The 123,199-nt window shown below is 44.2% G+C and overlaps 1 protein-coding gene across 3 annotated transcripts; it reads right to left on the minus strand.

Annotated features, from left to right (window-relative positions):
- Nucleotides 1–863: 863 nt before the first annotated feature.
- Nucleotides 864–81,268, minus strand: UCK2 (uridine-cytidine kinase 2). Of its 3 annotated transcripts, none has more exons than XR_014843942.1 (7): nucleotides 80,888–81,268; nucleotides 23,754–23,913; nucleotides 22,852–22,948; nucleotides 15,734–15,876; nucleotides 8,544–8,641; nucleotides 5,875–6,534; nucleotides 864–5,614 (listed from the first exon to the last, which is right to left on the minus strand). XR_014843942.1 is itself a non-coding variant. In XM_021089486.2 (7 exons), exons 1-7 carry the CDS (start codon nucleotides 80,984–80,986, stop codon nucleotides 4,599–4,601), a joined length of 786 nt encoding a protein of 261 aa, XP_020945145.1. In that variant the 5' UTR covers nucleotides 80,987–81,268; the 3' UTR covers nucleotides 864–4,598. The 3 variants fall into 3 exon arrangements, 2 of the variants coding, with proteins under 2 accessions (XP_020945145.1, XP_084878670.1); XM_021089486.2 differs by having other exon boundaries at nucleotides 864–4,738; nucleotides 6,486–6,534; XM_085022544.1 differs by lacking the exon at nucleotides 8,544–8,641 and having other exon boundaries at nucleotides 864–4,738; nucleotides 6,486–6,534.
- Nucleotides 81,269–123,199: the final 41,931 nt, after the last annotated feature.

Below are 123,199 nucleotides of genomic sequence, written 5' to 3' on the forward strand. Positions count from 1 at the left end.
CTTTTTAATTTTTAGATAAGAATCTTAACAAAAATTTTTTTTCAAGTTCCCGTCGTGGCTCGGTGATAATGAACCTGACTAGGATCCATGAGGATGTGGGTTCAATACCTGGCCTCACTCAGTGGGTTAAGGATCTGGCACTGCCGTGAGCTGTGGTTTAGGTCTCAGACACAGCTCAGATCCCAAGTGGTCTAAATAAGCATCTACAGCTCCAATTTGACCCCTAAGCTGGGAACTTCCAAATGCTGCAGGTGTGACTCTAAAAAGACTTTTTAATTTTTTTATTATTATTATTTTTACTTTTTAGGGCCACACCCGAGGCATACGGAGGTTCCCAGGCTAGGGGTCCAATCGGAGCTGCAGCTGCCGGCTCACACCACAGCAACTCAAGATCCGAGCAGCGTCTGAGACCTACACCACACATTCACAGCAATGCCAGATCCTTAACCCACTAAGCAAGGCCAGGGTTCAAACCCACATCCTCATGGATCCTAGTTGGGTTCATTACTGCTAAGCCACGAAGGGAACTCCAATAAATAAAAATGTTTTAAATAAAGTTTTCTTTAGAAGATTCTGTTTTGGCTTTCACTGTGAAAGCTGGAGAAGGGATGGAGATGGGAGGGCAGGGGAGAAGGAGCCTGCACAAACTAGATGACCGAGGCGGGAACAGAGTCAGCTCATCCCAGGGAACGGAAGCCTCCCAGAGACCCTGACGCACATGGAGGCCAGAGGAGCAGCCCAGGATGGGAAGCTTAGCAACAGCAGTCCACGGCCTTGTCCACCCAGCCAAAGCCTGGAGGCTCTACCCTCTCATCAGCCACTCACGGTTCCTCCTGCTCAAGCACCACAAAGGCAAGAGTGGGTTCTTTTCCGCTCAGTCTTTATTTACAGCAAAGTACAGAGTATGTGGCCATTTTCATAACTGCTAACAATAAAGAGAGGGCAGTAGAAAATAAACGGGGAAAGCACAAGCATCTGAAAGAAGAAAAAAAGCCTATGTGTTCATTTACCTACTCACCCTGTTGCTGAGGCAGGCACGCACAGCCTCTAAGGGCAACCGGGATGCTGATCGCTCACCAGCCACCTGCCCGAGGAGGGCCACAGAAGGCCCAGAGACCCAGATCAAAGAGAACTCGGCTCCAGACAGACCACACCAATGGTTTTCCCAGCCTGCTCGCCCCTTATACACTGGGATACCAAGACTTTCCCTACCCCACCCCCAGGTGAGGATGAAGAGCAGGAGGGGCCGCAAAGTCCAGTTTGCCCTTCCCAGAAGCCCAGCCCTGGGACCCAGAACCTCCCTAGCCTGCCTCACCCATGCAGTCCTTGACAGGCAGGTGGGAGACTCCAGGGCAGAGGAAAACATCTCCCTGCAAGAGGCTACTACTTCCCTCTAGGGGTCTTGGGCCCTAGCGCAGGTCAAGGTTGCTGAATCAGGGAAGCCGCACAAGGTCAGCCAAGGAGGTGATGCACAAACCAGCAGAGCTCCAGCCCCTCCTGCAAAAGGCTTCAGCCTGATCTAGCAATTTCATCAGACTGGCAACCCACCCTGGACACAGAGACAAGGAGAGGAGGGACGCCAGCATCCTTGGCCGCTGAGCAGCCAAGACCCCAGGTTGCTGCAGAGACGGCTGGTTCTGAAGAGTGGTGAGACCTTTCCCTCCCATCCTCCCTGGCCTATTCTTCAGAGACCCATTGGCTGACCCCTACCTCTTCGAGGGCCCACTCTACACACACGCCAAACCAAAGGACACCTGAGGTCACAACCCTGCCTCTTCCTTATACTCCCTCCCACCTCTCTGCTCCTCCTGGTCTCAGGCTGCCCAAAGACAAGAAACCCAAGGCCAAAAAAGTTCCATTAGCATGAAGGAATGTGGGACCAGGCCTTCCCAGTGTTTCCTCAACATGTGGCCCACGGACAACACGTGGGCAGCGGGAGAGAAGCAAGTACCCCTGGGTGGCCCTGAAGCCTAGGGACTCCCATGCACACACAACCAACACTACCCCACTCTGTTCATCCACATCGCCTCCCTGGACAGCAAAGAGCACCACCCTGATAACTCATGGCATGATTTCTGGCCTAATGATTCTACCCGATCATCCAGGGGAATCAGAGATCCAGGGGCTCTGAAAATACCAAAGTCTGGGCTTTGCCGCATAGAAAGCTCAAGTTCAGATACTCAGTTGGTTAAATGTTGGGGTGATCGCCTTTGAGAGGCAGAACTTCCTAACCCTTCCTGGCCCCAGACATAGTGTGTCACAGAACCAGAGGAGTGGGCGGCACAGCCCAGCGAGCTCCCAGCCAGGACACCAAGAATTGGTGATGGTTCTACTGAAAGGCAGGGCAGCCCTGGAGCTGTTTCCCAGCCAGGACTAGGCTGCTCAGAGATGCTGGAGGCTTGGTCCCAACACCACAAGGAGATGAGGAAGCGGCTGAGAAAGTCAAGGCTCAGAGATGAGAAGAATCCATTTCCAAGGCAGTGGGATAGACAGCCAAGGCACTAAACGGTTTGGCACCTGGGAGCTTCAAGTAAGGTTGAGCGTGCTACCCACTGAAGGGCCGAGGCTCTCCCGGACAGGGATGGGCTTCCCCTGAGCACAGACAGGCCCCAACAAGGCAGGGGGCCCTCAGGACCTCAGGATCCTAGCCCAGGCCTGCCATCTACCCTTCATCTCAGAACTGCACAAGGCATGACTAGGAAGATTATCAACACTGCTTCTGAAACGCGCACTCCAGGACTTAGCCATCCTGCTGAGTACCGGCCTTCGGAACAGGCACCTCAGATGCCCACGCCTTGTTCCAACCAGGTGGCTGCTGCCGTCAGGGGCTCCCTGAGAGCCTGCAGCACAGTCTCCTGAATGTCTCAGGAGTGGCAAAGCCCTTTTGCGGATGAGGTTTGACTTTTTGACACAGCCCAACACAGGGTCAAATGGAGTGCAGCAAAGGGCAAGCAAACCAGATGGTGCTGAGGGACGATTCGGTGTGACTAGAACTAAAAACGTCGGATTTATCTGAAAGGCTCCAGCGGAAGCTATGGCTCCAACGTTGGCCATGGAAGCAACGGAAGGGGAAGAGTTCCCCAGAAACATTTCAGGCCGTGGCCACCACAAGGGAATAAAGGGCAGAGCCTACAAGCACGGAGATGGTCCCCGCTAAGAAGGTTCTGGCTTTTCTGCAGTAACAGGTGAGGCTTTAGGACTCTGATCATACGTCCTCCACCTCACTTGTTCTCCCCGCTTCCTCCACTCCTCCACCAGGAATCTTCAGGAATCTGTACTTCTTCTAAAGGAGGCTTCCACCAAGAGGGAGCCCTTGAGGAAGCTGGAATTCTCCACCCCAAATGCTCCCAGTCTAAGACTCCAACTTGTGAGTTTAAAATGCAAGGCCTCTTCCCTGCCCCTGGTACCCGGCAACTGCCATGTGGCAGTATGGTAAATAAACTACATCGGCACGGCTGAGATGCTGCTAGAGAGGGTCCGTGCTCTCCTGACCTCGCTGCTGACCCCCATGTCTCAGGGTGGGAAGCTACGATGCCCCATAGGGCAGAGCTCTCTCACCACCCTGTACGGGATGGGCTAGCTGCAAAAGTCCCCATCCCAAGCCCAGGCTGCAAGTCCACTGTGTGCAGTACAAGCTGAGGGGAGGCCTGAGGACTCTCCACCAGTGACTTCCCTGGAGGCACCAGCCCCTCTGGTGACAGGCACAATTCCACGCCCGCCTTTCCCGTTCTCTTGGGAAGAACCCCATCAAAGACCTCCCCAGGAAGGAGGGAGAGGCAGCACTGGCTTTCAGAGAGACTGAGAAGCAGGTAAGGAAGGAATCATGGGGCTGCCCGAGCAGCCAGGGGTTGGGGGGCGGGGGCAAGAAGAAAACAATCCCCTAGTGGGCCTCTTCCCTGAGTTTGATATTTGAGTTGAGGTCTTGCCTAATTTCGACTTGAAAAAAAAAAAAAAAAAGGAAGAAAGAAAAAAAGAAGCCAATAAAAAGAAAAGAGTTTCTCTCGTTGACATATCCTAAAGCTCCAGCTCCAAGAAGGTGGCATTTGTCAGGGGAGGTGACCAGAGGTTCCAAATCCACTTCCAAGGCATCCACAGGTGCTCGAGGCCATGAGCTGTGAGCCTCCCTCCAGCATGAGGCCTGAGCTTGCCTTGCCTGGGAAGGGACGGGCAACTCCCCCTCATGAACACTGCAGCCCCAGTCCCCAAAACACTCAAACACAGGCCCCCCTGCAGAATACTTACGGCAAACAGCTGTACAGTATTTGTACATTTACACAAAAATAGATCCTTTTATATATATATATATCATGTATTTATAACTGGTTACACGTTGGAGTCATAATTAGGCATCACCAGTAGTAGTTGGCACAGTTTGTCATTTTTAAGCTTGGGGTCAAGTTCTGCTTCATTTCGCCGCTCCAAAGTACCAAAAAAAAAAGAAAAAAAAGAAAAAAAAAAGGCATTTCATCTCCATGGTGTTTTCTTAAATATAGCAATGTCATAGGAAACCATATGTATAGATGAACAGTGCCTCCTGACCCTTCCCCTCCTGTTCCTTGAAGATAGGGCCGGGGGGGTCTGCAGGAGACGGGCGGGGGTCAGTGCGGCCGGCTGCTGGACTCCGAGGCCTGCCTCTTGCGCGAAGGGGTATAGCCGTTGAGATAGCCATTGGTCTGCCGTTTGGAAAGCCCCCCGTTCAGGATGTCCTGGATGTGTTGCACGATGAGGTTGATGGCCACTGTGGGACAGAGACCAGCAGAGCGTCAGGGACGCAGGGAAGGACGGGAGGGCGTGTGCAAGGCTGTGTGTCTGTTTGGGTGGAGGGCCCCCAGAAACCAGGGGTGAAGAACTGTGCCAGGAAGCTGGCCCTGCCCCTTACAGGCAAGTCACTCAACTTCCTCCAGCCCCCGTCGGGACTAACATGACCCCGGCAGGGGGGTTTTCAGAGTGAGATGGTTAAGGACACCATCAGCCCTTCATGAATGGACGTCTTATCAGGACATGATCAGGGGCGGGACTGGATGAAAGCAACTGACCCAAATTCCGTAGCCATGAGGACCAGCCTTCCTTCTGACACCATCGATCAGCTGTGAGACCCTTCCCCTGGGGACCTAACCAGTTCCCCATCCCAAGGACAGGGAACCCCACAGAAGGCCCTCTCCTCCAAAGATAAGTTGGGACTCTTTTTCCTTAGCCTTAGAAATAAATCATACACCTCCAGCAAATAAACGATGTTAACATCACCAAAAACGGGATAAACACCAAGTGCTTTGTGAGGTGATGCTCCAAGAATATGCCTCACCCGTGATATTCTTTAGGTTGCATAAGCTGAAGCCAATCACAAGGCCACCAAGGCAAAACCCAAGCTGTGACACCTGTTCTACAAAACAACAGGCCTGTACTCCTCAAAACTGTTGGTGTCGGGAGTTCCCATCATGGCTCAGCGGAAACGAATCCGACTAATATCCATGAGGATGTGGGCTGGAACCCTGGCCTCATTTAGTGGGTTGGGGATCTGGCATTGCCATGAGCTGCAGTGTAGGTCTCAGATGTGGCTCAGATCCTACGTTGCTGTGGCTGTGCTGGCAGCTTCAGCTCTGATTCGACCCCTAGCCTGGGAACCTCCATATGCTGAGGGTTTGGCCCTAAAAAGCAAAAAAAAATGTTGGTGTCATTCAAAACAAAGAAAGGCTACGAGGTTAACGAACCCAACCAGGATCCATGAGGACGCGGGTTCAATCCCTGGCCTCGCTCAGTGAGTTAAGGATCTGGCGTTGCCGTGAGCTGTGATGTAGGTGGCAGATGCTGCTCGGATCCCACATTGCTGTGGCTGTGGTGTAGGCCAGCAGCTGCAGCTCCAATTCGACCCCTAGCCTGAGAATCTCCATATGTTGAGGGTTCGCCCCGCCACACACACACCCTGCCCCCCCACCCCGCAAAAAAAGAAAGGCTGTGGAAAATTAAAGGAGATGAAGTCAATAGTAAGTTCCCTTGGGGTGCTGAGTGCACTATGAATGAAAACAGCCTTGTCTTGAAGAAATACACAGTGCAGTTTTCATTGCTGTGACGAATTCCCAAATGGCTCGGTCGAAAGTCAAAAAAACAAACTTTCTCAACAGAGGAAAATGAAAATAAATTATAAAGAGAACCAGAAAACAGGGTCTTCTTACAATTTCAATACTGTGCTTCCTGATGCCTAAACCCAGAAATATCCTTACTTTCTAGACAGGTCAAAGCTAAGACATAAATGCACCAGTGGCAAAAATGAGCTCCATTTAGGAAGGGCGATCTTGACGGCAGATCACTGTAAATTAGATTAAGAAGGAAACCTGAGATTCGAGGTACCCAAAGGTCAGCACTGGGAACGATGTGAAGGTTGTCTACTGCCCCTTGCTGCTAGAGAAGCACAAGGTCACGTCTGTCCTTTTATAACTGACCAGGGATAGAGGTTACATCCCACAGAAGGACACCCCATGGGGACTCACCTAGATTATCTGCGCCTCTGGGAATTATCACATCAGCGTATTTCTTTGTCTGTGGAGAAAGATATTTACAGTGCATTACAATACATCCAAGAGAGAAGCTGGCCCAAGGCCCTTTTCCAAAGGAACATGGGGCGAGGACTAGCCTTCTCCTATCAGTCTCAGAGGTCAGCAGCTTGGGCTTCACACCTACTACACTTTATCTGCTTTATCTAAATTATAATAAATAAGCTTTTTCTGGAGTTATCACTTTCACATTTAGCATTGTTTCAGTTTACAATCTGCACAGAGAACATGGTCTTTGAAACCAAATGTAGAACTGCCTGTTCACCACTAGGAAAAGTATCCATTTGTGAAACTCAGAAGGGGAGCAGTTCACCTTGGACTTCTACACACAGCTTATTGAGCACAAGGGTGAACCCAGAAAAAGCAATCCCCACTAATGGATGACCATTTTCACTGGCTCTGTTATGACATTATTCTTTAAAAAAAAAAAAAAAAAAAAAAAGCCCACAGACATTTCTTTTAAATTTCCTGAGATTTTTGTGGATCATTTTACAAATAAACAATGCCTTACGACATGGGCCTCTAACTCTGTGCAGCAACTGTTGAATTGCAATTGAGTGGGGTTCCAGACCCAACCTGAACTAGGCAGTCAATTTAACAGGTCCAAGCTCCTGGCTTACACAGGAATGAGCTTCTCTTCCCTGAGCAGAGTGGCCAGACAGTGGGAACTGGTAGAAACCACCTACAAAATCCTTATGCAAAATTCTGAGTTCCATTACAGCTCAGTTAACCAGCAGGAAAATGGCAGTCAACCCTACGTCCAATAATAAGTTTCCTTTGTACTCTTATGATTGAATTAAAATGAGCTGGTCCTCAGGTAGACAGACAGACAGATGGATAGAATTTCACAGCTCCATAGCCCCTCTTGCCCTCTTCCCTGAAACCTAATCCCGTAACCCAGTCCCCTCCAGGGGAATAAACAGGGCATCCGGGTTACTCAGGCTGACTCACAAAGTCCACCTGCTCCTGAGCTGAAACAAAAAGGCAAGTCTGGGTTGACGCAAAGCCTACTAACAGGCTTAAAGGAACAAAGACGGTCTAGGATCACATTTTTCCAGGAGAGGAGAAAGAAAAGAGTTAATTATTCAGAGAAGCGGAGAAGTTCCCACAGCTCGTCAATCGCCACACGGATGCCTGTCTCTCTAAAGCGATCACCCCCCCACCTCAGAACTTAATTTCTAAGTCCTTGGGGAGTTAGACTGTGATCCAGCCAACCTGGAGAAGATGTGGCAGAGGGCTAGGGGGTCTCCTGAGTTAAATACTTCTTCCAAAGCTGGGCTCTGTCCCACATCTTCCTCTCCTACACCCCACCACCGCGGCCACACCTCTTGTCCCGGGAGGCCCTCCCTCGGCACTGACCTGTTTTCCTCAGGAAGCTGGGGTGCCTCCTAGGCTAAGGGCTGCTTGGCTCAATCCCGCCCCTCCTTCTCTGAGAGCCACCTCGCTAGAGAGCTCCCCGGTTGCCTCGGGGAGGGCCCAGGCTGGGGCAGAGGAATGGAAGCCTGTGTTCCAACACGGCACACCTCCCATATGGGGACCTCCACGGGGGCCAATGGCAAGCTCGAAACAGGGTGCAGAGATGGTGGCAGAAGGGATTCAGAAGGAACACCCTGTAGCTGCAGACTCCCTGCACCGCCACCCTAACTGCAGACCTTCTGAAGATCCAAATGGCCGAGTCTGTTCTTAAATAAGACACACCCTCCATAAAGGGTCTCACGCCGTGAGCCCACCAAGCAAGACGTGTACAGCTTGTTGGAATCAGACAGCAGGATCCTGAAGGGCTACCCCGAGAAAAAGAGTGGTAGGTCAGTGCTCCTGGAGAACACACTGGCAGGACACCCAAGGCTGCCCTTTCTTGGGATGTGAGGACAGAGGAGCAGTCAGAGCGAGGAGGGAGGGAGATTCCAGCTGGGCAGCTCCACTTATATACCTTTATTTGTATGCTTAAAATTGTAAAGTCTAAATTCAATGAAAAAAAACAGGAACACAACTCACGGGCAAGCAGAATTCCTCAAAGGCAGGCTTGACGAACGTAATGTACTGAGATAAAATCTGCTCAAGGTCCCTCCCTCTTTCGCTGATGTCCCTTAATACTAGAAGAGAAGGAAAAACAAGAATCAAGAAAACAGTGCCTGAGTCAACACATGTCCGCCCTTCACGAGGCTCCACACTGACGCTCCATGATTCACAAGCTGGACTCCTGAGAGACTTGACCAAGAGCCGGTCGGCAGCAGCTTTGGGAAAAACAAGTGGCCTTTCCCCATCTTGCTACAGTGAGATTCAGCTATGACAAAATGTTCTCCAAAGCAAAAGGTTGTCCAGGCAAGGCCAAGAGTCTTCTGGTTTCAAGCAACATTTGACCCAAATAAAACCATTGTGAACAACACCAGCAAAAATAAGTAAATAAAATAAAATAAAACAAAATGAAAGGCAGGACAGTCCTGGAAAGCTCAGAACAGAAAGGAGACTGGGCCCAGAAAGACGGTGGGGCTTCCTGGCAAAGAAGGCATGTTGTCAGGAGACTCCTTTACCAGGAGATTTCTGCTTTGCCCACCTTGACCCTGTCTCCTTGTACTTAGCTGTGTTCAAGCCAGAGACTTTCTGCTGATGTGCCACCTTTTCCTGCCAGGCTCCCACCCACATTCAAGCCCCTATGGGGGCTGGAAGGTAGACAGAGGGATCCGGCTGTGGTCCATCATTCCTGTCCACCTCAAGCACAGAGGTTTGCAAAGAGAACACCACTCAGGGAAAGATGAGAAAACCATGGTATAAGACAGACACTGGGCCAGAGCTGTGAAGGAGCCCAGATGGACCCAAACTCACCCTCCTCTACAGTCTTCCTCCTGGGGGGTGTTCTTCAGGGACTTACATCAAACACTGCTTGGGGGAGGGGGGGACCCACATCTGCGGCATAAAGAAGTTCCTGGGGCCAGAGATCAAATCCAAGCTGCAGCCACGACCTATACCATAGCTCACAGCAGTGCTGGGTCCTGGACCCACCGAGCGAGGCCAGGGATCAAACCCACATTCTCAGGGATACTAGCTGGATTCGTTTCCACTGCGCCACAATAGGAACTCCAACACCAGATCCTTAACTCACTGTGCTGGGCCAGGAATCAAAACTGCGGCCGCTACAAAGACAATGCCAGATCCTTAACCCACAGCACCACAGTGGGAACTCCCATCAAGCACTGCTTTTAATAGGACCTTTTGTCAAAAATGGAAAAGGATCTGGAGTCCTGATTTGGCCACTGTTTACTAACTTTCCTGGGACTGAGTTTCCCCCAAACTCAGCAGTGAGTTTGACTTCTCCAATCAAAACAGCTCCTCCCTACAAATGTTTTTCACTCTTGGCTGTTAAATCTTTCCCTCCCACTCCCAGAGGGTATCAAATCCATCTACAATCACTTATGATGGCCCCTCTGCTCCTGTGTATCATTTCTCAGGTAAAAGTTTCCGTGTGGGATGCAATTTGCTGTAAACAAACATAGGGAATACTTATGAGTGATTTCTGGAAAGCCACGTCTAAATAGCCCTGTGTTTGCATACAGGCACGCACAGAGGAACGCATGCACGTGGGCAGGGGCAGGAAAGAGGAAGAGTCTGCGGTTAGGATCCAAGCCAGCGTGAAGCCTGTAAGAGCAGATGGTTGGAAAACTGTCAGGAAGACCCCGCTGCTGAGAGAGAGCTGGCTAATACACTGCCGCCGCCGCCAGACTTCTCAACCAGCTCCTCAATTCATAGGGAGTTTTTCCCCCGTGAGCCCTGGCAATAAAGTGGTTGGTCCCTAATTCGTCAGGATTTGCCTCAAACCCTGCCGGCTGTGCACACAGGCCAGCCAGGAAATGGTCTTCTCGGGCATTTGGACACGGGGCCCTGCTGCTGCGGCCGCCGCTGTCTGCCAGGGATGCTCGGCCAAGGAGGAGCCCTGAGAGCTGCCACGTGGCTCAACCCAACAAGCCTCGGAGCGTGGGCACGCGGGCCAACAAGCTCAGCTCGCCAAAACACACAGTCCATGTAGCCTCCAGCTCTTCACACATTTCCAGATAAAGTCCAAAGAAAAAAGGAAGCCAGACCAAAAGGGTATCAGAGCTGGGGAAAAAGCAAACAAGCGCCTGTGCGCGCAGGCAGCTTTGACTCAAAAGCCCTGCAAAAAAAGCCTGGTGCCAGGTTCGTTTCACATATCTCACACACCTGCTGACAGCTTCAGGATCATGGGACCCTCCGCCCTTCCCCCAGGGGACACACACACACACACACACACACATCTTTTGCACAGCTCTGCCACTACCCTCAGCCCAGGCCTGCAGCTCTCCTGTGCCTTGCAGATCCAAGTCACCTGTCACATGTCACATCACAGAAGCGGGGAACAGGCCAGGGAGAAAGCAGGTAGAGCAGGTAAGTCACACCTGCGTCTGCTCTGAAACCCAAAGCCCCTTCTGGCCCCACCATCTAGAGTGACCGGGGTAAAAAGGACCCGATTTGAATCCTGACCCCATTACCTACTACCTCTGTGGCCTAAGACAATTTACTTAACCTCTTTCAATCTCATTTTCCTTAACTGTAAAGCAGAGACCATAAGAGCAAGTTTCTCACAAAGCTGCCACTCAGGAAGACAGAGATTTACACAAAACTCTTCAGCACTGTGGCTGGCACAGGGTGTGTTCAATAAAGCCGATTTTTTAGAACAGACCATCAGAAAGGAGGACAGGAACTGTGAACTCAGGTGAGCAGGCTGGACCTAGGTAGTGGGGGGAGGGGAAGAGTCTGACAGGGCAGCTGGGAAGGTAGGGGTGGGGCAGGGTGGGGAGGGACAAACAGGGACGACAGGGAGGAGGCATCCTGCAGCTTCTACCCTGGAAAAGGAGCCGGAAAGTGAGTCAGAATGTTGCCCAGAAATTAGGAACACGCAAAACCAGAAGACATTGCCCGCCTCGGCTCCCAAGAGCCTTCCAGCAAGATATCACCTTAAACAGATCAGGACCCCTCCCTGAGCCAAGGACAACTCGGGGCCAGCCAGTTCACTGCACTGAAATATCCTCCTGCTCAGAGTCAGGAAACAGGGCCAGCCAACGGCTGAGTCAGAACAAGGTCTTGGCACAAACCGGAAACTCCAGGGACGCAAAATCGGCTCCCTCATCATCACCCTGACCCCTGGCTGGGCCAGGACAGGCGCTCTCAGAGGGCCTTGTGGGGGTAAAGGTCAGGGGCCTTCAGGTCTACCCTTCCCTGCCCGGCTGCCACTCAGCCCTTCCAACAAAACAGCTAGTGCTGCTTCTGGCAGCCAAAGCCAAGAACCAAATGTAGGAGGACCCAGAATAAATGCAATTCCTCAGCGGTTGGCAATTCACTTTAAAAGTTACTTGAGGAGGGAGTTCCCTTCGTGGTTCAGTGGTTAACGAACTGGACTAGGAACCATGAGGATGCAGGTTCGATCCCTTACCTCGCTCAGTGGGTTAAGGATCCGGCACTGCCGTGAGCTGTGGTGTAGGTCTCAGATTTGGCTCAGATTCTGCATTGCTGTGGCTATGGCGTAGGCCAGTGGCTATAGCTCCAAATCGGTCCCTAGCCTAGGAACCTCCATATGTCGCAAGTACAGCCCTAAAATAGCAAAAAAAAAGAAAAAAAAAAATTACTTGAGGAGGAGTTCCTGTTGTGGCTCAGCAGTAATGAACCCAACTAGTATCCATGAGGACACAGGTTCGATTCCTGGTCCGGCTCAGTGGGTTAAGGATCTGGTACTGCCATGAACTGCGGTATAGGTCACAGATGCGGCTCGGATCCCTTGTTGCTGTGGCTGGCAGCTGCTTCTCTGATTCGACCCCTAGCCTGGGAACTTCCATATGCTTTTTACAGCCCCAAAAATGAAAAAAATAAAATAAAAAATAAAGTTACTTGAGGAGATGTGTTACTCTAGTACAAGAGCAGACTGACTATGTCAGGATCCCACTGCAGCCCTAATTCCACATGCACCAGGCACAGAGAGCCATGGTGGGCAAGAGGCCAGGGGTCAGCAGTCCCAGGGCCCCCGTTTCAGATCTTCTCTGTCCCTGAGTTCAAGGGTGGGTTAAATCCACACAAAGGGAAGGCAAAGGCAAGCTCTGCTGGAAGGAAATCAGTTCCCTAGAGAAGGAGGTGAGTCTTTCCAAGGTTATTCCAAGGCTATGAGACTCGATACAGACCTCCCTCCAACAGGAGGGTCAATTTGGAATGTGAGGGTCACATGCCCAGGCAGGCATGACACACAGTCAAACCATGGCACCCACTCAAGTCTCCAGGAATGCTCTATGGCCCACAGATCCTGACCAGCCCTCCCTCCCTCTCCTGTGCCATGCCCCCTCCTACCCCACAAAGCACATGCCAGGCATGTTTTTTGTCCCACGTGGACAGAAAATGAATTTGTAGAAACAGCACATGGAAAAGTCCCACAGGTCCACTAGGCGAGTGACTCAGCAGTGGGTGACACATCCTGCCCCAGGGTGGCGGGGGTGGGGTGGGGGGGTGAGGGGAACAGTGGGGAAGGTGGGGTGCAGAACTGACCTAGGAAACCCCCCAAGAGGGCCACCATCACCTCACGTCTCCCTCACCCTACACAAGGATCCCAGTACAAGAAAGGGAAGGAGAATTTTCTGTTTAATCTACCCTATGATGATCTGTTTCAATCAGAGTCCAAGACTCATTTGCTTTCCAAGGATGTCGCCACTACCCAGAATGTGGTTCTGATTTCCTGTGTTCTCCCTCCTCCCTCAAGGATAATTCTACCCCCTGGGGATCTAGTACCAGCTGCTGGACCAATGATGGCATCAGCCCAGGTCATCACCAGCTTCCGAGGACGTGACTGCTCAGAGGTTCTGACAAGTCCTGACAAGTTCTGTTAAGGAAGAGAGAACATCCTCCACCACCTTGGGTGAAGCAGGTGTCATTTACACACTGAGGCTACCACCAGGCATTTTACCTGCATCACCTCCAATCATCACAACTAACCCAGCAGTGCTAACTCACCACTGTAAGATGTACCTGCATCACCTCCAATCCACGCAACTATGCCAGGACTACTAACTAATCGTTAGATGATCAATCAAGAGGAAAATAAAGTACAAAGAGGTTAAAACACAATCTACTGGGATTTAAACCAGGTGAAACCAGGATTTAAATAAAGTCCAGATCATCTGACTCCAATTTTTTCCCCCAGTGATGCTCCCAAATTTGGTAAGCTAATAGGCCATCCTAGCAGATCAATCATAGTAGGACCTGGCTTTGTGGATTTAGGTGATAAGCCAGGCCCGGAGATGGGAGCAGATGTTTAAGGGAATGTCAAACCCAAGCCTCAAATATTCATCCCAAAAGTCTCCTGCAACTCCAACCTGGCCCATGTCATAACCCTAAAAGTCAGGCCTGTCTCCTTCATGTTACACATTTTTAAAGCCCCAGGCCTAGGAGGTCACAAGAACCACCAAACTCACAAAGCTAGTGGGAGGCTCAGGCTAGGACTTGGGATTCCCCTTTTAAGCATCAGATTACCGCCCCCCCCAACACCATCTTAGAGGGGATGGACAGCTCTCCTGACTTAACAGATAGAGCATGGATCCTATCACCTCTTGGGAGGGCAAAACCCAGGGGCTCATTTTTGTAGATTTCTGTGGTTCTGCCGACAGCTCTAAGACAAGGGTACTAAATTGGATAAGCCTCAAATTTGTGTCATGCACAGAAAAGAGAAAACTTCATGACTTTGAAGTTGGAAGGCTCTGGTGCTTATGACATTCGGGTCTGGGAATGGTTCCCTCTGTGAGTGGAAGTTCACCCTGTGTCCTGTGTCCCTCCTCTTTTGCAGGACAGGAACTCGAAGCCCACCTTTCATCCCTCTCTTCAGTCACCCCCATCCCACTGCCTTGGCCGGACCCTCTGGGTCCTAGCTCTGCTGGGCCCTCTCCCGTCTCTCCCCAGCTCTCCACTCCTCCCACACCACCCACCGATGACTGCCCTTCCTCTGGTCCAGAACAGTTCCAACAGGCCACAGTGTCTGTATTTGCCAAGAAAACCTTTTGGGGTTGCCTCTGTTGTCACCCCACCGCAGCCAAGTCCAGACCTTGCTTCCCCCAGGAGGCCTCCTGATCTCTACTGTTGAGGCAGAATACTAACTCAGGCAGTCAGTGTAGGAGCATGGGCTTTGGTGCATTCTTTGATATGGCCATTGATTAACATTTTTGACTTAAGGGCTCCCGGGAGTCACATCCCTACAAGCCTTGTTTACTACAGGGAGTGTACCTAACCCCAGATGGACATTAATCCCTAACCCCCTGTGACTCAGTTTATATGAAGAAAAGGGCAAAGAAACTATGAGACTTACGGGACATTTCCACCCCTAGGACCCTATTGGACAAGGACTGATACAGGTAACTGAACAAGGCCAATGGGAGAAAACCACATCTTTCGGTACCCCCCCAACTTTAAGGAATAAAAACCCCTATAGGACAATAGAAAAATGGAGGCGCTTCTCCCCACTCCCAGCAGCCCTGGGAGCTATTTGCTTTCCTTTAATAAAGATTTTGCTTGCTTGCTGCCTGCGTGTTTGCAGAGTTCACTCTTCGACTGCCATGAACAAGAACCCAGATTCTGGTACCACTGTGTCCCACAAAACTGAATTCACAGGCTCAGCTCCCTGACCAATGAGCAGTTGTGGCACATACGCTGAAGTCAGACCTGCAGAAGGAACAAGTGACTGCTCTGGAGCTCACTGGACAGCGTACCAAAACCTCCAGAGGCTTCTGGAAAGCCAAGGGTAAGAAAAGCAGGCTGGTGGGACCAGCTGCCCAGAGCTGCAGGCACAGGGTGTCCCAGCCCCCAGGGTAGCCTACAGTGACTTCCCACCTTGCCATCTTGATTGGGATGCCTGTGGGAAAATCATAAGCAACTGAGCATTTAACCAAACTTTTCCCCAGCAGCACCAGGACGTAAACTTATTTCATCTCTGTGACCTCACAGGCCTTTCGTTATCCAAAACAGTAAGTGACTAATCCCTTCTCAAATGTCACCAAGTGTCTGGACAGCAGGACATCCTGGGGCTGGACTGACTCAGCTGGGCTAGGCCACAAAGCTGCCTCGGGGAAAGCATGGGCTCCAGACTCAGGGAGGGTTAGGGCCCATCACAGGCCACCACCGGGCCACTGGACGCTTTCAGAACGCACCTCTGCGGGAGAGCCGGGTGTCTGCATCTGTGTCCACGAAGAGCTTCATCTGGAACAGGTCTCGCACCTCCTGGGAGTAGAAGGCCAGGATCCCTTCGAAGAGCACCACGTCTGCGGGGTAGACGGTAACCGTCTCCTCCTTCCTGTAAACCACAGGACAGATGATGGGCCAGGCCAGTGGGGTGGGTGGGAGGAGGGGAAGAGGAACCCTGAGCAGCTGTCTGGGAGTCTGGGGCTCTCAGACTCAAAGCAGGGCTGAAAGTTTAGCTAACACAGCCTACAAGAGCCCCTGGACCACCGCTGAAGGCTCAGGGCCAGGACGGCTGGGGCAAAGATCTCCTGTGACCAGTTCTTCTGAGCTTCTGCTATGAGCAGGAATAGAAGGCAGACATCCTTCTCCTTGGAATAAAAAACCTGCTGTTGAATGAATAGACAAGACTGATAAAAGCAGATGTGATCTTTTTTTCTTTTTTTTTTTTTCCCTACGAAGGCGTCTCCAGGAATGCGCTCATGCCTGGCATTTACAGAACCTAATACTCTGAGCTCTCAAAAACAGAAGCTGGGTTTTCTTCCAATAACCCCACCCCTCCCCCGAGTGCTGAGGCAAGTGGGAGGAAGAAGGACAGGGCAGAGGGAGGGATGGGGGAAGAAAGCTTCAGATAAGAGGAGGGAAAGGGGATCTAGGTGGAAGGAAAGACTTCCAGTCCTGCCTGATCTGGCTCTGCCCCATTCCAACAAGTGTGGGACACGAATTGCCTCACCCATTACCCACAGGGCTGGGAGTAAAACCAAACAGCCTGCTGGGGCCCGGCTCTTCCCAACCTCAAGCCTCACTACATTCTTATCCTTTGCTTCGGTCCCCAAGCCACCTTGACCTTCACCTACTGCCTCTTCCACAAAACTCACTGAAAGGGAAGTAATGACATCACTGTGAGATTTACTCCTCAGCCCGAATGGCAGACCAGTAAAGGTGTGCGAATTAAACCAAACCATTCATTGAAAAGTTCCTTAAGTAGTTCCCGCTGTGGCGAGGCAGGTTAAGGATCTGGCATTGTCTCTGTGGCAGCATCAGTTTGACCCTTGGGTTTAAAGAGCAATCCTGTGTTGCCGCAGCTGTGGCGTAGGTCTCACAGCTGCAGCTCGTATTGGATCCCTGGCCCGGGAACATCCATAATCTTTGGATATGGCCAAAAAAAAAAAAAAATCCTTAAGATGATAGGTTTTATCTGTGCAAACACAGGGAAGTCAGCTGCAGCTGCCCACTAAGAAGGAACTTCCTTTCCATAAACATGCTTTGATTCTTTATTAGCTCAGTCCCTTGAGTTCCTGCCTAAATTCTAAGACAACACTGTTGGAACAACCACCAAGGTGGCAGAATAGGGAGCAATTAGGAGACTCTGGGAGGGCGGTGTAACTCTGGATGCACAGAGAATCATCTGGGGAGCCTTTAAAAAATATTTATACCTGGACCCTACTCCCGGGGGACTCTGATTTCATTAGTCTGGGGTGGAGCTAGAGCACTGACATTTTTTAAAAGCTCCCCAGGTATTCTTTTTTTCTTTTTTCTTTTTAAGTCATGAAACTTGACTTACTTAAGAGCGGAGGCTTGAAAAGAGCTGATATAAACATCAGGAGAACCTGCATCCACATTCGCAATGCAGAGACTTCTAACTTCTTTGTTTTAAAAAATGACAGATGATGTAGCAATAAAGGACATAGAAAGTCTGAATAACACAATTAGCAAGCAGCTATATGTGTTTATGCATGCATACAACTCTGTACAAAACTTTAAAAATACAACTGCAGCAGGCACAAAAAAGAACTGTTATCCCATAATGGAATCTTAACCAATTCCAAGTAAGTAGAACTCACTTGTTTTTTAACTGATCCTACTTGGGATTTGTAGGGCTTTTTGAATCTATGGATGCAGTGAGTTTCATCAATTCTGAAAAAATTGAGCTATTATCTCTTTAGATATTGCCTTTATTCTCTTTCCTTTCCTTCTGATTAGAAAAGTTTCAGGTCTTTTCACTGTCTTCCATGTCTCTCAATCTTTTTTCTGTTTTCCCTGTCTTTTTCTTTCCTTAACACACTAATGGATGATTTCTTCAGATCAATCCTCTAGTGTGTGAATTGCGTTTTTTAAGGTCCACTTTGCTGCTAAATATGTCTACTGAATCTACTGAGTTTTAAAAGTTTGCCATTGTGTGTTCCATTTTGAGAAGTAATCTTTGTTCTTTTTTTCATACCTGATACGTTCTCATTTTTTTCTTTTTAACTTACATTTTCTTCTTCCAGTTTTATTGAGATATAATTGACATACTGCACTGTATAAATCTAGGATGTACAACATTATTATCTGACTTACATACATCATAAAATGATCACAATAGGCTTAGTGAATATTCATTGTTAATATAGATAAAATACTTAAAGAAATATTAAAATAGAAAAGAATGTGTGATGAGACGTCTTAGGACTTAGTCTTTTAACTTTCATATGTAATGTACAGCAGTATTAATTTATCATGTTATACATTACATCTCTAGTACTTTTTTTTTTTTTTGTCTTTTTGCCTTTTCTAGGGCTGCTCCCACGGCATATGGAGGTTCCCAGGCTAGGGGTCTAATAGGAACTGTAGCCACCAGCCTACGCCACAGCCACAGCAACGCCAGATCTGAGCCACATCTGTGACCTACACCACATCTCCCGGCAACGCTGGATCCTTAACCCACTGAGCAAGGCCAGGGATTGAACCTGCAACCTCATGGTTCCTAGTCGGATTCGTTAACCACTGAGCCACAACGGGAACTCCCACTTATTTATCTTAAAACTAATATGTACCTTTTGACTATCTTCATCTAATTGCCCCTCCCCCCCACTCAACCTCCACCCTCCATGCCCCCACCCCTGAACTAGCAGCTAAAAATCTGATCTCTTTTTCTATGAAGTTATTTGTTTTTTGAGGTATGGGCCGACCTACAATACAATGTTACTTGCTGGTACATGATGTCATGATTTGATGTTTCTATATGTTTTAAAATCACTACCATGGTGACAGCTGCCATCTGTCATTATACAAAGATATGATATTATTACTGACTATATTCTCCACACTCTACACTTCCTACATGGAACTCATTTATTCTGTAGCTGCAAGTTTATACCTCTTAATCCCCCTCTCTATCTCTTCTCCACTTACCCCCTTCCCCTCTAGCAACCACCTGTTCGTTCTCTGTATCTGTGACTATTTCTGTTTTGTTTGTTCATTTGCTTTGTTTTTAGATTCCAACACATCTGTGAAATCATACAGTATTTGTCTTTCTCTATCTGCCATATTTCACTTAGCATAATACCCTCTAGGTCCATCCATGTTGTCACAAATCTCTTTCTAAAAAGCTCCTCAGGGACTTCCGTGCAGCCAGGGTAGAGACAGGCCAGTCTAGAAGAATGTCAATCAGGGTGTCCACTGTGGCTCAGGATAAGGAACCAAACTGGGCAGAGTTCAGAAGCAAGATGGATAGATAAAAGGATCAATGAGTGAAAACAATGAGCCATTCCAGGCAGCTGCCCTGGGCCAAGACAGGGCAGGCAGAAAGGCTCTGCTGGGACACAGAAAGTGTGTGTGCAGGATTCATAAGGTTCCATTTGGAAAACACAGAGTGCAATGACCGTGCTAGTTGACACTACAGACTGACACTCCATCAAGTGCTGATCAGCCTGCCTAACTGATAAGATACGAAAAAGGAGCAGGTGGTTTTCCAAGTCAACAGTCATGCCTCTTCAATCCTGGGACAGCAAGAACAGAACTGCTCTGTGGGTGGTCCAAGAAGCTGGAATCAATCACTTCCCCAAGTGCACATGTAGGTCTAGGTGGGAAAAGCTTTTAAAACAGCTCAGAGCTTAAAACAATATTTATTGAACAACTACTAACCCAGAATGTGCCATGCGCCATATACGGTGCAATATTCCATTTAGGAGTTTAGAGATGGGCTGGGAGGTTCACATAAGAAACCTAGAATAGGGAGTTCCCATCGTGGCTCAGCGGAAATGAATCTGACTAGCATCCATGAGGATGCAGGTTCAATCCCTGCCTTCCTCGGTGGGTTAAGGATCTGCCATTATCGTGGTTGTGGCATAGGCCAGCAGCTACAGCACTGATTCAACCCCTGGCCTGGGAACTTCTATATGCTGAGGATGCAGCCTTTTAAAGAAAAGAAAAGAAAGAAAAGAAACCCAAAGTATCAAAGCACTTAGGATAACTTAGCCCAACCTGCTTTTTTTTTTTTTTTTTTCCAATTTCTTTTTAGGGCTGCACCTGTAGCATATGAAAGTTCCCAGGCTAGGGGTTGAATCGGAGTTGCAGCTGCCAGCCTACACCACAGCCACAGCAATGCTAGATCCTTAACTCATTAAGGCCAAGGATCAAACCTGCATCTTCATGGATACTAGTTGGGTTCGTAACCCCCCTAACCCAATCTTCTAATTTGAGAAATATTCCTCACGATAAAGAAAGGGGAAGACCAGAGAAAGGTATTTGCAGAGAACAGGTGACTTCTTGGTCTTAGCCCATCATTTGTCTATAGTCACCATGAAAGGCCCATGGGTGGGACAGGATCAGTTAACCCTGAACGTCTGGGTCCCTCACAAGTGGCTCTTGACAGCTGAGGGGATTGCTGTGATCTTAGACAGTCAGAGCTTCACAAGAGAGATGGGCTCTGGGCCACTAAAGAACAGGATTTTAAAACAAACGGTGTGAGAGAGAAATCTGGAGAAAAAAGTGAAATATGTATTGACAGGGAACTCTGCAGGGTTTTGCTGTTGTTGCTAATACATGAACTTGATGGAGCTTGGGCCACACAAGGTACACATCTCTACCTCCCTGCCCCTGACCACCAACCCCCAGATTCTACAGTGATTGGGCCCTGACTCCCACCAACTGCCCTCACTCCCCTCCCTTCCATCAGGCCTTATCCACCTCGCACCCGGGCCTCTCCAAGGGCTCCATAAATAGCACCATGAATCCTTGTTCCTGCCCCCACAATGATCCTCCACTCCTACGTAAGGGCCATCTGTGGCTCCCTATTGCCAAGACACTTGTGCCCTGGTCCTGGGGTTCATGGCCCTTCTGGATCTGAAGGGCCTGCCCACTTCCAAGCCTCCTCCTCCTGCCGCTCTCCCCACACAATGAGCCCCATCCTTCCACACCCAACCAATTGCAACTCCCCACCAAGCTTGCCCCTAAAATGCCTCCCTACCCATCACCTTGGAAATCCCTTTCCCCAACAACTTCTTGGGTTTTCCAATGTACAGCTTAAATACCACTTCCTTTACATAACCTGCTCTAAACACTCCAGCCCTTCCTCTTTTACACTCCTCCACAGGCCTGTACTTTTCTCAGGCTGCATTTTATTATTTTCTTTTTTGACCACCCCACAGCATATGGACTTCCCAGGCCAGGGTTCAGATCCCAGCCACGGTTGTGACCCAAGGTGCAGCTGTGGAGTGCCAGATCCTTAAGCCATTGGGCCAGGTGGGGAATTGAACCTGCATCCCAGGGCTCCCAAGACATCGCCAATACTGTTGTACCACAGCGGGAACTCCCAGGCTGCATTTTAATTCTGTATAGTGTCCCACCCTGGACTTGAGGTGGTGGGCTAGACTGTCTCTTGTCAACCCGACATCACCAATCATTCCCCCTAAGGCCAGAGAGAATTTCCAGAATCCCTTTCCCTATATGATCCCAGTTACTCTGCCAATGGGAAACTCAGAAGATGAAAGTGAAATGAATTCCATAATTTTTCAGAAATCATAATAGCCATAAAGAAACTGCAGATATTCCTCGAGTTCCCACTTAGAGGCTCTGGCCCCAGATACAGCAGCTTCTTGGACTTTCCAGGATCTTAGCTTCTTCTCCAGGCTGCCATCAGTAGGGACCAATTTCTCTGATTCTCTGGCTGCAGCCTCCCAGATTTTGGCTCTTCCCCCCACCCCATCATTCTTGTTAGCACCAATTCCTATTCTAAACACCCCTTTATTCATGCACAGTCTATAGAAGTTTGATACAGGAGGCATATCTTGTTCATCAAATCCCCTGCACAAGAGAATGGGGTCCAAGCATTTAAGGAGATACTGGTGAGGGATGAAGTTGAGTACCAAAGCAGCCTGGCTTTCCATCACAGGGTGCTCTCTCTTTTCTCCTCTTTCAAACAAATCCTCACCACACCCTCAAGTTCTGAGAAAGTTCATGAGAAGAGCACAGAATGTGTGAGCTACGCTGCATTAAAGGCTGAAGGAAACTACTGAAGGAATACACAGGGAGATAAAGATCGGGCTTTTAATCACTGCAGTAGAAGATGTATGAGATCCAATTTCCCACTAAAAAAATAAAATCAACTCGAGAGCGAATGGAATAAAGGAGCCAGGAAGGGAAATGAAAAGCAGGAAGGAGAAACTTTCACAACAGTCCACAGCTAAAACAACCCTTACTGAGCCATTACTGAGCCAGAAGACAAAGTGAGCAGAGAGTTCTGGGCAACTCTGAAGGAGCTTGGGGACTGGCCAGCAGGACTCCTCCAGGAGCCCCTTGCCACCACTCAGAAGGAAGGAAGCTGTGACGGAGACCAAGCTACCCCTCTTTTCCTAATCAGGAGCATGAAAACCGATAAACAGAAAGGACAGGTCTGATGTGATTGAGAAGCTCTCTGGAGGGTCTAGCCTCTGATGGTCTCTAGCTCAACCCCAAGGAAACCAGAAGAGCAGAAAGAACAGTTTTCCTTCGTTCTTCCTGGCCTTCCTCTACCCGCCGCCCCCTTGCATCTTGTTCCAGGAACAACAACAGCTGGAGGATGTGGATGAGGACCAATGTGCAGTCCCTCACCTGAGTCCAAATTCATGAACCCATCCATCTTTCAGAGTTAATGAAACGTGAGGATCACGATCAGGCTGTTGCAGGAAGCACTGGGACTCCAAGCCCCATGCACACTGCATTCATGGGCACGCTGCAGCCACTACCATCCTGTGGGCACCAGGCCAGGTACAGAGGCCTGGAGTTCAAGAAATAGGGACACTCTGGGGAGTAACGGGTAGCCATCCCCGGCCCAGCTCAGCTCACTTACCGGGAATGGGAGACAAAGTCATACACAGGAATCTGGACTGTTTTCCCTTCGGTGATTTCTTTGAGTGTTTTGAAGATGAGTTCATTGTCAAAGGCATCTGAAGGAAATCAAACTGTTAAGATGCTTCTTAACTGTAATAGGATTTCTCCTGTGATGAACAGGGCATCCCTACAAACCTGTATTTCATATATGTTCATGTTTATCACATCCCCTCCCTGTCAAAAAAGCCAGATTTCTACTCAAAGCAGAAGGCAAGCTCCCTATGTCTCAAACCAAAGTGCAGAGATAAGTTCTGAGAAGTGGAGTTCTCTCCTTTTGTCTTAACATACCATTCCTGGCCTCAGGCATCCGTCTCTTCTCTTTAAATCCAGCTGTTGGTAACCCAGAAAGCACACTCATGACTAAGGGGATGCAGCAGGCACCACACCCACATGTTTTGACTCCAATGATCCTAAGAACCCCAAACCAGCTAAGGGGCAGTGTGTTGATCTAGGGCTATCAGGGCAAAAATTGTTCAGGCAGCCATACTGGACCATGGAATCCCTTTCTGCCAATCAGTGAACATAACACACAAGCCATGTGCTGGGTGGTGGCGGAGGGTGTAATACAGGCAGCTCCAGATCAGAGGAGGGGAAGGAGCAGCTGTGCGTTTTCTAGCCCATGTCTGGCCCAACCTGAGTATTAGGTCTCTCCACGAGTCACCCTTGTTCAGAAACAATATTTGAGTCACGCACTACAGGATGTGTTGCAAAAGTCCTTCTTTCCTATAAGCCCCACCATAACCCTGCAAGGTACTATTAATCCTGCATTTTAAGGGTGGGAAACAGACTCACAGAAGTTAAGCAACCTCTTCAATTAGCCAACACACACACAACACATGCCCCTTCAACGTCCCAACTCACCCGGGTGATCAAAATTGAATTGGCCTTTCAGGGCTTTGGCCTTCTGCTCTGAAGTGAGGACACGATAGAAGCTGTCCTGGCTCAGGATGACCACCTGCTTCTGGCGATAGTCTACCTCATTCTGTCCCAGGAGCTGCACAATCTTAGCACAAACGGAAGACTGTAAGGAAAGAAGAGAACATGGGATAAAGGGAGGTCCAGTCAATGAACTGGTGCGCATGCCCTAAGCAAAGGCCTTTGGAAGGAAAAACCCAAAGGCTACCGTCTTGGATGATGGATTAGGGGAAGAGAGGATACACCTGCTGGGAAAGAAATCTGGGGACTCCAAAAGTCTCTCTTCCTCCCCTTTTTAAGACTGCACTCATGGCACATGGAAGTTCCCAGGCTAGGGGTTGAACAGAAGCTGTAGCTGCCAGCCTACACGACAGCCACAGTAACGCAGGATCCGAGTCATGTCTGGACCTACGCCACAGCTCAGGGCAACGCCAGACCCTTAATCCACTGAGCAAGACCAGGGTCAAACCCACGTCCTCATGGATACTAGTCAAGCTCATTACCACTGAGCCTCAATGGGAACGTCTTTCCTCTCCTTCCTTAATACAACTTACTACGCTCAGGTATCCATGGTGAAGAGAAGGGGAGGAGGGCAGTAATTTCTCCCCCCTCTTCCATAAAGCCTTCCCTAAAGTCATCAATTAAAGGTGATACTACTTTATCCATCCCTGCTTGCACCCGGGTATAAGTACACAGAAAAGGCAGCAGAAAGTGGGAAAAGGGCACGTTGATAAAGTACTAATGTTAGGCCAAAGGGCCTCTGGGTCACGAAGTGACTGGCCATTCACAAGACATCTCTCAGCCCCCGCCCATCTCTTCAGTCCATGGAATCTCACAGCAGAGAGCTCAGCTAGTTTAGCATAAGGCCAAGGTGGTGGCTTCCATCCTATTTCTGTTGGTTTCTTTTGCTCTCGTCCATAGCCGTGGACTTTATCATTCTCACAGTACACCATGCTGCCTTTTCACAGATGTGTGAAAAGCATACTTATGGAGCAGGAGACATAACCATCATCACCAATACCTGAAGCAACGTAAGGCTACCCCAACTAGAGTGGGGGTGCCAGTTCCAGATGAACTCAACTCTACATGCTTTGCAACATGTTGCTAGTAATACATATCTGCCTCTTCTCTCCAGTAACATATATATTATATTTTTTTTTTGCTTTTTTTTTTTTTTGCTTTTTAGGGCCAAACCCATGGCATATGTATGTTCCCTGGCTAGGGGTTGAGTTGGGGCTACAGCGGCCAGCCTATGCCACAGCCACACAGCAGAGGATCTGAACTGTGTCTATGACCTACACCACAACACATGGCACGATGGATCCTGGACCCACTGAGTGAAACCAGAGATCAAACCTGCATCAGCACAGATACTAGTCGGATTGGTTTCCACTGTGCCACAGCATACAGAAATTCTCAGACCAGGGATTGAACTCGTGCCACAGTAGTGATAATGCCGACTCCTTAACTTGCTGTGCTACCAGGGAACTCTAACATACACTCTTTAGAAAGGAAAAAGTATAAAAATAAGTGCATTCCAAAGAATGATATAGTGAGGGACTGTTCTTAGCAAATTTTTTTTCATTTGACACAAAGATTAATTTAAAAATAAAAATGTCTACCTTACAAAATAGAAGCTCTAACTCAAATCCCCATGTATGAAACTGGTTGACCTAATTTATAATAAATGAAAAAATCAGCACAGTTCAAGGTTTCTTGGGCTCAGACTTAGGAGCCTAACTATTGAACTTATTTCACCAACTGATTTTTTTTTTTTTTTTTTGGTTTTTTTTTTTTTTTTGGCTTTTTTTTTTTTTTTTTTGGCCTTTTGTAGGGCTGCTCCCTCGGTACATGGAGGTTCCCAGGCTAGGGGTCCAATCGGAGCTGTAGCCACCAGCCTACACCAGAGCCACAGAAACACGGGATCCGAACCGTGTCTGCAACCTACACCACAGCTCACGGCAACGCCAGATCCTTAACCCACTGAGCAAGGCCAGGGATGGAACCCAAAACCTCATGGTTCCTAGTCAGATTCGTTAACCACTGCGCCACGACGGCAACTCCACCAACTGATTTTAATAGAGAAAAACTAGGATGCTTTTCAAAGTTACAATTTTGTTTGTTTATTTGTTTTGTTGTTGTTGTTCTTCTAGAGCTGCAGCTGTGGCATATGGAAGTTCCCAGGCTGGGGGTCAAAGTGGAGCTGTAGCTGCCGTCCTACACCACAGTCACAGCAACTCAGGATCCAAGAGGCATCTGCAACCTACACCACAGCTCATGGCAACACCGGATCCTTAACCCACTGAGCAAGGCCAGGGATCGAACCTGCATCCTCATGGATACTAGTCAGATTCATTTCCGCTGAGCCATGATGGGAACTCCAAAGTTACAATTCTTATAAAGTATCTGATTTGTCTGACATAAGGAAAACTGGCCATTCCTGTTGCCCTAGTCAATGCAAATTAAAACTACTTTGCACAATATGTCCTATTGCACAAGTTGTGAAACACACTACCAAATAAGGATCTGTGGAGGAACAACATTTTGACTCAATTTTTAATTATTGAGTAAAAGTATTTTATTTTTATGATATTTTTGCATATTAACCCAAAAAAAGGCATTTAAACTACTTAAGATTTTTGGAACTACAGAAGTGCCACCAAAAGGAAAAAATAACATAAAAAGCTTGCATGACTTAACTAGATTCAAAAATGAAAATGCTACAACAGAATCAAAGGTTATGTGCAATTGGAAACTCTAAGTTTTTACAGAGCTCCTGTCATGGTTCAGTGGCTAATGAACCTGAGTAGTATCCATGGGATGTGGGTTCAATCCCTGGCCTTGCTCGGTAGGTTAAAGATGTGGCATTGCCATGAGCTGTGGTGTAGGTCACAGAAGCAGCTCTGATCCCATGTTGCTGTGGTTGTGGAGTAGACCGGCAGTTACAGCCTTGATTTGACACCTAGCCTGGGAACTTCCATATGCTTCTGGTGCGGCCCTCAAAAGACCAAAGACCAAAAAAAGAAAAAAGAAAGAAAGAAACTCTAAGTTTTTCAACATGTATAGGCCCATAATTTCCTTCTCCTAACTTCTTATATCCTAAGGCTATGAAAGCCTTCACCAGTAGACATAATTCCTTCTAGAAGTCCAAAGAACAAAAATGAAAAGATGGATTTGTGGAGCCAGATACATATAACTTATCAGGTTATTCAAATAATTAAAACCCATTAAATATTTTTAGTAAGAACAGTAATCCCACCCAGCCAAAAAAAAAAAAAAAAAAAAGGCATATAAAGAAGTTACAAAAAAAAATTAAAAAAAAAAAAAGAAAAAAATTACTCTAAAAAAAAAAAAAAAAAGAAGTTACAGTACTGGAGTTCCTGTCGTGGCACAGGGAAACGAATCTGACTAGGAACCATGAAGTTGTGGGTTCAATCCCTGGCCTTGCTCAACGGGTTAAGGATCTATCATTGCCGTGAGCTGTGGTGTAGGTCGCAGACTCAGCTCGGAGCCCACGTTGCTGTGGCTCTGGCATAGCCTGGCGGCTACAGCTCCAATTAGACCCCGAGCCTTGGAACCTCCACATGCCGTGAGAGCGGCCCTAGAAAAAGGCAAAAAGACAAAAAAATAAAAAATAAATAAATAAAATAAATAAGAAATTTAAAAATAAATAAAATAAACAACAGGACCCACTATATAGCTTAGGGAACTATAGTCAATCATCTTGTAATACCTATAACAAAAGAATATGAAAAATACATTATACATGATATGTATTTCTTTTTCATATATATCACTTATATATAAAATGTGTGTGTGTGTATATCACTTTGCAGTACACCTGAAAAAAACACAACATTGTAAATCAACCATACTTAAAAAAAAAAAAAAGAAAAGGCAGTCAGAAGTTCCAAGGCAAAAGAAATCTTTTATCACTCAGGAGATAAACATCACTGCAAGAACCAGCAAAGAAACTCTTGCCTCTAGGTTAACCTAGATTTTCCTAACATTTTCTTCTTCCTGGAATCAGGAAGACAGATACATGGGGAGAGGGAGGGTTCCTGGTACTATTTGCCCTGCTGGTGCAATTGGGAGGCAGAAGCCCTTCAGAGGTTCCACTCTGCAGTGAGTGGATGGTCTTTTCCTTACTTAAAAATGCCCTCCTTTAAGTCCCTTTCGCTTTATTTTTCCTTCTTCATAATCCTGCCCTCTTCTAAAGGATGCTCTGGAGTTGCAAACTGTCCTGTTTCCTTTAAAAAAAAAAAGGAAACAATTCATTAATGACAGGGATTGAGACGGCAGGCAATCATGAGCTTGTAGAATGCTCAAAATGGGAGCAGGTGCAATGGCTGTGGTGGGCTAAGACACATTAAAATAATGAGTCACAAAAACACAAATACCATATGATCCCACTCACAGGAGGTATCTAGAGCGGTCAAACTCATAGAAACAGAAGGTAGAATGGAGGTAGCCAAGGGCTCAGAGTAGGGGTAATGGGAAGTTGTTTAATCGATATAGTTTGTGTTACATGATGAAAACGTTCTGGAGATCTGTTGCCCAACAATATACTCAACACTACTGAAGGGTATGCTTAAATATGGTTTAAGATGAGAAATTTTACATTATGTGATATTTTACATTTAAAATAATAATTATGGGAGTTCTCATTGTGACTCAGTGGAAGGATGCAGGTTCACTGGCCTTGCTCAGTGGATTAAGGATCCAGTGTTGCCGTGAGCTGTGGTCAAAGTCACAGATGCAGGTCGGATCCTGCATTGCTGTGGCTGTGGTATAGGCCGGCAGCTACAGCTCCAATTCTACCCCTAGCCTGGGAACCTCCATATGCCTCAGATGTGGCCCTAAAAAAAAAAAAATGATGATGATGTTGATAACAAGAGTTCACATTTAAGAGGCAGTTTCCTACTAATTTAAGAGGCAGTTTCCTCCTATGTGCTAGATACTGGGCTCCACATTTTTAAATTATCTCATTTACTTATTACAACTCTGTATGGTGGCCATTATCATTATACCCACTCTACTGGCAGTGAAGACCGAGGTGAGGTGACTTGCCCAAGGCAAGTGGCTGTGGAGCCAAGATTCCAAGCCAAAGAGTCCAACTCCAGAGCCCACCCTCCTTCCAGTTGTACCTCACAGGCAAACTGGCAGCACCCATGGAGCTGGAGGTAAACTCAGTGTTTCATGAATCTCCACAGGTAGTGCAATGTATCCAGAATATACCCTGTCCCTGCTGCTTCTAGCACATTATTTTTAAAGAGAAGGGGAGGGGACAGCAACAAGTCGGCTAGGACTGCTGTCTGAATACAAAGTTAAGATCAGGAGTTCCCGTTGTGCACAGCAGAAATGAATCCGACTGGTATCCCTGAAGATGCTGGTTCAATCCTTGGCCTTAATCAGTGGGTCGGGGATCCGGCGTTGCCATGAGCTGTGGTGTAGGTCACAGACATGGCTTGGATCCTGCGCTGCTGTGGCTGTGGTGCAGGCTGGCGGCTGTAGCTTCCATTTGACCCCTAGCCTGGGAACTTCCATATGCTATGGGTACAGCCCTAAAAAGCAAAAAAAAATCAAACAACAACAACAAAAAAAAAAACCCAACAAAGTTAAGATCAATATGAGATTATCTTTCAAAAAAAGAGAAAAAAACATATGCGAGAATCAGTGAAAGTGATTTATCATTTCTTTACTCCTGTGCCATTTTGAAGATATTATCTCACTTAATTCTATGACAACAAGATCATACTTTATCTTTTTTTCTTTTTCCTAATAAGGAAACGAAGCTTAGAAATTTCAGTCAAGTGAAATGACTTGCTCAAGCTTATGGAGCTGAATCTCAAGCCACAGATCTTCTAATTCCAAATGCACAATTCTTTTCACTATTGCAGAAGTGAGGGAGCTTCAGCATCAGCTCCAATATGCTCTGTAAATTTACTCCACTTCCAGAAAACAGGGAGGGAGTGGGTTAGAAATGTAATACTGTTTTGTCCCACTGTGTCATTATAGTCAATATTTATGTTAAATTTCACTGAATTTCAAGGCAGGCAAGTGATCTGTGTATCAAAAAGAAGCTAAAAGTACACACGCACACACAATATTTGGAACCTAAATTTGGATTATATTCAAAAGAATTCGGTTGTTAGGAGCCAGTAATTTGAGGGCAGGGGAGGGGATAGAAAATTCTTTTAAGAAAAACCTATGGGGTTAAACCTCACAAGCAGCTAGGGTGATGGAAAACGACTCAGGATGACTTGAAGACTCCTGCCTGTGTTATCATTCTGAGAACGTGCCAACCCTGGACTTCATCACTAGGCCAGTCCACCAGCTATGCTGACCAACACGACGGACTCCTTCTTCAGGAACGTAGCCCATTTGGGAAGCCCCAGGAGCGGTCAACACCCATCACCAGGCCCTTGAAGCTCACAGTTTCCAACAGGGCAGCTGCTGAGTCCACAGAGGTTCCCATATTGCTAAGAAAGTAGAGAAATTCTCAGAATTGAATCTCACATAGGAGGTGGCTCAGACAGGGGGTTTCTAGGGGGTGCGTCTTCCAAGATCCACTCCCTAAGATCTTCTTGTCCAATTCCAATACTGCTGAATGAAGAAAACCAACACACAAACAGCAAACGAGCTCTGGTAGCCTTTTTGTTGGGTAAACCCCCAACTACCCCAACACATAACCTGATGGAACCCAGGCTGGTCAGCTCAGAGCAGCATAGCTCAGCTTACAGAGGGCCTCAGGCTGGGTGTGTCCCCAGAGTACAGGGCAGGTATTTCTCATGGGCAACCTTACAGATGCACACAGGCTAAGGGCTATGCTGCCAGTGTTTCAGAATCCCATCAAGCTGTCTGTCCCACTCTGAGTGAGCATTGCTCTGATGGAGGAAAACCTAGCAACCACACAGCCCAGGGCTTAAAATAGGCAGCCAGCTACAGGTGAGGTACCTGGCTCATCACTTCCTCCCCACTCTTCTGAATGGGTTGTGGACATCTGGTAACACCTGCCCTGAATGAAGCTAAGAGTGCAAAGAGCAGCAGCTAAGAGTGCAAAGAGGCCAGGTGCTTAGACTCTTCAGGTGAACACCTTTACCCTGGGACTGCATACAAGTCACCTCAATAACTCTTGACAGCAGCTCTCCCTGTCATCATCATTAAATAGGAAACACTCCACCAACTTATATGGTGTGCAGCACGGCCCCCCAGACATTACATTCACTTCTTTGGGGGCAGGGGTTGCTCCCCATGCAGGTCAGAAGCTCTAATTTATGAGAAAACCAGAGGCCCAGTAATCTGCCCCGAGACAGAACAAAGCTCAAACCTGCTGACTAGATTGCTGGTCAAACCAACTACATGGCAGCAATAGGGAGGTATCCTCATTGCTTCTCCAGGGAAGATCTATAAGGCCAACCAGCCTAGGGGTCATGGACGACCCCAGAACCCATGTACTAAGTGGACTCTCCTAGCTATAATACAATTATCACCACCACATACACACTCTCTCTCTCTCTCTCTCTCACACACACACACACAAATAAATGAGATCTATACCCACTAAGTTGCTATATTATAAAAAGGATCTTAGACACCAAAGAGCAGCCATGGGTCAATCCAATAACTAAGAGCTTCCAGAGAACAGGGACCGGTTATGACTCAGCTTTCATTCCCAGGGCCTGGCAGGCCTTGGCACCTGGGGAGTCACTCAAATGTGGCTCAGTGGATTATTACCACAGGAAACGTCTGAATTGATGGCCCAGTTTTCTTTTTCCTTCAGACCTGGAATTTCAAAAATACAGTCTGCCCTGCTCATCTTTAGCATCAGCGTTGATATCATCCTAAAGTACATAATAACATATTCAGAGATAACTAGTCATGTACTCAAATCTCACCCTGAGTTTTAGCTGAGCTCAGGACTATATTTCCCAGCATCCCTTGCAGCTTGTGATTATACTAAGTTCTGACCAATTAGAGGTGTGAAGTGGCAGCTTCCTGTAATCTCCTTAAAGGATCAGAATCCCCTTTTGACTCGCTTCTTCCTATTGACTGGAATGAAGATTGGATGGCTGGAGCTCCAGCAGCCACTCTGTAGCATTGATATCATGCTAACTAAGGGTGGTAGAGCAGCTAAACTAAGGGTAGAATAGCTACATAAAGGAGCCACAGACTCAAATGATCATAAAGCTGAGATAGGAATGATGTAAATTATCTTGCTTAAACACAGTTGCTTGAAGTTTTCTGCCATTTTCAACTTAATCCTAATGTCAACATCCACATACCCAATATACCTTGGAATAAAGGTCCTCTTGAAAGCTGGGCAATTATCCCATCCTGGGCCAAGAGGCTGCCTTGTTCATCACAGGTGACACAAGCATCTCATCAGCCAAGTAATGTCTTTGTGAGTTTTAAAAGGTGAGGTAAGGAGTATTTGCCTGGACCAATGTCCCCAGGCAACTGGGCACCTCTGTGCCACCCGCCAGCCTCTATTTACCCTGATGTGTCAGGGTGGAATTAAACATCCTCCCCATCTTTCAGCACCTCGTGTGCTGCAGGCCAAGTGCTATGAAGCAGTGGCTGGGAGGGGGAAAACCAAATATGAGATGAAAAACTCCCCACAACAGAAGCTCTCAGTACCGAGTTCCCATCATGGCTCAGTGGTTAACAAATCTGACTAGCATCCATGAGGACGCAGGTTCCATCCCTGGCCTTGCTCAGTGGGCTAAGGATCCAGCATTGCTGTGAGCTATGGTGGAGACCACAGATCTGGCTTGGAGCCTGTGTTGCTGTGGCTGTGGTATAGGCAAGCAACTACAGCTTTGATTCAATGTCCAGCCTAGAAACCTCCATATGCCATGGGTGTGGCCCTTAAAATTAAAAAAAAAAAAAAAAAAAAAGAAGAAGCTCTCAGTATTAATTTCTGGTCCATGTTGGTACTGCAAAGGCAGTCCATCCTAGAAAAACCCAGTTATTAGCCTGTACCTGAGAAAAATTCCGGTTGAGCAACGATCACCGATTTAAACATAATCCCAGGACTTCTCAGTGAATTGTCAATCTAAATTCTATGCCTAGCAAGGAATTTTAAAAGTTCACTTCTGAGTTTGTAAAACTACAGAGTTAGCTCTGTTCTCTTTGATGTCATGCATGCCTACGGAGAAACCCCCTCAAAGAAGACTTATTCAAGGTAGTTCCCTGGTGGTCTAGTGATTAGGACTCAGTTGCTTTCACCACTGCGGCTCGGGTTCAATCCCTGGTCTGAAAATTGAGATCCCACATCAAGCCACTGCGTGTCGTGGCAAAAAAAAAAAAAAAAAAAAACCTCATGAAATTAAAGTGTAAAATCAACTGAGGAATGATGAACAATAACTAACACCCTGAACAGCTGCATGCCAAGAACTGTCCTCAGGACTTTACATTTACTACGGTATGTAATCCTCGAACCAACTCTGTGAGGTGTGTATTTTATGGTGCCCCTCTTACCCAAGCAGGAACTGTAAGCAGAGAGAGGTAGATTAAGAGACCTGGCCCAAGATCAGACAGCTCGAGAGCAGCTGAGCTGGTCTTCAAACTCAGGCAAGCTGGCTTCAGGATGCATGCTCTTAACAACCACACACACTGCCTGCCCTGCCACCACAACAGAAAGGGATGGAAAGTCTTCTCTTCCCAAGAGCCACGGTGACCCTACAAACACAGGTGCCATGCCTGCAACAAATATTTCAGGAGCTGCCAAGAATAGCACATGTTCAGAAAGGCTCCGTATTTCCTCCCTGCAGACTCTGCAGAGCTCAGGCTTGTTGGACTTCCTTAGAAGTTAGTTTTCCTGATAAATATGTTACTAAGAAAGACAAGTCACTTCTGATTCCCTGTACACTCCCCAGTAGAAAACAGAATGAATCTATGTATGTGCTAAAGGGCGCCGGGACTGATGCTCTGGGAAACAGGTGCTTGGGAGCAGAAACGAGTCACCTCTTTAAAACTTCAACACATGAATACAGATGCGCTCCCACTGGCTGGTGTGTTAGGAACTGGCAGAACCCTTTTAGAAAGCTATACAGTGTAAGAAGCAAAACAGCATTTCCTGAGAGTACTGTGGTGGTCTTGGGTTGGGATTCAGTGTTTTCACTGCGGCAGTGCAGGTTCAAGCCCTGGTCTGGGAACTGAGATCCCACATCAAGTCACTGCATGCTACAGTAGCCAAGAATAACAATAATAATAACAATAACAATAATAATAATAACCTTTAAAAACATCCTACCCTCTAAGTAACAAACTTACAATGAGATTGGTGAGGGTTACAGAAATATGAGTGAGTGCTGTAGTTCTTCTGTATCATCTTAAACAAAAAAGGAGTGGGGTGGGTACCCACGCTCCTCATGTGAAGCCAAGTTCCAATTTCACCCACAGCCTCATTAACAGCTACCACCAAACACAAGTTAAACATCAGGCAAGACAGGATTGCACTTGTATTCAAGTGGTGACAGAAGCCTCACCACCACTGGGTTACAGTTATTCGGTATAAAATAAGGATTGACTTCAGCCTCCTCCTGCTGATTCTGAGCCTGAACATGGAGTCCAGGAACACTTCTTTGTATTCACCTCAGGACAGACACACAGGCACCACACACCGTTCCCTCCCATCACAAAAAAAAAATGAATGTATTCAGGCTTCTTGCTGGCTTTGATGAGTTTGCTCTTTACAAAGCCCTCTGCAAAAAGCAGAAGCTTGAGGAGGCATGCCAGAGGGTCAATTCTTACTGCCTTGTGGATGCCAGTGAGGTTGGAGCTCTTTCTTTCCCCTTCTACTTGAGGGGCAGGAGGCAAGTGGAGATAGTAAAATCCAGCAAACTGAGCCCCTTGGCTGAGGGAAAGATGAGGGCGTCTTTGGACAAGGTGTACCTAAATCCACCCACTTGCTACAGTCTGGCTTAAGGAGCAAGGATAATATGCCTATTTCAGAAATTATGGCCTGGGCCTTGAAGTCCTCCTGGAAGAGAAGCACAAAACGAAATGTGACTCCTACCCCCCTGTTTTTAAAAAATGAATGGATAAAGGCGAGCACAATGTGCCAGTTGGATCCTGGGCTGAATGGTTGCAAACTGAAGGCCACACATGGGTAAACATTTAACAGCAACTTAAAAGCATAAGGGTGCTTTGTTGTACAAAGTATATTTGAGTTAACTCTTTCTTTCCAGCAGTCCTCATCCAAATTGAGGAAAACCAGAAGTTAGAGGTTCCTAGGCTAGGGGTCTAATCAGAGCTGTAGTTGCCGGCCTACGCCAGAACCACAGCAACGCCAAATCCAAGCCTCATCTGGGACCTACACCACAGCTCATGACAACCCCAGAGCCACAGCGAGGCCAGGGACCAAACCGGAAACCTCACGGTTCCTAGTAGGATTCATTAACCACTGAGCCACGACGGGAACCCCAAAACATTTTTTTTTAAATTTCCTCTTTAGGTCTCCTCCAGGACCAGCATCTAACTGTAGCCCAGCAGAGAGGAAACGAAAAGCCTGTGCCAAGCACCCACTTCCCCTTTTCGGAAAGCCTCTTTCACTGTCCTTGACAACCCAAATTCCTGTTCAATCCTCACAGCATCTGAAGAAAGGGATTCAAAACCTCTATTAACAGACTCAACTCCATCAAGTTGGCCCTTCCAGATTTTGATGGATTCATCTTTCATCAACCACCTGCATGGTCCCCATACTCCTCTGAAATCAAAAAACAAAGAAAAGGGAGTTCCCATTGTGACTCATTGGGTTAAGAACCAGACTCGTATCCATGAGGATATGGGTTTAATCCCTGGCCTTACTCAACAGGTTCTAGGATCTGGTGTTGCCGTGAGCTGCAGTGTAGGGCGCAGACACAGCTAGGTTCCTGCAATGCTGTGGCTGTGATCTAGACAGGCAGCTGAGGCTCCAATTCGATGCATAGCCCAGAAACGTCCACATGTCGCAGGTGCAGCCCTAAATTTAAAAAAACAACAAAACAAAGAACTCCCAAAGCTACACAGACCATGTTACTCTATAAAAGATGGTGAGTTTACCACAATGCAAGTTATCATAAATCATGAAGGCTCATCTACTGTCGGCAGATAAGAAGGGTTAAAGCAACTATCCTTTGAAGAGAATAATTTTTTTTTTTACTAATTGATGAATCTGAAGCAACTCTCAGTAGACATAAGCCAAGCTTTTGTTTTAGACACACAAATAAGTCCACCTGCTTTGATAAAGCAAAAACAGCCCTTTTCAGAAATAGTGCTGGAGCAAGTAGACATTCATAGGCCAAAAACAAAAAACAAACAAACAAACAAAAAAACCAACCTTGACCTAAACCTCACATTTTATATATAAATTAACTCAAAATGGATCACAGATTAATCCCTAAATAAAAAAAATACTTACTAGGAGAAAAAAAAACAAGAGAAAGTCTTCAGGATCTAGAACTTGGCAAAGATTTCTTAGACTTGACACCATAAAGCATAAGCCATAAAATTGATAAACTGCTTCAAAAATAAACCCTGCTCTGTAAATCCTCTCATAAAAGGATGAAAAGACAAGCTGCAGACTAGGAAAAAATACAAAGTTCATATAAAACAAAGGACTAATACATACAAGAAATTCTCAAAACTCAAGAGTAAAAGACCAATACTCATTAGAACATGGGCAAACAACACAAAGAAGCAACTCACCCAAGAAGGTGTACAGGTAGCAAATAGCACATGAAAAGATGCTCAATATCATAAGCTGTTAGGGAAATGTAAATTAAAATCAGGATGACAGTTCACTACCTACCAATCTACCAATCAGAACAGTTAAAATAAAAAAATGGTGACCTGGAGTACCCATTGTGGCTCAGCAACAACAAATCCAACTAGCATCCATGAGGACGCAGGTCCAATCCCTGGCCTTGCTCAGTGGATTAAGTATCCGGTGTTGGCATGAGCTGTGGTGTAGGTCACAGACTCCGGCTCAGACCTGGTGCTGCTACGGCTCTGGCGTAGGCCGGCAGCTGCAGTTCCGATTCAACCCCAGGCCTGGGAACCTCCATATGTCACAGGTGCGACCCTAAAAAGACCCAAAAAAAAAAAAAAATAGTGACAGCACCAAATGCTGGTGACGATAGGGAGAAAAAGCCATCGCTCATACACTACTGGCAGAAATATAAATGTTCACCTCCTCAGGAAAACAATTAGGCACTTTTTTTCATTTAAAATTTTTATATTTTCTATCATAGTTGATTGGCACTTTCTTTAAAAACAAAACATGCAACCGCCATGATCTTAAGAGAGTACTCCCCTTCGGGGACATTTATCCCAGAGAAATGAAAACACGTGCACACAGAGACATGCACACCCATGTTCACAGATGCTAAAAATGAGAAACCACCCAGATGTTCTCCAGTGAATGAATGCTGACAAACTGGTACACCCACACCTCGGAGCACCACAGGGCAATGAAAAGGAGTGAACCACTATCTGTAGAAATCTCCAGAGAATTATTGCTAAGGGGGAAAAAGGCAATCTCAACAGGTTACAGACTGCATGATTCCATTTATATAGCATTCTGGAAATGACAAAATTATGGAAATGGAGAACAGGTTAGGGGCTGACAGGGATAAGGGGATGAAGGAGCAGGGAGGATGGCAGTGGGGGAAGAAGGCATGGGTAACTAATAAAGGACAACTTGAAGGAGGGATCTTGTGATGATGAAATGTTCTGTATCTTCCCTTTTATCAACATCAATGCCCTGTAACATATTACCATCAGGGAAACTCGGTAAAAGGTACAGGGGAATCTCTTTATTTCTTTTTTTTTTTTGCTTTTTAGGGCTGCACCCATGACATATGGAGGTTCCCACGCTAAGGGTCTGATTGGAGCTGTAGCCGCTGGCCTACACCACAGCCACAGCAATGCCAGATCCAAGCCGCATCTTTGACCTACACCACAGCTCATGGCAACGCCAGGTCCTTAGCCCACTGAGCGAGGCCAGGAATCGAACCTGCAGCCTCATGGTTACTAATCGATTCGTTTCTGCTTCACCACAGTGGGAACTCCTGTTTTATTTCTTAAAACTGTGTGAATCTACAATTATTTCCCCCCCAAAAAATTTATCTACAAAAAAGATCAATGACCATTCATCTTTTACAACTTGGCTCTTTGTGTATGTGTGTCTTTTTAGGGCTGCACCCATGGCACATGGAGGTTCCCAGCCTAGGAGTTGAATCAGAGCTGTAGCTGCCGGCCTATACCACAGCCACAGCAATGCAAGATCTGAGCCGCGTCTGTGACCTACACCACAGTTCACAGAAAGGCAGATCCTTAACCGACTGAGCGAGGCCAGGGATCGAACCTGTGTCCTCTGGATGCTAGTCAGATTTGTTTCAGCTGAGCCACAGCAGGAACTCCACAATTTGGCTTTTTTAATACCAGAAGTACAACTTCTGTTGTGGGATAAATTGTGGCCCCCTAAAAAGATATGACCCTGTCCTAACCCTGGGAACCTCGGAATGTGACCTTATTTGGAATAAAGGTCTCTGCAGATGTAACTAAGGTTGAAGATCTTGAAATGAGATCATCCTTGGGATGGATGAGCCCTAAACCCAATGTCAGGTGTCTTGTAAGAAACAGAAAAGGAGGGGGAGTTCTCTCACGGCACAGTGGGTTAAAGATCCAGAGCTGTCACTGCAGTGGCTTGGGTATCTGCTGTGGCACGGGTTTGATCCCTGGTTCAGGAACTCCCACATTTTGTGGTCATGCAACAAAATTTAAATAAACAAAAATAAATAAATAAAACAGAAAAGGAGGAAACACAGACACATGAGGGAATGCCACTGAAGATGAAGGTAGCATGGAGTGACATAGCTATAAGCCTGGGAAGTCCACCAGAAGCTGGGAGAAAAACAGGGAACAGCTTCTCCTTCAGAGCCTCCAGGAGGAACCAATGTTACCAACACCTCCGTTTTGGACTCTGGCCCCCAGAAATGTCAGAGAATAAATTTCTGTTGTTTTAAGCCACCGAATTGGTGGTAGTTTGTTACTGCAGCCCTAGAAAACTAATACATCTGCCATTTTTCAATCAGTGAGTTCAATTTCTCTTTTTTTAAACCACAGAGAATACAAGCATATTCTTCAACTTCTATTTATGTATATTCCTGTACACATTTTTTTCTTCCAGAGGATATATGCCCTAAGGATATATATCATTTCCTTCTATAATTGTCTCCTGTAAAATTTTTCCTGGTGTTTTCTGTTTGCTCTAAGTATAAACTATTACTAGCTGGCATATAGAAGTGTCTACTTTATCAAATATCCTGGTTAATAATTATCAGACATGCTAAACAGACCCAACCAATCTTTAAAGATTTCAACTATACTTAAAAGAAACTATACTGAGCACTGAGCTAAATCTACTGTCTCCTTGGTAACTAAGAAGTTGCTGTTAGATCTGGCAATGTGCTTTTCAGGGTCTTCCAAACGAGTAGCAATTATTGGGCTGCAGATGTGTAAAAATGCCATTTTGTGTCTTGATAGAAACACCCTAAACTTCTGAGCAAGATAGATTTAAAAAAAAAAAAAAAAAAAAGCCCCAAATGGACAAAAACTACTCACTTACTACAAAGTTTTAAAAAGCAAAAAAAAAAATAAGAGTCCCTTAGAATCAGACTAGGCACACAGGACCTGGCTTAATTCCTGACTTGCCAAACCCACGTCTGGCAACCCAACCTCTCAGACCATTAGTGTCCTTGTTGTAATATTAGCAATGATAGCCACTCCCCAAATGGGCGCTAAGGGTTAACAGGTTAATATTCATCAGACAGCTGACACAAAACAGAAGCTCAATAAAAATTATTCTCATCTCTAAAACTCCTTAAATTTTCATTTCTAGAAATATTCTTGGAAATAATCCATTGGGAAGCTTTTTATTTTGTAACTCAGTTGAAGAGTTCGTCGTGATTCCTGTCCATTTTACTTTCTTCCTATCTATGAAGGGAACTACGTCCCCTCTTTAGCTTAGAATTCTGAAATTTGTCCCTGCTTTGCTGTTAAATCTTGGTGATCGAAAACCTGAGCAGAAATTCTGGGTTTTGTGTGTGTGTGTGCAGCCATAAATAAATAAATAAAACAAGCACTATGTATATATACCTGTCAGGTAAATTTCTAGTAGTGGGTTTGCTAGGGCAAAGATTTTAAATTTTCCATACATAAACCCAGATGGCCCTCCAACCATCAATGATTTACATACACCTATTTCCTATACTCTTATTATCTAACTTTAATGATATCCCTCTCTTTAATTTACCTTTCTATTTTAAGTGAGGATAAACATCTTTTACATGCCTAAAAGCCTTCTGGTTTTCTTTTTATGAAACCAGTCAGTTGACAGCCTTTCTCTTCTCTTTTGAATTACCTTGTTTTGTCTTATTGAATAGATTTTTTTTTTTTTTTTTTTTGGCTCTTTAGGGCCACACCCACGGCATATGGAAGTTCCCAGACAGAGTAGGGTGGAATCGGAGTTGCAGCTGCCAGCCTACAACACAGCCACAGCAATGCTGGATCCGAGCTGTGACTGCGACCCACACCACAGACACAGCAACACTGTATCCTTAATCCACTAAGGGGAGGCCAGGAATTGAACCTACATCCTCATGGATTCTAGTCGGACCAGCGAGGCATGACGGGAGCTCCCTGAACAGCTCTTTATTAAGAAAAAAACTGACCATTTCTCATTTGTATTACAAATTCTCTTTCCAGTTAACTGTCTTTTTACTTTAAAAACATGATGTTTTCTAAAGAAAATTCTGATTTATGTAAAGTAATTAGCACTGTAATGTTTGGATTATGTTATATTTCAAAAAGACTTCCTCATGCAGTAATTTATAATAAATTCCCCTGAGTCTTCTTCTCTTCAGTGACCCTTTCTTTGCCTTCAGCTCCCAAGATCCCAACCAGATCAAAGGAGGACCACAAGGGGGCACCAATCCAGCCGCTCTCTGAACTCTGAACCCACAAGACAGACACCCAGGGAGCACAGAGGGCAAACGACTGAAAGGAAATGAGATCTAACAGAGGGGGTTGTAAGGAACTTCCTGTGCACACACAAAGAGTTACAGAAAAACCTGCAGCTGTATCCCTCTGAAATTTGTCCGGAAGGAGACACCGGATCTGCTTTCAACCCTCTGGCCCACAGCTGCACACACGCTAAGGGATCAGGCCTGTGGTACCATTTTGAGGGCAGAAATCCACAGCAAGTTTAGAGTACAGAGTTCAAGGCCATTTGCAAAGTTACTGTCTTTGAAACACAACGTATATTTTCCAGCCTCATGTACGGTATTCTGTTAAAGAGTGTGAAATCCTGTTTCTCCCCTACCGGGGACAAATCTAAAGTAAGCACACACATTCTCACCAAAACAAAACAAAACAAAAACCCTGCACAAGCTAAAGACGAATGGAGAATTTCAGTCCAAACAAGTCTCCTACAAAGAATACATATATAAATAAAGATAGTCGATTAAGAAGCACTTCAAGGAGTTTCCATCGTGGCACAATGGAAACGAATCCGACTAGGAACCATGAGGTTGTGGGTTCGATCCCCGGCTTTGCTCAGTGGGTTAAGGATCCAGCGTTGCTGTGAGCTGTGGTGTAGGTCGCAGACGTGGCTTGGATCTGGTGTTGCTGTGGCGTAGGCCAGCTCTGATTGGACCCCTAGCCTGGGAACCTTCATATGCTGTGGGTGCAGCCCTAAAAAAAAAAAAAAAGACCAAAAAATCAAAATAATAATAATAATAATAATAATAATAAAAGCACTTTAAGTACCATGTGTTTCTCCTCTTACCCCGATAATCTTCTCTTCCCCCCTCTCATTTGACAGGGTTCCTGCAGATTCCTAGGCAACAGTACACGCAAGAAGTTGCCTCAGGGAAGCTTCCTGTAGGGTGCTGTTTCTCCAGAGTGGAGAGGCTTGACTCTCTTTCTCCTCCTCTATCATTCAAGCAGAACCCTCTTGCCAGGGACTTCAGCTCCGTAACTCCTGTGAGTTGCAGCTAAGCATTTTCTTTCATTCAATAAAATGACGTTCAACAAATTCTTTTTGGGAAACCGAAAAGGAAAGAAGGGAGGGAGGGAAGGAGAGAGGGAGCAGGAAGGGAAGGAGTGTCTGGAAAGCTCCCTTACACAATGTACAAAAATTAACTCTATGTGGACCAAAGGCCTAAATGTAACATGTGAAACCACAAAACTCTTAGAAGAAAATACAGGAGGAAAAGCATCATGACCTCTGATTTGGCAATGATTTATTGGATATGATACCAAAAACACAGGCAACAAAAGAAAAAATAAGATGAACTTCACCAGCAGTTCCCATCGTGGCGCAGCGGAAATGAATCCAACTAGGAACCATAAGGTTGAAGGTTCGATCCCTAGCCTCGTTCAGTGGGTTAAGGATCTGGGGTTGCCTGTGAGCTGTGGTGTAGGCCAGAAACTACAGCTCTGATTGACTCCTAGCCTGGGAAACTCCATATGCCACTGGTGTGGCCCTACAAAACAAAACAAAAGATGAACTTCACCAAAAGTAAAACCTTTTGGTGTCTCAAAGGATGCTGTCAACATAGTAAAAAAGCAAACTGAGGAATGGGAGAAAATATTTGTAAATCACAGCTGATAAGGGATCGGTACCCAGAATACATGAAGAACTCTGACAAAACAACAAAAACTGATCAAGAAAAGATCGAAGCTTGAACAGACAGTTCTCCTAAGATTATATGAAAAGCCAATAAGTACATGAAAAGATGCTCAACATCACTAATCATTAGGGAAATGCAAACCAAAACCACAATAAGATAGCTCTTCAGGAGTTCCTATGGCTCAGCGGTAACGAACCCAACTAGCATCCCTAAGGAGATGGGGTCAATTCCTGGTCTCGCTCAGTGGGTTAAGGATCGCTCAGTGGGTTAAGGATCGGACGTTGCCATAAGCTGTGGTGTAGGTGGCAGACATGGCTCAGATCTTGCGTTGCTGTGGCTGTGGCATAGGCTGTAGCTTTGATTCAACCCCTAGCCTGGGAACTTCCATGTGGCGCAGGTGTGGCCAAAAAAAAAAAAAAGAAAAAGAAAAAGATGGCTCTTCATACCCTTTAGGATGACTATTATCAGAAGAAAATAGCATGTGTTGGCAAGCATATGGAGAAAATGGAACCCTGTGCACTGTACATGGGACTGTAAAAGGGTACAAACACTGTGGAACACGATTCAGTGATTCCTCAAAAAACAAAATATAGAATTACCATACAATCTAGCAATCCCAGTTCTAGATAAACTCTAAAGAACTGAAAGCAAGGGAACAGATATTTGTATACAATATACAATATTGTATATTGTATATGTTCAAAGCAACATTATTCACAGTAGCCAAAAGGTAGATGAAACCCAAATGTCTATTGATAGATGAATGGCTAAACAAGATGTGGTGTAACCCATCCGAGAGAATATCTAGTCACCCTTAAAAAGGAAGGAAACTCTAACACAGGCTGCAACATCAATCAACCTGAATTCCTTCAGGAGAAGACAAATGAAATAAGCCAATCAAAAAAGGACTAATACTGCATGATTTGCTTGTGAAGTGCCTAGAGTAATCAAATTCATAGAGACAGAAAGGAGAATCAAATTCATGGAGACAGGGGCTGAGGGGGAAGGAGAAATGAAGAGTTATCGTTAACAAATGCAGAGTTGTAAATTGCAGAAGATGGAAATGTTCTGGAGATGAATGGTGCTAATGGCTGAAACAACATAAATGTGTTTAATGCCACAGAACTGTACACTTGTATTTTTTAAGGGCCACACCCATGGCACATAGAGGTTCCCAGGCTAGGGGTCAAATTGGAGCTGCAGCTGCTGGCCTACACTACAGCCACAGTAACACGGGATCCTTAACCCACTGAGCAAGACCAGAGATCGAATCCACATCCTCATGGATACTAGTTGGGCTGGTTACTGTTGAGTCACCACAGGAACTCCAGAACTGTACACTTCACAAGGGTTCAAGGAGGAAGAGGGAAAGACTGGGAGTTTGGGGTTAGTAGATGCAAACTATTACATTTAGAATGGATAAGCAATGAGGTCCTACTGTACAGCAGAGGGAACTATATCCAATCTCTTGGGATAAACCATGATGGAAGATAATAGAAGAAAAGGAATGTGTGTGTGTGTGTGTATATATATATATATATACACACACACATATATATACACATATATATACACATATATATACACATATATATATACACACATATATATACACACACATATATACACATATATATATATATACACACATATATACATACATATATATATATATACATACATATGACTGGGTGGGTCACTTTGCTGTACAGCAGAAATTGGCACAACATTGTAAATCATATTTTAATAAAAAACTAAAATAAAGGAGATTCAAATAGTCAATTTTGTATTATATACATTTTGCCACAATAGAAACTTATTCTCTTATATTACTAATCTCTATCACTAAACTACAGAAATCTTGGGCAAGGGTCCTCTCTCACTCATCTTTGTATACCGATCCCAGTGTCAAGTCTCAACAAAAGTATACTGAGCCAAAGTCACATTTCTCATGTAGAGTCTAAAACCAAGGTGTCGGGAGATCCAGTTGTGGCGCAGCGAAAACAAAACCGACTAGGAACCATGACGTTTCGGGTTCAATCCCTGGCCTCGCTCAGTGGGTTAAGGATTTGGCGTTGCCATGAGCTGTGGTGTAGGTGGCAGACACAGCTCGGATCTGGCGTTGCTGTGGCTGTGGTGTAGGCAGGCAGCTACAGCTCCAATTCGACCTCTAGCCTAGGAACTTCCATACGCCGTGGGTATAGCCCTAAAATGCAAAAAAAAAAAAAAAAAAAAGAAGAAGAAGAGGAAGACTATATAATATAGGCCTCTCTTTTTACATGAAAAAACAAGGAATATATAAATAGGGCTGAGTTTTTTTTGAGAAGGAACTCACTCCACCATCGCAAAAAAATACTATAGGAACAACAGTTCTACTTTTTTCTACTGTGGTTCTCACTGCTGCACTCACCGTACCTACAGGGGGTGGCGGGGGGCGGGGGGGGGGGGCGGGCAGCACTTACTACACTGCAGCCTGAACAACACACTGCATCTGGGAACCAGCTGTCCTGGGAAACCACTGATAGTGCAGCCAACAGCAAGCACTGAGGATTTCATTCCCAGTTTGGCAAAAGTATGAAAAAATGTTCATCCTTTTAACTTATAATTCAACTTCTAGGAATTTATTCTAAGGAAATAATTAAGGAGGAACAAAACATTTGTGAAGATGTTCATCACTGCAAAGAAGTAGATGACAATTTACTTAATCAACAATGAGGGGGGTGAGATTTTTGAAACAAATCTTGGTACACTGCATATAAAATGTAATATAGTTACCAAGCCACGTTTACAAAAAAAAAAAACAGTTGGCAATATGGAAAATGCTCAGGATACATTAAGTTTTGAAAAACTGTGTTTTTCTCCATTTTGTCTAAAAACAAAATAAGTTCCATGGACATATATAAATGCAAAAAGAAATTAATAGTTTATACCGTAGTTAGGTGTGGGTAAAGCAAGTATAAACCATTTTTCTTCCTCCTTATACTATTTTCATTGTTTTTTAGATACCAAAATAAGTGTCAAGCAGAAAGAGTTCCAATCTTGGAGTTCCCTGGTAGCTCAGCAGGTTCAGAATTCAGAATTGTCACCACTGTGGCTCAAGTCACTGCTGTGGCATGGGTTCAGTCCCTGGCCCAGGAACTTCTGCATGCTATGGGCACAGCCAAAAAAAAGAGGTCCAATCCAAAACCCTATACAGGAAGCACTGGTAACCATAAAAATAATAAAATGCCATTTGTTTCTTTAATCTCTCTCTCTCTCTCTCTCTCTCTTTTTTTTTTTTTTTTTTTACTGATTTAGTCTTTTTCAGACTGCACATGTGGCATATGGAAGTTCCCAGGCTAGGGGTCAAATCAGAGCTGCAGCCGCCAGCCTACACCACAGCTCATAGCAACATCAGGTCCTTAACCCACTGAGCAAGGGCAGGGATCAAACACACATCCTCATGGATACTAGTCAGATTTCTGCTGAGCCACGACAGTAGCTCCCTGAAATGTTATTTTGAAAAATCAGTCTATATGCTTTAAAAAGACTGCTAAGAGGAAAAGCTGTGCTCTCTGGTAAGGCTTACAATCCATTATCACTAGGACAGGTAGAGAAACAATTCTGTGGTTTCCTATTCTCATTTGGCACCCTGAGCCCGACCATTACAAAAGCCAAAGAATGAGCAAAACGGGCAGCACATCCAGGACCCTGATATGAGGGGTCACTTACCTGACTGCTGGAAAAATAAGGGAGGAACTGTTAAAAAATAAATGGCCTCGGAGTTCTTGTCGTGGTGCAGCAGTTAATGAAACTGACTAGGAACCATGAGGTTCCAGGTTCAATCCTTGGCCTTGCTCAGTGGGTTAGGGATCTGGCGTTGCTATGAGCTATGGTGTAGGTCACAGACGCAGCTCGGATCCCGAATTGCTATGGCTGTGGCGTAGGCTAGCAGTTGTAGCTCCAATTGGACCCCTAGCCTGGGAACCTCCATATGCCGGGGGTGTGTCCCTAAAAAGCAAAAAATAAATTAATTAAAATAAATAAATAAATGGCCTGACTTTTTATAATACATGGAATGTGATTGCTGTATTTCACAAATACATAATGTAATCAATATACACACCATTTAAGATTTCCTATAGACATTGCAGAGAACTTAATCTTTATCACAGACCAAACCAGTTTGCAAACCAGCAATTAGGAAACACCAGATGATCCCTATGACTCCACTACTAATATTCTGCATGTCTACACACCCTGTTGGAGGTTATTCAGGCTCAACTACACTATGGTCAAGTCCAAAACTAATTTTGAACATGCTTTTTTAGCATTTGGTTCCAATGACTCCCCTTTAACCCAGAAGGTCCTGGCTTGAAAAGAATGTCCTATAAGCAGTCCCCAACTTACAAACACATTGCCATCCAAAAGTTCACTGGCTGTGCACAAGTGGAATGCATGTTTCCATCAAATGAGTGAGGATTAGGTTCCAAGCATAGCTTCTGAAGTCATTTAACCCATCTATACTGACAATTTTTTTTTTTTTTTTGTCTTTTTGCCATTTCTTGGCAAACTCGGGATCTGAGCCGCCGTCTGCAACGTACACCACAGCTCACGGCAACACTGGATCCTTAACCCACTGAGCAAGGCCAGGGATCAAACCCGCAACCTCGTGGTTCCTAGTCGGATTCGTTAACCACTGAGCCATGACGGGAACTCCTATACTGACATTTAACCCATCCAGACCGATGCTCCGTCTACAAAATAAGAGAAAGCAATATGGCTGTAATTCTAAGATTTAAGTAAAAAAAAGAACCACCAGAATAACAGTAAATGCTGCTGCTCAAGGACACAGAAAGACCTATGCTTCTGAAGCTCTTTTCTTCATGCTACTCACAGAAAATGGCCAGCATGGCTGATTCAACACACAACCTGTCTGCTTCCCTCCAGAGGACTCTAATACAAACCTCTCGGGCTCACTGGTTCTCTGTGCATCCCCACAGATGAGCCCTCAAGTGCATAAATCCCCCTAGGGTCAACTTGCAAAGCACACCTCTAGCATAGCTGGGAACTAGGCACGGGAGAGACAGTGCCCTCTAAATGGGCACCACAATGGCTGTGCATTTTTCTCTGGGCCCATAGGCTCACACGTAATTACATGTTTCCTGTGTTCCAGATCCGGCTAGGGGCAGTTGAGAACCAGACAGTAAAATTATCTCTAAGTAGGCAAATGCCTAGCGAGGTCCCTGATTTAAATAAAGCTCTGCTTTTTCTACACAGGGAGATCCCCAATTATAGGTTATTTACCCTTTATTTTTACCCACAAATCTAATAAGCTTCCCTTCCAGATTTCAAGTCCACGGAATGGTAACTAACAGCTATTGAGTGCCTCCGTATGGCACTGTTTAATTCTCATTTAAGGGTTTAAGTGTCTTGTCAAGGCCATTCAGCAATGACATAGGAGCTGGGAGCTAAAACTAGACCCCACCTGGGGGCTCTGCCTCCTCCACTCTCTGTGGAGGCAGAGTCAGTGCCAAGAGCCAGAAACTAGCACCTAGCTGGGGGTTATGAGGGTAGTTTCTTTGTTTGGTTGGTTGGTTTTTTAAAGTGGACACAGGGAGTTCCCGCTGTGGTTCAGCAGAAATGAAATGTGACTTGGTATTCACTAGGATGCAGGTTCGATTCCTAGCCTAGCTCACTGAGTCGGGGAATCCAGCATTGCCATGAGCTGTGGCCTAGATCACAGACATGGCTCGGATCTCGAGTTGCTGTGGCTGTGGTGTAGGCTGGCAGACGAAGCTCCAATTCGACCCCTAGCCTGAGAACTTCCATATGCCACGGGTGCAGCCCTAAAAACAAAAGCAAAAAAACAAAAGCTGACACAAGTCTCAACCTGCAGCAGCTCCATTCACTAACTGCTCCTTATGGCAACAAAGGGGTGCTTGGGATATTTTTTGATCATTTCTCTTTAAAACTGTCTTCCCAGGAATTCCTGTCACGGCGCAGCAGAAGCCAATCTGACTAGGAACCATGAGGTTATGGGTTCGATCCCTGGCTTCGCTCAGTGGGTTAAGGATCCGGCCTTGCTGTGAGCTGTGGTGTAGGTCATAGACACAGCTCAGATCTGGCATTGTTGTGGCTCTGGCGTAGGCCGGCAGCTACAGCTCTGATTAGACCCCTAGCCTGGGAACCTCCATATGCCATGGGTGCCGCCCTTAAAAGACAAAAACAAAACAAAAAAAATTGCCTTCCCAAGTGCTGGAACTTAAATAGGACTCTCTGAAACACACTAACCTCAAGGGGGGGTTGGGGGGGGGAAAACAGTGCTAGGGTTTTGACTCCAAGGGGCCTCATGTTTCCGGGCATCTCAAGTCACTATTCCCTGAGCAGGGCTCATGGGACCAGACTCCAGCCCGAAGGATGCTTTCTGATGTGTCTGCAGCCCTGTCCTAGCCCTGGCTGCCTTAGCAAGGGTAACATTACTTTTTCACAAGTGTTTATGAAGCAGCAGGAAGAGACACTCCAGAGCACAGGCGACAGGATTAGCTTCCGAGAAGCTACTACTGTAGGATGAGACAACTCAAAAGGAAGGGGAAACAGAGCTTAAGAGACTGTGCATATGAATAAAGAGCCAGAAGAGGGCAAACCAGGGGACCAGAATGTTTTCAGTCAAGTAGTCAGTAAGGATTTCTCCTGAGGCTGATGAGAGGACTTCCGGCTTTCTTTTCAGTACACAAGGACTTTTAAGTGGGAATTATTAAAAAGCAAAATAAAAAAAAATGATGGGGGGGTCCCATTAGAACACCTATCTTCCAAGGGCCACCCAATAATTATCAGTCAGTTTATTGACAATGATAACATAATTGACTGACATTTTTTTACATTGTCTGTGATTTTTTAAATTATTTTTTAAAGTATTTTTTCTATTGTATTGGTATACAGTGTTTTGTCAATTTTCTACAGTGCAGCAAAGTGACTCAGAATTGACTGAAATTTAAAAGTGACTTCATGGAGAGTTCCTGTCCTGGCTCTGGTTAAACGAACCCAACTAGCATTCATGAGGATGCGGGTTCGATCCCTGGCCTCGCTCAGTGGGTTATGGATCTAGCATTGCTGTGAGCTGTGGTGTAGGTCGAAAATGTGGCTCAGATCCCGAGTTGCTGTGGTTCTGGTGTAGGCAGGAGGCTACAGCTCCTAGCCTGAGAACCTCCATATGCCCTAAAAGACCAAAAAAAAAAGGTGACTTCATGAAATTGATATGTAGTTCCCTGGAGGCAAGAGAGCATGGTGAAGAGAAAACAGGCTTGAGTCACCCTGTTTTCTGTGTTTGAATCTGGATGTAGCTGGATGACCTGGAACCAATGGGGTAGGGTCACCTCCTTTAGCCTCAGTTTCTCCATCCACTCGCTGTATGGCTGGGTAGGGGACATGTGTCTTACAGGAATGTATAAGCATTTAATAAACCAGAGCCAATTTGTTCTACTGGTGCAAAGACATGAATTATATTTGACAAGTTGCTTCCTTTTTAAAAAGGCAAAAAGTAGTTTCAAGCACCTACTTCTGCCGCGTCAAGTACTGCGCAGGTAAAGCAAATCACGCAAACTTAATCCCTACTCTCTTGGAGTTTATCAGTACAATCCCGAGAATACTAACAAACAAGGGAATGAAGGAATATAGATATTAGATAAGGTGAAGAATTTACTCTTATATCTGGAATCATACGGCGCAAATGAACCTTTCCATAGAAAAGAAAATCACGGACCTGGAGAACAGACTTGTGGTGGCCAAGGGGGAGGAGGAGGGAGTGGGATGGCCTGGGAATTTGGGGTTAACAGATGCAAACTATTACCACTGGAGTGGATAAGCTATGAAATTCTGCTGTAGAGCACTGGGAACTATATCTGGTTACTTGTGATGGAGCATGATAATGTGAGAAAAAAGAATGTATACAAGTATGTGTGACTGGGTCACCTTGCTGTACAGTAGAAAATTGACAGACACTGTTAAACCAGCTATAATGGAAAAAAATTAAAATCATTAAAAGAAAAAAGAAGAATTTACTCTGTATAAACACTGCAATGATTGCAGGGAAGTGCTAGAGTCCTTTGGTCACAGTTCTCTGTCCTTTTAGTGATAGTGAAAATAACAATAACAACAACAACAAAAATGGCAGCTCAACAGCAGTGTTTTTTGTTTTTTTTTTTAAATTACGCAAATGAATTTATCACATCTGTAGTTGTATAATGATCATAACAATCCAATTTCACAGGATTTCCATCCCTCTACCCCCCAAACTGTCTCTTCCAGAGACCATAAGTTTTTCAATGTCTGTTCTGTTCTGCAAAGAAGTTCAGTCTGTCCTTTTTTCAGATTCCACATGTCAGTGAAAGCATTTGATGTTGATGTCTCATTGTATGGCTGACTTCACTTAGCATGATTAACTTCTAGGTCCATTCGTGTTGCTAAAAATGCCGGTATTTCATTCCTTTTAATGGCTGAGTAATATTCCATTGTGTATATGTACGGCACATGACTCGCAAAGACACGTACTCCAATGTTCACTGCAGCACTATTTGCAACAGCCAAGACATGGAAAAAACCTAAATGTCCACCGACAGAGGAGTGGATCAACAGCAGTGTTGTTATAGCCTTAGGGACAACTTTGAGGAAGGAGGGGGACGAGAAAAGAACTAAGGAGTTCCCGTTGTGGCACAGAGGAACCGAATCTGACTAGTATCCATGAAGATACGGGTTCAATCCCTGACCTAGTTCATTGGTGAGCCAGCAATCCGGTGATGCTGTGGCTGTGATATAGGCCAGTAGCTGCAGCTCTGCCTGGACCCCTAGCCTAGAATTTCCATATGCTGCAAGTGCAGCCCTAAAATTAAATAAATAAATAAATAAATAAATTTTAAAAATAAAAGGCTGGAGTTCCCATCGTGGCGCAGCAGAAACGAATCCAACTAGAAACACCATGAGGTTGCGGGTTCGATCCCTGGCCTCGATCAGTGGATTAAGGATCCAATGTTGCCATGAGCTGTGGTGTGGGTTGCAGATTCGGCTCAGATCTGGCATTGCTATGGCTGTAGCATAGGATGGCAGCTACAGCTCCAATTAGACCCCTAGCCTGGGAACATCCATATGCCGCAGGTGTGGCCCTAAAGGACAAAAAGAGAAAAAAAAAATTTTTTTAATAAAAATAAAAAAATAAAAGGCAGAGTTCCTCTGGGACAGAAGGGGTCTCTTCTACTGCAACTGTGGTGGTGATATGAGCCGATTCAAAGCTGGGAGCAATGAATGCAGACCCTGGCCCCACACAGCGACCTACATACAAGGAGGCTGGGGAGGGCCTGCGGTGGGATAGGAGGTCTACTGTCAAAGGCAAGGCAAGGTGGGCAGGGAGGGCAAGGTGTTCACAAGAGAGGGTGAGATACCCTCCCCCCATATGAGTTTGGAAAACTTTCACTTTCACTCCAGCTGAGCTTGCTGACAGGGGGCAATGGAGGAGAAGGTTTATATACATAAATTGACATAGATTTCATTACAGCCCTCCATTTCCTGTGTCATTAACATCACAACTCAATGAACTCTTTATCTTTTTCAATCATCAAACCAAACCACAGGTGAGCCTCTCCCGGGCTAAGGGGTGAACACCAAGCAGGGAAGCAGCTCCAGCATCACCTGTAAACCTGCAGAATGGGACTGGAAATGGACCCTGCTAGCTCAGCAGACTCTGTGACACATCTAGACACTTCTGCTTCAAGGCCTGGTATAACCTTCCTGGACACAGCCGTTCCCTCTAGGGATAAGTTCCCAGGACTATCGGACAAGCTGCTGCTGGCTTGTTCATCTGTCAGCAAAATCGAGCTAATGTAGGCAAGGCTGCCAAGGGAGCGGACTGGGAACCAGAGCCACTTTCTGCATGACACCCAGGGCAGGGCCGCCAGACCCACGGACACAGGCAACAGGCACAGGGCAATGCAGGAAGAGTTGGACAGACCCACGGGTGAATCCTTGGGTCCATCCCTTATTGGCTGAGCAACCTGGGGCAGGTTACTTAACTTCTCTGAGTGTGTGCTCAGAAACGGAGGACCAGAACCTCACACCTCAGGAGACAAATGAAACACAACTTTTTATCTTCAGGTGCACTCTGTGGAGTGGCTAGAATGCTCAGGAATGCTAGTGGTGCCCTTGCATGCCTACTTCATGCACATTCCTCAGAGACCCCAACTTGAGATTTGTTTTTCGTTTTGGGTTGTTTTTTTTTTTCCCTCTTTTTTGGCCGCCCTGTGGTATATAGAGTTCCTGGGCCAGGGATCAGATCCAAGCCATTGCTGCAACCTAAGCCACAGGTACGGCAACACCAGATCCCTAACCCACTGTGTCAGGCCAGGGATTGAACCCGTGTCCCAGCGCTCCCAAGACGCCATCAAGCCCACTGCACAACAGCTGGACCGCCAAGATTTGCTGAAATGGTCTGGAAGAGAAGATCTTTCTCCAGTCCTCCTACTGTGCTCACCCCACCTCACTTTGTCAGAGTGCTGATTCTAGAGACCAACATCCTCTGAACGCCTCTGTACCATTCTCTCCATCCCTCCAGCAGACACAGACATGGGGAGATCTCTCCAAGAGCACAGAGCTGGACTAGTGATGGCCTGGAACCCTTTAATATGCGTGGCTGACACTGACAGCCTAAGGCAAAAGCTGGGAGGGGTAAAAAAGGAGAAAGGCAGACAATGGGGAGGGGTGGCCAGAATGACAATCAGATGACAGCCGGAGCAGGAGGTGAAGGACATGGGACTGGGGCAATGGGATGTCATTCAAATGCCTCCACTTGGCACACAGGGCTGTCAAGCTGGCCTCCAAGAGCTGCTCCTGCTTCTTACTCCTGCCACGTATCCAGTGTGAGCACACACTGCTGTGCCCAGCCCTTCTGTTCTGTCTGGAATGCCACCCTGCAAGTGTCCCCACCCACCTTTCCAATCTGGCAAACTCATCTCCCCTGCTCTGGCTCAGTCCGCCTCTCCGTCTCCGCCTTCTCCAACTCCCCACCACGTGCAATGACAGCTCCCTCTGGCTGTTCCCACCGTGCTCCACACTCCACATCATGTCACTTACCCACCTGCACCGTCATCGCTTCTATCAGTTATCTCTCTGCTTCTCTTGCCTTCCTCCTCTTCATACGCCAGGTACCAGGGATTCAACTGGCACTCACCGTTGGCTGAATAAATTAATGACTCAGTGGTACTCGGTACCACAGCTTGCCCACTGTTTTGATGGAGCTGCATCAGTTCGTAGAAACCAGGATTCAGTGAACAGAGAGTTCACATACTGGCTCTGCCATCTGCTAGCTGTATGCGCCGGGGGGAAAACACTTGGGAGACACTTTCATTTCTGAGCCTCCATTTTTCATCACGAGAAGAAGGGATGAATAATACCGTCTGCCTTACGTGACTATGTCTGACCTCAGGATCTTGAGAAGAGCAGGCGTGAGAGAAGAACTCTGGCACTCATGTCCCAGTGCTTTCCCAAGCCCCTGAAACCATTCTCTCCGTGGAGAATGAAACCACAGCAAATGTATGAAGCCTTCTCAGTCTCAACTGTCAACACATTATCAAATGTTAAAATGTAAGTCCCACAGAGTTCCTGCTGTGATTCATCAGGTTAAGAACCCGACATAGTGTCCATGAGGACACAGGATTGATCCCTGGCCTCGCTCAGTGGGTTAAGGACCCAGTGTTGTAGCAAGCTGCAGTGTAGGTTGCAGATGCAGCTCAGATCCGGTGTTGCTGTGGCTGTGGTGCAGGTCAACAGCTGCAGCTTCAATTCAACCCCTAGTGTGGGAACGAGCCACCGGTACGATTACAAAAAGAATAAAAAGAAAGTCCCAGAGCCCCTGAGAGTTGCCATTTATACATATCCTTAATTCTAAGGCTCTACATGCTGGTTCCAGATGACATCTGCTGCCACCCAAGGAGTGACATCTGACTCTGAAAGTGTGTTCCAATTAATTTATCCACTTAAGCTTTCCAGCCCCCTAGTTGAGCCTAAAGTTGAACAGTTAGGAAAGTTAACAGTTAAATCTCCACTGGCCAACTAAACACAAGCAAGTTGACATAATCAAGTCACAACTCCTAGTTCACATACTCAAGTCACTTCTAAGAGACACGCCTCTGGCCAGCTGCAGGATAAATACATGCAAGAATGTCAACTAAGAAATTAAGATCAATAATCAAGGGTAGAGTAGCTGAAAGGGGGAAACAAATGTTTCAGCCCAATGCCTTTATCAATGTGGCTTTTGGTTTTGGTTCTTTGGCCACAGTGAGAAGCAGCCTGATGGGGATCTCAGTTCCCAGGCCAGGGACTGAACCCGGGCTGTAGCAGAGAAAGTGCCAAATCCTAACTACTAGGCCACAGGAAGGTCCCTAAACCCAAAGCTTTTAAATATCATTCTAAGTTAAGGGAAAAAATTCAAAAGACAACAAAGACACTTCACCTAACACCTATAATGCTAGGTATTAGGGATACAACAGGCGCTTAATGTTTACTGAAAAACTTAACATATCAGATGGTACCTAGTAATGTTAAGTTGCCTACTGCTTTGATGGACCCTGATTTGCTTAGTGGAAACCGGATTCCCAAGAGAATACACAAGTGCTGGTTGTGCCATTTACTAGTTGTGTGAGCTTGAGGGAGACACTTTTATTTCTCAGCCTTAGTTCTATCATCTGTGTTAAGTGGGACTGGATATCTATTTCATGCAAAATGTAACATATTGTTTAGAACACATAATGCATGATACCTCCTACACTGGAAGACATATTACTTTATCATGGAGAGTTCTTTAGGGTTTAAAAACATTTTTATACCTTTTTTTTTTCTTTTTCTTTTTAGGGCCACACTTGTGGCATATGAAAGTTCTCAGCTTAGGGGTTGAATAGGAGCTACAGCTGCTGGTCCACACCATAGCCACAGCAACGCAGGATCCAAGCCGTGTCTTCAACCTATACCACAGCTCAGGGCAACACCAGATCCTTAATCCACTGAGCAAGGCCAGGGATCGAAACTGCATCCTCATGGATAGAAACAGGATTCATTCCCGCTGCGCCACGAAAGGAACCCCTTTCATACCTATTTTCACATCTAATTCTATAACACCTGGATGCCATGGGCAGGATAGATTCCTTTCCACTTTACAGAGGTAATCAGGCACCTAGAGGTTAGTCAGCCTGCACCACAGCACACTCAGCAGCTGAGCGGGGAGCAGATTCAGAGGATTTTGATTTCTCTCTTCTGTGACTCTGCCTAGGGTGCCATGCAGGCCAGGACAGGGAAACAGCATTCCAGGTTTCTCCCCAGCAGGCTGGCTCTGGGAGGCTGCACCAGCTCCCTCTCCTCACCTCTGTTCCTGCCCTCACTCTCGGAACCTCCCCATTCTACATCACAGGTGGCCTCGGCTTCCACATGCCACAGTCTCAGACCCAGAGATTCCAGCATGTGGCCCAAAGCAAGGTTCAAACAGCAGAGTCCATCAACCACCCCTCACGGGTGTTCTGACATCTGTGGAAATGCTGGGACATGCAATTCGGCTGACAGAGGTTATGGGGGGTCCCAGTGAGACAGGACAGAAGGAGCTTGGGAGAGAAAATGCAAAAACTGGGAAGTGACTGAACACATATGTGAAAACAGTTTTACTTCCTACCACAGTGGATTCTGTGCCCGATGAAATGTGTGAAAGTGTGAGCTGTTCTGAAACAAGATGCAAGGAAGTAGGATCTGTTGCTATATATAAGTGCTTTATTTGGGGACATCTTTGCCACAAAATAAATGGAGAGATTCAGAGAGAGGAGGAATAGGCGTTTATAGAATGAATTCAGAAAGCCTGACTCACTGTAACTAACCTCCACACACTAAGGCAAGAAAAGGGCTGGTTGGACCCTCCAACTACCATCTGCATCCTTCCAGAGGTAAACTACATCCTTTTGGGAGGTCTCTTGTAGCACAAGGTTAAGGGCCCCAGCATTGTCATTGCAGCAGCTTGGGTTGCTATTGTGACATGGGTTTGATCCCTGGCCCAGGAACTTCCATATGCCACGAGTACAGCCAAAAAATAAAAAAAGAAGGTCTTTTTCATTTATTTTACAAGTCTCTACCTATCTGAGGTAGAATAATTCAAAAAAGGCAGAAAAATACAAAGGCTGGCAAACATCTTACTACCTGTTATTTAAGGCTGAAAAAGCAGCAATCTCATTTTTTCCAGCGAGATACTTTAGGATTCTGTCCCTTCTCTCTTCAGTGTCCTTGTGTACAAGGGACATAGCAAACTGTTCATTACACCTGCAGAAGAGGCTTATGTAACTTTACAAATCCAATTAAAGTCCTCACAAACATGTTCTTCTAAAGTAGGGTCCAATAAGTGTTGGGGATCTGCAGGAATAATAGAAGCACAAAGGAAAGAGTTTGGGGACTAGAATAAAGAAAGTAAGGCACTATGGAAATAAGAGCTAAGTGGAGAGCACAGGAAACTGCTTTAGAGTGAAGGGCTGAACAAAAATCAGGACATCAATGGAGGAAAATACAGATTTAAAAAAAAAAAAACTAAAGACATTCAAAAGATACATTTTTTTTTAAAAAAAAAGGGCAGCTGAGGAGTTCCCTGGTGGCTCCGTGGGTTAAGGACCCAGCATTGTCACTGAAGCATCTCAGGTTGCTGTTGCGGCATGCATTCAATCTCTGGCCTGGGAACTTCCATATGCCACGGACACAGCCTAATTAATCAATTTTTTTTTCAGAGCTATACCGACAGCATATGGCCAGGTGTCGAGTCAGAGCTATAGCTGCCAGCCTGCATCACAGCCACTGAAACATCGGAGCCAAGCCACATCTGCGACCTATGCCTCACCTTGTAGCAATGCTGGATTCTTAACCCACTGAGCCACAATGGGAACTCCTAACTAATTAGTTTTAAAAGGAGGCTGAGTTAGCCATGTACAGTCTATCTCAAAGAGGTGGGGTTGGAGCTGGGGGAGGGGGTACAGGTCACTAAAAATTCCACTGACACAGTTACACTGACTGGTTTGGTCCTGAGGCCTTACACTACCCTTCAGTTCTTTGCATTATTCGGATGATCAAATCCTACAGGGACACCAGAGAAACCAAAGTTTACTTTCCTATAGAATGCATGGGAATCAATTGAATAAAGTTACTAATATTCTAGAACCAGACCCCCTCTGTTCCCCATCCCTGCCTGTGGTGGGGGCCAGGGGTGTGGGGTTCAGAAGCCAAGCCCCTTCTTTATGTGTGGGATGGGGGATGCTACGTGCATTTTTATCACGCCTGCCAACACACTCCCATGTGCCTGGGGGAAAGCCATTCCAGAATCCACTGCTTGACTGCTTCCTACCTCCCCTTGGGGCATTCTGCCTCACTGCTCAAACTCCCAAATGAAGGAAGATGAAGGGGACCCTAATCTTGACACTTCCCAGAAAGCTGGGGATTCTGACAGTTCCACTGTAGTTGAGAAGGCTGGTGAAAGTGCAGTACCAGAAGGTTCTAGAACTGCTGAGGAAGAAACTGTGAAAGATGAGGTCTTTACATTCAAGCGACTATGTATTTACTACTACATACATGAATGGACATTCCAAACGCTTTGATTGTTTATCTACAGCCTTGTGCTTGTGCAAGGTTAAAGGCTTCCAAAAAGATAATTTGCTTACCCCCAGTTGTGAAATACTCCTAGTCAAGAAGGGAGATTAAAAAGAGGGCGTGGAGATGGGAATGAAGAAGTTCCAGGATATCACTAGTCCCTTAACTTTGTAACACCACAGGCCCCAAATAAATACCTTCCATTATCTTCACAGGTTATAAGCACCAAACAGAGGAGGGAGTGGAGAAGAAAAGCCCTCTGTGAAGTGCACTCTGCCTGAGGATGATACTCAGAGAGGGAAGCAATTCCTTTTTGGATAAAGACCCTTCTGCAAAGGCTGGCCTGGAGAGGGGAGAGAGTGAAACAGAATCCACTGGATTTAGCAGGCAGCCATAATAGTTGGCCTTACTTTCAAAAACATAACTGGATGGCTCAGAGGAAACGAATCTCACTAGCATCCATGAGGACGCAGGTTCGATCCCTGGTCTTGCTCAGTGGGTTAAGGATCTGGCGTTGCCAAAAGCTGTGGCATAGGTCACAGATGTGGCTCGGATCCTGCGGTGCTGTGGCTGTGGCGTAGGCTGGCGGCTACAGCTCTGATTGGACCGCTAGCCTGGGAACCTCCATATGCCACGGGTGTGGTCCTAAAAAGACAAAAAATAAATAAAAAATAAACAAAATTTTAAAAATAAAAACATAAATATTTGGTATATTTGGCATGCTTTATTTTTCATAAAAACAAACCAAAAAAAATCATAAATATGCCTGACAAGTTCAGGGCTGGAGATGCAACAGGGGAATATCTTTCTTTTTTGACTTTGCAAATACAAGTGGACATTAAAATCGCTGCAATGATCTGCTCTACACTGAGTTACTCCCCAGCACCTGAATTTCCTCACCCACCCCCCGACCAGATTCAGGAGAAAGAAATTGTCAGCAGGTTCAGCTCTTCCTGGGGGCCTCCAGGCACTAGTCTGAAAACCTGACGGCAATCTGTAGCTTTAAAGTTTGTTCTCTATGATCCATGAGGTTCTGCAAAACTTCGGGAAGGTGGCCCCTTGGAGCTCACAGAGGCAAGACTGGGACCCTGATATTCACAAAGGTGTGACTTACAAGGAAGGGGAGTCTTGGAAGAAAAGAAACCAGAGCCAGGGCCCTAGGAGGGGGAGAGCCTAGGGACAAAAGCCTCCAAGAGAAAGACTTCACTTTGATATTTGAGAGATGTTTCACTCAAAGCCCCACTGTACTGATGAGCTTGATTCTCATCACTCTGTAGGAGGACCTTTCAGAAGGTCCCAGTTAAGCCAGACTGTACCAGGTATCCAGGCTGGTCACTGAGATGACCCCAGAAGAAAGCTCCTTCCTCTTTTTTTTTTTTTTTTGCTTTTTAGGGCTACACGTGAGGCACATGGAAGTTCCCATGCCAGGGGTTGAATCGGAGCTACAGCTGCCAACCTGCACCACAGCCACAGTGACGTGGGATCTGAGCTTCATCTGCGACTTACACCACAGCTCACGGCAACACCAGATCTCCAACCCACTGAGCAAGACCAGGGATCAAACCCACATCCTCATGGATACTAGCTGGATTTGTTCCCCTGCGCCACCAATGGGCACTCCCGAAGCTTCCTTCCAAATGCTCAAAAAGAAACTAAAACAAAGCAAAGAGCCTGAGAATCTGTGTGCTTGTGGGTGAAGCCAGGAGACAAAAGAATAAACCAGAGAGAAGAACCATTCTCCCAATGCACCTTTCACAACGCTTTCCCCTCCACCCACCGCCACCACCTCCCCCCACCCCCACACACCCTGGGAGAAGAGGGGGTGGTGAGGGGGATAGCCTGATCGCAGATATACCCAGGTGCACTGCGTCAGCACCAAAGATGAGACACAGACCACAGAGGGAACAGAATCCTGGGCCTGCCTCCCGCAAGATTCAGACTCTGGGCCCTGGAAGGTCTTTTAAGGGCTGTCTAATCCATGTCCCTTCAGCTTGTCCTTAAGGAAGGTGACCGCTCTGGGACACGGCAATCCCGGGTTCTCTTTCTGGCTAGTCCATACCACTTCTGGGTCACCCCGGTCCAACCTCTTATCTGCTCATCCCGTCCATCTCTCTGACTAATGGGCATTATGAACGATACCTACTTTCTATAGGGGATGACCAAATTACTGAGGCTTATGACTTGCTAGTAATGATTTAGCAAAACTTGGTCAAGGCTGGAAGGAGAATGTGGAGGTATGTACCACACCCAGAACAAAAAGGGAGGAAGAATCACTGTAAGAGAACCCTCTGCTACTCACTCCAAGAGACATGCTTTTCCAGCTAAAACTAGCCTTTTTCCAGTGTTCACAAATGCTCACTATAATCACCCTACAAAACTGGTCACTAAGCCCCAACCCCAAAAGGTTAGAGCCAAAGATAAGAAAAGGAACTCTATTTTAAGCAGACATTAACTTACGTTTCTCTCTCAAGGCTGGATCTGATCACTCAGTCATTCGAGATTGAGTCCCCAGGCACTGGCTTCCTCCCCTCTCCATCCTCCCACCCCAACGCCCTGCCCTGCTCTTTCCCTCTCAAACTCAGATGCCAGGAAGTCCCAGACCTTCAGGAGCCCTTCAGGACTGTTTCATTAACTGTAGCTCCAGAGAGAAATTCTGCTTAGGTGCTGGGTATCCCCTACCCGCTCCTGGACCCAGAACCCACAATTTCACCACGAAGACAATGTTTTGTCTCCAGCTCGGAATCTCAGAGCCAAGGCACTGCACTCCCTGACCTCTACCTGCTTTGTCATGGTAAACACTTGAGATCCATAAAACCACAGCTCCCCCGTGTCCTTACCTTCTGCCCCTCCCCGCACCCTGGGTAACCAGTACCAAGAAGTAAATCAACACTGGAGTTGGAGTTGTGGCTCAGCAGTAATGAACCTGACTATCCGTGAGGATGCAGGTTCAATCCCTGGCCTCACTCAATGGGTTAAGGATCTGGCATTGCCATTAGCTGTGGTATAAGTCGCAGGTATGACTCAGATCTGGTGTTACTGTGGCTGTGATTCAGGCCAGCATCTGCAGCTCCAATTCGACCCCTAGCCTGGGAACTTCCACATGGCATGGGTGCAGTCCTAAAAAGAAAATTTCTTTTAAAAAGTGTGCCTCCTGCGAGTACACTTCCTATCAACACCAGTCTAATGTTCAGCTCTGCGGAGAGCAGTTACCATGAAGATTTGTGCCATCCGTTATCAACCAAGAACTACTTGTGAGATTAACTTTTCAGATCTCAAATTCCAATGTTTGAATAAAAAAAAATTTACCCAGATGAACTGATACAGAACTTAATCCCACACTCATGGCAGGGAAAAAAGGCCCTCATTACATTCACTCAAGTATTCTGAGCACTCATGATATTCTAGGCATAGTAGAGTTAGATGAAAGACAGTGCTCTTTTTTTCCTTTGGGGGGCTGCACCCACCAGATCCTGCACCCACCAGGAGGCCAGGGGTCAAACCTGCATCCTCATGGAGACAACGTTGGGTCCTTAACCCTGTGAGCCACAATAGGAACTCCAAAAGACATTGCTCTTAAAGCTCAGTCTGCTGGGAAGACAACAACGTACAGTGTGCCACAGGGAGAACACAGGATGGGGACCTCAATTCGGAGCCAGTGGACTGACAGGAGGTCCTAGGGCTTTGAAGTGACCGGACAAAAGGGGAGGGGACAATGTATAAAGCAGAGGCAGTGACGTGTCCAGAGGCATGGAGGCGAGCTCTCCAAGATCTGGGAATTGGAAGCAGTTGGAAAGGACAGGCAGGTGGGAGGTAAAGCTGACAGCAAGAAAGAAGGTGAAGAAGAGCCACTGAAGAATTTTAGGGGCATGATCCTTCCAGCAACAAGGTGGAGAATGTTTTGAAGGAGGTCCGATGGGCAGCTGGGAGATCAGTCACCAGGGAGTTATCCAGGCAAGAAATGATGGATGCAGAGGGCAGGGAGGGAGAAGGTAATTCCATGAGAAATTCAGCAAGTAGAACTGAAGAGCCCCCAGGAGCCTGGATGGATGGATGTAGGGGAGCTGGAGAGGAGCAGAGATGACACCAGTTTCTGTCATCTGCATGGGTGTGCAGAGAAAAAACAGGTAGTGCAGCATCTGCAGGTGGGAGGTCAGGCATGAGGGGTTCTGAGCAAACTTAGTTCAAGAACATCAAGAGGCAATGCCCAGGAGGCAGATGGATAAATGAGAAAGGAACCCAGGAACTCAGGGCAGGAAATCACCAGGGAGTCACCAAGAAACGGAAGATACAGAGTATGCAAAGGGTGAAAACCAGGAGCCAACGAGGGGGTTCTGAGGCATAACACACAGGAAGGAAAGAACCCTCAGAGGTGACTGAGGAAGAACCTTGGGACAGGGAGAAAGTAAGCCAGATGAGACGAAGAGTGATGACATCAAAAAACTTTCCCAGAGGAAAAGTAAAACAACTATACCAGAAAAAATAAAAATCATTTTTAAAAAAAAAAAAAAAAAAGGAGCATGGAGTTCCCATTGTGGCTCATCAGTTAACACCCAACTAGAATCCATGAGGACTCAGGTTCGATCCCGGGCCTCGCTTAGTATGTTAAGGATCCAGCATTGCCATGAGCTGTGGTGTAGGTTGCAGATGCGGCTCGGATCTGTGTTGCTGCGGCTGTGGTGTAGGCCGGCAGCTACAGCTCCAATTAGACCCCTAACCCGGGAACCTCCATATGCCACAGGTGCAGCCCTAAAAAGACCGAAAAAAAAAAAAAAAAAAGAACAAATTGTAAAATGAGTCAGGCCCTCTTTTTAACCTGAGCACACGTGAGTTCTCTCTCTCTCTCTGAAATGTACTTTCACTTTAGCAGATTTATAAAAGGTCTACCATTCCAGTGCTTTGCTACAGCAAGACGAGGACTGAGGAAACTGTGACCCTATCAATACAAGTTAGAGGAAACACATAATAGCAGATAATGGGACACAACTGAAGACAGAATAAATGATCACATGCCATCAGGGTAACAATAAAAAAATAAAATGTGAAACTGTCAGCATAAGTGAATATGTGACTACATAAAACTATTGAAAATCTGGCTGGAAAAACTGTCCTCATACTTTTCTTTATTACTTGGGCTTCTGACTGCTCATAAAAAAAACAAAGCTATTTAATAATCATTTAAATAAATAAATAAAACCATGAAAACGAGAAAAAAACTTTCCGCAGAGGAAATGGTCGTTGTCAAATGTAACTGAAAAGTAAGCTAAGGAATCGGTAGCTTTCACGAGCCTTAGGGACTAGGTGATCATTGGTGACTTGAGCAAGAAAAGCTTTACCATAGCCATTAACACCCTCCAACTCCCCTTAACCTCAACAGGACTTACTGACTTCACCATTTACTTGGCACACCTTCAACAATCAGACTGAAGCCCTTTCTCTGCCAGACGCTAGGAATACAAAGACGGATAACCTGCATTCCAGGATCTTGGAATCCAGACGTCCTCATAAGTCTTAGACAGACCTGGGGGGTATGCCACTTAGTGAAACTCTTACGACAGAAACAGACAAATACCGTAGGTTATCACTTATATGTGGAATCTAAAAAAAGAAAACAGGAGGTCTTTATGTGGCTCAGCGGAAATGAATCTGACTAGCATCCATGAGGACGCAGAATTGATCCCTGGCCTCACTCAGTGGGTTAAGGATCCGGCCCATTGCCGTGAGCTGTGGTGTAGGTCCCAGACTCGGCTCAGATCTGGCATTGCTATGGCTGTGGCGTAGGCCAGCGGCAACAGCTCCAATTGGACCCCCAGCCTGGGAACCTCCATGTGCCACGAGTGTGACCCTTAAAAAAAAAAGAAAACAAACCAGTGAATTTAGCAAAAAGAAACAGACTCACACATATAGAGAACTAGTGGATACCAGTGGAAAGAGGAAAGGGAGGAGGGGAAAGATAGGTGTAGGGATTAAGAGGTACAAACTACCATGTATAAAATAAACAAGCTACAAGGTATATTGTACAGCACAGTAAATATAGCCAATATTTTATGATAACTATAAATGGAGGATAATCTACAAAAATTTTTAATCACTATGTTGTACACCTGAAACTAGTATATTACAACAAATGAACTATATCTCAATGAAAATAAATATATAAAAATTATAAAATATGGGGGGGAAAGGCACAGATCTAACAGCTAACAATACCAGAGGGTGAATGCCAGAGGAGAACAGTAAATGGGGTATATTTAGTTGGGTTTGGAAGACATTTATTAAATACCTACCATGTGGTTAGGCACTGGGTTAGCAGGGGTGAGTCAGACCTAGACATGTGTGCACCATGAGGTCAAGGGCTTTATCTAATCACTGTTGTATTCCTGGTACTTGACAGTGGGCCTGGCACTATGTCAAAAGTCAATAAATATTTATGAAATGGGAGCTCCCTTTATGGCTCAATGGTAACGAAAGCAGACTAGTATCCCTGAGGACATAGGTGTGATCTTTGGCCTCACTCAGTGGATTAAGGATCTGGTGTTGCCGTGAGCTGTGGTGTAGGTCGAAGACATGGCTCAGATCCCGAGTTGCTGTGGCTGTGGCGTAGGCTGGCAGCTACAGTTCCAATTAGACCCCTAGCCTGGGAACTTCCATATGTCACAGGTGTGGCCCTAAGAAGATGAAAAAAAAAATTTATGAAATGAACCAATGAATGGAAGAAATGACCTTTTCTCTCAGGGGCAGACAAGGGTGAAAGCTTCAGTGGCTTTATTTTCATATGTACACATCTCCTACACAAGACCAAGCTCCTAGAGTCCCACAAGTCATGCATGGTAACCCTACAGCTATCGAACACGGCCTTGCCTCTACTAGTCAAGCAAGAAACAGTTGAGAGGAGGGGTGGTGATGGCAAGGGGTTTTCCATCGTGCTGGTCACAACTTACTTCTTGACTTGGCAGCTACCTATATAGTTCCAGCCACTTTGTGGTAATTCACTGAACCATACTTGCAATGTATACACATGCCTATCTGTTCTATTTTTAATTAAAAGGGTATCTTTTTTTTTTTTGCTTTTTTTTGGGGGGGGCACATCAGCAGCATATGGAGGTTCCTAGGCTAGGAGTCAAATTGGAGCTACAGCTGCCAGCTTACACCACAGTCACAGCAACGCGGGATCCAAGCCGCATCTACAACCTAAACCACACCTCCCAGCAACACTGGATCCTTACCCACTGAGTGAGGCCAGGGATCGAACCTTCGTCCTCACAGATACTAGTTGGATTTATTTCCACTGCACCACAACGGGAACTCCCCAAAGGGTAGTTTTTAGAAAGTAATGTTAAGAAACTGCTTTTTCTTCTCCTAACTACCCCTTATAAAGACAAGTCCACTTAACTCTTTTAAAGAAAATGTCCAACTTAGTAACTACAGAACAGGACCACTAAGGCCTCCAGCAAGCTGGGTACAAGAAAGTGAACACTGAAAGGCCAACTTCTGACTAGTCATGGCCTTATCAGCAAAGAAGGCCAAGGCCTTGAGGAGACAGCATCACGTTAGTAAGTGGGTCCCCACTGCTATCAATGCCACCATGCCTGGACAGCAGCCAGGCTCACATGTGTGGGGAGCCATGCTGGTTAGAAGTGGCAGCAAGACAGCCAAAGAGCCTGCAGTGACAGCACAACTGCCACAGAGGACAAACCACATGTCTACCCACTGCAGAACCCCCGTGATATGTGTACTTCTGCACCTTCTCATGGAATCCTGGCAACTCTCCAAGCTAGACCTTATCGCCTCTTGAAGGACGTAGAAAGGGGTTGAGAAGAAACAGATGAAGAGTGATGGAGCTGGGATGTTACCACAAGTGCAGCTGGTCTGAAGCCCATGGGGCCATCTGAACCTAGAGGAGTTCTATTTTAATCCCTGCTTGAAAGAGAGACTTCATAGAGCTTTGATGCTAGCGCACCAAGACCTGAAAAAGGAGCCTTGTGGCAGGCTGGGGACTCAGTTCTTCTCAACAGTACAAAACCCAAGCTTTCTACTTCAAGCATGATGTCCCCTGATCATGTCCTTCCAGAGCCCAAATGGTCCATCCAGCACAGCCTCTGGCTTGCGTCCTCCAGAGTCAGACAGGGACGGCTCCGCCTGTACCGCCTTGCAGAAGAATACTAACTGCCTCTTATTTGATGACTCCATGTCATTCAACAGTCTGCTCCTTAGGCTTTCAAAGGTTTACTTTCTCTACTAATTAAAATAGCATGTTTTACCTTGATAGAAAAATCAACAGATCCCCAAGAGACACACCCCACCTGAAATAGCAGGGCTCTTAGCCAATCTCCTCACCAAACTGGACTTCTAGAAAAATTCTGGAGAAAGTTCCTGCAGAAAACCAATATACTATATGACAGAAACCCTCCACTGAGGAGTTCCTGATGTGGCTCAGCAGGTTACAAACCCAACTAGTATCCTTAACCTTGCTCAGCAGGTTAAGGATCCGATGTTGCCGTGGGCTGTGGTGTAGGCTGCAAACATGGCTTGGATCCCGAGTTGCTGTGGCTGGCATAGGGTGGCAGTTCCAATTTGCCCCTAGCCTGGGAACTTCCATATGCTGCAGGTGCAGCCAAAACAAACAAACAAAAAAAACCTTCCACTGAGACAAAGGGTAGGCACACCACAGGTGCTCTGACAAATGCCAGGCTAATTCCAATGCACCTATTGGCAGAGGTGCCAACCCCTCGGCCACACAGATAGGGCAGGGCAGGTTACCCCTGGCCCCTGGGCATCTGCCCTGGGTTCCAAGTTCTATTCCTGCTCAGAGCTACTTTTTATTATCAGTTCTCTCACAAATTTACTAGCACAGTAAAGAACATACTGCTTCAGTTTACAGAGTATCTGCATTTCTTTTGTCAGAAAAAGAATTTTAAATAGCAGCATGTCAGATCTTAATAGTGCTGTTTTACAGCAGAAACTAAAGTTCATAATACATGTAATTATATATCATCTGTGCTGATAAAAGGAAGAACACTTATACTTCCAAAAGACAACACAAAATTACACATAAAGCTTGGGAAAGTGTCTTTGTCATGTTGAGTCTCTAATTCAGTAAAGACATACTTTATTCCCTCTCAAAGCCACTACACTTAGAAGAGCCAAAAAGCAGAAATCCTGCTATGGCCCAGTGGGTTAAGAATCCAACTGCAACGACTCGGGCCACTGCAGAGGTGCAGGTTCCTTCCCCAGCTCAGTGCAGTAGGTTAAAGGATCTGGCATTGCTGCAGCTGCAGCATAGATCACAGCTGCATCTCATATGCAATCCTTGGCCTAGGAATTTCCATATGCCTCAGGTGTGGCGATAAAAATTAAAAAGTTTTAAAAAAAGAAGAACCTAAAAAGCTACATGTCATCCCACCCTATGACTCCTTTCAGCACTCCCCCAGCTCCCATCCATGCTATGAAAGGTCTATATTCAGACTAATGCAAGCTGCCCAAAACAGAGATGGCTTTTCTCTAAAAATGATCTACCCTCCTTTAAGAAAGGGACTATAACCACTGTGGTTTAAAAGAGCTACTTTTTTTTTTCTTTTTAGGTCCACACCTGCGGCATAAGGAGGTTCCCAAGCAGGGGTGGAACTGGAGCTGTAGCCACTAGCCTACACCACAGCTACAGCAACACCAGATCTGAGCCACATCTGCGACCTACACCACAGCTCACGCTAACACCAGATCCTTATCTCACTGAGCAAGGCCAGGGACTGAACCTGTGTTCTCATGGATACTAGTCAGATGCCTTTCCTCTGAGCCAAAACAGGAACTCCAAGACCTTGTGGATCTTTGTAAGGACTTTGGCTTTTATGGGGAGTAAAATGGGAAGCTACTGCAGTTTTGAGCAGAAGCTGGGAAATTACTTCCAATCTTCATTTTAACAGAATCGCTCTGGCTGCTACGATAAGAACAGAGTTTATAATAACAAGGGTAGATCGGGGAGATGAGTTAGAATTTTACTGCAATAACCCAAGTGAGAGATGCTGGTAGCTTGGACCAGAGTGGAAGCAGTGGGCGTGGAAAGCGGTCAGATGGTGGACAAGCAGATAAGAAGGTGGGGCCAACAAGATTTCTTAATGGACTAGATATACATGAAGCAAAGCAGTCAGTGGCTCCAAGTTCTTAGGTGTGAGCAACAAGAAGGATGAAGATGTCATTGGTTGGGTTGGGAAGGGCTGCAGGTTAAGCATGTTTGAGGGAGAATCAGGAGTTAAATATTGGACAGTGTGATTAGTGTTATATGTCCCAGTGAAGATGTCAAGGAGTTTGATGAAAAGGTCCTGAAAATTTGGTCATTTAACAAACATTTATTGACAACCTATCTAGACTAGTTTTAGCCCATGTGCGGATCTTCAGGCAACAGTGAGGAAAACCGAGTCCCTGATCCAGAGAGCTCAGTCTAGAGAGGAAGCCAGACGAAACCAGCAAGGACCACAGCAAATGGGGAGAATTTTATGACTGAGGTCTGATGGGATGCTTTAGCAACACTCAATTGCACCAGGGAGGACTGGTTGGTAGAGAGAGAATGCAGATGGAAAGATGAGCCAGGGTTACCTGGACAAGGAAAAGGAAGGAGGGTGGATGGAGCGAGTGACTCTAGGGAAAAGAAGCAACATGTGTGAGAGAAACTGCACAAGAGTTCCAGGACCTAGAGAAATCGAGGGCAGGGGGATGCTGGCGGGTGGCAAGAGATGTCAGTCTTTCAGAACCCCACCAGAAGATTATAAATGCCGACCACAGAGTTTCCATTGTGGCTCAGCAGATTAAGAACCCGACTAGTATCCATGAGGACGCAGGTTCAATTCATGGCCTCACTCAGTGGGTTAAGGATCCAGCATTGCCGCAAGCTGTGGAGAAGTCACAGATGCCGCATGAATCCCGTGTTGCTGTGGCTGTGGCATAGGCTGGCAGCTGCAGTTCTGATTCAACTCCTAGCCTGGGAATTTCCAGATGCCATGGGTGCAGCCCTACATATAAAAAATTTTTAAAAAGTGCCAACCACATGATCAGCATTGATTCCAGTAGTACTTGATCTGTATGACTGGGGGTGAGGAAATTATCAGATACTCAAGGCAAGTTACAAAACTGGGAAATGTTAAAGATTGAAAGAACCTCTACTATAGATGAATATCCCTAAAAAGGAACCGGCAAAGCCAGACTGGAACACAAGTTTCCTAAATCATTGGCCATACAGGGGTGATGTGAAATACTAGTGCTGAGACTAAGAAGTAACCTAATGTGTGGTTAACAAATCCTTTTACAAGTCTAGAGGTGTCTAGTTTTCCGCTTTCAACAAAATTAAAAGGTTGAATGGCAATCCAGCTGATTCATAAAGATACATCAGGGCCTGACATAAAATTTAAAAGATAAAAACTAGAGTTCCCATTGTGGCTCAGTGATAACAAACTGGACTAGAATCCACGAGGATACGGGTTCCATCCCTGGCCCTGCTCAGTGGATTAAGGATCCGGCATTGCCATGAGCTGCAGTGTAGGTTGCAGACTCGGCTTGGATCCTACATTGCTGTAGCTACGGTGTAGGCCAGCAGCTGCAGGTCCCATTCAGCCACTAACCTGGGAAATTCCACGTACCACAGGTGAGGCCCTAAAAAGACAAAAAGGAAAAAAGATAAAAACTGAGTAACCTTGACATACCAAAATTTCTCCCTTCCCATCTACGTATATCAACAAGGTTTCTCAAAGTTTACATCTATACAAGTGAAAAATCTTATTCTAGCATTAAAGGGTAATTATCCACCAATACATGAAATAATTGGGTGGGGGAGCCTCATCTGTCTCATCACGTTGCTTTCCGACAAAATTCTACCTTTTGTGTTTAATTACTTATCAAAATGCATATACTTGTTCAGATTAACTTATGCTAATAACTGTACTGATGCAATCCAAAGAAAGGAACACTGAAGAGATTTATGAGAACAGGAAAGAAAAGTCATTCCAATGTACATACACATCTTTGCGGCAGAAGGATGACAGGATATCAGTAAAAGTTTCTCAAGCATCAAAATAAATTAACATTTTGTGGAGGAAGTGGCACTGACATATGATGTCAAGGAGAAAAAAATGGAAAATGAACATTTCTGATTCAAATAAGAGCTTACTCATGTATTTTTCAAATGGATGATAATAGGTCAAAATATTGTGGTACTCAGAGCCCGCTAGATACATTTAAAAGAATGAAACAATTATTACTTTAAAATGTCAACATGTACAATATATCAGAAATTCTATGCTTTGCTACTCTTTACTCACAGAATGAAAACAATTGATGTCAAAACCACGTAAGAGGGATAAAGAATTCTCCGAGATTCTTTTTTTTGGTCTTTTGTCCCTTTTTTTTTAGGGCCGCACCTTCAGCATATAGAGGTTCCCAGGCTAGGGGTCTAATCAGAGCTGTAGCTACTCACCTACGCCAGAGCCACAGCAATGCCAGATCCAAGCCGCATCTTCGACCTACACCATGGCTCACAGTAACGCTGGATCCTTAACCCACTGAGCAAGGCCAGGGATCAAAGCCACAACCTTATGGTTCCTAGTCAGATTCGTTTCCGCTGCGCCATGATGGGAACTCCCGAAATTCTCTTCCTAGCTTTTTTTTTTTTTTTTTTTTTTTTTTTGCCATTTCTTGGGCCGCTTCCGCGGCATATAGAGGTTCCCAGGCTAGGGGTCCAATCGGAGCTGTAGCTGCCAGCCTACGCCAGAGCCACAGCAACGTGGGATCCGAGCTGCGTCTGCGACCTACACCACAGCTCAGGGCAATGCCAGATCATTAACCCACTGAGCAAGGGCAGGGATCGAACCCTCAACCTCATGGTTCCTAGTCGGATTCGTTAACCACTGCACCACGACAGGAACTCCCCGAAATTCTCTTAATAGAAATGGATGTACATGCGTTGATAGACCACAGTCCAAAATCACAGGTCAGTACTCTGAGCATCACTCTACTACACGCCTCTCTGTACAGCCTGAGAGAGACTACCTGTGTGCAAGGGCAGAGGCAGAGGTCTCCCTCCTCTAAACAGGAGGAGGGGATCCCAGAGACTCCTGCAGAGCCTTGAACTTCCTACAGGACAGGCAAACAAACAGAGGATGTTTGCTGAGATATGACAAAACTGTTCTTCAGCCAAGGGGAGGGGAGGTAGGGAACAGCCAGACTATTAGACTGGAAAGAATACTTACAGACTGATTAAAGCAATAAAGGAATGTAACTCAATTTCAACGACACTCAAAATTATTATGCTTCCATAATGTATGCACCAGGCAAAATTCTTTTTTTTTTTTTTTTTTTTTTTTGGTCGTCTTTTTAGGGCCACACCTGAGGCATACAGAGGTTCCCAGGCTAGGAGTTGAATTGGAGCTGTAGCCACCGGCCTACACCACAGGCACAGCAATGCCAGATCTGAGCCGACACTGCGACCTACACCACAGCTCAGGGAAACACCAGATAGATCCCCAACCCAATGAGCGAGGCCAGGGACCAAACCTACAACCTCATGCATACTAGTCAGATTCACTTCCACTGGGCCACAATTGGAACTCTCCAGGCAAAATTCTTACAGAAACTCATCAGTAACGTGCCACAAGTCATACAAGAGGTAAGTGATAGAATCTTCTGTCCCTGTTATTGTAAAAACATTGCTCTACCAAAATGAAGTGTGGGACCACAGGGGATGGGAAGAAAGGCATTGCTAGACACCAGAGGATGCTCCAGGTTACTATGTAGGGCACTCAAGTTTAATAAGTAGGGTACTCAAGGTTAAGAGGTAGGGTACTCAAGGTTACTATAGGAAGTGTGAAAAGTTCAGAAATACTCCTGACACTTTCCCTGCATTTTCCTTTTTTTTTTTTTTTTTTTTTTTTTTTCTGGCTGCGCGTGCAGCATATGGAAGTTCCCAGGCCAGGGATCAAATCCCAGCCGAAGTTGCAACCTAAGCCACAGTTGCAGCAACACCAGACCCTTAACCCACAGCAGGAACTCCTTCCTACACTTTCACAGGAAGTAACCATGTGAAAAGAACTTATTTTTAAAAGAACCCCATGCTATTAAAAAAGATCGTTTTTAATAGCCAGGTTGACGGTGCAAATTGGTCTTTTTTAGAATTATCACCATCTTACCATCATTCAAAACTCTCAAAGCATATATAATTCATTATAAAACCAATGCCCCCATATCTAATCAAATGACTGCTTATAATATTATTTTTTTAATTTTTCTTAATGGGCACACCCACAGTACATGTAAGTTTCCAGGCAAGGAATCGAACCTACACCTCTGCAGTGACCTGAGCCACAGCAGTTGGATTCTTAACTCACTGAGCCACAGGGGAAACTCCTAAAAGTCCAATGTTTTATATGATTATACTTTTCAGGTTAAATAGTCTATTGATGGTACCTTCATGATTGTAAATACTTGGCTTTTTGAGTAAACTCTCCTTTTAGATTTTAACTCTTTCATGCATGTGAACTGAATGCTGATGAGTTTTTTGTCCACAACTGACTTTTTACACCTTTTAGTTTATCTTTTAGAAAAGTATGTCTTTTCCCTTTTATATTCATGTAAATTTTGTAGTTATTTGTTCATTTGGAAACACTTCACATTAAAGGTTTTGAGTTGTTTTATGTAGGGTCGAAAGAAAATTAATACACATATTAAAATCAGATTATCAAATTAAATGTTAAATATTTTGGAAATGTTTCCATCATTAGGCATCTTAGTTGCCAAAAACTATGCACCTATAAAACACAAAGAGAAACTTGTAAAAACTTGTAAATAATTCCAAATGAGGTTTTTAGTGGGTTTTGAATCCACTAGTTAAAAAACATTACATGAAGCGCCTTAGTTTGCAAAAACAACTGATGTACAAAAAAGATGATGAAAAAAAAAATTTTGGCTTTTTTTTGGCTTTTTAGGGCCACACCTGAGGCATATGGAGGTTCCCAGGCTAGGGGCTGAATCGGAGCTATAGCCACCAGCCTACACCACAGCCACAGCAATGCCAGATCAGAGCCACGTCTGTGACCTACACCACAGGTCGTGGCAATGCCAGATCCTTAACCCACTGAGCGAGGCCAGGGATTGAACCCACAAACTCATGGCTCCTGGTCGGATTCGTTTCTACTGTGCCACGACAGGAACTCCTTGATGAAAATTTTATAGCTGATTTTTAACAAAAGCTACTGCATAATTGGGGGATGGGACCATCATGATTTAGTAAATACTACAAATGATGAGACTCTAACACTTGGATCATTTTAGGAAACAACTTTTTCAAATATGATCATTAAATCAATATTCATGAGACTTAGAACCAAACTTTCACCCTTGTAGTTATCACTAAGAGTAATATCACCAAGATCATCCAAGATCCATGAATCACCACATTTGAAATAAGATTGTTAAAAATAAAAAATTCAGTAAGAACCTAAACGTTTTTTGGGGGTTTTTTTGTTTTGTTTTGTTTTGTTTTGTTTTGTTTTTGCTTTTTAGGGCCACACCTGTGGCATACCGAAGTTCCCAGGCTAGGGGTCGAATCAGAGCTGCAACTGCCGGCCTACACCACAGCCACAGCAATGCCAGATCCGAGCCGAGTCTGTGACCTACACCACAGCTCATGGCAACGCCAGATCCTTAACCCATTGAGCGAGGCCAGGGATCAAACCTGCAACCTCATGGATACTAGTCAGATTCATTTCAGCTGTACCACAACAGGAACTTCAAGAACCTAAAGGTTTTATATACCATTAAAGAAACCACAATTTTTAAGTATTTCATTTTTTTATCCTTTCATAATTCCTATTTTTGTTTTTAATTATATATTGATTATATTTATACAGATATACAGATACATGGTACAGTATAACAAGATAATCAATGCTTTAATGATAAATTGGTTTAATGATTTTAAAAAGTTTAAAGGACAAGAAGGCATATAAACATATACACACATGAAATATACCCTCAAATCTTAGAGATCTTAAGCAGCTCCAGCATCACCGTCTCAAATCTCACTAGGAACAAAGGTCATGTCTTCAGCTGTGAAATTTCCAAATATAATCCATCTCCATCACAGAACCTCATGAGAGCAAGACTCAACAAAGAAATAATATCAGGAGTTCCCTCTGTGGCACAGTAGGTTACGAATCCAACTGCAGTGGCTCTGGCCACTGCAGAGAAACAGGTTCCACCCCCCGCCCCACATAATGCATTAAGGGATCCAGCATTGCTGCAGATGTGGCTCAGATTCAATCCCTGGCCACGACTTTCATATCCCACAGGTATGGCCATTTTACAAAGAAAAAAAAAAAAAGGAGTTCCTATTGTGGCTCAGTGGGTTAAGAACCTGACAGAGCCATCTATGAGGATGCAGTTTCAATCCCTGGCCTCACTCAGTGGGTTAAGGATCCAGCCTTGCTGTAGCTGCAGCATAGGTTGCAGACATGGCTTGGATCTGAGATGCATTGCTGTGGCATAGGCCTGCAGTTGCAATTCCAATTCAACCCCTAGCCTGGGAACTTCCATATGCTGCAGGTGTGGCCCTAACATAAAATAAAATAAAAAATAAAAAGAAGAGAGGGAGAGAGGGAAGGTGGATAGGAGGAAGGAAGGGAGAAAATCAAGGAAAAGACCACCTATGGAATGGGAGAAAATATCTGCAAAGGATGTGACTGACCAGGGATTAATTTCCAAAATATACAAACAGGAGTTCTGGTCGTGGCTCAGTGGTTAACAAATCTGACTAGGAACCATGAGGCTGCTGGTTCAAGCCCTGCCCTCGCTCAGTGGGTTAAGGATCTGGCATTGCCATGAGCTGTGGTGTAGGTTAGACGTGGCTTGGATCCCAAGTTGCTGTGGCTGTGGTGTAGGCTGGCAGCAAAAGCTCCGATTTGACCCCTAGCCTGAGAACCTCCATATGCTGCGGGTGTGGCCATAGAAAAGACAAAAAATAAATAAATATATATATATATATAAATACATATATATGTATACACACACACACAGCTCAAATGGCTCAATATTTAAAAACAAACACACACACACACACAAAAAAAAAGCCAACTCATATTAAACTCACACTGGTCAGAATGGGCAACATTAAAGTCTACACATAATATGTGCTGGGGTGGAGGTGGAGAAGGAAAAGAGAACCCTTCTACACTGTAGGTAGGAAAGAAGGAAGGGAGGGAGGGAAGCAGGGAGGAGGGAATAACATCAAGCAGAAGACCTGAGTAAATGCTCCAGGTGACCTCAGACACAAGAGTGGGCACTAGAAACTACACTTCAAAGGCTTTTTTTTTTCTTTTTAGTGCCACACCTAGGCATATGGAAGTTCCCTAGCTAGGGGTTAAATTGGAGCTGCAGATGCCAGCCTATGCCACAGCCACAGCAATGCAGGATCCCTAACATCAAACCCGCATCCTCATGGATACTAGTTGGGTTTTTAATCACTGAGCCACAACAGGAACTCCAAAGACTTTCCAACAAGAAATAAAGGAGGTGGCAATTGAGGAAAGGCTCAGGAAAGGAATGACTGGAGGCTTGCAACACCTGCTGTCGGGCATCATTCCAGCAAGCACCGTGCTAGGCACTGGTGCAGTGAACAAGAGGGGAATTTCAGGCAGAGCAAACAGCTAGTGAGAAGAGCTCTGGGCAGTGGCTGGGGGTGTGGCTGGCATAGAGAGCAAAGGCGAGGGTGGCAGGAGCTCAGCAGGGCTGGATGGAGCCAGACTGCAGCTCAGGGACAATGCAGACAATGTCAGCTCTGAGAAAAACAGCAGAAGGACCAAAGCAGTCCCGTGGTTCTAGGAGCACCTGATGGAAGGATGATGGGGAATGAGTGATCTGGCCAGATGGGGGTGGCTGCTGAGGTTCCAGGAACAGGGCAATGGGAGCTGAGGAGCTGCAGGTCCAGGGAGCATTCCAGAGCGCTCCCAAAAGCAGATGCTGACTCATGGTCAAGCTGAGGTGACAGCCCCCACCTCCAAGGAGATTGCAATTTCCTCTCTTGGTCTGTGTTATTCATATACTGTCAGACCGACCTCCTTCAAAATACCTCTGAGGATTGGTCACTACTGATGAAGAAGTTCAAAACAGGCAGATTTAGAAAAAGAAAAACCTGGATTCCAATCCAAGTTCTATCATTTATCAGCTACACGACATCTGGCAAGGCAAAAACTCTCCTAACATCATCCATTGTTATCCATCCAGGGGGAAGACACCTGCCCAACTTCAAACGGAAAAGATAATCAGAAGCTTTAATGATAAGTTGGCTTGATGGCAGAGGCCGTTTAAGCAGCTTGTAATTCTAAAATACTTTGGAGACTCTCTCTCATATTTCCTTATATCCTGACTTCCTCTCAACCCCCAGCACTTACCACACTATTCTGCACAATGACATTCAACAAATATTCCTTTACATACTAAATAAATGCTAGGCTCTGAATAAGCAATTCCAACATATTAGGATGGGAAGTGGGGGCAAGCAGCCCTTTTTACTATCAGGTCATGGCAACACAAAGAGCACAGTTAAATATGCTTTCAACTGTGGCTTCAAAGCCCAATTCAAATAGTCTTATGAATTAAAAGAATAAAAGGGTAATTATAAATTACGGTCTGCCTAACTCAGTTCACCAATGCCATATCAGCCATATCAAACACCAAAATGGGCATTAAGGGAGAAACAAGTGACACAATCTTATAGAACTTTTATTACAGCGGAGGAAGCAGTCAACGAATAACCCCAGCATGAGGCAATATGAGGTAAAACTCTGGAAGCACGAGAGAGAGAAAAAAATAATTCTGATTAAAGAAATGGATAACAAAGTTCCCTGGGGGGGGAGTATTAACAGAACTGAAGCCTTAAAAGGAGTAAAGGGGAGTTCCTGCCGTGGCTCAGTGGTTAACGAATCCTACTAGGAATCATGAAGTTTTGGGTTCCATTCCTGGCCTTGCTCAGTGGGTTAAGGATCCAGCATTGCCATGAGCTGTGGTGTAGATTGCAGACGCAGCTGAGATTCCGTGTTGTGTAGGCTGGCGGCTGCAGCTCTGATTCGCCCCCTAGCCTGGTAACCTCCATGTGCCGCAGGAGCGGCCCAAGAAATGGCAAAAAGAAAAAAAAAAAAAAAAAAAAAAAAGGAAAGGCCATTCCAAAGAAAAGACCAGGAGCAAAAGCATAAGTGAAAGCAGTTCTACAAATGTGTCTTCATACATTTGGGTGTTGCGGGTTGCGGGGGGGAGGCCAAAGCTGGGAAAATAAACAAGTCTGGGACCACACTTGGGGCCGGGGTATGTGCACTGTGCTGAAATATCTGACCTGTAGTCTTGGCAATGGAGAGACATCCAGTTTCCCAAAACAAGAGTGACACTGAGCTAAACTAAGGAAGACCACTCTCAGAGGGCAGCGCAGATCAAGGAGCTATTTTCATTGGCCAAGGAACAAGTCACAAGGACCGTAACAGCCAAAATACAGAGAGGGAATGGCACCTAAAGTCATGGATATATATGCAGGTAGAGAAGTTTAAACTGTTTCTTTTTCCCTTCCAGGGTTACTTCTTGCTTCCTCTAGACCTGTCCTAGGAGGAAATTGGAGAATCTGGTTTTTGTTTGTGTTTTTTGTTTGCCTTTTTAGAGCCTCGCCCGCAGCATATGGAGATTCCCAGCTATGTGTCGAATGGGAGCTACAGCTGCTGGCCTGCACCACAGCCACAGCAATGCCAGACCCGAGCCACATCTTCAACCTACACCACAGATCATGACAACACCGGATCCTTAACCCACTGAGCAAGGCCAGAGATCAAACCCTTGTCCTCATGGATATTAGTCGGGTTACTTACCACTGAGCCACTATGGGAATTCCCTGAAGATGAGTTTTTAACAATGACTTGTCATGTCAGCTTAGCAGAAGCTTACTCATAGAGTTTTATTTCATCTTCCTTTTAAAACAAAATTTAAAAACGTGATATGTGGACCAGCAGTCGTTATTTTTGCCTTCTACCACCAAAATAATTTAGTCTAAGATAAAATACTTGCAACTCAGGGCAGCCATCACATTGAGACAAATCAGAGCTCTCAAGAGCTGAACAGGGAGTTGTTTTTTCTTATAAAGGAAGGGAGGAAGCAATCAAGGTCTATACCGAGTGGCCACTGGGTACAAAGCAATCTGCATTTCCATTTCCTTTCAGTCAAGTACCTCTGAAATCATTGTGAAGCCATTTTCAAGTAGCCCCTTTCCAGGTTTAATGTGTAAACTTATGTTCTCCAGGCATGCCTTAGTCAATTCATCTTAAGAGCAGCAGAGCAGCACTGGTCTAGCCCTGGCTCCACCGCTAATAAATATATGATTTGAATTCATTATTTTTCCCATCTATGACTGAAGAGATTAGTGTTGAACTCCAGGGCCTCTGAGTTTCCTTCTAGCTCTAAAGTTGTCATTATGGTTGATGCCTTAGGCCCTTGCCTTCTCCCAAATTCCTTTAACAAGCACAGAGTAAATACCCAGGGGATAGAGTATCAACCTTGCTTCCAGACCCTCCTGTACTACAATGTTTAGGCTTGAAGCTTCCAAAGGAGGTCCAGTGTATTGATGCTGACCATCCTTAGAGAAAAAAAAAAAAAAACGAAAACCTTCAAATTCCTTGGAGGAAAGGCTCTAAGGACTGGAATAGGGAATCAAGACATAATTGGAGCAAACTGACTACAGTATAGAATTTCAGAAGATCAATGCTCCTTTGGACTTTTTTTAGCAACCAAAAAAAAATTATAAAATAACCTTAAACAATGACAAAGTATTTGTAAATGCCCAAAATATATAACATGCTCTCAAAATACGACAACAGACCCTTTCTTGGGAGTCTCTTCCTCCTTGATGAGAAGTAGGGATAGCAGAGTTAGTAGCAGGGCCCTTCATGGCTCACTACTAGCTCCTACCTGACACCCTACTGAAACAACACTTAAATTTCTACTTATTATCAACTGAGAACAGGTGATGATCGAGGCGCACAAGAAAAAGGGGGTTATTTCATCTTTCAGGATCTCAGCTTCCACCTCTGTAATGACTACATTATTTAGATGATTGCCAAGGTCATTTTGTTTCTAAAAGCTACACTCATCTGCCAATTTCAGTCTCCTTCACCCTAGGAAGGCTGGATCTCAGGATAATACTTGGGCCCAACTACCTGTCAGGCATCGTGCTAGAAGCACTGGGAATACAGTCATCAACAACAAAAAGGGTCCCATACAATAGGAATATGCGGGGGGGGGGGGGGGGGGGGGGCCTCGGTGAATTCCAGTCGAACAGGTACACTTCCTTAAAAAGCCGGCATCCTGGTTTGGTTTTGCCTTACTAGTAATAGGACCAGCAAAGAACATGTTTTAAAAAATTAAAAATTAAAAAATGCACTCAACCAGGGGTTTCGTAAACTTCTGGGATCTAAAGCTGGCCGATTCCCAGCCCTGGGAGCTACGGACAAGATTAACTAATCAATAAAGAAGTTCCACAGCGCCAGCTGCCGTGTCTGGGCCCCACGCGCCAAAGTAATCCAGACCTGGAGGGAAAAATGTAAAACGAAAATGGGGGAGGGGCCACGGAAGAGTCGGATCCGGAGCGAAATACCTCGTGGCTGGCTTCTCATGGCGCCAACGAGCCTTCCTGCTCTGCTCTCCCCGGCCCTAGGAGGCATCATCCCGCCTCCCCAAACCCAGTGCGCAGCGCCCATCTCTCGCAGGCTCCCCTTGAGCCTGTGCACCAAATGAACTGGGAGATTGTTAAACAGTAGAGGAAACAAGTAGCCACATCTTAAAGGCAGGGGAGCAAAGAAAGAAACATCTGGGAGGACTCCACCCTTCACCTGCAGAAAAAGCCGGGGGTAATTTAAAAGCGTTTCCCTAGTCTCTTCTTTGCCTAGCTGAAAAAACAAAGAAAGCAGGCTTCTCGACAAGTCAGACACCCAGAGGACGACCTCTTCCGTGGATCCAAGACGCGTACGCCCCACATATCGAAGAGCACGTAGCCAGCACAACTTTCTCATTCAAGCCGACAGCGTTTCCTCTCATAACCAAAAAAAAAAAAAAAAGAGAGAGAGAGAAAGAGAGAGAAGCCCCGACTATTATCATTTCATTGATGTCACCTCGCCTATTTGTCTTTCAGGATTGTGTCTGGAAACCCCTGCAATCCCCAGCCCCGTGTCCAGCCCAAGTGGGGCTCCCCTTCCCTGGGACGCCGCCTCGCGGGCTCCCGCAGCCCTCCCGGTCGGGCTACCCGGCTCGCTCCGCCCTTGGCACCGGGGCGACACATCAAAGTCAGGCCAAGGGAAGATGTGTGTCTCGGGGTTCTTAGAGAACCCTGCTTTTAAGGGTCTCCCATGTCGTACTCGCAAAACAATAAGATCTGCTTTCTCCGCCCCTCCCCCATTAGGACCCTGGCCACGAGTTACCACCGCAGGGTAAAAGAACAAGAGGTTGCGCGCCAGCCCCGTGCTCGGTGGCAAGGGTACCCCTGGAACCTCAGATGGCCCGAGTCCCCACCCGCCCGTCCCCCGACGCGGCGCCCGGAATCCGCGCGGTTAAGACCCAGCGCTGGAGTGCCGCCAGGAGCGGAGGCGCGCGGGCCACGCGGTGGCTGCAGCAACTGACACGGCCCGCGGCCGCCGGCCACATGCGCCGCCGCCGCCGGGCCCAGGCCTGGGACGGGGAGGGGGAAGGGAAGAGAGCACCGGGGCCTCGCCATACCTTGCCGCTGGCCGTGCCTCCGCTGACGCCGATCAGGAAGGGTTCGCCGCCGTTGGGCTGCTGGTGGTTCTGCAGGGTCTGCTCGCTGTCCCCGGCCATGGCTCGCGCCGCCCCTCCTCCCGCTGCCTGTGCGAACGGACGCACGCTCCCCGCCCGCGCCCGCGCAGGGCTCCCTCCGCTTCCCGCAGCAGCCGCTGGGCGCTGCCCAGGTCTAGGCTGCCGCTGCTCCTTGCACGCTGGTCGGAGCCGGCTGCTGAGGTTTGGGTCTGGCTTTCCCGAAGGAGTCGAGAGTCTTCCTCTGCCCGCAGCGGCCGGCTGGGTTTACATCCCAGGCAGAGGTCAGCGTGATGCTGCTGCTCCAATCCGGGCGGGCAGCGCACTGCTATTCGCCGAGCAAAGGCGGCGAGGCGTCTGGCCCCAGCCTCCGCCCCTCCCGGGCCCCGCCGCAGCCCGAGGTCTCTGGGAAAGGTGTGAGCCCGACCCTCCTCCCCACCCTCCGGGTTAACCCTTTCCCCGACGACGACCTGCGGTAGATTAAGGGAAAAGAAAGGAACCTGCGTTTTGAGTATGCTACCACCACCTACTTCAAAAGGGATGCGAAGCTAAGAGGGCAGATGAAATAATGGAGGGAATGCCCCAGGTTTGAGAAGCAAAATTAGAGCAAGCTTGGGCGATTAAGATGAAAGAAAGTGTTAACGTCATTTACTCTTTATCCAGGCTAGAAACTTGTGTTCCGAAAATGAGTTTTTACCCCTCCAAAACAGTATGTCAGCCGTTGGCTTTAAATATTTCCTCTCTTGAAAACCCCCAAACACCATCCCCCTTAACCGGCGATTCTCTGGAGTCCTTCTTCCTAGGGAAGGGTAATTTGAAGGGCTCATCTGAGGGGCACCCTTGCCTCCTGCCATCAACGCCTTTTCTAAACATAGTTTGAAATCCCAAACACTGAAGTTCCTCTGTAGGTAGAGCTTGTGGAATCATTAAAATAATACTTAATGCCATGTGGACTTATTAATACCTTTAATTGAACTGGTTTTTTTCGGAGATGGGCAATTAGGCACTTGGTTACAAAGGCAGCAACTGCTGATGACTCAAGAGGAGCGCTGCCTCTGGAGCCAGATTTCTGCATTTCACAGGCAGTTCCCTGAGCAAGTTGCTTAATCTCCCTTGGTCAGTATTCTCATCTGTTAAATGGGAATAACAATGGCAATTACGTGCTAGGATTGTTGTTTTAAGTCAATTATCACATTTAAAGTACTTAAAATAGGAGTTCCCTTATGGCTCAGTGGGTTAAGGATCCATCCTTGTCACTGCTGTGGCTTGGATAGCTGCTGTGACGGGGTTAGATCCCTGGCTCAGGAATTTCAGCCAAAAAAATTAAAAGTGAAGTATTTAAGCTAGCACCTGGCAAAGGTACAAGACCCTGTGTAAGTGTTCTCTGAGAAGAGGCTCCTAAAGGGCTGAAATTGGAAAGGGAATCTATGTTGGGACACAGGGTAGAGAGGGAGAACCAGACTAGTAACTTCCAGTCTCTGCCCTTGTGAACCTCGGACTGGTATCAGTCCGCATGGAGGGGGGGGAGGCGGTGACCCTACAGTCTAAAGAAGAACTTCAGTCTGTCACATTCTCTCTCAAAACTTGATATATTACCCTAAATTCAGCATTATTTCAAAAAAAATACTAAAGAAAATTAAGAGTATTAGAAAAAAGGTGTTCTTTTCACCTTTGAAGTATTTCAAGTTACCATCCGAAGCCAAACTCTACAGAAGTTCAGACAGGAAACTAGGATGAAGAGATCCGCCACCTGGTACCCAGAGGCAGGTATTAGGAAGAACCCAGATAGAGGGTGCCTTACCAAATGGCTGTGGGGTGGGTGGGTCTTATCTGATTCCCAAGTCTGCTTCTGCTCCTCCAAGTCTTCTCCCCACTAAAAAGATAATAGTCTTCCAGGACTTTTGACAGCTCTTTAGAGCCCAGGACAAGGCCTATTGGAATTTGGAACTTGAGGGACTCATAGCTAAGGGAGTATTAGGTAGCTGAGAGCAAAGAAGAGGATGGAAGAATGCCACATCCTCCATGGACTTTTCCCAAATCCTCACCTTCTTTATCATTCCTATAACTTTTTTCTACAGTATTTCATCATAAAAACTTTCTAACATAAAGCTGAAAGATTTTACAGTGAACACTGATAATAGCCACTACCTAGATTCTGCCCTTGACATTGTACTATGCTTGCTTTATCCTAGTTCCCTACCCAGCCTCTATCACATTTTTATTATAAAATTTGTTTCCCTTTGTTTTTTTGGGTCTTTTTTTTTTTTTTTTTTTTTTTGGTTTGGTTGGTTTTTTATTTTATTTATTTATTTTTTATTTTTATTTATTTATTTTATTAATTTTTTTTTTTTTTTTTTTTTTGTCTTTTTGCCTTTTCTAGGGCCGCATCCACGGCATATGGAGGTTCCCAGGCTAGGAGGCCAATCGGAGCTGTAGCTGCCAGCCTACACCACAGCCACAGCAATGTGGGATTTGAGCCATATCTGCGACCTACACCACAGCTCATGGCAACTCGGGATCCTTAACCCACTGAGCAAGGCCAGGGATCGAACCTGCATCCTCATGGTGGATTTGTTAACCACTGAGCCACGATGGGGAAACTCCTTGTTTCCCTTTGTTAAAGGGATTTTTTCCGAACTGTTTTATAGATTTATTGCTTCGTTTATTTGTTTCTAACTACTGTATCCCTAGCACCTAAAACTGTTTCTGACACATAGTAGAGCCTAAATAAATATTTATTGAGGAATTCTCTTGTGGCACAGCAAGTTAAGGATCCAGCATTGTTACTGCAGCGTCTGGGGTCTCTGCTGTGGTGCGGGTTCGATCCCTGACCCAAGAACTTACACGTGCCACGGATGCAGCCAAAATAAGTAAATAAATAAGTATTCATTAAATGAATAAAGAGACACTATGTCTCGCTTCCACATTCCCAAGGTCCACAGTAGAGAATAATTGGAAGTAGGGAGCATTCAATACATGTTTGCTGAATGAATCGATGAATAAAGGAATGAATGCACAAATGTGGAAGAGGTAAGACAATACCAACCAGTAAACTTCACTTTCACCATTTTAGGAAGGAAATGTGGTTTTCCCTGGATTGCGTTTATGTGGTTACTACTCCTCTTTGTGAATGCTTTGTTTTCCTGGCATTCCAAGTAACTGTCTACAATATAATCCCACTAGGTGCATCTGTTGAACTAACTGATTAACTGAGCTAACTCGTTATACTAATTGACACCCTGTTCATGAATAATAATAATAATATTTTGCCTCTGCACATGAGTTAATGTATGTAAAAGTGATCTGGGAAAAAAGAAAAGCCGTCTACATAGAAGTAAGTCCTAACCTAGCTGCACTCTGCACTCCCTGTTTTCACTTTGCTGCTTTCTTTTCTCGTCTGTCCCTAGGGCAGGCTTACCTACACATAAGGAAGTTCCCCTTGTCCATTTAAATTATTAGGAATTTTCTCAGCACTGGTGATATCAACAAGGACTTTTGCCTTTTTGCTCTCTATAAAGCAAAGCAGGCTGTCTGTGCTATTCCCTGTGCTGTGTCATTCTCTCCTGGGAGCCTGGTCACCAAATCCCATAGCTAGGGATGTTCAAATCATATTTGAGCCCTACTGTAGCAATTACACTGCAGATTCTGGATTAAGTGATTTCCAGCCGCCCTCTTGCCCCTCCCATTGAGAAAACATCAAACATTTTCAGTAAAATGCAGAGCTAGAACAGAGTCAAGGAAATACATTTTTCCAGTATCTGTGAGAATTTTTTTTTATCCATTCATACAGATTTCAGTCTGTTCAAGTTCTGGCCTAGTTAACATTTGGGAATGGAGTCAGCATGAGTGTGCAGCTGTACACTGTAGCCAAAGAAGGAGACCTTGCTATTGACAAATCTCTGCCTGGTTTCTCTCCCTAAAGCAGCTGTAGTTGCGAACTAGACAAGCAGCCTTGTGTTTTGCCTCCAACTGACAAATGCTCCCTGTAGGTGCTTAATACACCAGAGCTAATTCTCTAATTGCTTATCACATTTCCCAACCAGAAAAAAAAAAAAATGTTATCACACTTTAGTATGTCTTCTGAAGTGTTAGTTTGCTGTATCGTCTTTCTAACTACCTTCCGCCTTTTATCAATCAGCAATTGCTTTGACAGATCATAAGTACTGTTCTGAAAAGAACTACTTCAGGCTACTTCAACACCCGGCTCTGTGATCTTTTTTTTTTTTTTTTTTTTTTTTTTTTGCTTTTTAGGGCCACATAAGCCACCATACGCCATACCCACCAACTCCTCTGGCTGTAGGCAGCCACAACTTTCTGTCTCTATAGAGTTACCTATTCTGGACATTTTCTTTTCATTTATAGTTTAAAGTGCCTTTAGGGATTAGGATTTCTTATCTTTGAAACTCCTAATCCCTAAATGATGTGACTCGGGATAAATCAGACTTGTGACAGAAAGAGGAAGGGAAGAGAAATGATCTTTAATAACCGCTATGTGTATATATATATTCATTATTTTCACAAGTATCCTATGAGCCAGGTACCATTTAACAGTTGAAAAAACTGAAGTTTATAGAAAGTATGTTACCTTGCCAAAGGTTACAAAGTAACAAAGCAAGGATGTAAACCTTGCTTTTCTGACTAGAGGTCACTGTCTTCTTTCCATTAAATCAGTATTTCTCAAACTTTGGTGGGCACTAGAGTCATGTGGAGGGCTTACAAAAAATAGATTGCTGGGCTCCACCCACAGAATTTTGGGCTCACTAGTTCTGGGGTGGACCTTGGATTTGCCTTCACAGAGGCTGCTGATGCTACTGTGCTATGTCCAGCAGCCTAACAGTGTCTGAGAATGTGATTGATTAAGATTAGAGAGCCAGGAGTTCCTGTCGTTGCGCAGCAGAAAAGAATCCGCCTAAGAACCATGAGATCGAGGGTTCGATCCCTGGCCTCGCTCAGTGGGTTAAGGATCTGGCATTGCTGTGAGCTGTGGTGTAGGTCACAGATGCAGCTTGGATCTGGCATTGCTGTGCCTGTGGCATAGGCTGGCACCTGTAGCTCCTAGTTGACCCCTAGCCTGGGAACTTCCATTTTTATTATTTTTTTTTTTTTTGTCTTTTTGCTATTTCTTTTGGGCCGCTCCCGCGGCATATGGAGGTTCCCAGGCTAGGGGTCCAATCGGAGCTGTAGCCACTGGCCTACACTAGAGCCACAGCAACTCAGGATCCGAGCCACGTCTGCAACCTACGCCACAGCTCACGGCAACGCCGGATCGTTAACCCACTGAGCAAGGGCAGGGACCGAACCCGCAACCTCATGGTTCCTAGTCGGATTCGTTAACCACTGCACCACGACGGGAACTCCTGGAACTTCCATATGTTACTTTGGCATACCCTTTTTAGGGTAATGGAAATATGTTGAAATTGATTGGTATGATTGTTGCTCAACTTCTGTATGAGAACCATTGAATATAAATTGGTGAATTGTATAAATTATATCTCAATAGAGCAGTTTTAAAAAATAGGTCTTGGGGAGTTCTAATCATGGCTCAGTGGAAAGGAACCTGACTAGTATGTGTGAGGATGTGGGTTCATTCCCTGGCCTGGCTCAGTGGGTTTAAGGATCCAGCATTGCCACAAGCTGCAGTGTAGGTCGCAAGCAAGGCTCACATCTGGGGTTGCTGTGGCTGTGGTATAGGCCCACAGCAACAGCGCCAATTGGACCTCTAGCCCAGGACTACCATATGCCAGGGTGAGGGCCCAAAATGATAAAACATAAAATAAAATGTAAATAAATAAATGATAGGCCCTGACCCAGGAACTTCCACATGATAAATAAATAAATAATTAATTAAAAATTAAAAATGGGTCTCGGGAGTTCCTGTCATGGCGCAGCAGAAACAAATCCAACTAGTATCCATGAGGATGCAGGTTCCATCCCTGGCCTCGCTCAATGGGTTAAGGATCCAGCGTTGCTGTGAGCTGTGGTGCAGGTTGAAGACTTGGCTTGGATCTGGTGTTGCTGTGGCTGTGGCATAAGCTGGTAGCTGTAGCTCCAATTTGACCCCTAGCCTGAGAACTTCCATATGCTGCAGGTATGGCCCTAAAAAGCAAAAAATAAAAGATTTTTTAAAAAATAAATGAAAAGGGGTCTTTCTTACTTGTTTGCACTGAACAACTTCCTTGCCTTACTCCAGTCCCAGCCCTGGTAATTGTCAACAGGACAAGGAAAGGGTTGGTACACCTGGTGGTATCAATCTCAAAGGACATTTAGTCTGGTGGCTTGGCTTGTATTTAGACTGGTGACCATGAGTTCCTGCTATGGTGCAGTGGGTTAAGAATTCATCTGTAGTGGCTTGGGTCACTGCAGAGGCTCAGGATCGATCCCCAGCCTGGTATACTAGGTTAAAGGATAGGTGTTGCCACAGTAGCATAGATTGCAGCTATGGCTCAGATTCAGTCCCTGGTCTGGGAAATCCATATGCCAGGAGGAAGGCCACTAAGTAAATAAATAAAGATTAGAGTGGTGGCCAAGGATGGCAGCTCTGACTGTTCTGGAAGTGATAGACCAAGGTACCAATTAGTGTTAGAGGCCAAATGAGACTACATATTTGGCAGATTCATTTTTGCTCAAACTTCAAATGGTATATTGCTGAAAAGTTACTTCGGCATCTCAAAGCGAACTCTCCTCAGGTCATTCAGAGAGAAAATTAGTTCAATTCTGCTTTGTAATGAAATTACAGCTAGCTCTTCCTGGTGGCAAAGAGGCCTAAGGCTTTGAGTGATGGAATCCAGTGTTTCAGAAATATTTTTAGTCAGAGACTAAGAAAACTAAAAAAAGCAGCAGCTTCCCCAGGAAATCACACACACACACACACACACACACACACACACACACACACACACACACACACACACACACAGAATTTTTTTTTTTTTTTGTCTTTTCTGTTCTTTTCTGGGCCACACCTGCAGCATATGGAGGTCCCAGGCTAGGGGTCAAATCAGAGCTATAGCTGCCAGCCTATGCCAGAGCCACAGCAATGCCAGATCTGAGCCATGTCTGTGACCTACATACACCACAGCTCACGGCAACACTGGATCCTTAACCCACTGAGTGAGGCCAGGGATCGAACCCTCAACCTCATGATTCCTAGTTGGATTTGTTTCCACTGCACCACGATGGAAGCTCCACATAGAATTTTTAATGTAATTTACTCAGGCCTGACGTAGCCCCAGCTTTCAGCCTGGTGGCCAGGGGAAGTGGTGGAGGGGGTGGGTGAGGGCACTTTCAAGGAGAACACCTATTTTCAGCACAGCGGAAGTGTTAGCTCTTTTTAGGGAACATGGATCACTCTGCAAGCACAGAGGCCCCCAGGATGTGATGGTTGCAGGGGTAATATCCTCAAAGGTACCCATCCAGATGTCCCCACCCAAGTGTTGGGATCCTAGGTTTTTGTCACCAAGGCCATGACATTTTCCTAACTCTCCTGCCTTGGATGACTAATGCAAACATTTATTGAGCTCTAAGCCTCTAAAAATTAGATCTTCAGCCTGCTGCTCAAATGTGTCTGCCCTTTTACTGCAAGGGCCTCTTTGTAAGCTGCCAGAGGTTCTCTAACTCACACCTAACCATTAATGCTTACTAACAGTATCAAATCAGTACAACTTAGCAGTAAGCAGCTGCTCCATTCTTTGTAAGTTTGATCCCTATTTTTTTTTCTTTTTCTTTTTCTTTTTTTAATTGTCTGCACCTGCGGCATATGGAAGTTTCTGGGCTAGCAGTTGAATTGGAGCTGCAGCTGCCGGCCTATGCCACAGCCATGGCAATGCCAGATCCAAGTTGTGTCTGTGACCTGCACCAAAGTTCATGGCAACGCTGAATCTTTTAACCCACTGAGTGAGGCCAGGGATCAAAACCGCATCCTCATAGATACTAGTCAGGTTCTTAACTCCCTGAGCCACAATGGGAACTCCCTGGTACCCAGTATTCCTTTTTTTTTTTTTTTTGGCTTTTTTTTAGGGCCACACCTGTGGCATATGGAAGTTCCCAGGCTAGGGGTCCAATTGGAGCTGCAGCTGCCAGCCTACATCACAGTCACAGCAACGCAAGATCGGGGCCATGTCTGGAACCTATGCCACAGCTCACGGCAATGCCAGATGCTTAACCCACTGAGCAAAGCCAGGCGTCAAACTTGCATTCTCATGGATACTAGTCAGGTTCATCACTGCTGAGCCATAACAGGAACTCTCAGGTCCCCAGTAAATTGGAAAGGCCCGAAGCAGTGCCTCTGCCAAGGTTTTCCCCTCCACTATGACATTTTCCCAGGCCACCATGAGTGAAATCTTTAGCAACTGAGATGCCACTTTATGCCACATCCCACGCCCCAACCAGGACAGAATCTTCTTCTGCTGGGCAGTAGGTGAGCTAGTCCCAAATGCCTATCTGACCACCGATTTTCTTAGCCCAGTCTCGGTACCATTTGTGCTAATCTGGTTCCTCTAAGAAGCAGATACCAAATGGGATTAAACACACAAAGGTTAGAAGAAATGAGTGACAAAAAAGAGGGAGTGGAAAAACCTGGAAGAAAGAGACTTCTGACTGCAATACAGGCTTGACCTTCAATGAAAGAGAGAAGTAAGGAAAGTTGGGCTAAAGCATCCTAGATCACTGTGCAGAGGAAGAAAGATTCAGCCAAGATGGTGGGAGTCCTCAAATTGAAGATAACAATCAGAGGACCCTTATCTCTCTAGGAGTGGACCCGCCTTTTCCAGAGGCATGCAATATTCTAAGTAGCTGGCAGCAGCTTATGAGAAGCAAGGTCAGGGAGGAAATTTATTTCAGAGCACATTAGCTGGGGCTCTTGGTCAGGTATGTTCCTTGCAGGTGGAGTTCTTTGAGGCATTTCTCCTGGCCACCGTATAGGGAGAGTGAAGTCTTGAAATCTCCAACTAAAATTGTTGAATTATCAGAGTTCCCGTTGTGGCTCAGTGGTTAGGGAATCCGACAAGGAACCATGAAGTTGTGGGTTCAATCCCTGGCCTTGTTCAGTGGGTTAAGGATCTGGCATTGCTGTGAGCTGTGGTGTAGGTCACAGATGAGGCTCGGATCTGGCATTGCTGTGGCTGTGGCGTTGGCTAATGCTAATTAGACCTCTAGCCTCGGAACCTCAATATGCCGAGAATGCGGCTCTAGAAAAGACGAAAAGACCAAAAAAAAAAAAAAAGTTGAATTATCTATTTTTCCTTTCAGTTATGTCACTTTTCGCTGCATGTATTTTGGGGCTCTATTGTTAAATATGTATACATTTATGAGCTAGTATATGAGTTTTATATGTGTGTATCCTTTTTCATTATGAAATAACCCTGTTTATCTCTAGGAATATTCTATGTCCTGAGTCTATTTTGTCTGATATTAATAAGCCAGGCCAGCTCTCTTATGATTACCCTTTTCATGATATATCAGATTTTAAATTTTAAATGTTTTTGTCTGTGAATCTAAAGTGTGTGTCTTGGGAGTTCCTGTCATGGCGCAGCAGAAACAAATCTGACTAGGAACAATGAGGTTATGGGTTCCATCCCTGGCCTTGGTCAGTGGGTTAAGGATCTGGCGTTGCCATGAGCTGTGGTGTAGGTTGCAGACATGGCTCAGATCTGGCATTGCTATGGCTGTGGCGTAAGGTTGGCAGCTGTAGCTCCAATTTGATCCCTAGCCTGGGAACCTCCACATACCACAAATGTAGCCCTAAAAAGCAAAAAAAAAAAAAAAAAAAAAGGACTAAAGCCTGTGTCTTGGAGTTCCCACTGCGGCATAATGAGATCAGTGGTATCTCTGCAGTGCCAGGACACAGGTTCAATCCCTAGCCCACCACAGTGGGGAAAAGGACTCGGCAGGTCACAACTGTGGCTCGGATCGGATCCCTGGCCTGGGAACTCTATGTGACACAGGTGGCAAACAAACAAACAAATAAATAATGAGTTCCCATTGTGACACAGTGGAAAGGAACCCAATTAGTATCCCTGAGAATGCCCGTTCAGTCCCTAGCCCCGCTCAGTAAGTTAGAGATCCAGCATTGCTGAGAACTGTGGTGTAGGTCACAGACATTGTTTGGATCTGGTGTTGCTGTGGCTATAGTGTAGGTCAGCAGCTGTGCTACAATTCAACCCCTAGCCCAGGAACTTCCATATGCTGCACCTGCAGCATAAAAGAATAAAGTGTGTGTCTTGAGGGCAGTATATAGGTAGATCTTTTTTATACAGCCTGACAATCTATATTAGATCTAGCAGTATAGTATAATAAGTCTGCTAGTAACATGTTTTCTCAGTTTTTCCTTATCTGGTAATGCCTTTATTTTAATTTCCTTTTTAGAGAATGGTTTTACTGGGTGTAGAATTCTTGGTTAAGAATTTAGATGCCATCATTTCATGCTTTTTTACGGCTGAGTAATATTCCATTGTATATATGTACCCCATCTTTATCCATTCCTTTTCTGATGGATATTTAGTTTGCTTCCATGTCTTTGCTATTGCAAATAGTCCTGCAATAAACGTTAGGGTGAATATATCTTTTCAAATTATGGTTTTCTTTGAATATATGGTAGTTTGGGATTGCTAGATCATATGGTAGTTCCATTTTTCATTTTTAAAGGAACCTCCATATTATTCTCCATAGTGATTGTACCAATTTACATTCCCACCAACAGTGGGTTGGAGAGTTCTTTGTCTCCACACTGTCTCCAGAATTTATTTTTTGTAGACTTTTCTTTCTTTTTTTTTTTTTTTTTTTTGGCTGTGCACACAACATGCAAAATTTCCAGGACCAGGATTTGAATTTGCACCACAGTGGTGACCAGAGCCTCAGCAGTGACAACGCTGGGTCCTTAACTCACTGAGCCATCAAGGAACACCTATTTGTAGACTTTGAGGATGGCCATTCTGATTGGTGTGAGGTGATACCTTGTTGTAGTTTTCATTTGAATTTCTTTAAAAATTAGTGATGTTGTGGAGTTCCTGTCGTGGCTCAGTGGTTAACGAATCCGACTAGGAACCATGAGGTTGCAGGTTCGATCCCTGGCCTTGCCCAGTGGGTTAAGGATCCAGCGTTGCCGTGAGCTGTGGTGTAGGTTGCAGACACAGCTCAGATCCTGCGTTGCTGTGGCTCTGGCGTAGGCTGGCGGCTACAGCTCCGATTAGACCCCTAGCCTGGGAACCTCCATATGCCAAAGGAGCAGCTCCAGAAAAGGCAAAAAACCAAAAAAAAAAAAAAAAATTAGTGATATTGGGCATCTTTCCATGTGCCTTTTGGCCATCTGTATGTCTTCTTTGGAGAAATGTTTACTTAGATCTTCTTTTTGTTTGGGTTATTTGGTTTTATGTATATTTTGGAGATTAGTCTCTTGTTTGTCACTTTGGTTGCAGAGGATTTCTCCCATTCTGTGGGTTATCTTTTGGGTTTGTTTGTTTTTGCTTTTTAGGGCCACACCTGCGGCATATGGAAGTTCCCAGGCTAGAGGATGAACTGAAGCTGCAGCTGCCAGTCTACGCCATAGCCATAGCCACGTGGGATCTGAGCAGCATTTGCAACCTACACCACAGCTCACAGCAACGGCAGATCCTTAACCCATTGAGCAAGACTAGAGATAGAACCCGCTTCCTCATGGATCCTAGCCAGGTTCGTTAACCCCTGAGTCCTGAAGGGAACTCCCTGTCTTTTTGTTTTATTTATGGTTTCCTTTGCTGTACAAAAGCTTTTTTTGTTTGTTTGTTTTTTGTTTTTTTCAGGGCCACTCCCACGGCATATGAAGAGTCCCGGGCTAGGGGTCAAATTAGAACTATTGCTCCTGGCCTATGTCAGAGCCACAGCAACGCCAGATCCAAGCCTCATCTGCAAACTACACCACAGCTCATGGCAACGCTGGATCCTTAACCCACTGGGCAAGGCCAGGGATCGAACCCGCAACCTCATGGTTCCTAGTCGGATTCATTAACCACTGAGCCACGAAGGGAACTCCAGCTGTACAAAAGCTTTTAAGTTTAATTAGGTCCCATTTGTTTATTTTTGTTTTTATTTTCATTACTCTAGGAGCTGGATCCAGAAAGACATTGCAGCAATTTATGTCAAAAAGTGTTCTGCCTATGTTTTCCTATGAGAGTTTTACAGTATCTGGTCTTACATTTGGGTCTTTAATCCATTTTCAGTTTATTTTTGTGTGTGGTGTTAGAGAATTTTCTAATTTCATTATTTTACATGTAGTTGTCCAGTTTTCCCAGCACCACTTTTGAAGAGACTGTCTTTCTCTACTCTTGCCTCCTTTGTCATAGATTTTTTTTTTTTTTTCTATTTAGGGCTGTACATGCAGCATATGGAAGTTCCCAGGCTAGGGGTCACATTGGAGCTATAGCTTCTGGCCTACATCACAGCCACAGCAATGCCAAATCCCAGCTGTGTCTTTGACCAACACCACATCTCAGGGCAGCACCATATTCTTTAACCCATTGAGCAGAGCCAAGAATTGCACCCATGTCTTCATAGATACTAGTTCGGTTCATTTCCACTGAGCCACAATGTGAACTCCTGTCATGGATTAATTGACCATAGGTGTGTGAGTTTCTTTCTGGGCTTTCTAATCTGTTCCATCGATCTATAGTTCTGTTTTTGTGTCGGTACTGTTTTGACTACTTTAGCTTTGTAGTACAGTCTGAAGTTAGAGCTTGATTCCTCTAGCTCTGTTTTTCTTTCTCAGGATTGCTTTGGCTTTTTCTTTGTTCTGTTCTTTAGAGTGAATAATTTCTTATTTTGTTTTTTTATCAGTTTTTTTTAATTTATTTTTTTCTTTTTAGGGCCACACCTGAGGCATATGGATGTTCCCAGGGTAGGAGTCAAATTAGAGCTATAGCTGCCAGCCTACAACACAGCCACAGCAATGCTGGATCTGAGATGCTTCTGCAACCTACACTACAGCTCATGGAAACACCAGATACTTAACCCATTGAGTGGGGCCAGGGATCAAACCAGCATCCTCATGGATCCTAGTCATGTTTGCTAACTGCCGAGCCACAACAGGAACTCCAAGGAGTGAATAATTTCTATTAGTCAATCTTCAGATTCCCTGATATTTCTTCTATCATCCCAGCTCTGCTCTTGAGATCATCTAGCGAATTTTTCATTTGAGTTATTATACTTCCTAAATCTAGAATTTCATTTTGATTGTTTTTTATACTATTTCCCTATTTAGGTTCCCTTTTTGTTGATCTTTAGTTTTCTTTGTTAGTTTGTCATGTTTGCTTAATCTGGCTCCCTAGGTATTGCTCCTGTGACTACACAGCTTAGTGGTCAGTCAATGATTTGTACAGAGGTTGTGTTCAAACATTTTGAACCAATTAGGTTCCCAGTCTCTGCTAATTGATGTGTGTGTGGATTGCAGAGTATTTTCAACGTTTCAACAGGTGCTCAAGTCTCTCTCAACTTTTACTTTTTTTTTTTTAATGGCTGTACCTGTGGCATATGCAAGTTCCTAGGATAGGAGTCAAATTGGAGCTGCAGCTTCAGGTCTATGCCACAACCACAGCAACACCGGATCCCAACTGTACCTGCAACCTACACTGAAGCTCATAGCAACACCAGATCCTTAACCCACCAAGCCAGGCCAGGGATTGAACCCGTATCCTTATGGATAAGGGTCTGGTTCTTAACCCACTGAGTCACAACAGTAACTCCCTTGTCTTTTACTTTTTGCCATGCTCTCTGAGTTCTCTGAGGTCTCCTCTACCCATGTTTAGTGTTCCATTCAGCCAAAGATGTGTGAGGAGCTTATCTCAGCTATTCTATGCTGTCTCATTTCCAGGATTACCCTGTTAAATTTCTAGCTGCTTCACCACTTTTTCTGAACCAGAACCTCAGCTCAAGCTGGCAGAGCTGCTTGAATTATTTTCCCTGTTTGTGCCCACCTAAGTCCACTACTTCTTGCTGATGAGGGTATGCGGCTGTGCTCCCTGCACTGAATGGGGTCTGACTCCTCTTGCAGAAGTGAGATCCTCTTGCAAAATTGAAAACTGTTTGATGAAATAAAATACAACAAAATAAAATTCCAGTCTCTAATACTTCCATCATTGAATTCTACCAACATTCAAAGGAGAGTTAATACCAAGATTTCACAAACTCTACCAGAGAGAGGAAAAATCATGGAACGGTTCACAACTCATTTTATGAGACCAGCAGTTCTTTAACACCAAAATCTGATAACATAAGAATGGAAAATTAAAATTAGTCTCTTTTGTAAGCATAATATGGAAAAAGTATGAACACATCACAATTTTAATAAACCAAATCCATCAATACATAAAAAGGATAGTCCACTACAAACCAGTTTTGTTTACCTTAAAAATGTAAGGTTGGGAGTCCCCTAATGGGTTAGCAGTTAAGGATCCTATGTAGCCACTGCTGCGGCTTTGGTCATTACTGTGGCACAGGTTCCATCCCTGCCCAGGGAACTTCCACATGTCCCTGGATGGCAAAAAAAAAAAAAAAAAAAAAAAAAAAAAGAAAGAAAGAAAAAATCAAGTTAGTTTAACATTTGAAAAAAAAAAAAGTTAGTTTATGGGAGTTCCTGTTGTGACTCAGTGGTTAACGAATCTGACTAGGAACCATGAGGTTGTGGGTTCGATCCCTGGCCTTGCTCAGTGGGTTAAGGATCTGGTGTTGCCATGATCTGCGGTGTAGGTTGCAGATGCAGCTCAGATCCCGCATTGCTATGGCTCTGGTATAGGCCGGTGGCTACAGCTCTGACTGGACCCCTAGCCAAGGAACCTCCATATGGTGCAAGTTCGGCCCTAACAAGACAAAAAGACAAAAAATAAATAAATCAAGACATACTTACAGGAAAATATTAACACGCATGAAACTATTGTTTATGCCAACCATAGAAAATGAGTAAAAGACATCAGTAATTGACAGTTATGAATGAAGGGGAGGGGTGTCTCTCATTCATAGCAATATAGGATTTGAGACGAAGGTCAACAGAGGAGGGATTCCAAATAAATGTCAGCCTTTGACACCCAAAGCACCACCTTCACCAGAGGAAAAAACAAGGCGTTCATTTTTCCCTCTCCATTGGCAGCATTTCTAGCGATCAAGTGGGAGTTGAAACGAAAAGAAAAGTGGTTTTGGGAGTTCTCATCGTGGCACAGGGGAAACAAATCTGACTAGCATCCATGAGGATGCAGGTTTGATCCCTGGCCTCCCTTAGTGGGTTAAGGACCCAGTGTTGCCATGAGCTGTGGTGTAGGTCACAGCCACAGCTCGGATCTGGTGTTGCTGTGGCTGTGGTGTAGGACAGTGGCTGCAGCTCCAATTCAACCCCTAGCCTGGAAACTTCTGTATGCCGTGGGTGCAGCCCTAAAAAGACAAGAAAGAAAGACAAGAAAGCAAGAAAGAAAGGAGAAAGGAAGAAAGGAAAAGAAGAAGGGTTTTGTAAATAAGGCCATAGGAATTATCATACTGGATTGGTTTTACAGGTGATGTAATTCACGACAGAATGTCTGACAATGGTGTCCAGGACTATTTTGCAGAAGGGTCTCATTTTCCTCTTTGCTGAGAACTTACAAAAGTTTCAGGTCCAGTGCCAAGGATTGTTTTCTTTTAACAGTTCAGAGTAAAACATCAAATGTTTGTATCTTATCCTTCCAGCTCTCCGTTAGTTTCATTTCCTCTGTGGCTCTTCTCTAGTTTTAGTGCATCTTTCCTTCCCTTTCTGTTCCCCTTACAGTATCACTCAGTAACCCCACATTTGCTGCTCTTTGTGGCTGAAGAAGCAGTCTAGACCACATGTTCAAAGAACAAGATGATTGTCTCTGACCGCTTTCCTTGGCTTAAGTGACAGTCAATCCTTATTTAAATTTAGCCAAAAGAGGACTAGACTAGCAAGTCAGGAAACCGAGTCCACAGTCTGGAATCAATAATGAGCTCTGTGACCTTCCAAGTTATTTAAATGTATTGGCTTTGGAGCTGCCACTCTGATGCATGGTTTAAGAATCTGACTGCAGCGGCTCCAATTTCTGCGGAGGTGCGTGTTTGAGTCCTGGCCTGGGAACTTCCATATGTTGTGGGTGTGGCCATAAAAAAATAATTGTAGGAGTTCCCACTGTGGCTCACTGGTAACAAATCCGACTAGTATCCGTGTGGACACAGGTTTGATCCCTGGCCTTGCTCAGTGGGTTAAGGATCTGGCATTGCCATGAGCCCTGGTGTAGGCCACAGACGTGGCTTGGATCCCAAGTTGCTGTGGCTATGGTGTAGACTGGCAGCTGCAGCTTCGGTTCAACCCCTAGCCTGGGATCTTCTATATGCTGCAGGTGTGGCCCTAAAAAGCAAAATAAAAACAAAAATAAATGTACTGGCTTTAATTTATTCATCTATTAAATGAAGGTATTGATTTTTAGATGTTCTAAGTTGTGAATTTATGTAATTATGACGTAGCTTATCTACCATTTTCCTCTACATGCTCATGCATCATAGGAACATTTGGTAGTATATTTCTATCTTGTTATTTCATCTACTGCAATTGGTTAGAATCAACTACAAATGTAAATATTTCACCTTAAAATCTCAAATCTTTTTTCGCCCCTAGGCCCACACTCACAGCATATGGAAGTTCCTGAGCCAGGGATTGACACACCCCCTGCAGCTGCTACCTAGACTGCCGGGTCCTTCAACCACTGCACTAGGCTTGGGATAGAACCTGAGCTGCCAGAGACCACACCGGATCCTTACCTGGCTGCACCACAGCGGGAATCCTAAAATCCCAAATCTTAATGTGACATACACTTCTCCATCAATGCATAAGGAACCATCTCCATTGTGCTTTTTAAAACCCCAACCGTTTATTTCCTAGCTCTAAGTCACAACTCTATCCATTCATTCATTTATACATTCTTTCATTAAGAATTAACTTCCTATTATGTGCTGGTAAGACAAACGTCATTCCTATTCTTTTTCTTTTTATGGTGGCACCTGAAGCATATGGAAGTTCCCAGGCTAGAGGTTGAATCAGAGCTGCAGCTGCTGGCCCACACCACAGCCACAGCAATGCTGGATTGCAGCTGCATCTGTGACATACACTACAGCTTGCAGCAATGCAGGATCCTTAACCCACTGAGCGAGGCCAGGGATTGAACCTGCATCCTCACAGACACTAGTCGGGTTCTTAACCTGCTGAGCACAACAGGAACTCTAGATGTTCCCATTTTTACTGAGCTCACAACCAGGAAAGACAGGTACTTGGACAAGCAATGACAATAAAATGTGATCTTAGAGAAAGTACTAGGGAATATATTGCAGAGATATCTAACCAAGTCAGAGAGCAACCCCAATTTTATAAAATAACTTTGAGTTCACTATTGGAAACTTTGAAGGTTTAAATAAGTTCCATTTGCTGTTCTCCTTTATTTAAGATAAGGTAATTCAAGTGATAGCATTTAGAAATTCTCCTTTCCCTAACAAGGTAGTTACATTTAGGCACCTCCATGTCAATAAATTTATACCCCAGGGGAATATTTTCCAAATGGCCTTATTTTTCTGAGTAGCTTCCTTTCTTTCATATGTTAGTTGGTAAACAACCCTGCCTTTTCTCCAAGTATTATACCAAAGTGGACCAACATAGGTGAAGTGAATCAAATCCAATATAATTTATCCATTGTTTACAGATATGTTTCAGCTGTATTCTAGGCAGAATGCCTCACAAATCAGTGTAATGCGTTTGCTACAAAGGAACATAATTGGCCAACACATACAACGGTTTTTTGTGTATTTAAGAGAGTAAAGCTTCACTGTTGTTTTTATTGTTGAATATTTTTATTCTTGAATTTAATGGCTTGGACTTTTATTTCTCCATTATACAGGTAATACAGAATTATAGACATATTAGAAACTCCTAAGTGAGTAAAAAAGAAAAAAATCTCCCATAATGTCCCAGTCAGAAATACCTGCTATTAACAGTTTAGTGTATAACTTCCTAGATGTTTTTTCCCCATTCCTTTTACTTTTTTTTCAACTGCACAAATTTGAAATAATCATAACTGTTTTGTAGCACATTCTCATCATTGGCCCTCTTTGCTATTTATTTCATAAGCTCATAAACATCTGCCACCTTATGCAAGATCTAGAATATTGACAATAAATGACAAGTTATTAACAATATTCTTGATCTTTTTTCCTTTGGCCATACCTGTGGCATAAGGACGTTCCTGGGCTGAGGGTCAAATTGGAACTGCAGCTACTGGCCTGCACCACAGCCACAGCAACACTGGATCCAAACCACATTTTCTTTTTTTTTTTTTTTTGTCTTTCTACCTTTTCCAGGGCCGCTTCTGCGGCATAGGGAGTACCCAGGCTAGGGGTCTAATCAGAGCTGTAACCGCCAGTCTACACCAGAGCCACAGCACTGCAGGATCCGAGCCGCGTCTGCGACCTACACCACAGCTCACAGCATCCCAGATCGTTAACCTACTGAGCAAGGCCCGGGATCAAACCCACAACCTCGTGGTTCCTATTTGGATTCATCAACCACTGCGCCACAACAGGAACTCCCCAAGCCACATTTTCAACCTATGCTGCAGCTTGCAGCAACACCAGATCCTTAACCCACTGAGCGAGGCTAGGGATAAAACCCGCATCGTCAGGGACACTATGTCATGTTCGTAACCCACTGAGCCACAACAGGAACTGCTCTAGATGTTTCTATGCTATATATGTAACTTAAAAAAAAAAAAAAAGAGGTTCTACTGTGGCATAGTGGGTTAAGAATCTGACTGAAGCAGCTCCTGCCGATTTGGAGGTGCAAGTTCAATCCCGGCCTGGCCACAGTGGGTTAAAGGATACAGTGTTGCCAAGCTGTGGCTCAGATTCCATCCCTGGCCCAGAAACTTCCATATGCTACAAGTGTGGCCATTAAAAAAAAAAAAAAAAGAGGTCCTTTCTAGTCAAGATCTAACTAGCCCAGTACCCACAGTTAATAGATTGTACTAAGAAGCAAAGATTGCCCTAATATGTATTTACCAATGAATCAATATAGTCACAGGATATATTGTGAACTTTCAATGCAATCAGTATACATTGATATCATTTTAAGTACTGAACAGTATTCCATTGCATAAATGTGTTATAATTAATTTAACATTCTCTTTTTTAACATTTAGATTTTCCGATTTTTTAATTAGGTAAGGATGTGAAAATTTCCTAAAATATGCTTCTTGATCCATCTGTCTGATTTTCCTTCTTGTTGGATCAAAGGATATGCACATTTTTAAGGACTTTGATACATCTGGCTAATTTTTTTTTCTTCTATTTTTAGGACTGCACCCACGGCACATGTTCCCAGGCTAGGGGTCTAATCAGAGCTGTGGCCGCTGGCCTACACCACAGTCACAGCAAGGAGGGATCCTAGCCACATCTGCAACCTACACCACAGCTCATGGCAATGCCGGATCCTTAACCCACCGAGAAAGGCCAGGGGTTGAACCCGAATCCTCATGGATCCTAGTCAGGTTGATGAATGGCTGAGCCATGAAAGGAACTCCCCTGGCTAAACTGTTTTTAAGGTTTAAACTTATTAGGCTCCAGTGACCTCACTAGAGGAGCAGAGGCTCCTGATGCCTGAAGACTTCAGGCAGCTGGAAGCTGGTGGAGTAAATACAATAGTCAGAGCTGAGTGAGGGCAGTCTGCCATGCTTTAGGAAGAACTCATCAATGGAACATTTAATTTGGGATATTTTAGCATATTTTTACTGTACATGTGCAAGGGTACAGTAAAGGCCACAGTGGAATTAAAAAAAGAGAGAAACAAAACTTAGTGTGGCCAGATATGCAAGGTTCTATCAGAAAAACCAAATTATATGATGAAGAGTGTGGAAATCATTTAAATAAATAAAACATATAACTATTAAATCCTAGCCAGTTTTTGTGTATCTGAAACCTTTATAACTTGATATGTGCAATACATAAGCCTTCAGGTAGATGAAGACCTAGAAAAAATATTTTTAAACGCTTATGTGCTTCTACATATACATGTAACAAATCTATATTTAAATACTTTTCCAGGACTTCCCTTTGTGGCTCAGCAGAAACAAATCTGACTAGCATTTATGAGGACACAGGTTTGATCCCTGGCCTTGCTCAGTGGGTTAAGGATCCAGCATTGCCATGAGCTGTGGTGTAGGTTACAGACACGGCTCGGATCTCTTGTTGCTGTGGTTGTGGTGTGCAGACCGGCAGCTGTAGCTCCAATTTGACCCCTGGCCTGGGAACCTCCATATGTCATGGGTGCAGCACTAAAAAGACTAAATAAATAAGTAAATAAATACTTTTCCAATCTGAATTTAGTAATATACAAACATAATTCCAGGTCTTTTGGTTCCTATTTATTTTCAGTTTTAGAAATCATTAAAAAATTGTTAAATTTATATACATATTAAATATATCGCTATTTAATACATATAAAACATATATCAGTTAATATATCCACAAGATAAAAAAATTAAGCAACACTAAAGAGTATACACTAAAAAGTAAATCTTTTTTACCATGTGTATTTCCAATGTTACTACCCAAAGGCCATTACTCTTAATGGTTTCTCGTGTATCCTTAATATAGTCTGTGCAAACTTAAAAGTTTCTGCACAGCAAAGGAAACCCTAAACAACACGAAAAGACAACCCACAGAATGGGAGAAAATCTTTGCAAGTGAATCAACTGACAACGGATTCATCTCCAAAATTTATAAACACCTTCTGCAGCTCCATACCAAAAAAACAAACAACCCCATCAAAAAATGGGCAGAGGATCTAAACAGACAGTTCTCCAAAGAAGACATACAGATGGCCAAAATCATATGAAAAGATGTTCAACATCACTCATTATTAGAGAAATGCAAATCAAAACCACTCCGAGGTACCACCTTACACCAGCCAGAATGGCCCTCACAAAAAAGTCTACAAAACAATAAGTGCTGGAGAGGGTGTGGAGAAAAAGGAACCCTAGTATACTGTTGGTGGGATTGCAAACTGATGCAACCACTGTGGAAAACAGTATGGAGTTTCCTCAGAAAACTAAACATAGAACTACCATTTGATCCAGCAATCCCACTCCTGGGCATCTATCCAGAGAAAACCATGACTCACAAAGGCACATGTACTCCAATGTTCATTGCAGCACTATTTTCAATAGCCAAGACATGGAAACAACCTAAATGTCCACTGACAGAGGAGTGGATCAAGAAGATGTGGTACATACACACAATGGAATATTACTCAGCCATTAAAAGGAACGAAATACCAGCATTTTTAGCAACATGGATGGACCTAGAAATTATCAGTCAGACAATGAGACACCAACATCAAATGCTGTCACTGACATGTGGAATCTGAGAAAAGGACAGACTGAACTTCTTTGCAGAACAGACACTGACTCATAGACTTTGAAAAATTTATGGTCTCCAGAGGAGATAGTTTCCGGGGATGGGGGGATGTGCTGGGGTTGTGGGATGGAAATCCTATAAAATTGGATTGTGATGATCATTGTACAACTACAAATGTAATAAATTCGTTGAGTAATAAAAAAAAGATAGTCTGTGCATATAACAAAAACACACACAAATATTTTGTGTGTGTGTGTTCTCCCTACAATTAAAAAAAAAGAGTTGCTGTCATGACGCAGTGGAAACTAATCCAACTAGGAACAATGAGTTTGCAGGTTTGATCCTTGGTCTCGCTCAGTGGGTTAAGGGTCTGGGTTGCTGTGGCTATGGTGTAGGCCAGCGGCTACAGCTCCTATTTGACCCCTAGCCTGGGAACTTCCATATGCTGCAGAAGCAGCCTAAAAAAAGCAAAACCGAAAAAAAAGTAGCATGTTCTAACAAACTGTTCTGCATTTTGTTTTTATCACTGTATCTTGGAGACTATTTCATATCAGTACAGAAGTATTTGCCTCATTGAAATTTTTTTAATTAAAGGCACAAAACAAAATAGTTTCATGGCCTAGCAGAAATTACTTCTTTTTTTTTTTTTTTTTTTTTTTTTGTCTTTTTTTTTTTTGTCTTTTGTTGTTGTTGTTGCTATTTCTTGGGCCGCTCCCACGGCATATGGAGGTTCCCAGGCCAGGGGTTGAATCGGAACTGTAGCCACCGGCCTACGCCAGAGCCACAGCAACGCGGGATCCGAGCCGCGTCTGCAACCTACACCACAGCTCATGGCAACGCCGGATCGTTAACCCACTGAGCAAGGCCAGGGACCGAACCCGCAACCTCATGGTTCCTAGTCGGATTCGTTAACCACTGTGCCACGACGGGAACTCCAGAAATTACTTCTTTTTTAAAGAGAAATAATATTTTATTATACCTTCACTTATTTCTTTTTTAATATTCTTCCTTTCTTTATGTAGATTCATATGATCTATGTCATTTCCCTTCTCTCTAAGGAAATAGTCTTTTAAAAAATTGTAGTTGATTTACAATGTTCTGCCAGTTTCTTCTGTACAGTTATACATATATATATATATATATATATATATATATATATATATACATTCTTTTTCTCACATTATTCTCCATCCTGATTCATCACAAGTAATTAGAATGTGCAATATGTAAGCTGTGGTATGCAGCAGGATCCCATTGCCAATCCATTCCAAATGCAACATTGTTCATCTGCTAACCCCAGACTCCCAATCCATCCCACTCCCTCCCCCTCCCCTCGGGCAAACGCACGTCTGTCCTCCATGTCTGTGATCTGTTTCTGTTTTGTAGATAGATCATTTGTGCCATATTTTAGACTCCACATATAAGCGATACCATATGGTAACTGTCTTTCTCTTTCCAACTTACTTCACTCAACATGAGGGTCTCTAGTTCCATCCATGTTGCTGCAAATGGCATTCTTGTGTCCTTTTTTATAGCTGAGTAGTATTCCATTGTATATGCGTACCATGTCTTCTTAATCTATTTATCTGTCAATGGGCATTTAGGTTGTTTCCATGTCTTGGCTATTGTGAATAGTGCTGTGATAAACATACAGGTGCACGTATCTTTTTCAAAGAAAGTTTTGTCTGGATATATGCCCAGCAGTAGGATTGCTGGGTCGTATGGTAGATCTACATTTAGTTTTCTGAGGTAAGAAATTACTTTTGAGGAAGGCTAAGTAGATACTCTGAGATGTGTTATTGTAACAAGAGAAAGATAAGGGAGACATGCATTAATTCATTCCTTCACTCATTCAGCATGTTTTAAATCTCTGCCATGTATGTGGAACTTACTGGGTATTAGGAGTATAAAGATGAATTGGAAATCATTTCTACCTTCTAGGAGTCACAGGCTATTAGGAAATACACTCACATCAACAATTAAGCAATTTTAATAACCATACAATATGATATTATGCTATATAGTGGCCAACATAAAGGATTAACTAATCAACCTTACCTGACCAGAAAAAAATGCTAAGCACTCCATGGGCATTATCTCATATAAGACACACCACAACCCTAATACATGCCTGTAGAGGGTCTTTATTTTTTTCTTATTTATTTATTTTTTATTTTTTTATTTTTTGGTCTTTTTGCTATTTCTTGGTCTTGGGCCGCTCCCGCGGCATATGGAGATTCCCAGGCTAGGGGTCCAATCGGAGCTGTAGCAGCCGGCCTACACCAGAGCCACAGCAACTCGGGATCCAAGCCGCTTCTGCAACCTACACCACAGCTCACGGCAACGCCGGATCGTTAACCCACTGAGCAAGGGCAGGGATCGAACCCGAAACCTCATGGTTCCTAGTCGGATTCGTTAACCATTGCGCCACGACGGGAACTCCAAGGGTCTTTATTAGTCAAGGTTTTATTGGAAGTCCCCACAGTTAAAAGATTGCACTTAAGAAGCAAAAATTAGAAGTTCCCATCCTGGCTCAGTAGCAATGAATCTGACTATCATCCATGAGGATGCAGGTTCGATCCCTGGCCTTGTTCAGTGGGTTAAGGATCTGGAGTTGCTGTAATATGTGGTGTAGATCTCAGACACGGCTGGGATCCTGTGTTGCTACAGCTGTAGTGTAGGCCAGCAGCTATAGCTCTGATTTGACCCCTAGCCTGGGAACCTCCATTGCAGTGGGTGTGGCCCTAAAAAGACAAAAGACCAAAAAAAAAAAAAAAAAAAAGGAAGAAGCAAAAATTACCCTGCTATGTAGTTAACAATAAACCATCACTTATAAAATGAACCATCAAATATCCCTCCTCAAGTAACATCTTTCTATTCCCATTAGCGTGTTTGCAAATTCATTCCAAACTATTTGCAAAATGAAATTGCAAAACTCTTGCAAAAGATGACATCCATAAAGTCATGGCAAATAATAGGGGGAAATTGCTCAAATTGCAAGCAAAGATGTGGATGAAGTTAAGAATGTTGTGGTGGGAGTTCCCTCTGTGGCAGAGTAGGTAAGAACCTGACTGCAGCAGCTCAGATCACTGTTGAGTTGAGGTTTCAATCCCCAATCTGGCACAGTGGATTAAAGGATCTGGCATTGCTGCAGCTACAACATATGTTGCAGCTGAAGCTCAAATTCAATCCCTGGCCTAGGAACTTCCATATGCAGGGAGTGTGGCCATAAGAATACTCTTTTAATTAAAAAAATGTTGTGGGAGTTCCCGTCGTGGCGCAGTGGTTAACGAGTCTGACTAGGAACCATGAGGTTTCAGGTTCGGTCCCTGCCCTTGCTCAGTGGGTTAACGATCCGGCGTTGCCGTGAGCTGTGGTGTAGGTCGCAGACGCAGCTTGGATCTTGCGTTGCTGTGGCTCTGGTGTAGGCCGGCTGCTACAGCTCCGATTGGACCCCTAGCCTGGGAATCTCCATATGCCTCGGGAGTGGCCAAGAAATGGCAAAAAGAAAAAAAAAAATGTTGTGGAAGTATACTAGTTAATTTTTTTTCAAAAAAGAATAATTGGGCCGTATGTACAGCATATGGAAGTTCCCAGGCTAGGGGTCAAATTGGAGCTATAGCCACCACAGCCACAGCAATGCCATATCCAAGCTGCATCTGTGACCTACATCACAGCTCACAGCAACGCCTGATCCTTAACCCATTGAGCAAGGTCAAGGATTAAACCTGCATCCTCATGGATGCTAGTCAAATTTGTTTCTGCTGAGCCATGATGGGAACTCCACTAGTCGATTTTTGAAGAAGAGAAAATCAATTAAGGTAGTGATATAAACTGGCATTTCACAAGAAAATGATTTGAATGGATAAGAATCAGCCAATCATAATAGCCAAAGGCAAAAGCTATAGTAGATACACAAAAGTAGTAGAAAAAAAAGTGGTAACAGAAAGTATACCACTATAGAAAATCATCAAATCACAAAGCAAGAGAGCAAGAGAAGAAAGGAATAAAGACATTATAAAACAGCCAATTAATAAAATGGCAACAAGTCCATACCTGCCAATAATTATTTTAAATGTAAAAAACTAAATTCTGTAATCAAAAGAAATAAAGTGTCTAGATGGATTAAAAAAACAAGACCTGGGAGTTCCCGTTGTGACTCAGCGGGTTATGAACCCGACTAGTATCCAGAAGGCTGCAGGTTTGATCCTTGGCCTCACTTAGAGGGTTAAGGATCCTGTGTTGCTGTGACTATGGTGTAGGCTGGCAGCTGTAACTCCGATTTGACCCTTAGCCTGGGAACTTCCATATACCACAGGTGTGGCCCTAAAAACAAAAACAAAAACAAAAACAAAAAAGCTTTATGCTGCCTATAAGAGATTTACATGCAGCATATAGTTGCAGGTTACCAAAGGGCAAAGTTCACAGAGAGGGATGACTTGGGGGTTTGGACTGGCATATACACACTATGGTATATGAAATGCATGGTGAGTTGGGATCTGCTGTATAGCACAGGAAACGCTACTCAATATTCTATGATAACCTAGGGGAGTTCCCATAATGGCTCAGTGGTTAACAAACCCAACTAGTATCCATGAGGACACAGGTTTGATCCCTGGCCTCACCCAGTGGATTAAGGATCATGCTTTGCTGTAAGCTATGGTGTAGGTCACAGACACAGCTAGTATCCAGCATTGCTGTAGCTCTGGTATAGGCTGTTGACTGCAGCTCCGATTCGACCCCTAGCCTGGGAACCTCCATATGCCTCGGGTGCGGCCCTAAAAAGACACACACACACATACACAAAAATTCTGTGATAACCTATATGGAAAAAGAATCTGGAAAATAATGGATATGTGTATATGTATAAATGAACTACTTGTTGTACAGCAGAAATTGTGCAACATTGTAAATCAATCATACTTAAAACTTTAAAAATGAAAAAAAAAAGACACATGAATGAGAAAAATTAAAATTTAATGCAATCCCTATCAAAATTCCAATGGCGTCTTTCATAGAAATAGAATAGGCAAATAGCCAAAGAAATCTTGAGAACAAAGAAAGCTGGAAGTATCACATGCCCTGATTTTAAATTATACTACAAAAGTGTAGTAATCAAAACAGTTTGGTATTGGCATAAAAACAGACCCATTAATCAATGTGACAGAATAGAGAGACCAGAAATAAACCCATACTTATTTGGTCAATTATTTATAGCAAAGAAGCCAAGAATATACAATGGGGAAAAGAATAGTCTCTTCAATAAATAGTGTTGGGAAAGCTGGACAGCCACAAGAATGAAACTGGACCTCTCTCTAACACCATACACAAAAATTAATTCAGAATAAAGAGTTGAATGTAAGACCAGAAACCATAAAACTTAAAGAAAAAAAGCATAGGGAGAAGCTCTTTGACATTAGTCTTGATGATAATTTTTTAGATTTGTCACCAAAAGCAGAGGCAACAAAAGCAAATATTGAACAAGTAAGGGAGTTCCTGTTGTGGCTCAACAGTAACAAACTTGACTAGTATCCATGAGGGTGCAGATTCGATCCCTGGCCTTGCTCAGTGGGTTAATTATCTGGCATAGTGGTGTAGGGAGAAGACAGGACTCAGATATGACATGTTGCGACTGCAATGTATGCTGGCAGCTGCAGCTCCAGTTCCACCCCTACGCTGGGAACTTCCATATGCTGCATGTGCAGTTCTAAATAAATAAATAAACAAGTTAAGACTACATCAAACTAAAATCATCTGCACAGCAAAGGAAACCAGCAACAAAATGAAATGGCCACCTATGAAGTGTGAGAAAATATTTGCAAATCTTATATTTGATAAGGGATTAATATCCAAAATATATAAAGAACACGTACAGTTCAATATCAAAACCCGTAATAATTCGATTAAAAAATGGGCAGAGGAAATGAATATGTATTTTTCCAAAGGTATACAAAATGTCAACAGGTACATGAAGACGTGTTCAGGATCACTAATTATGAGGGAAATGCAAATCAAAACCACAATGAGATATTACCTCACACCTGTTAGGATGGCTGTCATCAAACAGACATTTGTTGCTGAGGATGTGGAGAAAAGAGAACTTTGTACACTTTTGGTGGGAATGTATATTGGTGCAGCTACTGTGGAAAACAGTGTGGAGATTCCTCAAAAAATTAAAAATAGAACTACTACTGGGAGTTCTCGTTGTGGCACAGTGGAAATGAATCTGACTAGCAACCATGAGGTTGCGAGTTTGAACCCTGGCCTTGCTCAGTGGGTTAAGGATCGGGCATTGCCATGAGATGTGGTATAGGTTGCAGATGAAGCTTGGATCCTGCATTGCTGTGGCTGTGGGTAGGCCAGCAGCTGTAGCTCTGATTTGACCCCTAGCCTGGGAACCTCCATATGCTAAGGGTTCGGCCCTAAAAAGCATTAAAAAAAAAAAAAAAAAAAAAAAAAAGCACTACTAGATGACCTAGCCATTTCACTTCTAGTTATATATCCAAAGAAAATTAAAACGGGATATCAAGGATATATCTGCATTCCCAGGTCATTGCAGCATTATTCACAATAGCCAAGATATGGAAACAACCTAAATGCCCATCAATGGACAAATGGAGAATGAAGAGGTAAAATATGGGTGCACACACACACACACACACACAGCTTCTCAGTAGCTCTGAGAGCACTGCTCCAAAGATGTAGGGGAGGAACCAGTATATATATTATGTGTGTGTGTGTGTGTGTGTGTGTGTGTGTGTGTACACAACACACACAATACAATATTATTCAGCTGTGGGAAAGATGAAAATCCTTTCATTTGTGACAACATGGATGGACCTTGAAGACTTGATGCTAAATGAAATCCGTGAGATAGAAAAGACAAATACTATATGGTTATCACTTTTAGGCAAAAGGCAAACAAACCGAGTATACAAAAATTGTTGTCAGGGACTGGTGGGAGGAGGGAGAGAGACTAGTAAAAGTATACAGATTTCAGCTACAAGATGAGTAAGTTCTGAAGATCTAAGGTAAAACATGGCGACTATAGCTGACAACTGTTAAAAACCAAAATTCAACCAAGTAAATGTTATGGTCTAATTGACGTTATTAGGCATTTCATGAATTAAGCAGCATTCCTCCTGGCAATTAAAATGGTGCTCTGAGGAGTTATAGGAAATGAAGGTTTTAAATAGGTAGAAGATGGGTGGGGCAAAGAAGGTATTTGCAACAGAAAAGACCATTTCAGGACAGGCCATCTTCTTTTGGGAGGAAAGGAAACAGCAGGGGTCTTTAGTGTGTACTTTCAGACCAATTGTTTTAAAGGTCACATTTTTGTGGAATGTTGAAACTGTAGATTACAGACATACCTCAGAGATATTGTGGGTTCAGTTCCAGGCTGCCACAATAAAGCAAATATTGCAATAAAGTGAGTCACTAGAATTTTTGGTTTCCCAGTGCATATAAAAGCTATGTTTCCACTATATCATAATTTATTAAGTGTCCAAAGCAACATGTCTAAAAAAATTAATGTGAATACCTTAATTTAAAAATGCCTTATTGGCTAAAAAAACACTAACCACCACTGAACCTTCAGTGAGTCCTCATACATCAAAGATCACCAATCATAGACCACTATAACAAATATAATGATAATTAAAATTTTTGAAAAATTATGAGAATTACCAAAATGTGATATAGAGACATGGGGTGAGCAAATGCTGTTGGGAAAATGGCACTCAAAGACTTACTTGACACACAAGTTTGCCACAAACATTTAATTTATAAAAGTTAAAACACACACACACACAAAGCACAATAAAATAAGGTATGCCTGTTTTAACTTAAAGAAAAACATCAATGTAAAGGTTTTGAGTTGAGTTTTATTTGAGGAACTTACTGAGGACTATAGCCTGGGAGACAGCCTCTCAGTAGCTCTGAGGCACTGCTCCAAAGAGGTAGGGGAGAAACAAGTATGTATACGATTTGGGGGGCTGGGAAATACACATAGTCAAGGATATATCATTACTTGATTACTAGTAACCACTAATTACTAGATTACTAGTAATGACAAAGAACAGATACCTCAAGTTAATGATTTTAATGCTTTTCTGTGTCTGGGATGATTCAAGAATCCAGGGTCATCAAAGTCCTTCCTTAGATACATATCTTAAAAATCTAGGGGCCCAAAGCATACAATGTTTCATACTGTTCCCCCAATCCATCCTGATTTCCCCTTAAGGTACAAGGGTGGTGGTTGATGGCCTCAGCAGGGTGTGACTTAACCCTTTTATAAACAGGGTGATATTCTTTTTGTTTAGACTTTAGGTCTTGGTTTGCTGCTAAGGGGCAAATGACTCTATTTGGGATCTTTTCTTTCTTTCTTTCTTTTTTTAATGCTTTATTCTATTATTGGAATTTGCTATGAGAGTAGAACTTAAAGGTTTTCACCAAACACATGCACGCAAAAGACCTGAGGTGATGGAGGAGGGAATCATTCACAATGTGTGTATGTATCAAATCACTACAATGTATACTTTTTTTTTAGAGCTGTACCTGTGGCATATAGAAGTTCCCAGGCTAGGGGTCGAATCAGAGTTGCAGCTGAGGGCCTACACCACAGCCACAGCAATGCCAGATGTGGGCCTCATCTGTGACCTACACCACAACTCACAGCAACACCAGAACCTTAACCCACTGAGCAAGGCCAGGGATCGAACCTGATCCTCATAGATACTAGTCGGGTTCCTTACCACTGTGCCACAATGGGAACTTGAAGTTGTCAAATTTTTGGATTTCTGGTAGAGATGAAATGAGAGTTGAGAAATGGTGTTTCTGCACTGTTACTATGAGTGAGCTCAATTATCTTTTCATTTGTTTAAAAGATATCTTTCTGTCTTTTTCTGTGAACTGCTTATTCATGACTTTTGTTCATTGTCCTATTATGTTTTGGATCTCATTTTCTCAGTTTTTTACATAAATCAGCCTTTTGTCTGTGGTAGAAATGGCAACTATTTTCTCTCAGTTTTTCACCTGTCTTTCACTATGTTTGTAGTGCTTTTTGCCTTGCAAAAAATTTTTTTAATCCTTAAGTACTTAAATATATTAGCCTTTACTATCATTTCTTCTGATCTGGGCTAATAGTTAAGAAAATATTTCCCCTTTCCCAGTTCTTTTTTTTTCTTTTTCTTTTTGTCTTTTCTGTCCTTTTTTTTAAGGGCCGTGCCCAGGGTATATGGGTAACAGTAATCCTCACAGATGCTACTTGGGTTTGTTTCTGCTGAGCCACAATGGGAACTCCAGAATATTTTTGTTGCATAAAGAATCAGATAGTTTTGGAGTTCCCGTCATGGCTCAATGAAAACAGATCTGACTAGCATCCATGAGGACACAGGTTTAATCCTTGGCATCGCTCAGGATCCAGCATTGCTGTGAGCTGCGGTGTAGGTCGCAGATGTGGCTTAGAACTGGCATTGCTGTTGCTGTGGCTCTGGTGAAGGACTGTAGCTACAGCTTTGATTCGACCCCTAGCCTGGGAACCTCCATATGCCGCCGATGTGGCCCTAAAAAGACAAAAAAAAAAAAAAAAAGAATCAGACAGCTTTGTTTTCTTTCAGCATATTCAAAATATTCTATCTTCTGACCTGCCTAGGTTCTAATAGAAAGACGCTCTCATTTTAATCTTTGTTTCTCTGTACATAATGTGTGCTTTTGCTCCTCCTATTACTTTTCAATTTTCTCTTTACTAATGTTTTTCAGCAATGAGATTATAATTTGCCTTGATATGCTTTTCTTTATTTCTTCTTTTTATGGCTGTACCTACAGCATGTGGAAGTTTCCAGGCTAGAGGTCAAATCGGAACTGTGGCTGCAGGCCTATGCCACAGCCATGGCCATACCAGATCCAAGCCACATCTGTGATCTACAGCTTGTAGCACCACCAGATCCTTAATCTACTGAGTGAGGCCAGGGATCAAACCCGCATCCTCGCAGACACTGTGTCAGGGTCTTAACCTACTAAGCTACAACAGGAACTCAATGTGCTTTTCTTTTTATATTTCTTTTTCAAATATTCTGTTTGAGGTTAATTGAGATTCTTGAATCTGGGGCGGGGATAGTTAAAACAGTATAAAACAGTGTTATGTTGTATTCCATTTGGTAAAGAAGCTAGAGAAAAGAGTGAATAACTAAGTAAGGATACGGAAGACATTAAAAAAAATCGCAAATTGAACTCTAGAAATGAAAACCATAACGCCTTAGGCAAAAAAAGAAAAAAAAGAAAAACCCTATACTGTATAGAAGTAACAGAATATTAGGTATTGCAGATGAATGATTAGTAAATTTGAAGGTATAGCACTAAAAACCATTCAGAATAAATCAGAGAGAAGAGGGGAAATTTGCCACAGATTACTTTAAATTTCTAAGAAGAAAATGGTGAATTTATTCAATAAACATGAGATGAGCTCCAATGCAGTAAAAGAAGTGCGAGAGGTGGAAAAGATCCTAAAAAGGGAATGGGGTGGGGTTTAGCAAAAGGGATAGATAAAAGGATTGCAAAGAGCATAGAAAACCAAGCTGAATTGCGTAACATGATTTTTGTTAAGGATCCATTTCCTCATTGGCCACACTATAAATACCAGAATAATTTTTGCCCTTCTCTATTCCCCAAGCCATGCTAAATTAGTCCCACTAATTATTTTCCTGGTTTCTCTAGTATGCATCTTTCTTTTCACTGACACCCTAGTTCTGGCTCTTTTTTTCTGTTTGTCTAGATGTAAATATGGCCTTCCAATTAATCTGCCATCCATTCTGGATTGTGTTGCCATTTTTGTTTTCCTAAGGCACCACTTTGATCATGTCACTTTTTTTGCTCTAAAATCTTCAAAGGCTCTGCTGTCTTCTGAATAAAATTTTGACTGTTTCACCTGCATTTCAAAGTCCTACCTATTTTTTCCAACCTTTTAAAAGTCTTATGATATACCTGTACTAAATTATCTATTTCCAACAATTTATTCAATTTATTGCTTCTTACTTAGTCATTAATGTAAACACTGAGCACCTACAATATGGCATTAGTCTAAATGCCGGGATAAAGTCACTTTCTTCAATTTAGTTTCATGGAAATCTGATCACATTCATATGAATCCATGTAGTGAAGCTTCTGAACTTTCGAAGTTGAAGATTAGATCTCAGATAGAGGTAAAATCATCATGGAAATGATTTGGTAAGTTTTACCTAAAACAGCCAACTGGGAGTTCCCATTGTGGCTCAGTGGTTAACGAATCTGACTAAGAACCATGAGGTTGCAGGTTCGATCCCTGGCCTTGCTCAGTGGATTAATGATCTGGCGTTGCCGTGAGCTGTGGTGTAGGTTGCAGATGTGGTTCGGATCCCAAGTTGCTGTGGTTCTGGCGTAGGCTGGTGGCTACAGCTCCGATTAGACCCCTAGCCTGGGAACCTCCATATGCTGCGGGAGCGGCCCAAGAAATGGCAAAAAGACAAAAAATAAAATAAAATAAAATAAAATAGCCACCTGGCCCCTACGTTTAGAATGTTAAGGAACAACTTTTTTTTATTTTTTATTTTTTGGTCTTTTCTCGGGCTGCACCAATGGCACATGGAGGATCCCAGGCTAGGGGTCTAATCGGAGCTATAGCTGCTGGCCTACACCACAGCCACAGCAACACCAGATCTGAGCCTACACCACAGCTCACGGCAATGTGGATCCTCAACCCACTGAGCGAGGCCAGGGATCGAACCTGCAACCTCATAGTTCCTAGCTGGATTTGTTAACCACTGAGCCACGACAGGAACTCCTGGAACAAATTATTTGCATGAGGTTCATGAGAAAACACTGAGAACAGACCACAGAAAAATGCATGAGCATCATGCTGAAATGAATGAAAAAGATCTAAGTTGACCTGTGGAAAAGAGTTTCTCTCTGCCTGGGAAAGGATAAGTGATCTATACCACAAGAATGGAAAGTTAAAATTTCCCTGTGCTTTGTGGAATGTTTTTGGATGTAGAACATGTATTTCATCCCTTTGACAAATATTTTTGAGTATCTACTAACATTCTCTTTGCTACATGTATAGGTCAGTTTGAGACTGAGCTACTGAAAAGGCCTAGAGTCAGAAGTGAAGCTGTGAACATCTAAGAGCATTGTTTATGGTATTTATGTTTCTCCATGAGTAAAATCAATGCCTTTTTGGCAGCAAGTTGAATTTTTTTTTTTTTTTTTGTCTTTTTGCCTTTTCTAGGGCCGCTCCCTTGGCATATGGAGGTTCCCAGGATTGGGGTCTAATCGGAGCTGCAGCCACCAGTCTATGCCACAGCCACAGCAACACAGGATCCGAGGCTCATCTGCAACCTACACCACAGCTCATGGCAACGCCGGATCCTTAACCCACTGAGCAAGGCCAGGGATCGAACCCGAAACCTCACAGTTCCTAGTTGGATTCGTTAACCACTGTGCCAAGGTGGGAACTCCAGCAAGTTGAATTATTAAAGTAAAGGGTAAGTCTAAGTAGTGAGTACAAGTGGATTATTGGCCAAAAATATATCATAGGCACGGTAATGTGCATTTGTAATGGCAAACATCACCTCAGAGTTTAGGCTTCTATTAAGAGGCCAAGACTTGGATATAAGAAAAGGAATATGAATTTGTTTAGGTATTTAAGCATTTTCAGAGACTCCTTCTAACTCTTAATATTACAGAAATTTATTGTAAGAACTAATTTTTTTTTTTTTTTTTTTTTGGGCTGTACCCACAGCATGTGGAATTCCAGGGCCAGGGACTGAACTTGCACCAGAGCAGTGACCTGAGCCAGAGCAGTGACCATACCGGACTTTTTTAACCTGCTGAGCTACCAGGGAACTCCTAAAACTGAACTTTTTATATTTTCCTCTCTTAAAAGGCTTCCTTTCCCAGATACTCTATGTTAGGTTTGTCAAAATAACAAGGTTAAAATTTGAGACAGATTTACCAGGAAACTGATGAAAGAAACAAGCTTTTGGGACCCTTACTTGCACTGGCCCCTTTTAAATAAATAAGTATTCATTTTTGCACTTAATTTCAGCTTGTAATTCCATATTCTTTTTGTAAGGAAAGCCCAAGAATTGTAATAGGCTTTATTTTAGGTCACATAAAACCTAGAAATGCCTCTGTAGAAACCTCAGAATTCCTGAAGTATTCTTTTTTGTTTGTTTGTTTTTTGCTTATTTTTAGGGCTGCATAGGAGTTTCCCAGGCCAGAGGTAGAATCAGAGCTACAGCTGTCGGCCTACACCTTAGCCACAACAACATCAGATCTGAGTCGAGTCTGCGACCTACACCACAGCTCATGGCAACAACGGATCCTTAACCTACTGATCGAGGCCAGGGATTAAACCCAAATCCTCATGGATACTAGTCAGATTCATCTCTGCTGCGCCACAACAGGAACTCCTACTGAAGTATTTTTATTCACCATATTTAATTCTAAGAATTACTATTTCATCCTTCAAAACTCTCTTGGATTTTCTCTTTCTTCTCAATTTCTGCTGATACTACTTATTTCTTTCAGGGCTTCCTCACTTGAAAACCGCATCATGATGAGAGTCTGATAGTTGGTTTTCCTGACTGCAATCTCTCTCCAAAATGAATCTATATAAATCTGCCAGACTAATTTTTTAAAAAAAGAAACACTGCTTATTTTACAAAATTCCGATCCAAACTCAATATATTTTGGTGTCTTTCTACTATCACTGTAGATCTTCTAAACATGGGATGCTTAAATGCCCAGGTGAAAGTGGCAGTAAATCAGAGGGTACTTGAAACCACAAAAGAAATGTGAGATACTTTTCTATAATATCATTTTTAGTTGATGGCAAGTAATTTAAAAGATTACTTTTCTGCTCTTCTCTTTATATACATATATCAAAGTGATATAGAATTGAATATAAAAAGAAAAAATACTTTTCAGCTCATATGCAGAGAATTAGATTCACTATTATTCTTGGCTCATGACACATGCTCACTGGTTCTTTCAAGGCCCTCAAGCATTCATTCTTTCATTTTGGGGTTGAATCATGAGTTGGAGCTACAGCCACAGCAATGGGGTCTGAGCCTCGTCTGTGATCTATAGCACAGCTAAGGCAATGCCAGATCCTTGACCCATTGGTTGAGACCAGGTATCAAACCTGCATCCTCATGAATTCTGGTTGGGTTCATGACCACCCCGCCATGATGGGAACTCTCCTGCAGCCCCCAGCCTCTCCCCATTCAAAGTAACACTATCTAAATCATCATTTTCTTGCTTTCCTTTTTTTTTTTTTTTTTCCTTAGGGTTACATGTGTGGCATATGGAAATTCCTGGATTAGGGGCTGAATCAGAGCTGCAGCTGCAGGCTCATCCCATAGCCATGGCAACACTCCAAGGCACATCTGCAACATATGTCATAGCTCGAGGCAAGGCCAGATCCTTAACCGACTGAACGAGGCCAGGGATTGAACCTGCATTCTCACAGACACTGTGCTGGGTTTTTAACCTGTTGAGCCACAATGGTAATTCCATTCTTGCTTTTCCTTTTAATAACACAGATAAATATGTTCCTAAATAGAATTGGGGAGGCTTAGAAATTATTAACTTTATAAAAAGTCTACCACGTGCTATATGTAATTTTTACGAACATACTTTTTTTTAATTTTATTTTTATTATTATTATTTTTTGCTCGTTAGGGCCGCACTGCGGCCTATGGAGGCTCCTAGGCTAAGGGTCCAATTAGCACCAGCTGCTGGCCTACACCACAGCTATAGCAACATGGGATATGGGCCGCCTCTTCAACCTACACCACAGCTCATGTCAACTCCAGATCCCCGACCCACTGATCGAGGCCAGGGATCAATCTGCATCCTCATGGATACTAGTGAGATTCCTTTCTGCTATGCCACAGAGGGAACTCCTCTATTTTATAAATGAGTTCTTTTGTATCATTTTTATTATATTCCATATATAGGTGATATGGTATTTGCCATTTTTTTTTTACTAACTTCACTTACTATGATAATCTCTAGATTCATCCACCTTGCTGCAAATGGCATTATTTTGTTCTTTTTTAAGGCTTAGTAGTATTCCATTGTGTGTGTGAGTGTGTGAGTGTGAGTGTGTGTGTGTATGATATATCACATCTTTATTCATTCCTCTGTCAGTGGACAGACTATTTTTACTCAGTATGGTATTGCTAGGATTAATCTATATTATGGCATATAACTGTAGGAAATTCACTTGGAGTACTGTGTAAACATAAAAATTAATATATTTTTTGTCTTTTTAGGGCCGCACCTGCAGCATATGGAGGTTCCCAGGCTAGGGGTCTAATCGGAGCTGTTGCTGCCAGCCTGCGCCAGCGCCACAACACCACCAGATCCGGGCATCATCTGTGACCCACACCACAGCTCATGGCAATGTGGATCCTTAACCCACTGAGTGAGGCCAGGGATCAAACCTGCAACCTCATGGTTCCTAGTCGGATTTGTTTCTGCTGAGCCATGACAAGAACTCAAAAATTAATATTTGGATTGCTAATTTATTTATCTGTTCCTACCTATAGATGGACATTTGGGTTGTTTTTAGTTTTTGGTGTTAAAGAGAATGCTCACGTGAATAATCTCGTATATGTCCCGGTACTCATTCAAGTTTCTTTTGGGTATATAGCTAGGAGCAAAATGGTAGGTCAAGGGGTATGCAATTGTTTATCTTTGGAGGATAATGACAAACTTTCCAAGAGGGCTGTATCAATTTACACTCTCACCTGGAATGAGTAATAGATTCTGCTAGTCTATAGCCTCCAGATATGGTCCAACGTAAAATTTTTTTTTAATTTTGATATGTATAATTTCAAGCTTACCATTTTAACTATGTCTAAGGTACAATTCAGTGGTATTTAGTACATTTATATTGTTGTACAATAGTCACCCACCACATCCATCTCCAGAACTTTCATCTTCTCAAACGGGAAATCTGTACCCATTAAATGCTAACTCTCCTTTCCTTCCTCTCCCCAGTCCTTAGCATCCACCACTCTATTTTCTGTCTCCGTGGATTTGACTACTCTAATAAGTACCTCATAGTGTGGAATCATACAGTATTCATCATTTTGTGACTGGCTTATTTCATGTAGCACAGCGTCTTCGAGCCTCATCAATGTTGTAGAATGTGTTAGAATTTACTTCTTTTTTAAGGCTGAATCACACACACACACACATTTTGGTTATCCATTCACCCATCTATAGACACTCAGTTTGCTTCCACCTTTTGGCTAATGAAAACAATGCTACTAGAAAATATGAATATTGTTCAAGTCCCTGCTTTCAGTTCTTTTGGATATATACCCAGAAGTGGAATTGCTGGATCATATAGTAATTCTATGTTTAATTTTTTGAAAAACCATGGTACTATTTTCTTTTTTATTTATTTATTTATTTTTTATTTCTAAGACATTGTCTTCCTTTATTTTCCCTTTTTGGGCTTTATGTCTTTTCATTTTTTTTTATTACTCAAATGAATTTATCATATCTGTAGTTGTATAATGATCATAACAATATGATTGCACAGGATTTCCATCCCACAGCCCAAGCACATCCCCCCACCCCCCAAACTGTCTCCTCCAGAGACCATAAATTTTTCAATGTCTGTGAGTCAGTATCTGTTCTGCAAAGAAATTCAGTCTGTTCTTTTTTCAGATTCCACATGTCAGTGAAAACATTTGATGTTGGTGTCTCATTGTATGGCTGACTTCACTTAGCATGATAGTTTCCAGGTCCATCCATGTTGCTAAAAATGTCAGTATTTCGTTCCTTTTAATGGCTGAGTAATATTCCATTGTGTATATGTACCACATCCTCTTGATCAACTCCTCTGTCAGTGGACATTTAGGTTGTTTCCATGTTTTTGGCTATTGAAAATAGTGCTGGAATGAACATTGGAGTACATGTGTCTTTGTGAGTCATGGTTTTCTCTGGATAGATGCCCAGGAGTGGGATTTCTGGATCAAATGGTAGTTCTATGTTTAGTTTTCTGAGGAATCTCCATACTGTTTTCCACAGTGGTTACACCAATTTACAATCCCACCAACAGTGTACTAGGGTTCCTTTTTCTCCACCCCCTCTGCAGCACTTATTGTTTGTAGACTTTTGATGACAGCCATTCTAGCTGATGTAAGGTGGTACCTCAGAGTGGTTTTGATTTGCATTTCTCTAATAATGAGTGATGTTGAACATCTTTTCATGTGTTTCTTGACCATCTGTATGTCTTCTTTGGAGAACTGTCTGTTTAGATCCTCTGCCTATTTTTTGATGGGGTTGTTTGTCTTTTTGTTATGGAGCTGCAGAAGGTGTTCATAAATTTTGGAGATGAATCCGTTGTCAGTTGATTCACTTGCAAAGATTTTCTCCCATTCTGTGGGTTGTCTTTTCGTTTTGTTTAGGGTTTCCTTTGCTGTGCAGAAACTTTGAAGATGGATTAGGTCCCATTTGTTTATTTTTGTTTTTATTGTCAATATTCTAATAGGGGGATCTGAGAAAATGTTGCTGTTGTTTATGTCAGAGAGTGTTTGGCCTATGTTTTCCTCTAAGAGTTTGATAGTGTCTGGTCTTATATCTAGGTCTTTAATCCATTTGGAGTTTATTTTTGTGTATGATGTTAGAGAGTGTTCTAATTTCACTCTTTTCCATGTGGCTGTCCAGTTTTCCCAGCACCACTTATTGAACAAGCTGTCCTTTCTCCATTGTATATTCTTGCCTCCTTTGTCATAGATTAGTTGGCTGTAGGTGCATGGGTTTAATTCATGGTACTATTTTCTTTCTTTTCTTTTTTTGTCTTTTTAGGGTTGTACCCATGGAATATGGATGTTCCCAGGCTAGGGTTCAAATCAGAGCCACAACTGCTGGCCTACACCACAGCCACAGCAATGTGGGATCTGAGCTGTGTCTGTGACCTACACCACAGCTCACAGAAATGCTGGATCCTTAACTCACTGAGAAAGACCAGGGATTGAACCTGCATCCTCATAGATACTAGTTGGGTTCATTACCACTGAGCCACAAGGGGGAACACCCACCATACTATTTTCCTCAGTGGTTGCATCATTTTACACTCCCCCAGCAATGCACAAGTGTTCCAAAGTTTCTCTACATCTTTGCCAACATGCTATTTTCTGGTTTTGCTTTTTGTTTGGGCGGGATTTTTTTTAATGTAATTGCCATTCTACTGGGTATAAAGTGCTATCTTATAGTTTTGATGGGTATTTCTCTAATGATTAGTGATGTTGAGCATCCATTCATGTCCTTATTGGCCATATGTATATCTTCTTTGGAGAAATGTCTATTCAAGTCCCTCCCCACCCTTTTTTTCTCCTCCCCCTCAGCATGCAAATGTTTCCAGGCCAGGGACTGAACTCAAGCCAAGCAATAATAATGCTGAGTCCTTAACCACTAAGCAAACAGAGAACTCCCTCAAGCCCCATTTTTGGTTCTTTTTTTTTTTTTTTACTTATTTTTTTAAATCTTTTTCTAGGCCCGCACCCACAGCATATGGAAGTTCCCAGGCTAGGGGTCGAATCAGAGCTGTAGCCACCAGTCTATACCACAGCCACAGCAATGCGGTATCTGAGTGGCATCTGCAACCTATACCACAGGTCACAGCAACACTGGATCCTTAACCCACTGAGCGAGGCTAGGGGTCAAACCCGCAACCTCATGGTTCCTAGTCAGATTTGTTAACCTCTGAGCCATGGCAGGAACTCCACAAGCCCCATTTTTGTATTGGGTCTTCTTTTGGTTCGTGTTTTTGAGTTGTACATTGTTCTTTAAATACTCTGGATTTTAATCCCCTGTCAGATATGCTTTGCAAATATTTTCTCCAATTTTACAAGTTGTCTTTTTCACTGTTTATCCTTTCATGCACAAAATTTTTAACTTTGAAGTCCAATTTATCGATTTTTGTTGTTGTTGCCCAATTTCTCAGTGTCACATCTAATAAATCATTGCCAAATCCAATTTTTCAGCTTTTCCTGTCAGTATCATGGTTTTGATTATTGTAGCTTTGTATTAAGTTTTTTTTTTTTTTTCCCCAGTTGCACCTGTGGCATATGGAAGTTTCTGGGCCGGGGATCAAATCCAAGCCACAACTGTGACCTACACCACAGCTGTGGCAATGCAGGATCCTTTAACCCACTGCACTGGGCTGGAGATCCAACCTGTGCCTCTGAAGCAACATAAGTCTCTGCAGTCTGATTCTTTTTTTTTTTTTTTTTTTTTTTTTTTTGGTCTTTTTAGGGCCGCAACCACCTCTATGGAGGTTCCCAGGCTAGGGGGTTGAATCGGACCTGCAGCTGCTAGCCTATACCGCAGCCACAGAAACACCAGATCCGAGTTGCGTCTGTGACCTACACTACAGCTCACAGCAATGCTGGAACCTTAGTCCACTGAGTGAGGCCAGGGATTGAACCTGCGTCCTCATGGTTACTAGTCAGATTCATTTGAGCCACGACATTTAACTTCTGCAGTCTGATTCTTAACCCATTGTACCACAGTGGGAACTCATTTTCACTTTAGTATTAGTTTTATTTTTAATTATATTTTGGGAAGTAGCTTCATAATTTTTTAAGTGCTTAGAATTTCTGAAGGTCTTCATCTAGTCTTAATAGCCTTGTGGGGAAAAAAAAATCATCTACCCCTAAAAACCTGACTCCTCTCCTGTTTTCTCTGATGAGAATGTTGTCAGGTGTCTCAGAAGAAAATCTGGGCATTGGCCTCAACTCCTTTCTCTTCCAAATTCTCCATATCCAATCTCCTTTGTATTTGAGAAAGATCATTAATGGCTACATGAAAAGAATGGCCTGGAGGGGACAGAGCTGGGTATGTAACTGGAGACCAACCACTTAGAAGGCTGTATCACAAGGAAGGCAATGGTAGATGCAGCCAAACACCTGCACAATGAATTATTAATGGGACTCTTGGAATGGATGTGGCAAAGATGTATAAGTCCCCATGTATGAATTTTCCCAGGAATGATGATGAAAGTTCCCCATAGTCCCTGCCTTAATTCTTTCCAATTAATCTCTGTGTGCAGATTACAGACCTATTGAGTTACAGGATGGCCTTTCAGAGCCTCCAAAATCACACTTTCCTGAGATGTAAGCATCTTTCGAACACTGTTAACATGGGAGGTGGCTCTCCAAGGCCCAGGTAAAGCTGTGGCAAGAAATAAACCTCAGTGCTGAGGGGGAGAGAGAGAGAGAGCAAAAACAAAAACAAACAAAATAACAAAGGAAGGCAATGGTGACTTAAAGTGTGCTAAAGGGTATTGAAAAACATGGAAGAATAGATAAGAAGGAAGAACTTCTCAAACTTGGTGATTAGACATGTACAATAAAGAAGAGGGAGTTATTAAGAATAGTTCATGTATTTCTGGCTTGAAACATCAGGTAGAGGATGGAGTTACTTATTAAGAGAATAACGGAATAAGAGCAAAATTGGAGTTTCGGTGAAAGAACTGGGTAGGTTCAGTTTGGGATATCCAAATGGAGATGCTCAGCTGGCAGTTAAATAGTAGGTCCTAAAATAAGAAAAGACATTTGGGCCACAGATATTATTTCATGAATTATCAGTGAATAGATGCTAACTGAAGCTATTAAAGAAAGCAAGATCACAGGGAAAATCAGAAAAAATTAGCTCAAGAATCATGTGGTAGCGGGTTTAATAACAACTACTAATAGGGAGTTCCCATTGTGGCTCAGTGGGTTAGGAGACAGACTAGCATCCATGAGGATGCGGGTTTGATCCCTGGCCTCAGTGGGTTAAAGGATCTGGCGTTGCTGA

The sequence above is a fragment of the Sus scrofa genome, chromosome 4, assembly GCF_054392235.1.
Source record: "Sus scrofa isolate SSC_HxYL_T2T_F1_AM1 chromosome 4, Sscrofa_HxYL_maternal_Yorkshire_Landrace_v2.0, whole genome shotgun sequence".
Taxonomy (NCBI): domain Eukaryota; kingdom Metazoa; phylum Chordata; class Mammalia; order Artiodactyla; family Suidae; genus Sus; species Sus scrofa.

Excerpts from the sequence above, each read along its gene's own strand:
- UCK2 (XM_021089486.2), bottom strand. The coding sequence starts at position 80,986 with ATGGCCGGGGACAGCGAGCAGACCCTGCAGAACCACCAGCAGCCCAAC. Across the intron at positions 15,877-22,851 it reads GACTTTGTCTCCCATTCCCG|GAAGGAGGAGACGGTTACCG; the intron begins GTAAGTGAGCTG and ends TGTGGTTTACAG. Across the intron at positions 8,642-15,733 it reads CACCCGGCTCTCCCGCAGAG|TATTAAGGGACATCAGCGAA; the intron begins GTGCGTTCTGAA and ends CTTCTCTTCTAG.